Genomic DNA, 144,179 nt, shown 5'->3' on the forward strand with positions numbered 1-144,179 from the left:
TTGGCATATATTAGGCACTCAATCAATATTTGTTGAATCAAAAAATGTCTGGGGGCTGAAGGAAGGAATAGCAGAAAAGACGCCAGATTGGTAGCCAAGAATCTAAGCAAGATTTTCTTGACCATATATTTTTTAAAGATTTTATTTATTTATTTTTAAAGATTTTATTTATTCATTTGAGAGAGAATGAGATAGAGAGAGAGCATGAGAGGGGGGACGTTCAGAGGGAGAAGCAGACTCCCTGCCGAGCAGGGAGCCCGATGCGGGACTCGATCCCGGGACTCCAGGATCATGACCTGAGCTGAAGGCAGTCGCTTAACCAACTGAGCCACCCAGGCGCCCCTGGCTATGAATAATCTTTATGAAAATTGTGTGATTAGGTTATCTTTATGTTGAGTCCTCACTGTTATCTTCCAATCCTTTTATTCCTGGTTAACTCGCTGTTTCCAGTGTCTTACACCTGGAAGTTACAGGAATCTCTCAAGAGGCTTGTTAAAAATTTTTAGAACCCCAACCCAGATCAAGAGACACAGAATCTCCAAGGAAATCTGTATTTTAAAATAATATTCTAGTTGATTCTTATCTGATAAATTTAAGAAACAATGCATAGATAATTCCATAATTAAATAGCAACTCCTCTGAATTTATTTCACAACCTTAAAGCTGTAACAGCCCTCCTCACTAATTTGCCTCAGTTAAACACCAAAAGAATGAAGCAACTTCATTATTCTTTATTCTCTTACATTCCTTTACTCATTTTCCCTTTCTGTCCGTGTTTCTTTCAAAGCCTCACCCATCTGTAATAGACTGTGTTCTCTTCCCCAGACTCCTATGTTGAAGCCTAACCCCCAATTTGCCTTATTTGGAGACAGGGCCTTTACAGAATAATTAAGGTTAAATGAGGTCTTTATAAGTAAAGATAACATAGAGCGCTCTCTCTCTCTCTCTCTCTCTCCCTCTCTCCCTCCTGTTTTTCTGCGACCTGATGTACTTTTCCAATCTGACAAATGACCCTTTTTGAGGAGCCTTACCTGGCACTCCCATAGCTCATTTCCTCTTGAGTCCCCCAAACACTGGGAATAAATGTAATGATATGTTTATATATGTTTATATGTTTAGTAGACAAGCAGTACTCCTGTTTTTAAATTCCCCATTTTGGGAGCCTGGATGGCTCAGTTGATTAAGCATCTGCTTTCAGCTTGGCTCATTATCTCAGGGTTGGGCTCCCTGTTCAGTGGGGAGTCTGCTGCTCCCTCTCCCTCTCCCCCCTTTTCCTCTGTCCCTCTCCCTCTGTCCCTCCCCCTGCTCATTTTCTCTCTCTTGCTCTCCCCAGCTCTCTCTCTGTCAAATAAATAAAAAAAATTATTTTTTAAAAAATTCCCAGTGCTAGGTACTTACTTAATATTCACTAAATATGTATTAAATAAATGAATGAAAACAAACTACCTTTTCAATTCTATCTTGTACTATATAATCTTGTGTCCCATTCAAATCAAACTAGCATGAATATTTGTTTCTTAATACTTCTCTTTATGCGCTTTACTCAACCTGACACATACTGACCATCTCTAACATGCTTGCCTATCTCCAAAGGCAGCACCTTCTTTACCCATTAAATTAAATTAAATACAGATATCTTTGAACATGAAAGATAATCCTGTTTTACTGAACCTAGATCGCTAGTGCTGGATTTATGGTAGAACTGGTAGAAAGATGTAAAATCAGTTTTAAATGTTTCCATACTTTAACTTCAATACTACTACTACTACCACATTTTTTGAGCATTTACTATATACCAAACACTATTCTAAGTGTTTTTCATGTGTCACTAATTTAATCTGCACAACAACCCTATGAAGTAGACATTGTTGTTATCATTTTACAGATCAGGCAATTAAGAGACACACGGTCAGTAACTTGTCTAGTAAAATGATCCAGACTCTAGAGAACTAAGATTTAGATCGAGGCATCCTAACTCTAGAGCTTAAACTTTTGACCAGGAGGGTTTATTCCATCATCATTACTTAAGTCTGTATAATCATATCTCATACTCAAACTGACCTCAAGCAATATACAAATGATAACTTAATGAGATATCATTTGATAACTTTATAGGACTCTTACTCATTTAAAGATAAGTATCATGACAATTATTAAATCTGTTGGAATAAAGTGTCTTATCCAGTGATTGTCAGAAAAGGGAACAAAAAAATTACTTTTTGGCCTTTTTATTACTTCACTGACAGGTGAAGTAATTCTGCAAGATGATTGCATAACATGATAGAGGAAAATTTTAGGTAAGATTTCCTGGAATAAGCTATTGTGCTACCAATTACACTATTTTGAATTGTTTTGCAGAAAGAAGTGGATCCAAGCCAATAAAATACCAATTTTAGTAAAAGTGCAATCTGACTACCATGGAGTCTATCCTACCATGTGTTCTACAATGAATCACTTACCCACCTATTTTTCTTTACTTGAACTACTGCAAAACTTTTCTTGCTATAGCATTCTGTGTTATTTGGCCTTCAATTCATGAGAACACACCTATGAACAGAAATGCAAATACTGGTAGTAGGATAAAAGGTTGTCTTCCAAAAAATGCCGAATGCACTAAAATTAATTTTAATTTCCCATAGAGAACTCTAGGATACCAAATAATACCTGCCATTTGGAAAATTCTTGGCTAGATTAAAAACCAGGCCATTCTCACAAACATGTACTCTGTTGATGAGGTCCTTACATCACAGAGGCTATGGTGGAAGCCAGATTAGCAGGAATAAGGAAACAGGGTCAAAATGAAAGTGAAATGTCTTTTTTTTTTTAATTTTAATTTTAGTGTAGTTAACATACAGTGTTATGTGAAATCTCTTTATTGAAGGCTGGAAATGCAGCTTAATAAGTTGCTTGTGTCTTTCTTTCTGACTCAGGCCCTGCTCAAGGGAATGGAAAGATAGAAAAGCTATTCAAAGGGTACAAAAGGAAGACTTTTTAAGCTCTTCTGAATTACAACAAAAGCTCCATCCACTTAGCACAGTATTATGTTTGATTTTTTATTTCTCAGAAGGGTGTTAGATCCCCCTAAACTAGGACAGTTTAGAGTGTTCAATAACAAGTAGCCTAAAGATGAATGGGTTGGAAGAGAAGACAACCACTGTGGGGGTTTTTTAAAAAGTCCTGGGCAGGGGCGCCTGGGTGGCTCAGTCGTTAAGCGTCTGCCTTCGGCTCAGGTCATGATCCCAGGGTCCTGGGATCGAGCCCCACATCGGACTCCTTGCTTGGCGGGAAGCCTGCTTCTCCCTCTCCCAATCCCCCTGCTTCTGTTCCCTCTCTCGCTGTGTCTCTCTCTGTCAAATAAATAAATAAAAAAATCTTAAAAAAAAAAAAAGTCCTGGGCAGAGTCAGGAAATCAGGTATTAACTGCCCGTAAGACTTGAGGCAAATTGGTGCATTTATTTGTTCATTAGTTGCCTTTTCTTTCAAACATGAGATTTGAACTAGGACAGAGGTCTCTGTTGTCCAGCTCAGATTTAAGGTCTTAAGATTCTTTGAGGTGACTGCAGAACATGATGGAGGCAATCACAGTTAAGATTTCCTGGAATCAAGCAACAGCCCTGTACTGGTGTCTGTGTTGCAGGATATCACTGAAATATTTTAGCAAGCAACGTCCCACCCTCTTGGATGGGGTTTAAGACATAACCTCTCAGTTCTGCTGTACTCAGTGGAACATACATTGTATTCCAGTTTATGGAGGGTGGGGTAGAACTTTTTCTTCTTGGGAACAAGTCACTCCACTTTGACTTTTAAAGGACTTGATGAAGATGAATAGTAAATTTAAGCCAGGGAAAGCAATTTTAACACAACACCCTGAAAATCACCCACGAGGGAAGTAATATTTCATTACATTAGTAAAGTAGCAGTAAATCTTTTTAAGGTAATGACATGTCATCTGTGTGTTTAGCCCTTATTTCACAATATAAGAGTACAAATCTACAGTGTATGTGTATGCTTATGTGTGTGCATGTGTGTGTATATTTAATGCAGTTGTCGGTGACACAGGTAAGCAGTCTGAGCTAAAAAATGTAGGAATCATCAATCCCAAATAAAGAGAAACTAAACTTTTGTCACTGTATATTATAAAGTTGGTCAAATGTGGATAGTTCTTTCTTTGAATAACTCCAAATAGCTCCTTGTATATCAAATTTAATAACTTACAAACTTTGTGTTCATAAGAATTACCTGGAGCAGTTGCTAAAAATTCTGATTCTTGGTCACCACCAGAATTATTCTCTAGCATAGTCACTCAAACATTGGTTATACACTGAAATCACAGGGGAGCTTTAAAAAATACTTATGGCCATGAAAAAGTCAGACAGAAAAAGACAAGTATGTATGCTTTCATAATTAAGTGGAATCTAAAAAACGAAACAAAAGAACAACAACTCCCCAAAACAGAAAACACAGATAAAACAGATTGGTGGTTGTCAGAGGAGTGTGTGGGGGTGGAGAGATAGGTAGGAGGTGGTGGGCAATATGAGAGAAGGTGGTCAAAAGTACTTCCAGTTATAAAGTAAGTATGTCATGGGATGTAATGTGATGTATGTTATGATGACTATAGTTAATAACACTGCATTGTGTATTTTGAAGTTGCTAAGCAAATAAACCTTCAAAGTTTTTGGGGTACCTGGGTGGCTCAGTTGGTTGAGAGTCTGCCTTCGGCTCAGGTCATGATCTCAGGGTCCTGGGATGAGCTCCACATTGGGCTCCCCGCTCAGCGGGGAGTCTTCTTCTCCCTCTCCTCCCCCTCTCTTGTGGTGCTCTCTCAAATAAATAAATCTTAAAAAAAAAAAGTTTTATCACATGGAAAAACATTTGTAACTGTGTGTGGATGGATGTTAACTAGATTTATTGTGCTGATCATTTTGCAATATATACAAGTATTGAATCATGCTGTATACCTGAAACTAATATAATGTTATGTATCAATTATATCTCAAGAAAAAATTAAAACTAACTCATGCCCCAGTTGAGCCCTAGAGATTTTGATTCAGTCTGTGGTATGGCCTGGATATCCGGATTTTTAGATGTTCCCTAGGTGATTCTGTGGGGCTGATGAAGTTGGGGACCACTGATCTGGGAGACAAAGCCAGGAATGAATTGCTTTACAAAGGTCCCCAGATGATTCTGATCACTAGGCAAGTTCAGAGAACAATGATCAGATGATCATCTTCAGTGACGAGGATCACCTTTCCAAGATATCTTCAGAACCCATGTGGATTTAATTTACATTATGTTTTAGATCCTGACTCCGTATCACACCTATCTTCTGATTCACTCTCATTCTGGTGCACCTGGCAGATCTTCAGAGCAAGGATTCTGTCACATTAGAGTTTCTCAACCAAATTGAAAATGCAAATTCTTGAGCCACACCCTAGACCTGAAGGTGGAGTTCAGAAATGTGTCATTCTAACAAGTTTCCTGAGCGATTCCTGGGTATAGCAAAAGTCGCAGTCTGTAGTGTTAAAACTTGCCTGGAGTGGAGGGCAAGAGACAACAGTAAATGGTAGGAGCTCAAGAGCACGTATTAATCCTGCTCTCATTTCCTCCCAGTTACAGTCCCTTTCGCAGAGTGGAACTAAGCCATTCTGTAGTAATACTGAAGAAAGCTTTTGAAAGTATTTAATTTGTGACTTGAGAGAGCTGTACTTATGAGTCAATGAACACCCTATTACTCCAAAAATACAGTTGGTTATGTATAGACATTTAAGTTTGGGGGCCTGGCCTAAAATCAGGGAAAGTAAGGTTATCAGCGCATAAGTCACTTTGTAGCTCCATGATCTTGCTGAGTTTTCTGTGTAATTCATGAATTTGAGATAATGAATCCATTTTTTTAAAAAATCTTAAAATTTTGATTAGTATCATCCAGTTGTATATTAAAGGCATTGTCTTATTTTCACCAGGACCCCCAACAACTCAGAAACAAATGGCCTAAAATTAAATATTAAATACTTTTTATGAAATACCCATTTGTTTCACATATATGTAACCTGCTCGATCGTGGGGCCGTGCTGGAACTGCACGTTCGGTCTAATTAGCCATCGTACAACTAGAACTTGATTCTGTACCTAGAGTATAAGTGATTAAAATATTTGATGATCGAATTAAGGCCATATATATTGTGAAACATTTTCCAAATATGAGAACTTGAAGAAAAATCCACTTAAACTCATAGTTAGAATCATGTGGAGACAGTAACGACAGGAGCGGCAACAGTATGGTAACTTCAAACATAGAAATACCAGATATACTCACAGATTTCCCTACGGCATTCGTTCTGTATAGGAAAAAATACCGACAGGCTAATTGTCCATTTTCGGTATGATATGATTCTTGACTCCATCAAATACCTGAAAGTCCAAGTCACGAGCTGGACTAGTTAGTGTTTTCTAGTTTTATTTAGCTGTGTAATTAAGATTAGCTATATAAAATAGCTCTCTTCCTATCTAGATGGATGGATGGTCATCCAACTCGCAAATTATATACCTATCTGTATTAGATAGTGAAAAGATTATTTAAAGAAGTCCATGTGATTGCATGACCAACAGATCCAATTTGACAGTTTCTAAGCTTTGAACTTGATTTTTTTCTTGTTAATTTGTTTCTTTGCTCTTCTTTTATTATTATTATTTAGAAAATAATGACAAGTTCATACATTTCATATAGGCTAGCATGGTGCTAAGAGTAGTTCACAGTAGAGAAGAGCAGTGGCTGGTCGACTGGCCCAAACTCTAGTTCCTGATTGTCACGTAAGAGCTGTATGTATGACCCTAACGGGTCAAGATCCAGTCAGAAGAGAGAAGACCAGTAGCTTGAATGTTACCAAAGCATAAAGTTGTTATTTAGGTCCATGAAGGAGAATTCTCGTTTTCTCGGAGGTTGCAAGTGCAGGAAACGGCCGCCATCTCCAATACTGGGGGGACAGAGAGAGAGTTACTGACAAGGGGAAGGGACCCGTGGACAGAGAGGCGCACACCCTGAGGAGAGGAGTTCAATGAAGCTGGTTCTGCAAGTGTGGGACTACTGCAAACTTGATTCTCCTGCATCTAGAGAAAGGACTTGTGCTGGAGCGAGGAAACACGCAAGTTTATTGCCCATGGCACCCAGAAGCAGACAAGAAGCCTACTGGGAGCCCGCAGGAAGCAGCCAGAAAAGAGCACGCCCCATCTCCCTCCCTCCTCCAGCCTTGCAGTCGCCCTCTCGCGCCCCCTCTTGGCAAAGCCTAACATAGGCCCAGCTGGAGGAGCCGAATGTGGCTTCTCAGCTTCAGAATCACAAATCACAGCAAAGAAAGGTGTTTGAAGCTTGGAGACGAGGTAATACAGTGACAAGGTAGGGCAGATAGCATAGTGGTAAGTACTGCGAGGTAGATAAGAGCTGGGACTGGTAGATTGCCCTAATTTAGTTCCTGACCCCATCACTTACTAGCTATGTGATCTTTGGTTACTTATCCTTATAAAATTAATTTGCCCTAGGTATAAAATGGGAACAATGTTAACATCTTGGACTTGTGGGAAGTAAATTCAATATGAAGTAAACTGCTTAGCATATAGCCTCAGATAAGTGTGTGAACAAATGTTAGGTATTAAATTTTTAATTTGTATTATATAGCAAGATAGTACCCTGATTTCTTTTAAGTAAAATTTCTGACTATATTATAGATCAGCGGTTTTCAACTTATATGCCTCCAGTACAGGGAAAGACTTGTACTCATAGTTACTATCTGTAAACTAATACGCACATTTCAAGCAACAGAATTCTGAAAGTGTATCTACTATTATTCATTAACTCGCAGTTTTCCCATTATGTACCATGTCCCTGTCACTATAGAACTTACCATTTAGCAGAGAATAGAGACAACTAAGTAATTACAATAAAGTAGTATAAAGACCAGGATAGGGGATATATAGGAATATAACAGAGATGGGCAACTAAACTCAACGAGGTCTCAGAGGATATTTTCCAAGGAATAGAAACTTGAGACCTGAGTAGGCTAGCCAGGCAAAGTTTGCAAGGAAGATAGGCACTCGACATACTTTATAAAATTAAAATAAAAAATTTATAAGCAGGGGCGCCTGAGTGGCTCAGTCGGTTAAGCATCTGACTCTTGATTTTGGGTCAGGTCATGATCTCAGGGTCCTGGGATCGAGCCACATGTAGGGCTCCCCACTAAGCCAGGAGTCGGCTTGAGGATTCTCTCCCTTTGCCCCTCTTCCTGCTCGCAGGCGCGCGCGCTATCTCCCTCTCTCTCTTAAATAAATAAAACTTAAAAAAGTTTACAAGCAAAAGGTTTGGCACCTTTTTAGTGACAATGTAAAAGCATTCAAGGCACATATTAAAGATGTTCAGATCACACAGTGAGAATGTTTAGTCCTATTTCTTGAAAGGGTTAGGAGAATGTCATCTGTGGTTTTTGTTGTTGTTTTCAATCCTAGAGAACTCAGTGGAGGGCTGAGGAGGTCATCAAAGCTCCGTATATACCAACAAGTATGTTGGAAAGTACAGTTCTATAAGCGTTTTTTTACTATTATAGCTCAGGATATGTCTGGGTAAGATTAGTATCTATCATATATTGAGGCCTTGAATAATCAGCTGAGCAACTTGACATACAGGAACAGAGCTTACAAAGTGGGAAAGGAAGTAAGATATGTCTACTAATGCAGGTAATAATAATCCAGTTTATATGTCTGTATCTATCGCTACAGATAGATGCTTGCAGAATCCTGCGTAGGAGTAGCTATGCGCTCTGGCACGCAGCAGTCATCAGGGGATGCTTCAGAGGCTTTCGCATCACAGTCTTCTCCTTCCTGGTCCTTGGTTTTGACTGCGAGAGAGATCAAAGAACTACAGCTACGAGTGCGTTGTCAGAGTTACTGTTGCAGTGTGAAATGACTCTTGACATTCCTGACTTCTTTTTACAACTGAAATAGTAATTATAAAATATAAATTTAATTTGTGTATTTAGTTTTCACACATGATGTTACTTGTACAAAACATCATTGGCCAGGACACCTAGATCTCTTAGTTCGATTCCAGACCTGTTTTTAATGATTTCTTATTCTCTGACCTAATAAATCATACTAGGTCCTAGGCCATTATTACTTTATAAAACACACGTGCTATTAATAACTACAAAACAAGTAACAAAATGGCCATAAATACATATCTATCAGTAATTACTTGGAATGTAAATGAACTAAATGTTCCAATCAAAGGATACAGGATGACAGAGTGAATAAAAAAATAAGACCCATCTATCTGCTGCCTACAAGAGACTCACTTCAGACCTAAAGACATCTGCAGATTGAGAGTGAGGGGATGGAGAAATATTTATCAGGGAAATGGATGTCAGAAGAAAGCTGGAATAGCAATACTTATATCGGACAAAACAGACTTCAAACAAAGACTGTAACAAGAGACAAAGAAGGACACTACATAATAATAAAGGGAACAATCTAAATAAATAAAAATTGTAAATATTTATGCACCCAACAGGGGAGGACTCAAATACATAAAAGTTAATAACAAACATAAAAGAAATAATCAATAGTAATACAGTAGTAGTAGGGGACTTTAACACCCCACTTACATCAGCAGACAGATCATCCAAACAGAAAATTAACAAGCAAACAGCAACTTTGAATGACACACCAGACCAGATGGATTTAACAGATATATTCATAACATTCCATCCTAAAACAGCAGAATACACAGAACATTCTCCAGAAGAGATCACATATTAGGCCACAAAACAAATCTCAACATTCAAAAAATCAAAGTCATACCATGCATCTTTCCTGATCACAATGCTTTGAAACTAGGAATCAACCACAAGAAAAAATCTGGAAAGACCACAAATACATGGAGGTTAAATAACATGCTCCTAAACAATGAATGGGTCAACCAAGAAATCAAAGAAGAGATCAAAAAGTACATGGAAACAAAAAAAAATGAAAATGCATTGATTTAAGAACTTTGGGATGCAGCAAAAGCAGTTCTAGGGGGGAACTTTATAGCATCACAGACCGACCTCAAGAAGCAAGAAAAATCTCAAACAACCTAACCTTCCCCCTAAGGACGGGAACAAGACAAGGATGTCCACTCTCACCACTTTTATTCAACATAGTACTGGAAGTCCTAGCCACAGCAATCGACAACAAAAAGAAATAAAAAGCATCCAACTTGGTAAGGAAGAAGTAAAACTTTCACTATTTGCAGATGACGTGATACTCTATAGAAAACCCGAAGGACTTCACCAAAAAACTACTAGAACTAATAGATGAATTCAGTGAAGTTGCAGGGTACAATATCAACCTACAGAAATCTGCTGCATTTCTATACACTAATCTGAAACAGCAGAAAGAAATTAAGAAAACAATCCCATTTACAATTGCACCCAAAATAATACAATACCTAGGAATAAACCTGATCAAAGAGGTGAAAGACCTGTTCTCTGGAAACTATAAAACACTGATGAAAGAAATTGAAGGGGCTCCTGGGTGGCTCAGTCAGTTAAGCATCTGCCTTCAGCTCAGGTCATGATCCCAGGATGCTGGGATCCAGCCCTGTGTCGTGTGGGCTCCCTGCTCAGCGGGAGCTGATTCTCCCTCTGCCTGCTGCTCCCTCTGCTTATGCTCTCTCTTTCTCTCTGTCAAATAAATAAATCTTAAAAAAAAAAAGAAAGAAACTGAAGACGACACAAAGAAATGGAAAGACATTCTATGCTCACGGATTGGAAAAACAAATATTGTTAAAATGTCCATACTACCTAAAGCAATCTACAGATATAATGCAATCTCTATCAAAATACCAATAGCATTTTCCACAGAACTAGAACAAACAATCCTAAAGTTTGTATGGAACCACAAAAGACCCCAAATAGCCAAAGCAATCTTGAAAAAGAAAAGCAAAACTGGGCATATCACTTCAAGTTATATTACAAAACTGTGGTAATCAAAACAGTATGGTACTGACACAAAAGTAGACACATAGATCAATGGAACAGAATAGAAAATCTGGAAATAAACCCACGATTATATGGTCAATTTATCTTTGACAAAGCAGGAAAGAATATCCAATGGGAAAAAGTCTCTTAACAAATGGTGTTGGGAAAACTGGACAGCTACATGCTAAAGAGTGAAACTAGACCACTTTCTGACACAATATACAAAAATAAAATCAAAATGGACTAAAGACCTACATGTTAGACCTGAAACCATAAAAATCCTAGAAAAGAACACAAGAAGTAGTGACTTTGACATTAGCTGTTGCAATATTTTTCTAGATGTGTCTCCTGAGACAAGGGAAATAAAAGTAAAAATAAACTATTGGGAATACCTCAAAATAAAAAGCTTCTGCACAGCGAGGGAAACAATCAATAAAACTAAATGGTAACCTACAGAATGGGAGAAGATATTTGCAAATCACATATCTGCTAAAGGGTTAGTCTCTAAAATACATGAAGAACTTATACAGCCCCACACCCAGCAAACAAATAATTGGATTAAAAATGGGCAGAAGACAGGAACAGACATTTCTCCAAAAAAGACATACAGATGGCCAAGACACAGGAAAAGATGCCCAATACCACTTATCTATATTATAGTTATCTATATGCTATAGTTATCTATGTTAACTATAGTGGAATTAAAATAAATATAATACATGTGGTATTTATCATCAGGCTACCTCCTAGGATTCTACACATGATTAGGGAGGCAATGATTTCAAAGCTGTCTGGTGTACTCTGGAGAACAGTACATTGCCTAAGATTAGCATAAAATTAATTAGCATTAAATAAATGCATTCATATACAAATAAGAAATATTAATAATAATCTTTTATACTTTGTGCAATCTTAAACTTTATTAAGAAGGCAACAGAGGAGTTTTACAATATTCTCTATCAAGAGGGAAAGGATGATGAAATATAAGTGTCGACATATGGGACGCCTGGGTGGCTCAGTCGTTAAGCGTCTGCCTTCGGCTCAGGCCATGGTCCCAGGGTCCTGGGATCGAGTCCCACATCAGGCTCCCTGCTCGGCAGGAAGCCTGCTTCTCCCTCTCCCACTCCCCCCTGCTTGTGTTCCCTCTCTCGCTGTGTCTCTCTCTGTCAAATAAATAAATAAAATCTTAAAAAAAAAAATGTCGACATATGTGTGTATGTATGTTTTGAGCAGAAACTAGCATGGGGATGAATAACTAGAATACACAAATACTTTTGATGCCTCAATTTCAGCAGATAATATACACATGTAAAATGGTACTAAACACAGCATATGCAGAATAACTATAAATTGTTCAGTAATCAAATGAGGAAAAAGATTCAGAAAGGAAAAGTGACTTTTCCAAAGTCACACAAATAGAGAGATGGCTAAGAGGACACTTATCTCTCAGTCCAGATTAAATCAACAAATAGTTGGGGCGCCTGGGTGGCTCAGTCATTAAGCGTCTGCCTTCAGCTCAGGTCATGGTCCCAGGGTCATGGGATCGAGCACCGCATCGGGCTCCCTGCTCCGCGGGAAGCCTGCTTCTCCCTCTCCCACTCCCCCTGCTTGTGTTCCCTCTCTTGCTGTGTCTCTCTCTGTCAAATAATAAATACAATCTTAAAAAAAAAAAAATCAACAAATAGTAAGTATTTGCTAAGCATCCTCTTTGGGAAATGTAGGAGTAAAAGCACAGTTCCTTAGCAATATACAATCTACAGGTTCACTCCCTCCCCCTCCCCCTTTGCCTATTCCCCAGCTTGTTCTCTCTCTCAAATAAATAAAATCTTAAAAAAAAAAATACATCATTCTGAGATGCCCAGAGGGGATGTGTTGTATCATATATATACATAGATACACATATATAGATCATATATATGTGTATCTATGTATGCATATGTTTGTGTTGTATGTCTATGTAAATGGAAAAGTTTAAATAGTAATTCTTTCGGGAAAACCAAGTAAGGAAATCCAACAGGTTAAAGGAAAACAAAATTGACACCAATACCATGTGAGTTACATTGTCAAACCCACCTGATCATCTTTTACTATTTTATATTTGTCTGTTCTTACCAAGTGCTGAGCTACAGATAGGAGCAGCTCTGCATCTAGAATGCACACTCAGATACGCTGATCTATCCCTCTCTTTGTGAACCGATTTCCCTTCTGACAGGTGCAGTTAAAATTAACCCCAACCGTTCTGTTTGGTAAACTGCAGCTACTTCAGGGTAATTTCCATAAACAGTACTGGTCAGACATAATTTGATACCTAAAGTTTTAAATGACTTAGTGGTTTTCTAATCGTTTAACTCAGTAATTAAGCCATCTACAGGGGAGTGCAAAGCATTTAAATCGTTAGGGCTGTGCCAACTACCTTGATAACTTATTCTGTAATGTTTTAGTTGTTGCAACCACTATTGTGGGTTAAATCCATCGTCAGATTTGCAATCCTGGATCTATGTAATCTATATTACTTCTAAAAACCTAGGCAGTTATTCTTTATTAAGAAACTTCTCTCACAGGAATATATCTTTGACTATAGCAGGCAGAGTAGAAAATAAAGGCTCTCTTATGATATACTTAGGCTACTTCTTATCTTATGGAATACGTAGGCTACTTCTCTGTACGCTGAATTTCCAAATACTCCATGTTAACAGGAAGACTACATTTACTACCAAATAATAATCATAAGATTATAATTTAAAAATTACCATTTCCAAACAAGTATTCTTCAACCTGTAATTTATTTGAGATTCCCTGGATCGCTCAGTTATCCAATAGCATTCATGCCTACTATGTCCTAAGCACTTGGGACAAATGTCTTTAATAATTGACAATCTCACTTCTAAGATATATTTTCAAGAATATACATTTTATATTGAACCATATGTTTGAGGTTAATATTATTAAAATTGGTTTGATTTCAAGATGACTATACATATACTAACTTGATTTTAAAAATATTTTCAAAAGTAACTACCTAAAAAATGTCCTTTTACGATGTTTATGGATGCACTCCAACTCTTCCCATTTCTCAAAGTAGGTTTGGAATTTCCCATCTGGAATTATTTCTAGAGCATGTTAATAAGCCACATTAAACATATCAAATGTTTCTTAGTCATATTATTTTTTTGACCAAGACATGGCTATACCCAATTCACCAGGCTTGGCTCAGAATGGCATTTATTTCCAACAAGCAAATTTCATTCACAAAAGACAAAGATTTCTCATTATGGAAAATACTCCTAAGAATTGTGTCATAGGACCTAATAGGAATTCTGCAAGATTAGTTCTAGCTTTCTTTGACCAGTGACTACTTTTAGAACTGTTTACAGTTTCCCAAGCAAAGTACTTCGTAAAAAAACATTTATTTTTTATGTCTTAGTTCCAGTATTTTTGTGAGGTGATCTCTTTTAACTTTTGTTACTTGATTAGGTGTTGTAAATTAAAATATAATGATTCTCTCTCCTATTTAAAGTTATTTACAGAACCTGTAAATTAACACAGCTCTTACTGCCACTTAGATCATTTGAAACTAAATACTAAAGCAATAAAGAATTTTCAGGTATTTTTTATTAATTAATAAAATAAATTAATAAAAACCAAGGCTAGGGGCGCCTGGGTGGCTCAGTCGGTTAAGCGCCTGCCTTCAGCTCAGGTCATGATCCCAGGGTCCTGGGATCGAGCCCCGCGTGGGGCTCCCTGCTCAGTGAGGAGCCTGCTTCTCCCTCTCCCTCTGCCTGCCACTCCCCCTGCTTGTGTGTCCTCTCTTGCTCTGATAAATAAATAAATAAATAAAATCTTAAAAAAAAAAAAAACCAAGGCTAGCAGATTATCTGGTATGACACGAAGATTATAGAGACTCTCTTGTGTGCTGTTCCAGACACTAGTAGCTTCCTCGTCAGGGACGACTGACCTTCAGTTTTTGTGAACAGAATCCCTGTTTTCCTAAGGCAGTGCCGCACCAGGGCTGTGGGTGATTTGTATCCCATGTAAGCACATCACAGCAACAGCGCTCCTCTTTGTTCGTGATCGGTCTTGGCCCATTAAAAGCAAGGGAAATCTGCTGAGAAATGTCTTCTAAGAAAGATATTCCTTATAAAAGAGGGATACCGAAGGAGAAAGCCTTTATTTCTGTCAGCTCCTTGCTTTCTTGCTTGGATGTGCAGCTCTGGCATCCATATCGCAACCACAAAAGCAGAAAGATCGAAAGAGCCCAAATCCTGATGGCACCACTGAGTCACTGCACCAAGCTTGGGACCACTGACCTCCAGATGACTTATTATATGAGATAAAGATCGTATTGTTTAGGCCACTCCAGATGGGTAATGCACTGTTTCTAGATGAAAGCATTTTATTTATTTATTTTTTAAAAGATTTTATTTATTTATTTTAGAGAGAGAGACAGAGACAGAGATAGCGAGAGAGATAGTGAGAGAGAGTACCAGCGGGAAGGAGAAGAAGCAGGCTCTGGATCCCAGGATCATGACCTGAGCCCAAGGCAGACAGTTAACCGACTGAGCCACCCAGGTGTCCCTACATGAAAGCATTTTAACTGATACAAGGGATAAGGAGCAGCTCTTGGGTAATCATTAAAAGGCATTTTGATAATGTGTAAATGCTATTGATTCTAGAACTTTCAGAAACAGAAAATATCTAACATAAATTCCCTAATTTTGATAAAATATATGTCGACCTGTATCAGTGAGTAGTCTTAATATTATGATTTTTACATCACAAATCTTTGATTCATTTTCTATTTATTTTCCATAGTTGCTTTTTATATCTTGCATTGCCATCCATGAATCCTGTATCAGTATTACTCTATGGGATTCTCTTTATTTTAGAAAACTTCAAGTACAATTTGATACAGATTTGATCTGCATAGGTCTACTTATGAGGATTTTTTTTCCATAAGTACAATATAGTACTGTAAATGTATTTTCTCTTATGATTTTCTTAATATTTTTCTCTAGATTACTTTGTATATTGTACGTTATAAGAATATAATATATAATACATATACAAAAAATGTGTTAGTTGACTGTTATAGTCAACAGTAGGCTATTCATATTTGGGGTGTTGGTGCTCCTAACCCCTGTCCTATTCAGGGGTCAGCTGTAATATATCAGATTATAGTTTTCTTTCAGCCCTCACCAAAGGTTTATGTTTATTTGTATGTAAAGGGAAGTTAGAAGATAGAGGGTCAGATACAAGAATGAAAAGATATAGTGTATGTGCACAAGGAACTCACATTCTGGTAGGAATCTGATATGTATGTAAATAATTACAGACCCTATTGTCAAGGTAAAAATCTGACCAAAGAGCTATTGGTACTTGAAAGGAGGAGGGATGGTTTCAGGAATGCTTCACAGTAGGGTTCAAATTTCATGATGGTTAGGGTTTTTTAAAAGTGGAAATGGGGAAGAGTATGTTCCACATCTCTATATTTATAATATAATTTCTCCCACACAGCACGTGTCCATAGCTTGGAGACCGGTTTTGCTGGAGTGACGATTTTACAATGGGATGTAGTCAGTTTGGGCTGTATTTTAAAGGGATAATTGAACATCTGCAGTCAATTTCCTCTTCTCTTCATTCTGTTTCTGTTCAACTGATCGAAGAAGTTGTTTTGTTTGGGTTTTTATCATATCATATATCTTTTGTTAAATTTTGGTCCAGCCCAACAGATCATGTAAATGTATGTGTTTATGGGAGAATTTTAGTGGAAGAAGAAGGCCTACCTTCCTCTTTCTTAACTTCAGACTATTTTTTGGAAGTTATTTGTTCTTATTATCAGATCCTTTATATTTCCTAAAATTCTTCCCGGAAATTTGAAATCCAAGACTGGAGTCACATATTTAATCATATTTAATCTAGCTGTATTTGAAATTATGTGAACACCAATGGTGTCAGGAGCTGTCACATATATTTTGGTATGGTTCAGCTGTCGAGGGAGTAAATATTTTCAAGCAGGGGCTTCCAGTGCTACACAGCCATTCATTTATTCATTCATTTAACACAAGATTTTTAGCATACCTTGAACCAGGTAGTGTTCTAGGCCCTGAAGATATAAGAGTGAACATAAAAAAAACAGTCTCTCTTCTCATGGAGATTAAATTCTAATGGTAGCTGTGATTAGCTTGACAATAAACTAGCTATCAAATTCTGCTCAAGTGTCATTTTCTCCAGAGAGCCTTCTCAGACATTTTTCAGGCTCTGTTCCCATATTACTGTGTTAGTTCTACTGTTTTTTTTTTCTCGCTCTATAGCAAGGATTTGCTCTTCCCTTTGTCCCTATTTCTCTTCTCCCCAGTCCCCTCAATAAGCTGTGAGCTAGAGGGCAAAGACCAATATTTTATCATTTTTGTATTAAAAGAGAATATATTCAATAGATCTTTATAAGTGAATGAATGAATGTAGCTAAATATTTCATAACCACTATGTTTGTGAAAACTTCAGGGGCCTCCTCACCAAGATTTCTCTCTCAATATGTCACAAAAATTCATTGTGTATGGATTTCCAAGCATATGAACCAAATTTGATATTCCATAACACAGCGTGGAGGTTTGATGGTCCATGTTTAATTGACAATCAGCAGTTTAAAAAATACCTTATCTTGAACTTCTGGACTAAAAACATGCATCTTTTGTTAGGGAAATGTAGGTATTGGCTCCAAATGTTTCGGAAGGCCAGCTCACTAAGTGGAGAATTTCCAGAACTTGATGTTAACACAGAAGGGTAACGATGCTGGGTATTAGCTAACGGCAGTCAGGCAGCGTATTCTTCTTTCATTCTACTTGGATACCAGAGTCGGCAGAAGTGTATACGAGGGAATGACAGCAAAATTGAGTTTGTAAAGAAAAGTGGTTGTTGAACAGTCTATTCACTTCCACCATGCCTAAGTAACTGTTAGAACTTCAGTTGCCAATATCCTACAAGGCCAGTACTGGTCTGAGTTGGCTACATCCACGTTCACTGTTAAGGCTTAGTGAGCCAGTCTAGGAAAAACTGATTGGACTGCTAATCATTTTTCCCCCAGTAGTATGGCTAGGGCTTCCTCAGAAAGTGGAAAGTATTCCCAAAGATGTCATTTGGTGACTTATAAAGTACCAGAGACTTTAGAAAGTTCTCTTACATACTCTCTCGTTTAATCTTTATGACTCTGAAAAGTAGGTCTTTTATTGATACTTTGCAAGTTGGGAAATGAGGCATTGATAAGTTGTGTGATATACTTCAGTTCACGTGCACTTAGGAAGCGGGAGTACCAGGGTGAAATTCCAAAGTTCCAGGGTTGCTTCGCGAGGCCACTAACATAATAGGAGGCATTTCCGCAGAGAGAGCGAATAACAAAAGTCCATTCTGACCGCACACTATGCGGATACATGTGCTGGGGGAGACTGGAACTTTTTTGTATGGAGGGGATTTTCCTCTATGAAACTACCAGAAAGTCGGTGTGAAGGAAAGTAGAATGCTTTAATGAAATACCTGAGAGGAGGGGATTAACGAGAAAAGGGGAAGCAAGAAAGAATTTCCTATTCTTTGAGGAATGTAAGCCTCTCATTAACTTTATATGCACCGTGTTAGTGCTGACACGGTGCAGAAAAAATATTTCAGCAACAAATTTTCATACTATCTAATATTCATGGGGGCTGATTTTGCAATCCACTCCATTTCTCATTATCATTTCAAGGGTCTTAAACATTTGTTCTAATTAAGCTACTATTATTATATTGCTATTGTTCAGTTATAAGTACAGAATCCAAATCAGGGTTAATTCTAAGATTTTTTTAATTTATGTATTTATGTATTTATTTATTTATTTATTTATGAGAGAGAGAGAGAGAGAGATCTCATGCTCATGAGCTGAGCAGGGGAGAAGCAGAGGGGGAAAGAGAGGGCAAGAATCCCAAGCGGACTTGGCTCTGAGTGCACAGCCCACCAGGGGCTCCATCCCACAACCCTGAGATCAAGACCTGATCCGAAACCAAGAGTCTGACACTCAACCAACTGAGCCACCCAGGCACCCCTAATTCTAAGATAGTTCAAAGATGATGATGAAAATAAAATTGGGAGCTTTTATTTTTAATAAGAAAAATTTTTGAATAGTTTTAGATTTACAGAAAACTTGATAATATAGTACAGCAAGGCCCCATAGGCCCCACATCCATTTCCCCTTACCAACATCTCACATTGATATGGTGCATTTGTTATAATTAATGAACCAATAGTAATACATGATTAATAACTACAGTCCATACTTCATTCAGGTTTTCTTACTTTTTATCAAATATTCTTTTTCTCTTCCAGAACCCCATCCAGGATACATCACATTTGGTCCTCATGTCTCCTTAGGCTCCTCTCTGCTGTCATAGATTTTTAGACTTTATCTTTAATGACTTTCATAGTTTCGAGAAATACTGGCCAGGTATCTTGTAGAATGTCCCTCTACTGTAGGTTAGCTGATGCTTTTTTCATAGTTAGACTGGAGTTATGAGTTTAGGGGACGAAGACTGGGGATTTTCTAAAATATGTATTTTTGTACTTGTTTTGATTTGGTAGATCTGGGGTGGGATCTGAGAGTTTAAAATTTTACAAAATCTCTTCAGGGTTCAGTCATTGATTACACTGTCTCTTCTGGTAGGTGCTATTTGCTCTGTCTACTAACAACCTGACATGAGTTAAGGATTAAGATTTGAGGATCTAGTCTTTAATTCTAGAGATTTCTTAGTTATTATTTCTTATTTCGTTGGATATTCCCTCCTTTCTTCTTTTCTGAAACTCCAGTTACATGTATCATTGAATAAATATATTCTTCAGGTCTTTTAACTTTCATGAGTGTGTGTGTGTGTGTATGTGTGTTTCCTCCATCCTGAGGTAATTTCTCAGAACAATCTTTTTTTTTTTTTTTTTTAAAGATTTTTTATTTATTTATTTGAGAGAGAGAGAATGAGAGAGAGCAAGCACATGAGAGGGGGAGGGTCAGAGGGAGAAGCAGACTCCCTGCCGAGCAGGGAGCCCGATGCGGGACTCGATCCAGGGACTCCAGGATCATGACCTGAGCCGAAGGCAGTCGCTTAACCAACTGAGCCACCCAGGCGCCCTCTCAGAACAATCTTAAGATTTACTAATTTCTCTTCACAAATATGTAGGATTTAGTCCATAGAATGCATTTTTAAGATTTCCATTTTCTTCATGTTTAAACTTTTCTTGAGGTAGGTTTTTGCTTTACTAATTCAAAGGAATTTTTTATTTTGACTTTTAATAGATTTATTCCTCCATTAAGTATATTTTAAAGCCTTTGTCAGATAATTCCATAAGATTAATTTTATTTACAAAGAATTCAGGTTTGGAGCACTAGGGTTTTTGTTTGTTTGCTTTTCTTAACATTAGAGTTCTTCATGTGTCTTTGGCTTTTAGTAGACACTTTAACTGGAGAGGGATTTTTTTCTGTTGGTCTGCCTCTCCTGCCTAATCGTTTTCAGTGTCTAAAATTGCCTTCACCTGTCACTCCTGAGCCACCAATCCAGAACCAAGTTTAATAACAGCATTTTCAAGCTCCTGCTGTGGGTAGATATTGGGGATATCAAAGGTCCAGCCACCACAGTCGGCTAGCAACTTGGTTTGATTCCTAGTTTTGAGTTTTTGAACATCCACGTAGCCACTGTTTTCTGTGTAGCCAGGTTTCCAACCTTTTAACTCAGACTCTGTTCCCATGTGTGGGAGTCTTGGCCCAGCCCCTGGTTTCAAGGAGTGAACCTGGCTTTATCCTCTTTCCTGTACAGAACACCGAATTAGTTACCTATTGCTGTGTAACACATTGCCACAAACTCGGTAGGTTAAAACAACACACACTTATTATCTCACCGTTTTGTGGGTAAGGAATCTGAACATGGGTTGGCTTTGTTCTGTGACCACGGTTTCTCAAGGCTACAATCAAGATGTTACACAAAAATAAGGGAAGCCATGAATGAAAAACAAGGCAAGAATAGATACTCAAAACGGGATTCCAACTATAAAGTAAAACACACACAGGTAACATAATAAGTCTGAACACTAGGGCCAAAGTCCTTGGTATTTACTGTTTTTCATTGATACAGAAATCTACTTTCTTTGCAGACCTCGGGAGGGTCAGGCTTCGAGCTAGCACTTATGGACAAGCATATACTTAACAGTGTTACCTGGCAGCTGAAGTGTAGCCTGAGAAAGTGACTTTTGAAGCACTGTGATCCCAAGATAACCACATGAAATGAGTCATGCATAATTGCTTATACCAATCTGCTAAGGGAAGTCCCTTATTTCTTCTTTGAAAACAATACAATTAGTTCTTTATGTTAAAAGGCAGAGGGTATAATTCTAAAAAAAAAAAAAAAATCGTGGTTTCTGGGTGTCTTCTTTAACCTCCCCAATAATGGGAAGGTTACGCAGATTAATTCATGTTTACTTTGGGAAGCACATAGACCATGGTACCAGGGTGATGTAATACTGGTCAGGAAGTTTTGATATTTTGGACTCATGTTCAGTGGATCTGAGTACTGCTATAGAAGAGTGATAATAAAAAGATATGAAGATTAGCATCTATAAAAGTATAAAGCAGATATGGTAAACATGACCACATTTACCTAGTGCTGGAATTACTAGAACTGGTTGGTAGTGCCTGGAGCTTGTAATATATTTATTCAAATAAATTATGGTTCTATAATTGCAATGTATTATAAAACTCTTCATTTTCAGGAGGCATTACAGGCTAAATATAGAAAGGCTGCAATAAGTAACACCTGCAAAATGGGTGGGAAAGGAAGCAGATGTGGACACACAGCCTTACCTTTGATGTCATGTAGGACCACCCTCCTCTCCTTTAAAATCTTGACTGATGTCACTGAGCCTCAATATAGGGCTATATAAGGATCCAGTATAGTAAACTTTCCAGTTCTGAAAGGCCAAAGGCTGTTAAGATTTGCTTACTCCCATAGGTTTTCTACAACTAACTCTGAACAGGGTTCATCATGAAGTTTTGGAAATTATTTTAAAAGATTTAACTTATAGGGTACTAGATTAGAGAGCAAAGTTTCATTGAGGACATTTTCCAAGCATGAAAATAAATATCGCTTTGGAGGGGCATATAGAATAAGCTAATATTTACTGTCATATAATCAAAATTATTAAGGGTGTAAGCTTTTTTGGCTTGCCTTTTATATGAGATATTCTTTTAGACAATTAACAAAAAGTCTTTTGATGAGAATCTGGAAGTTGTCAGGCGATCTAGCCATCTCCATCATTTCCACAGTTCCAGAAATCCCTCTTTGTTCCTCTGATCCTTCTTCTCTGTTGCAATTTGATCCATAGATTAACATTTTCTAACACTGTCTATGATGCATAATAAAATTGAATTATGATGAAAAATGAAAATTTACCTTGCACATATTAAAAATTATAAAAAATGAAATAATTTGCACATACAAAAACATGGAGTGTGGCACATTTGTATATAGCATATAATTGAAACTGAAAGCAAGATGTTTGGAAGATAATAAGAGATGAAGAAAAAGGAAAAAGGAAGGAACAAAAAGGAAAAGGTGAAGATGTGACAGTGTGCCTGTTTTTATCTTATAGATTTTGTGCATGATCTTCATTCTGTTTGCTCTCAGGTTTAGTGTTCTTATAAATACAGCAAGCCAGAGTCCACAGGAAACAGGAATTAAAATAATGGCAAAGATTTAAATTGGATACACAGAAAATTACACCCCTCTTATCATGAAGCATCTCTGTCCTGTGGCTTGCTTATTGCGCAGTTGTTCTGTGGTACAAGAGGAGACACAGCAAGACAGGCCGGGCTCGGTATGTGCTTCTTGAATTTCGAGGGTTCTCCAAATGGCCAGGTTGCATTTACGTGCTGCAACTTTTTCTCTGACCAAGATTTATACTACACTGTAAGATCCGGTCTGAATAGTCCTAGTAATTCAGGGCATCATCTTTGACTCAAACAGACTTCAGTTCCTAGTTTTGCTACTTCCCAGCTGTGATCTTGAGTAAGTTTCATTCTCCAACTCTCTGCTACTTTACCCTCAAAAGGGAAAATGATAGTACCTACCTCCAGAATTTTTATGAGGACTAAATGAGATCACTCCTGTTAGCTATTTAGCACTGTACCTGGAATACACTTTGAAAACTCAAGTAGAAGCCATAATAATTATTATTATGGGGGGGCAGCATCAAAATTAGATCTAATGAGTCTTTGCATACACTCAGCTCCAAAATACACAATCCTATTTCAAGGGGTCTTAGCAGAACTCAAAGGTCTTGTTTGTGAAGTCATGATGTTTTAAGTCATATGGTGCCCCTTTGCAATATATTAGAATATTTGGGAATGTTAGCAAAGGGGTGTTGGAATGTACAGCCACCCATATTTCTTCCCATGATTGAACCTAAATCCATTCTGCTGTACTGTATATGGTCTACATTACAGGGTCAACTGATAACAAGATCGTGCCATTTATAACTGATTGAAGTTCAATTCGAAGAAGTTTGGTTCCAGAGCTTATGGTTAACAATCACCAGGTTAAGCTAATCTCTCTCACAGGTTACTGTTTATTTAAAAAAAAAAAAAATCACATAGGCCCAACTGGCTAAAGATTCCTAACAAGCATTTTTAAAAAAATTAACAGTTGAGTATACTGATACACATGCTCTATAGAAATAATGAGGAATTTTACTATCATACTTCACGTTGGCTAGATGTTCCTTACTACAGATATGCTGTCCAATTCAGCCACCATTTTATACACAAAAATGTTAGGGAGAACTTTGTGTGAATCTGAATGGGAGCTTGCAGGATGAATTAAATATGGGAAATATACATTCTACCTTAAAGAGAAGTAGCAGACGCTTTCATTATTTACTTTATCCAGTCATTCAGCCAATAATATTAAGTGCTAAGTGCTGGTAGATTTTTTTAAAAAGAGAATCTCACCAATTTCTCTTATAACTACAAGCTCCAAAAATGCAATTCAGCTATTTATACAATGATTGAGTTAACTTGCTTTAAGTTATAGAATGTCCTTTGAGTGCAGACCTTTCAATAATCATTAGATCAAAACTATGGAAGGCACTAGAGAGACCACAGAAACAATACACAGGGACATATCCACATACAATATAGTAATGCATTTTCTTTCCGAAAGTCTGACAAAAATCTCACATGATGGTCAGTTTACATGCTTTTATTAAGCAAAGGAATGTGATGCAAATTTTAGAAAGGTTTTTCATAAAATAAAAGGTAAAGTTTCTGCTTAATTTCTAATGATTTTTTTTATCAAAGTTTACACGTGTATTATCAAAACAATGGCTTGCAATTGCTTGAACAGTTGCTTGAAGCTTGACCCTTGAGAGAAAAGAGTTTTTAAAGCAATACTTAAGTTCTCTTGTGTCCGATCATTATGTTATGTTTAATGTTTATTTTTAGGTTTTTTGAATGCAAGCTAAATAAAAAGTAAACATATGGGATGGTAATCCTTTGCCAGGTACAAAGACTGAGAACATACTCCTAGTGTTTTTCACAATATTTCAAATTTCTAATCTGCAAAGAAGGAAAGTGCATTCCTTTTTGAACTCGGTATTTGAAACTCTCTACATCAGTGATCTTTCTTTAGCACGTGGAGTTTAGACCTGGACTTATTAAATATAGGAGCATTATAAAATGAGAACAATGGTGTATATTAGTGTTTTTTTCCGATTTATCATTAAGTTATAACATATACAATAAAACATAATTTCCGGTTTCTTATCTAAGCGCAGGAGCAAGGAAAGAATGGCCTGACGGCGTATTTTTTGATTTCCAGTGTTTAAACGGATAACGTTTGTGTGCACTGGAGACATTATAGCTTCTGGAGTTTATGCCCGACATGATTTTCGCTCTTCTGAAAGTAGTAACATGAACAATTCTGCTCACGTCGTATATGTATTTATTGAATACAATGCCGATCGGGCTTAGAGAAAATCGAACAACGCTATTAGGTTTTCCTGGTTCCCAGGAAGCTCACAATCTACCCTCAGACTCTTAAAGGTGCTTGGCCTCTCAGGTCTGAGGCGCCACAAGAAGGCTGCTCCAGCAGGCCTGGCTTCGCAAAGTTGCTTCCTGGCCGGAACGCCAACTTGGCAAGGATCTACTGCTGGCAAACACAGATTAGTAAGGATAAAGTCGCCACAGACTCAACCAAGCAAAGCATAAATGGCCCTTTCAGCATGAGCCTGCGAGGAGGGATGGTACTGGGCCCAGCAACCCAAATTACTTTTTCCGGGATCCCCAAACTCGAGTTTTTGTGGTTGTTGTTGTTTTGTTTTAACGCTTTAGGATTCACGAGGCAGGTGCCTGAACACCTAACCCACCCCCCCACCCCCGCTGTCTTTCGCGTATCTCCTCTACCTCCTTGCCCAAGTTGAACTTTTTAATGGATTCTAGAGGAGCGCAGTGGGCTAAGAGGCTGGGAAGGTGAGAGAAGGCACGTTACCACCACGGTGATTCCTACTGCAATAGCGTGATGGGGGGAAAAAAAAAAGGCGGGCACGGGGACCAGAGGGGTGGTGGCAGAAAGGGCACAGGGCACGCCTCGTAGGGGGAACAGGGGGCGGGGCCACGTGCCAGTCCCAGGGTTCCCAGTTCGGGTGCGACCGGAGGGCTCCCGAGCGTCCCAGCCTGCCAGCCGAGTGCCGCTCCGCGGGCGAGCATCCCTGTCCCAGGACCTGCCCCTCGCCCAGCCCGCGAGCGCGTCGCACGAAGGCGCGTCCGCATCCATGCGCGGGGCAAGGCAGAAGGCGTTCGCAGGCCCAGGCGTGTGATGCGAGGCTGAGCGCGTGGCAACCGCGTCGTGCCCGGCCGAGCCGGACACGGGAGGAGAGCGGCGCGCTCCTGCTCTTCTAGCGGTGCGCTGGGCGGGGCGCGGCTTGACGGGGGCCCGGCCAGCCGCGGGAAGCAGCGGAGGAGCAGGCGCGCTGCGGACGCGAAGGAGGGCACCGTTAAAGCTTTGCCATCAATTGTGAGCCCAGTGAGTCCGTCCTAAGCTAACACACTAACTCTACAGCCCTCACGCCCCCAAACCACCGAAGGCGGCGACACCTGATCCAGCGCACAAACACGGGTCCCTTCTGTCCCCGGATACAATTACGCGGCAGAGACACATTCAAACTCACGCGCAGCAGCCAAGAGCCGAGGTAAGTAGAGGGACCGCGCCGTTCCGGCGGGCGAAAGGGGGGCGGGCTGGGAGGAGGAGATGGGCGTTGTTTGCTCCCTGAGGTGAGTGCGGGGCGAATGGCTGCGATCCAGGGGCTGGGGGCTGGGATCGGAAAGGGCAGATGGGGTTGGGCTGAGCGTGATAGGGAATGGGGAGTGGGGGTGGGGGGTAGGGAAAAGGTTAAGATTGAGCGACCGTGAAGGAGATCTTTCCCAGCTGCCCCCGATAGCTCCCGTACTCCTTTCTTCTCCCATATGGCACCCGTTTGAGGGTCTTCTTGAGTTCCTGCGTGCTAAACTCTAGAGGGGAGGGGATAACCGGGCGCGGATCTGGCGGAGGACCTTGCACTTGACCCGGGAGGGATGGGCATCGGGGAGCCCCAAGGCCGGAGCCCGCTGCCGGCACGGATGGGGGACCAGGAAGTTTCGGACCTCTCCTAATAGTCTTCTACTTCGTCCTCTCCCTAAAGGGGAACTGGGTGTGTTGGGGGTGGGGAGCGTCGTGGGGCTGCGCGCGTGCACACCCACACACTCCCACTCCTACTCTCTTGGGACCTTTGAGCATCTGCCGGAGCCCACACGCCCGCGCGACCCCCCAGGAATGTATAGTGGTGACAGGGTCGCGCGCGGGTTGACACGCGGTTGAGAGAACTATGCGGCGTGCCCTTGCATTAGAGAAGCGTGTGTGCGGGCTGCGGAGGTTAGAGAGGAGTTGCGAGAAGGACGTGCTGCAGAAGTAGGGCGCCTTCCACGGGCTGGAGGAGCGGCGAGGGGGCCTGGGGTGCGTGATTTGGAGTTGCAGGAGGCGAACCGCGTCGGAAGGCGCAAGTATGTGCAGTGTGACGGGGCGAAAGGACAGGCAGAGGTGGGGAGGGGCGTACCCAAACTATATGTAAACTCACTGGTTTAATTTGAGGTTGATAAAGTTGAGTACGGTGAATGTATTACTCTCCAGCACTTCCTTAGGGAAAGAACCGCCTCTGTACCTGTACCGGTACCGCTGGTTCCCGTCACCTTAAAGCATCCCGGGGCGCTGGGGAGGGGAGGAGGGTGGGAGAACTTCTGAGAGTCCCGCGGACTAACTCAGTGGAAGGCTAGATCACATTAAGTAGCCATTCTTAAGAAGGAGAGGGCGTACCACTAGGGGACGGGTGGTGGGCGGTGTTCTCAAGCAGGAGTGACCCCGAGTCACCTCTATTATGAGTCAGTGTTAGTAATAGAGATAGCCTTTTATTTCAGGTGGGTTCCACCCAGAAAAAATCAAACAAACTTACAAAGAAACAAAAACACTACTCTAAAAACAGCCCCCTCAGGCTGTCACCTTGTATATTGAGTTTTTCAAGATTAATAGCCCAAAGGTGTGGCTGTTTGGCTATATGCCAAGTGTGCTGTGGTTTCTTCTGATAATTTCATGTCCATAAAAAGGTCTCCACTCGGAATTTGCTGTGCTTTATATCCTCAGGGGGAAAAAATGACTGCCGTTTGAAGGAAGGATAGAGTCCTTTTTAATTGGTATTCTAATCATATTAGGATTAATCACACTTTAGTCTCTGGAGATTTTTAAAATAATTGGAGAGTCATGCATTTCAATGTTACATGATAAAGGATTCCAGAATTTAACTAAGCTAAATCAAAAATCGGCATGTGTTGTGTTTTTGTTTGTTTTTTGTTTTTTTCCAGTCCCAGAGAGGGAAACAGTGGATTTAGTTTTCTTCTGTAAAACCCATCTCCTGGTAGTTAGTTTGAGGTTTTGCTTTAGGAATGTAACTCTGTTCAGCAACTATTCTAGATAATTCCAGAGGGAAATACTCTAATACTATTTGATTTGCCTGTTACCCAGAAGATAAAGGTGATATCTAGTGTGTGATTTAGTGCCACGGGGCTGTTTAAAAACTACAGTGAAGTGTGATGCCTTGACATTTGGTAAAAACTTAATAGTGTTTTAGTAGCTGGGCATAAATGAGTAGAAACAATACTTCTGACTTTTCTGGGTAATACTACTGTAGAGATTCAAATTCTTTAAATCTATAATTTCCAGAGCTTTATGCTTGCTTTATTAATACTTGGTGCACTTATTAGGATAAGTAAACCAGTGGAATAAATAAAGATATTTACAACAAAATCGATTTCTTATAAAATCTATTTTTGTGTGTGTGTAAAGAGTTTGACAGTAACATTTAATTTAAATTACTTAAAACATTTCATGATACCTTATCAGCTTAATTACCACCACTGATGACAGAGGAAGAAAATCACATTCCCAATTCTCAAACTCCTTTTCAAAATTATTTATATATTTATTTATCAAGTAATATTGAGTTGCTGCTGTTTAATTCAACTAGATTTTCAGAATATACCAGGAGAATAAGAACTTTTGATTGTTTTTGTAATATATAATAATACTCCTTTTATTGATATTGATACTATCTGGGTTTTGCTTATTTTCATAAGTGCATTTTCTCCATAGCTGACCCCTCCCTTGATCAATTAATTACTGAAACTTAAAAATTCAGCTATGAAACAAATAATTTCTAAATCTTACACTCTTACTTGCTCCCCTGGATTTAAGTTAATTTTTTTGTTGGCTTGTCTTTATGAGCATGAATTCATAAAGAACTGAATAGTGCTATTCGTTGAGGTGTATAGAGCTGTTTTTGTTTATAGTAAATGGTCTCAGTCTGCCCTGTTGAAATACTAGATTGGAGACAGAAGTACTATTCTTCTTTTTTATGGTTTTTCTGGGTCCTCTTTCTGTTATCAGCTATCACTTTCTACTGCTGTCAGGCTGTGAGCGAGTCCTGCTGCTATATTATCTGTTGTCTTTTTTTTCTGTGAAATGATGTGGGCTATTGCCCGAGTATAAAGCCTGTGGGCTTTGTGACAGGTACTTGCTGTTCTCATGCTTTATTTCTGGGATGGATTGTAAGCTATCCGGCTGAGGTTCCTAGTGGGACTATTAGGATGGCCTCTCTATAAATGGTTTTAATGTCATTGTTGTTTTACAGAATATTTTGTGTATGAGATCTTTAGAAGGGTGTCTTAATGTCAGACAGTTCAGTCTTCAGAAAAATCTTTGCGTTTCTGAGAAATTGCAGTAGTCCTTAAAAAAAGTTTACTTTTCTTAGGCAGGCCCAGATTGCCTTTGTTTAGGAATATGTATACAGTGATGTTTTCTATACCACTTTCTATACCAGCTAGCCGTATGTAATGTTGGTCATATTTTCCTACTCCAGAATAAAAAGTGTGATTTGATAATCTTGATCACCATACTTGACACGAGGTCAATCATTTCAGTATTACTTTGCATACCTACCTAGGGAGGAGCTACATAATCAAATTAGTTTGAATAAATTAGTTTAATTTAGTCTTGGAGAACAGTAGCAATCAACATCTTCCTAACCTAAAGCATTTCAGAAGCATTCATTCTTTTATTCAGCAAGTATTTATTAAAAGCATAATATGTTCTTGTGCTCTGGGGATATATGGACACAGAAGCCCCTGGGTTTAAGAGGTTAGATAGATTGAAAACAAACTAGTTTCAGTAAGTGCAACGTAATGCTGTACGGTCTCTGAGTGCTGTGATAAAGATATGCAGAGGACCCTGAACAGGCATTTGGAAGTGATCAGAAGACTAGCGAGGCTTCACGGAGAAGGTGACATTACAGTCAGTATAGGCACAGGCCAGGTCATGGGAGGCTGTTTGCCATCATAAGGAATATGGACCATTTTCTGTTCAAGTTGGTTTCCAACAAAGGAGTGATAGGATGCAAAGATAGCTCTCACAGCCATCTAGAAGGATGGATCTGAGGAATCTGAGACAGGAACGGCCGTTTAGAAGGTATTGGAGTGATCTTGTTGAGGACCTTATACCGTAGTGGTAGCAGTGAGATGTAGAAAAGGGTTTGGTCACATAGATGTTAAGGTAGGAGAATGTCTAGGATCAGGTGAGTGATCAGGATCCTCTGCATATCTTTATCACAGCACTCAGACATATGAGGAGAGGCAGGTTGGAGGAGCAAGGATGATAGAGTTCCGTTTTAAAGAGTATGAAGTACCTACAGAAAATCCAACTGAAGAGGAGTGTCCAATGGATCATGACACAGAAGTTCTGAGTAGAGAGGTCTTAGCTGGATAAATAAGATAGATAAATGGATGAATGGATAGGTAGGTGGAAAAATGGATGAATAGATGGATAGATGCACTGATTTAGCAGTTTTTAGTACATGGGTGGTTGGAAAAAAAAAAAAAAAAGGGAAGTTGATATGCCTTCCAGGGCAGGTACAATGAGTAAGAGGGGGATAGAAGCCTAGGGAAATCCTAATATGTAACAGTTGGGTGAGAAGTAGGGAGCAGTAAAGAATGAGAAGTACAGAGTGAAAGGCAGGAGGGGGATGAGCGGAGAACAGCTTTTTAGTAGCTGAAGGAGGAAAGAAGTTCAAGAAGTAAGATCAAGGATTAAATGAGGTGTATCAGACAATTCTGATTCTGCTCCTAACTCTGTGACCTTGAACTTAGAGCATAGTTCTTATCTACGAGAAGAGGATCAAAGTGCCTACACCAAGAGGCTACTGTGAGGATCAAATGAGATAAAGCCTGGCAAGCTCCGTGCCTAGAAGGTCATTGGTTTGTGCTCAATAAATGCTAGCTGTTTTTTTTATTTTTTAAGATTTTTTTTTATTTATTCATTCGAGATAGATACAGAGAGAGAGGGAGCATGAGCAGGGGGAGAGGCAGAGGGAGAGGGAGAAGCAGGCTCCCTGCTGAGCCAGGAGCCCGATGCGGGGCTCAATCCTAGGATCCTAGGACCCAAGGCAGACGCTTAACCATCTGAGCCACCCAGGCGCCCCGCTAGCTGGTTTTATAAAAAGCACAACTTGGATTTGGTGATTAGTTGGTGTGTAGAGACTGTTGCTTTTAGCAGTACTTGCTCTCAGGGTTCAAGGAGGGTGATTAAAGGTATATTTAAGATGAAAACTTGATCCGATTTATAGCCTTTGGGGAGGAAGCCAGTAAAATAGGGGCAGTTGGAAATTTTGAAGGGAGCAGGGAGAGCATTGGAAGACGTTCCTTGTGGAGAGGGTGGGAATTGCGAGAGCTCTGGAGAGTTGCTGGGATCCTCACGACAAGCCACGCTTCTACCAGCCTGGAGGGTTCTGTAGCATAGGTTGTTTTTTAAAAGCATCTGGTAATCAAATCGTAGACATTTCAAATGCCTTGTTAAACTGTTTCTGGTATTATAAATGAGTTCTAGTTTCTTAGGTAATCTAATAAGGGCATAGACTGATTCATTAATTGTTTAAAAAAATTAGGTGTACTATAGTAATATTGAAAAATACCTACTTTTTTTCCTTAGGATTTTCTCTATTTGGAGGATGTAATGCTTTATATTAGAGATAAACCTCTAAAATTAGATTTGTATTTTAATACGTGTGTACATTTTTCTCCCTGTAATTCTTGAGCATTTTGAGAAAATGTTTGCATGTAGGAACTGGTTTGGGAACCAGTCAACAGTTAATAATGTTAATAATGCATATTATTTACTAATTGGTTGTAAGGCATATTGGTGATTAATTGGTTATAAATAATATTGATTTTTCTTTTTTAGTTCAAATTAGTATGTATGTTTCAATACATACTGTTATTCACCATGTGTCATTTGTTTATATGGCAGTTAGAGTATACATAGTTTTTAGAATTTCTAATAAAGGTTTTTTGAGTAAAATAAATTAAATGTTCAGTATTTTTAAGGTGAATCATTATGTGTGTAGGTTTTATGTGTTTAATGTGCATGGTTTTTCATCTCTGATGATGTTCTTTACTTGAAATTCTCTAGCCACACTTTTTGTTACCAGGACCTCCTGTTTTGAAGTTGAATTTCTGTGTTTTTTGTCCACTGAGCTAACTCCCTCACAATGTCTGGTCTCATTCTTGCAAGTGTAGTGGTCTGCATTTCCATATTGTATATTCACCAACTCAGTTTTTTTTTTTTAAATATTTTATTTATTTATTTGACAGAGACACAGCGAAAGAGGGAACACAAGCAAGGGGAGTGGGAGAAGGAGAAGCAGGCTTCCTGCTGAGCAGGGAGCCCTATGCGGGGCTCCATCCCAGGACCCTGTGATCACGACCTGAGCCTGAGTGGAAGGCAGACGCTTAACGACTGAGCCACCCAGGCGCCCTACCAACTCAGTTTTAGATTAGATACTGTCCTGCTCAGCACTGCTTGATGGAGATGACAGATGCCAAGTTGAAATTGACTTGGACGTGTGTGCCATCCCTAGATCAGCATTTGGGAGTGCAGAGCCAAACAAAAATGGAACCTTTGGATTTATGAATGGCGGGGTAACTAGGACAGCATAGGTCAGTTCCTACTCCTTGGCTGGAAGTTTATATAAGTATTAAAACATTTGGAAAGAATGTGTAATTAGGAACATTTCAGAGATACTGTGTGTTTTGCTCTTAGTTTTGTGCTATTTATCTGTATTGTTATTAATCAAAATAATCACTGTATTGATTAAATTTGTCTCGGCTTGATTTAGGTAACAGAAATATATCTGTAGGAATTCCAGTTCACTAAAAAAATTTACATTATAACCGATTTGGTAAAGATTTGCTTGATTTTGGAATTTATTAATACAAAATATGTGTAAAATTATTTTGCACTTTTCAGTTCTGTTTTTTAAAAAATTAATACTTGAAATATTTTCAAGACATTGAGTCATAATTTTTTAGCTATTACATTGGCTATAACTAGCTTTATTAAATAATAACTGTGGTGCTGACTGTCCTTCAAGTGAGACGTTTTAGTTTAATACTATGCCCCCATGACTTAAAAACAAAATTAAAAGGAAGTAGAATCAAGTGTACAAATATGCTATATATTTTGTGTGTACAAAAAATTGTATAAACATTTAGTTTTTATAAACCGGATCATATTTATAGACTTTAAAATAAAGGTGATGGGTATACAGATGTTTGTTAATCTTTATACTACTTTTCTGTATGTTTGAAGTATTTTACCGTAAAAAGTGTGGACAGATAAGGACACTAAACATATCAGTGTACCCAGACACTGCTATTTAAAGCAATATCGGAGTAAATCTTTCCATAAAAAGAATCCTCTTTGATTAATCTGTTTGGCAAATCAAATTTTCCTAATCTCCTTAAGCAAATACACGTCACCCCCACACCAGCAGCGAACTGGGGCGTACCTCTGTACCGCATTTTGAATGTAGTTGCATCCACCAGAATTTCCTAAACTTCTAAATTTAAGAGAAAGGCTTAATGTGAGCCTCATCATAATATCCCTTATTCTAAAGAGGAGACATCAACAGAGGATTTGTGTTTCTGTTTTTTCGTTTTGAACCAGCAGTGGAATGAATGATTCGGTAGTGTTGCCCTCCTGCTTTGAGAGAGTTGCTCTAAGATTGGATAGTCAGGGCATGAGCTGCAGGCCCCTCCCCGTGCGCTCTTAGGAAGAAAGGCCATTGTGCTTTACATAGCTTTTGCATTTGTGCAGCTCTACCTGTTGTTCATTTGTACTCACAGCCAATCAGGAGAGCGGGGCTTAGAGAAAAACTAGTCAAACAGGTTTGCCCGTCTATTTAAATGGGGGGGGGGGAAGCAGTGAAATTTGTGGATAAGGTCAAGGGTGAAACTATTTTAAGGAATATTAATGCTGATCACTGACTTTTATTTTCTCCAGGGTTTTGAAAATACTTTGGGGGCATTTGTGAGACTATATCTTCCCGGAGCTAGAGTGAGAGTAAAGGGAGCTGAAAGAAGTAAATATAAAAGAGGGAATTAGAATAACGTGAACAGAGGGAAAGGAAAAACAATAGTGGAAGGGGGAAAAAAAAAACAAGAGGAAGAGGACAAGTGTTTTCAGTGTCCCTTCTAGGCTTTGTGCAAGCTTTGATCAGAGAATGAGTTTAATTAAAACAAGCGAACATCTGTAGTCTTCAATATCCAATATAGGGAACACTCTACTGGGTCAGGGCTGAGGCTTCCGAGGAATATTCGTGGGAAAATGTTGTAGTTACTATCTCTTAACACTAACTTTGTCTTGGAAGTACATAGTTCCCTTGAACAATAGTAAAATGCTGTATTCATACAGCTTTTTTGTAGCTTGTAAATCTCTTACTCATTCACTCTTATCGTTTTATCCTCTTTCCACCCCTGAGCGCTGTCCAGTAGGGAACCCTAGTTTACAAACCATGACCTGGGGGTGCAGAGCTCTTAAGTAACTTCTGGAGGTCACTAGGACAGTCTGTGAGGATTTGGTATTGGAACACAGGCTTCTTTCCTAGAGCAGGGCCCTGGAGCTGCAGCTCACCACCTGCCGAAACCTGGACCTCATTGAAATGACCTTTAAATAAGTCTTCTTTAGATCTCACCAGAGACTCTTTACCCACTCATTGAGATTTTCTTCCCCTTTACCCTCTGGGATGGCTGGCTATTCATGCTCAGGCATTGCATTTTTATTTATAAATAGATGATGCAGATTTGCAAGGCTACCTCTGAAGTCTTGACAGATAATTACATGTATTTAGTTTTTTATTTTGTATTTATATCTGAATATAAGCACGCCTGATGTCATGAAACAGTAGTTGGAGAAACAAATGATTACACACCTTAGGAAGATCTGCCTTAGGAGGCATTTGATTTGCTCCCTTCCTCCTCACCCCCAGAAAAGACATTTTATACCAGTTAATTCAAAGCACCAGTCCAGGCAGAGTTCTTTTTTCCCTCCTCTGTGCTTATTTCCTCCTTTGGTAATTGGCAAAATTCTCTGGTTCGAAATGTCTCCTCTTCTGTCTTCTTCTGGGCAGGGCAGTAGGAGTGGGAATAGGAATAAGAGCACGTTTTGATGAATCTTGTCAGCCAAACTAAAAAGAAAATAAACAGGTTTCGTAAGACTATTTATAAGAAATGATGCCTGACTCTGCTCTTTGCCTGTTTAAAAAACAGTTGTTTTTTTTTTTTTTATTCTTGAGAGCATTAGGAGGCAACTATGTTATTTTGATCAGTTAGACTTTAGCATATGCTTAGGAATATCATTTTTGTTCAAATTTCACAACTATGCAAAATATAGAAAAACAAGTTCCTCTGGCTGTCCTGCTCCTTCCTTTTGCTGTTCCACTCTCTTTCCTCCTACACCTGCTGGCCCTTCTGGAGATAAAGTCCCTGCCTTTTGTGGGGAATTGCGGAGAGGGATCCTAGTGGTTGGGTTACAGATTGGAGGGAGGGATGCGGGTAAATATGTGTGTGAGGGGCGCCTAGGGGTCTGCCCATCACTAACCTAGGAGCTGGTCATTTTATTCAAATCACCCTGTATAGTAGTTGTTCAGCCTGTAAATGCGCCTTAGTTGCTTTATGCTCTCTCATCATTGTTTATACAGTAAAAATACTTCAGCTAACAATTTTGATACTCCCTAAATGCATTCCTACTCATACTTCTCTGCCTTAAAGGGCATGGCAGGGGAGACGTTTTGAACCAGACGTGATGATGCCTGGAGGTCTGTATAGTGAGTATCTGTAACGTATTAATTCAGCCATTCATTCAACAAGCAGCCTATTATATGATAGAACTCTTCTGCCTTAGAGCCAAAATACATGGTGATTCTTAAAAATCTAGTATAAAACTTAAAAGTCTTATGTATAAATGTTTAAGGAGGTCATTTTTAAGGCTTCTATTATCTGACATAGGGCAGTGGCCACTTTGGAGAGTCTTTATATGGTACAGGTAGGAGATGGCAGATTAGGACCCAGGAAACCTGAGTGCTGGATCCCACTCTGCCAGCGAGTCACTACAGACTGAGCCAGGTGAAGTAGGCAGCCGCCCCCAGGAGAACTCATCCCGTTCTTTACAAATGAGAGGATTCGGACGCAGTTTTCTTTAGTCTTTAAATTGGGCCTTTGACACTTTTTAAATGAAAATACATACTTGAAAAATATTTGTTATCGTTTCATAATAAATGTGTTAAGTACCAGTGTTCAAGTATATTTATGTTTCCAAGACTAATAACAACGGCAATGCTATACAAAAGACTTCTCTGGACTTGCTTCATTATGGGCTGAATACCATGTATAATTCTAGGTGAATTATATTTTCAAGTAAAATTATATTTTCACCTGTTAGTAGGGAAGCATCAGAGCAATGCATTCTGTCTTTCTACAGAACCTACCAAAATCTTCCTCTTCTGGGGAAAATATAACTTTGCTTTTTCATCTAAAACCCCATAATAACCTTCTCTCAGTGATGATGCAGGTATTTTATAAGACAACATTGGGAAAGTTTGGTGTTTGTTCATGTGGACTTCCAAGGAATTGAACGGGGAAACATCCAGAAGTTTGTTTTTTGTTTTGATTTGTTTTTGGTTATATTTATGCAGAGGTTTTTTGTTCTAAAATGTGTTTAAGACCTCCCTTGGCAATTTATTTTGTGACTCTTAATAATGTTAATGTAGATAATGTTAAAAATCCACTTAAACTAGTGATATTAATGAAAGGATTTTATTTTATTAATATAAGAGAAACAATCCTGTGATTCCTGGTACATTTCTGCAGCCTTAAGAATGTCATGTAATGATATCTTGAAAAGCTGTTTCCTGGGGCGCCTGATTGGCTCAGTTGGTAGAACATGTGACTCTTGATCTCAGGGTTGTGAGTTCGAACCCCACTTTGGGTATAGAGATTACTTTAAAAAATTATAATAAAATCTTTTAAAAAAAGCTGTTTCCCCACATGTGAATTTGTCTTATTGTGGAAGGAGATGAAAATTTGATCTGTATCTCCTCCACATTCACTGTGGTATTCCACGAATTAGAATCTCAATAAAAGAGAATTATAAAAAGTCCTAATGAAACATTTTAAAACATTAACCAAACATCAGTTTTCTTTTAAGAAAGCATATACCTATAAGAACTTAAAGTCTCATGCAATCTCATTTATGAAACTTTTTCCATTTGCTTAAAGATGAGATCAGAATAAAAACAAAGAATTTCCTTATTGTTTGTTGAATGTTGATCACATGATGCAGCTGCATGGAGATAACTGTACCAGGCTGGTCTTGAGGAGATGAAAAGAAACCCACACTTAACTCCTGTATGATATATATATATAAAATATGTATTTTAAAACTGGTTATGTGATAGGGGTACCTGGGTGGCTCAGTCGGTTAAGCATCTGCCTTGGGCTCAGGTCATGATCCCAGGGTCCTGGGATTGAGCCCCATGTCAGGCTCGCTGGTCAGCGGGGAGCCTGCTTTTCCCTCTCCTCCCCACTTGTGCTCTCTCTCACTCTCTCTGTCTCTCTCTCTCAAATAAATAAATAAAATCTTTTAAAAAGACTGAGTATGTGATAAAGATCAAAAATGTCTTAATGCCACTGTTTTCTTGATTAAAAAAGAAAATTGCATTTTTTAAAATTATAAACTTCTGTCTCTATCTGTGATTCTGGAAATGGGGCCTGAACCAGCAGCATCAGCATCACCTGGGAATTTGTTAGAAATGCAAATTTTGGGGCCCATCCCAGATCTCTAGAATCTGAAACTGGGAGGATACCCTTTGTTTTAACTAGCTCTCCAGGTGGTTTTGATGCACTGAAGTTGGAGAACCACTGATCTCTGATACTAAATATAATCAGTTCAGTTTTTCCATGTGATGAAAACATTTCTGATCATTTTAGGGACAAAGACAAATTAGGTTTCGATTTCAAAATGCTTTCCTGTTAATACCTTCCTACACACACACACACTCTGCTCCTTAGTTTATTAAAAACAACAACCAACATGGGTTGGATTAGTTGTTTACTTTTGTGTGTTTTGCTATGACTTTGTGTAAGTGCAGCCCAGTGGTTCTCAGTATTGTAATTACTTGGAGGGCGTTATAAAAAAGCAAAGCAAAAAAAAAAAAAAAAAAAAGCTAAGACCAAAGTCTTATCCCCAGAAATTCTGATTTAATTGATAAGCTAGGGGTTGGTAGGTTTTTCAGGCATCTCTAGTTCTTACAAGCATCCCAGGTGATTAATAATGTATGGTCACAGTTGAGAGCCACTGCAATGTAGCCATATGTTCAAAGATTGGCTCACCTACCACATAACAGTCCCTTAAAAATTATATAGGTAAATTAGGTCCTTCCATTATTTTAAGCAAATTATCTTTGGTGTATGTGAGATTAGAAAATAATTTGTTTTCCAGTAGGTTACTGTATTGTTGACTGGTTGACCATGTTATTAATAAGGTTTTATCATTCTTCATTCTCCTTCTTGGCTTTACCCTGAATCCTTTCTTATCCAAAGTGCACTCCACGTACCTGCATCGTCCCACATCACCAGAAAGCCTACAAGTAAATAATCTGGGGCCACACACTAGACGTACTGAATCAGAATTTGCATTTTAACACTGTCCCTATGAAATTTGCCTTCACATTAAAGATTCTTGATAACATAAAGCTTAAAATTGGGGTGAGTTAACTTTTTCTCCATTTTTTTCCCTTAACATCTATTTATCTGGTCTTGACTACTTTTATGAACCAAATCATATCAATCTCAAACCTATTTTTAAATCTGTTTTTTTCAGTAAGTTTTATAATTGTAAGGGATCTCCAAGATCATCTAATGTCATAGTCTTGCCTGGCAGGAGAAGGAAATTAGGCACAGAAAAGTTAAATGAATGGGGCGCCTGGGTGGCTCAGTCGGCTAAGCGGCTGCCTTCGGCTCAGGTCATGATCCTGGGGTCCTGGGATCGAGCCCCACATCTGGCTCCCTGCTCAGTGGGGAGCCTGCCTCTCCCTCTCCCTCTGCCTGCCACTCTGCCTACTTGTGCTGTCTCTCTATCTCTCTGTCAAATAAATAAATAAAATCTTTAAAAAAAAAAAAAAAAGAAAAGTTAAATGACTTGGCCCAAATTACAAAAGCTATTGATTGAGGAATCCATAGATGCATGCCATATATATTTTTATTTTTTCTTGCATTATTGAGACTTCATTATGGGGTCACTTAAAATGATATTATTTTCATAATGTAAACAACTTGAAATGTGAGCTGATTGAAATGACAGTCTTAGGTTACCCAAGTATGACATATATATCCAAAAAAACAAAACTTTAAATACACAGTGACATTTATTTAGATTATCTATCCAGTGTGACACTAATTAATATTTACTAATAACACTAATATTTCAAATTAGGTTACAATTTGTGGGGTTAAGTGATAATGAGAAAGTTGAATATGTAATATTAAACTGAAAATTGAAAGGTACTGTCATGTCCTTATAAATTACTCAAACTGTATTCATGTGTTCCCAAGATATCATAGGTACTTTATAACAGGACATTAAAAACATATACTTTGGGATTGCTTGGTTGTTTATTCTGAGTTCCTCAAGATCTTGAGCTGGGCGTTATGCTTTCTGAGTACCCTGGCACAACTGAGCTTTAACTCTGGTCTTTCCCTTTGAATCACTTGTGTTTCTCTTGATGCACATAAGGATTGAGTATTAGATCCTTGTCTTTCAATCTGGTGGTTGAATTGCATCAAAATCTCCAGATGCTTATTAGAAATGCAGATTTTTGGTTTTTTTCCCCCAGACTTCCTAACAGCCTGTGTGATGAAGCCCCGAACCTGCATTTTTAGTAAGCACCACAGGTGGTTGTTTTGGACAGGAACTTTTGAGGACTATTTCATTAGATAATTCGTTTTTTGTGTGTTTAATATAGTTATATTTAATCACTACTATTGAGCATTAATTTGATACATATTCTATACGAGGTACTGAGTGACAATATCTGTTGGTATCCATATCATCCTATTTTTCTTTCCCCTCTTTTGCTTGTTTTTTTTCTTACCTTCTCACCCAGTGATGCCGGTAGTGCCCAGGAGGGCCCGGGCCAGCTCTTACTGATAAGGGACTAGCATTGGGTTTCTCATGACAGCTTCACCATCTGTACTAGATGTCTGACAAGATACTGGTAGTGTAGAATAGTGGTGAGTGCAGCTAACTTGGAATGCTACAAGAACAACAAAGGCCAACAAAAACATTCTTTATAGCCTCTCCTTCACAAGGAGGTTTTGGTGTGCCCCTGGGCATGCGTCTAAGTCCCAGGTGCAGAATTAAAATTTTTGAATGGTATTGCTACTGGTTTATTCCTTTCAGTATTTTGTGTGTATAAAGAAAGATCTGCCTGTGTGGTACCTTTAGAAATTTACATTAGTCTCATTTTCTTTAAGGTGACGTGGCGTTGTCAGGAATGCGGTATTAATGATAGAATATTTTCTATTGTGCCTTTTGATTTTGTTTTTGGACGCAAAAGCAATATTTAAAAAAAACGAAAGTGACTGTGTTAGAAATTGTGACTAAAAGCTTTTGACAAGTAGCTTTGGATGAATTTATTGTTATTTTTTTTAATTTGTGAAATGGAATCCAATGTCTTCCTTTGCGTTTAGCATATTCCAGTTGTATTTCTGTAGTTAAGTCACGCACTTCCATATAAGTATCTGTGATTTTCCTGAATGACTCAAAACCATGAATGTGGGAAAGTGGTTGACTGCCAGCCTCCCGTCCCCAGTCAGGGTGTTCCCATTTCACAGCCGGATTTTAGGGGATTCCTGCCTTTCAGCGCTTTACTTGCTAGAAGACAGTCCTAATTAACTTCAGAACACAAGCTTTTGCCTGCTTATGAAACTAAATGCGTAAGCCTGGGCTGTTGACCAGTTCTGTAGCAATAAAGCAGAGTTTCCCCCCAGTCTGCCCACGACGGTTTTTTTTTTTTTTTTTCACGTCGTGGGATGAAAGTGGGATACGGTTGAGGATATGAACCTCTGCAGTATACGAGATGCTAGATCTTGCTTAGGTTCTCCTCAATCGTCTTCTCGTCTGGGAAATGGGAACAACTCTTTTTCCTTGGCGTGGAGTCTCCGTGTGAAATGAGATCATGCTCATAAAGCCTGTAAGGCAGGGAAAGTGCAGAGTACATGGTACAGCTCTTTTTAAGATCCCATGTTTATTGATAGTTTTACGTTAGGATTTAAGGCGCGAGCTCGAGGGTGACCAGCTTGTTCCGGTTTGCCCAGATAACAACACTGGAAGGTCCACATCCTGATAAGCCCCTGCGTTCTGGGCAAGGCAGGATGGCCAGTCACCCCAGTGCTGCCAAAATAACAGTAAAAGCAGAGAAAAAAATAACAGTAAAAGTACAGAAAAAAAATAGTTCAGTGGCTTTGAAAAAAGTAGTTGAGTTGCTTCGCGGAGAATGCTCGTCACGGGCGTGAGCAAGGCGGGGCTGATCATCTGAGTATCTTTGCTGTCGCTGCATTCCTGCTTTATACTTCTGCCTGCGGGGTCCAGGATGTTAATCATTACCGTGTTCTCCCTCCCGCCGCCAGGGAGGTGAAAAGTGAAACCTCTGAAGGCATACATCAGGGATCGCTCGTATCACTTCTGCTTCTAGCCCGTGTCCATTCACCAGCACTTAACTTACATACATTAGAGATCGCACGTATCACTTCTAATTCTAGCCCGTGTCCATTCACCAGCACTTAACTTACATACATTAGGGATCGCACGTATCATTTCTGCTTCTAGCCCGTGTCCATTCAGCAGAACTTAACTTACATACATTAGAGATCGCACGTATCACTTCTGCTTCTAGCCCGTGTCCATTCAGCAGAACTTAACTTACATACATTAGAGATCGCACGTATCACTTCTAATTCTAGCCCGTGTCCATTCACCAGCACTTAACTTACATACATTAGAGATCGCACGTATCACTTCTAATTCTAGCCCGTGTCCATTCACCAGCACTTAACTTACATACATTAGAGATCGCACGTATCACTTCTAATTCTAGCCCGTGTCCATTCAGCAGAACTTAACTTACATACATTAGAGATCGCACGTATCACTTCTAATTCTAGCCCGTGTCCATTCACCAGCACTTAACTTACATACATTAGAGATCGCACGTATCACTTCTGATTCTAGCCCGTGTCCATTCACCAGAACTGAACTTACATACATTAGAGATCGCACGTATCACTTCTAATTCTAGCCCGTGTCCATTCACCAGCACTTAACTTACATACATTAGAGATCGCACGTATCACTTCTAATTCTAGCCCGTGTCCATTCACCAGCACTTAACTTACATACATTAGAGATCGCACGTATCACTTCTGATTCTAGCCCGTGTCCATTCACCAGAACTGAACTTACATACATTAGAGATCGCACGTATCACTTCTAATTCTAGCCCGTGTCCATTCACCAGCACTTAACTTACATACATTAGAGATCGCACGTATCACTTCTGATTCTAGCCCGTGTCCATTCACCAGAACTGAACTTACATACATTAGAGATCGCACGTATCACTTCTAATTCTAGCCCGTGTCCATTCACCAGCACTTAACTTACATACATTAGAGATCGCACGTATCACTTCTGATTCTAGCCCGTGTCCATTCACCAGAACTGAACTTACATACATTAGAGATCGCACGTATCACTTTTAATTCTAGCCCGTGTCCATTCACCAGCACTTAACTTACATACATTAGAGATCGCACGTATCACTTCTAATTCTAGCCCGTGTCCATTCACCAGAACTGAACTTACATACATTAGAGATCGCACGTATCACTTCTAATTCTAGCCCGTGTCCATTCACCAGCACTTAACTTACATACATTAGGGATCGCACGTATCACTTCTGCTTCTAGCCCGTGTCCATTCAGCAGAACTTAACTTACATACATTAGAGATCGCACGTATCACTTCTAATTCTAGCCCGTGTCCATTCACCAGAACTGAACTTAGAGGGCTCAAACTAGCTCCAGGAGACGCTGGGAAGTGGCTTCAGTCTTCTTGGCGGGGAGCCAAACTAAAGTAGAGGATCCCATTACTAGAAAAGAGGAGAAAAATATATGCCATTGCTGTCTCTCGTGTACCTACAGTGGCATCCAACAAAGTCCAGCTTCTTGTCCATTCTTTTGTTATTTAATATACAAGCTTTTTTTTGTTTGTTTTTGGTCATTTACACATTGAATGTGTAAGAAGTTCATAAATAGATGCAAAAAGGTCCCTAGACTTAAGGAAAAGCTGAAATGGAATCTGTACTTTGCTACTTTCTTCCTCTAACTGCAATACCCATTACCTTAGAAATTGTCTCTATAATTGAGATGTGTAACTAACTTCAGTGCCTCAGGCAAAAGCTTTTGATTTAGAATTTTGTTTAGAAGTAAGGCAATTGATAAAATTGCATTTCATTCATTTAAGATTAAAGAAAACGATGGCAATGCCTGTGGTCCAGCTGCATATCCAGGTTCAAAATCACAAGTGCAGTCAATTCAGTCAGTAAATATTTATTGAGTACTTACTACATGGTTAGCAAAGGGAATAAAATAATTACCTACTTTTACTAAAATCTCCAACCTTTTGGAGCTTAAATTATGCTAGAGGATACAGAAATTAGGTTTTGTTTTGTTTTGATTTGCTTTTTAAAATTGAAGTCAAATTAACATTCAGTGTCGTATTAGTTTTAGGTGTACCATAGTGATTGGACAATTCTACACATTACTCAGTGTTCACAATGTTATTGTTATTACAGTATTATTGACTGTATTCCCTGTGTTCTACATTTCAATTCCATGACTTAATTATTTATAACAGGAAGTTTGTACCTCTTAAACCTTTTTATCTATTTCATCCCCACCCCCTTCCCCTTTGGCCACCACCAGTTTGTTCTATTTATAGTCTGTTTTTTGTTTGTTCATTTGTTTTGTTTTTTAGATTCCTTATATAAGTGAAATTATATGGTGTTTATCTTTCTCTGACTTGTTTCACTTAGCATAATACCCTCTAGGTCCATCCATGTTGTTGCAAATGGCAAGATCTCATTCCTTTCTATGGCTGAGTAATACACTGGGCATATACACCACATCTTCTTCATCCAGTCGCCTATTGATGGACACTTTGGTGGCTTCTCTATCTTGGCTTTTGTAAATAATGCTGCAGTAAACATAGGGGTGCATATATCTTTTCAAATTTGTGTCCATTTTCTCTGGATAAATACCCAGTAGTGGAATTATTGGATCCTATGACAAATCTATTTTTAATTTTTTGAGGAATTTCTGTACTGTTTCGCATAGTGCCTTGCACTGATTTACATTTCAATAGGGCACAAGGTTCCCTTTTTTTCCACATCCTCCCCAACACTTGTTATCTCTTGTCTTTTTGATACTGGTCTTTCTGACTGGTGTGAGGGGATATCCCACTGTGGTTTTAATTTGCATTTCCTTGATGATTCCTGATGCTGAGCATCTTTTTGTGGGTCTGTTGGTCATCTTTATGTCTTCTTCGGAAAAATGTCTATTCAGGTCCTTTGCCTGTTTTTTTTTTTTTAAAGATTTTTTATTTATTTATTTGAGAGAGAGAATGAGATAGAGAGAGAGAGCACGAGCAGGGGGAGGGTCAGAGGGAGAAGCAGACTCCCCGCTGAGCAGGGAGCCCGATGCGGGACTTGATCCCGGGACTCCAGGATCATGACCTGAGCTGAAGGCAGTCGCTTAACCAACTGAGCCACCCAGGCGCCCCGAGGTCCTTTGCCTGTTTTTTAATCAGATTTTTTTGGTGTTTTTGGTGTTGAGTTGTAGAAGTTTTTTGTATATTTTGGTTATTAACCCCTTATTGGATATATCATTTGCAAATATCTTCTCCAATTCCCTGGGTTGCCTTTTTATTTTGTTGATGGTTTCCTTTGCTGTGCAAAAGCTTTTCATTTTTGTGTAGTTCCAGTAGTTTACTTTTTGCTTTTGTTTCCCTTACCTGAGGAGACATATCTAGAAAAATGTTGCTAAGGCTGATTTCCAAGGGATTACTGTCCGTATTTTCTTTTAGGAGTTTTATGGTTTCAAGTCTCACATTTAGGTCTTTAATTCATTTTGAGTTTATTTTTGTGGATGGTGTAAGAAAGTGGTCCAGTTTCATTCTTTTGCATGTGTCTGTAAGTTTTCCCAACACCACTTACTGAAAAGACTATCTTTCCCCCATTGTGTGTTCTTGCCTCATTTGTCACAGGTTAGACCATGTAGGTGTGGGTTTATTTCTGGACTCTCTATCCTGTTCTATTGATCTATGTGTCTATTTTTGTGCTGGTACCATAGAGTTTTGATTACTATGGCTTTGTAGTATATCTTGAAATCTGGATTGTGACACCTTCAACTTTGTTCTTCTTTCTAAGGATAGCTTTGGCTATTTGGGTCTGTTTTGGTTCCATACAAATTTTAGGATTATTTGTTCTAGTTCTGTGAGAAATGCTGTTGGCATTTATTTAAAAGCACTAGTAAGGATTCCTAATTAGTCTTTACTTTGATGGATTGGTATTTGTTTATTTTTCATTTTACTGGATGGTATCTTCCTAGGCTTACTTATAAAAGATGCTTTGAAGAGAGATGAAATTATTCTAACAGTATTTCATGTAGTACTGAGGTTGACCTCTGGTGGTAGTTATGATTGATATATTTTTTCATGTTATTGCAGTCCTCATAATACTCAGTGCCAGGGAAACTTAAAAATCCTGAGAATTTTAGCTGTCAGTTTACCAGACTACATAATCTGCTTTGAGGATTAAATCATTCACTTCGTTTTTCTAAATAGCTCAATTCACCACATACAGACATGAATTTAAATTTCCCAATAGCCTTTATTTTGTTTTTCCTTTAATGCAAAAACACTTTGACCAATTCTTGTTTAAAATGATAGTCTATTTTTTTTTTTTGAGTTTTTATTCAATACCAGTTAGTTAACATAGATGTAATATTAGTTTCAGGTGCACAATATAGTGATTCACCATTTCCACACATCACTTGGTACTAATTCACAAGTGCACTTCTTAATCCCCATCCCCTAGGTCTCCTCTCCCCCACCCACCCACCTCCCCTCCAGTAACCATCAGTTTGTTCTCTATAGTTTTTTTTTTTTTTTAATTTTTTTAAAGTTTCATTCATTTATTTGACAGAGAGAGACACAGCAAGAGGGAGAGAGGGAGAAGCAGGCTCCCTGCATAGCAGGGAGCCCGATGCGGTGCTCGATCCCAGGACCCTGGGATCATGACCTGAGCCGAAGGCAGACGCTTAACAACTGAGCCACCCAGGTGCCCCTGTTCTCTATAGTTAAGAGTCTGTTTCTTGGTTGGTCTTCTATCTTTCTCTTTTCTCCCCCTGCTTTGCTCCTGAATTGATGAGCTGCTGGGCTGGTAGACTGTCAAAACTTAAATTGTTTTCTGTAGTTTAGGTGTTTGCCATTTTTTTGCCTATATAGTTCATCCTCATGTATGCTTTACAGCTCAGCATTATTCATGATTTAACCTCAAATAGTAAAAACCAGAGAAATGATTCTTTCATGTGGTAACCAGTGGTGATTCTCTAGTTTTTGTTGTTGTTGTTTTTTGTTTTTTTAATAAGTAGATGGAAATAGCATTTTAAAGTAAGGTTGCTAGAGGCCTAGAAAGGTAGGTGTTAAAATCTGGTATTTTAGACTCCTGTTTGAAAAAATGGGAAAAATAAGGGATTCATGAATCCCTTATTGGATTCATATTTTTTTTTAATCTTTAAAAAATCTCAGTAGTATAGAGGTGCCTGGGTGGCAAAGTCAGTTAAGCATCCACGTCTGGCTCTGTGCTGAGCAGAGTCTACTTAAGTAAAGATTCCCTCTCCCTTTCCCTCTGCCCCTCCCCCCAGCTCTCTCTCTCTCTCTCTAAAATAAATAAATAAATCTTTTAAAAAAATCTCAGTAGTAAGAAGATGTGGGGTGTATACACACACACACACACACACGCACACACACACACAGGAATATTATGCAGCCACCAAAAGGAGTGAAATCTTGCCATTTGCAACAACGTGGATGGAACTACAGGGTATTATGCTAAGTGAAATATCAATCAGAGAAAGACGATTATCATATGATCTCACTGATATATGGAATTTGAGAAATAAGGCGGAGGATCATAGGGGAAGAGAGAAAAAAATGAAACAAGATGAAACCAGAGAGGGAGACAAACCATAAGAGACTCTTAATCTCAGGAAACAAACTGAGGGTTGCTGGAGTGGAGGGGGGTGGGAGGGATGGGGTGGCTGGGTGATAGACACTGGGGAGGGTATGTGCTATGGTGAGCACTGTGAATTGTGTAAGACTGATGAATCACAGACCTGTACCCCTGAAACAAATAATACATTATATGTTAATAAAAAAAAAGTGAGGTAAAAAAAAAATCTCAGTAGTATGTTGGGATGTTCTGTTGTCCATTTCAGCCGAAGTGAACCATTGAGGCTTAGGAGCAGGAACAATATAGCTAATTTATTTTTTTCTGGTATTCTAAGGGTTTGGCTTTAGAGGGATCACTTTTGCAAATGAGTGTTTTGGATACGCAGCAGTCAAGTAAAGGGCTACCCTGATATCCTTGCTGAACTAATTTGCATTTCAATGTTGACTGGCTTCCCTTTGGTGAGAGGTGGGCACTGTGACTAAAATTGGCCCTGTTTCTTGTCTTGCATGCAAGCAGAGAAATAATTTTTAACCTAAAGAAGAAAGGGTGGGCTGATAAGCAACATGAAATTTGTTTAGAGTCTTGGAATTCTGGATTTTCTTCCATCTTGTGACGGTGGAGTACCGTCAAGTAGTAGTAGCATCTCAGAACCAAGAGAGTTTGGAGGAGAAAGGGGAGCATTAGTGTCTAGTGTTGGAGAGAAGTCCAGTGAGATAAGTGTGGGGGGAAAAGGGCATTTGTGTGAATATTATGAGGTATTTAGTGCCCTTAACAATGAGTGTTTGGGCAGAGTGGTGGTGGAGACAATGCCAGGCTGGAACCATTCGGCGAGTAAGTAGAAGCCAGCAAATACACATTGATATTTTAAGACATTTGACTCCAAGAGTGGGAGTGGGAGTAAAGTTCCAGCAAAAGGGGCATGGCAATGGGATGAGTGTGTTATAAATATTATGTATTTTTGGTAGAAAACTTCAAAAACCTGGAAATACAAAAGTAGGAAGAGAAAACAAAATCCCTCAATTGGAAAATCCAAATCTACTGTCGATAAGTTTGTTATCTACTTTGTGAGTCGGCATCATCATTTTATGTATGTATATGATATATATAATTTGGTTTCTTTTATGTTACGAGCATTTTCTCATGTTGAAAATGTTTAAAACATAGTTTTAATGGTTCTGTAATACTCCATTGTAAAATGTATCACGATGAGATTAATCCTGTATTGCTGGATTCCTAGTGGTTTCTGGCTGTTTGCTGTTACAAGCGAATGCAGGAACATCTTTGTGCATACATGTTGGTATTTCTGATTTAGAGTAGTTACAGAAATGTAAAATGATATGCCAGTTGTTTTCCAAAGCATTTGCACCAATTTACATTTTCACCGCCTGCCTAAAACTGCGTTACCATTAAAAATGATGTTGCTAATTTTATGAAAGAAAAGTCTAGTTTGTTTTGTTCAGTCATTCAGCAGCCTTAAGCTCCTTCCCTCTAACTGGGAGGTTGGGTTCAAACCGTGTGTATGGATGCTGCATGTCCGGGGAGCAGCGCTTTCTCTAGGGTGCTCAGAGGAGGAGCCAGCCTCCACCTCCCGCATGCCAGCAGTAGGAGGCTTTTACCCTGAGTGCTCAGTTCTGATCCCTCTTCAGGCAGCTCATCTCTGTATCTAGAGAACTGATGTGCGTTTGGGGAGTAAATGCAGCCGCCTCTGCTTTGCCCCCATGGGAGTGAAGGGAAGATGTAATGTATGGGGAAAACTGCTCTAGCTCCTCTTTTTTCCTTGATTTCTTGCTCCACCCACTACTCTTGCTCCCCAGCTTGTCCACTTAAGCGCGCAGCTGTTCTGGAAGCAGTTTTCACCTCTGCTAACAGGATCCTCTTCTGTGTGTTCTGGGTCAGGACTTCCTCATACTTATTGTTCGTTTTCTAGAAACTTCTCAAAAATCCATTACACTGATGACTATAGCCCAGCCCACAACTCATTACCTCGTACCATTTCTCAGAGATAATTAGGTATTCCCCTTTATCTGCTTTCCTATCATTTTTTTTTTTTTTTTTTTTTTTAAATACTATCTTATTTTCTTTCTTTTTTTTTTTTTAAGATTTTATTTATTTATTTAACAGAGAGAGACAGTGAGAGAGGGAACACAAGCAAGGGGAGTAGGAGAGGGAGAAGCAGGCCTCCCCGCAGAGCAGGGAGCCCGATGTGGGGCTCGATCCCAGGACCCTGGGATCATGACCTGAGCCGAAGGCAGACGCTTAACGACTGAGCCACCCAGGCGCCCCATTTCTGAAGAAACATTAGGAAGAAAGGAGTAGAAACATTTGAGTTCAGTCAGTCATCTTGGACTGGAAACGTCTGCCCCAGATGTTTTAAACATTCCGAAAAGATTTTATGATTATGTAGTCAAATCTAATAATATCTGCAGTAAAGATTTCTTTCTTTGCTTTATGCTCAGATTGGTTTTTTTTCTCTTTCCAGAGATCATTTAAAGCTCAGCACTTTTATCGGCTGTATTTAAAAAAAATTAACACTTCTATCTGATTTAGTTGGGGGAAAGTCTAGGGTAAATAATTCAGTGATTTTATTTCTCAAATATAAAGCCAATTTTTAACACTCCATTTCAAGTAAGTTATTCCTTCCTCATCTACTTGTGCTCCCTTCATCTCATGTTATGTTCATATTTATTCAAGGAATTCTTAAAGGCTACCTACTCTGATCCATTTATTTGAAGTAGGATTCTTAGGCTAAATCCATAGTGTTTTAATTATTTTTAAAAATATGCTTTAATATTTACCTTGCTGTCCCAAGACTTTACTGTTTCTTTTTTAAAAGTGTATTCTCTCTTCTTGCATATTCTAACAAGTGAACATGGGTATAATTTGGTCAAATTCCAAACCAAACAAAACAAAGTCTCTAGTGGGATTTCATGGGGAATTTATTCAGTCTATTTATAATATGGGAAGGATTGACTTTTATCAAATACTGTCTTTCATTAAAATAATAGAGTATTTCTATACACTTAGTATTATTACTATGTGTATGTCTTTAGGGAAAGGCTTGCCATACTTAGTATAGCAAACAAATATGCTTTTTAGTTCATTTTAAAGGTACTTTATGTATTTTTTTGTTACTGTAAATGAGATACTTTGATCACATATTATTTAAAAACAATACTTATTATTTTTATTAAGAGAAGAGTAACACGTGTCCATTATAGAAAATGTTAAATTAAAATCCCTTGTAACTTACACTATTATATGCATAAGTAATATGCATTTCACTTAGTAATATGCATTTAAGTTTCTTCCCTGTCTTTTAATGGTTTGATAGTTCATTTTCTTTTTAGCACAGAGTAATACTCCATTCCAGTTTATCTATCCATTTACCTACTGGAGCACATCTTGGTTGCTTCCAAGTTTTGGCAGTTATGAAGAAAGCTGCTAGGCACATCCATGTACAGGTTTTGTGTGCACATAAATTTGAACGCTTTTGGGTAAATACCAAGGAGCACAACTGCTGGAGCATATGTTAAGAGTATATTTAGTTTTGTAAGAAACCACCAACCTGTCTTCCAAAGTGGCTGTACCATTTTACATTCCCACCAGCAATGAATGAGAATTCCTGTTGCTCCGTATTCTCTCCAGCATTTGGCATCGTCAGTGTTCTGGATTTTGGCCATTCTGATGGGTGTGTAGTGGTATCTCATTGTAGTTTTAATTTGCATTTCCCTGATGACACATGATGTGGAGCATCTTCTCATATGCTCATTTGCCATCTGTATATTTTCCTTATGAGTTGCTTATTAAGGTCTTTGGCCCTTTTTAAAATCAGGTTGGTTACTTTCTTATTGTTGAATTTTAAGAGTTCTTTGTGTATTTTGGATAGCAGTCCTTTATCAGATGTGTCTTTTGCAAATATTTTCTCCCAGTCTGTGGCTTGTCTTCTCATTCTCTTGACATTATCTTTCTCAGACCAGAAGTTTTTAATATTAATGAACTCCAGCTTATCAGTAGACACACTCTGATAAGTCTGGACTAGCAAGGATCTTACCATTTGTTGGTAGTTGTGTTAGTCATTCTGTTATCCACCACAGTGATGTTTATGAGATTAAAGTGCTATTGTAGTCCTTCATAATTAGTCTTGTATTTGAACAACAGAATAACACACTTGTACAAATGATGCTTCTTGGGGGGGGGGATGTGGAGCAAGATGGCAGAGGAGTAGGAGACCTGGATTTCGTCTGGTCCCAGGAATTCAGCTGGATAGGGATCAAACCATTCTGAACACCTACAAACTCAACAGGAGATCGAAGAAAAGAATAGCAACAACTCTCTGAACAGAAAAGCGACCACTTTCTGGAAGGTAGGACGTGCGGAGAAGTGAATCCGAGGCGATATTCGGGAGGACAGACGGCGGGGGTGGGGGCCTCCGTCCACCACTTCTGGCAAGTGATAGAGCCTCTGAGCACAAAATCGGAACTTTTAGAAGTCTGCTCTGCTGAGGGACGTCGCTCCAGTGGCTAAGCGGGGGGTGGAACCCTTGTGGGACAGTGTGGTCTCAGGACCCTTGGGGTCACAGAAAGTCCGGGGGTGCCTGGGTGCGGCAGAGCTCCCAGGTATCAGAGCAGGGAAGCCGGTTGCAGAGACAGCCAAGGAGCGGGCTCTCAGCTCGGGGTTGCCATAAACTGTGATCTGCGGCACAGTCAGGCCACTGCTCCTCCAGCAGGGACCCAACAAGCGGCAGATCCGGGGAGACTCCCCTTCCTCCCCGGGGAGGAGCGGCATGGGAGCGCACTGCAGGGATCTGCTGGGTTTGGAGACTCCACACTGAGTCGGGTGCCAGAGATAGAAACGCTCGGTCACAGGCCGGGTGAGCATGGAGTGCGGCCGGAGACCAGGGAGATGGGAGTGATTGACTGCTTTTCTCTGGGGGCGCACTGAGGAGTGGGGTCCCGAGTTCTCGGCTCTTCTGGGGCAGAGACTGGGAGGCTGCCATTTTCACTCTCATCCTCCAAAGCTGTACGGAAAGCTTGCAGGGAACAAAAGCTCCCGAGAGCAAACCTGAGCAGATTACATAGCCCAGACCAGGCAAGGGCGGGGCAATTCCGCCTCCGGCAAAGACATTTGGGAACCACGGCATCAGGCCCCTCCCGCAGAAGATCAGCGAGAACAGCCAGCCAAGACCAAGTTTACCCATCAATGAGACTGGCAGAACTCCAGCACTAGGGGAATACTGCACATAGAATCCATGGCTTTTTTACCATGATTCTTTAGTCTTTCAAAGTTAATTTTTTTTTTAACTTTTTTTTTTTGAATTTTTCTTTTTCCCTTTTTCAACCAACATCTTATCAATCCCTTTTTTAAAAAACATTTTTATTTTTCATTTTTAGAGTCATATTCTATCCCTTCATAGTAGTTACCCTTATTTTTGGCATATATATATATATATATGTAAGTTGTTCTCTCTTTAAAATTTTGAGATAGTTTCTTCTAACAGATCAGAATATACCCTAAATCTCTAGTGTATGGTTTTGTTCTACTCTCCTGCCTGATCACATTCTCTCCCTTTTTTTTTCTTTTTTTTTTAAATCCTCTTCTTTCTTTTTTCAAACAACTTCTTATAAATTCCTTTTATAAAATTTTTTATAATTTTCATCTTTACAGTCATATTCCATCCCTTCATCATATCAACCCTTATTTTTGTACATATATAAGTTTTTCTTTCTTTAAAATTTTGGGAGGCACTTTCATCTAACAGAACAAAATACACCCAAAATCTAGTGTGTGGCACTGATCTATGCACCAGCCTGATCATATTTGATCATATTCTGTTTTTTTTGTTTTGTTCTGTTTTTGTTTGTTTTTTTCTTTTTCTTTTTCTTTTTTTTCTTTTTCTTTTTTTTCTGTCCCTTTCTTTTCCCCCAGCTACAGGTCTTTTCTGATTTGTTTAGAGTATATATTCTGGGGACGTTGTTACCCTGTTAGCATTTTGTTCTCTCATTAATCTATTCTCCTCTGGACAAAATGACAAGATGAAAAAAATCACCTCAACAAAAAGAACAAGAGGTAGTACCAACTGCCAGGGACCTACTCAATACAGATATTAGTACGATGTCGGATCTAGAGTTCAGAATCATGACTTTAAAGATACTAGCTGGGCTTGAAAAAAGCATGGAAGTTATTAGAGAAACCCTTTCTGGAGAAATAAAAGAACTAAAATCTAACCAAGTCAAAATGAAAAAGGCTATTAATGAAGTGCAATAAAAAATGGGGGCGCTAACTGCTAGGATAAATGAGACAGAAGAGAGAATCAGTGATATAGAAGACCAAATGATGGAAAATAAAGAAGCTGAGAAAAAGAGAGATAAACAACTACTGGATCACGAGGGCAGAATTCGAGAGATAAGCAATACCATAAGACGAAACAACATTAGAATAATTGGGATCCCAGAAGAAGAAGAAAGAGAGAGAGGGGCAGAAGGTGTATTGGAGCAAATTATAGCAGAGAACTTGCCTAATTTGGGGAAGGAAGCAGGCATCAAATTCCAGGAAGCACAGAGAACCCCTCTCAAAATCAATAAAAATAGGTCAACACCCCAACATCTAATAGTAAAACTTATGAGTCTCAGAGACACAGAGAAAATCCTGAAAGCGGCTCGGGAAAAGAGATATGTAACCTACAATGGTAGAAACATCAGATTGGCAACAGACCTATCCACAGAGACCTGGCAGGCCAGAAAGGACTAGCATGATATATTTAGAGCACTAAATGAGAAAAATATGCAGCCAAGAATACTATATCCAGCTAGGCTGTCATTGAAAATAGGAGAGATAAAAAGCTTCCAGGATAAACAAAAACTGAAGAAATTTGCAAACACGAAACCAGCCCTACATGAAATATTGAAAGGGGTCCTCTCAGCAAAGAGAGAGCCTAAAGCAACATAGACCAGAAAGGAACACAGACAATATACAGTAACAGTCACCTTACAGGCAATACAATGGCACTAAATTCCTATCTTTCAATAGTTACCCTGAATGTAAATGGGCTAAATGCCCCAATCAAAAGACACAGGCTATCAGATTGGATTAAAAAATAAGACCCATCGATATGCTGTCTGCAAGAGACTCATTTTAGACCCAAAGACACCCCCAGATTGAAAGTGAGGGGGTGTAAAGCCATTTACCATGCTAATGGACACCAAAAGAAAGCTGGGGTGGCAATCCTTATATCAGACAAATTAGATTTTAAACCAAAGACTGTAATAAGAGATGAGGAAGGACACTATATTCTACTTAAAGGGTCTATCCAACAAGAAGATCTCACAATTGTAAATATCTATGCCCCTAACATGGGAGCAGCCAATTATATAAGCCAATTAATAACAAAAGCAAAGAAACACATCAACAACAATAAAATAATAGTGGGGGACTTTAACACCCCCCTCACTGAAATGGACAGATCATCTAAGCAAAAGATCAACAAGGAAATAAAGACTTTAAATGACACACTGGACCAAATGAACTTCACAGGCATATTCAGAACATTCCATCCTAAAGCAACGGAATACACATTCTTCTCTAGTGCACATGGAACATTCTCCAGAATTGATCACAGCCTAGGTCATAAATCAGGTCTCAACCTGGTCTCAACTCACCAAAAGATTGGGATCATTCCCTGCCTATTTTCAGACCACAATGCTTTGAAACTAGAACTCAATCACAAGAGGAAAGTCAGAAAGAACTCAAATATATGGAGGCTAAAGAGCATCCTACTAAAGAATGAATGGGTCAACCAGGAAATTAAAGAAGAATTAAAAAAATTCATGGAAACCAATGAAAATGAAAACACAACTGTTCAAAATCTTTGGGATGCAGCAAAGGCAGTCCTAAGAGGAAAGTATATAGCAATACAAGCCTTTCTCAAGAAACAAAGGTCTCAAGTACACAACCTAACCCTACACCTAAAGGAGCTGGAGAAAGAACAGCAAATAAAGCCTAAGCCTAGCAGGAGAAGAGAAATAATAAAGATCAGAGCAGAAACCAATGAAATAGAAACCAAAAGAACAGTAGAACAGATCAATGAAACTAGGAGCTTGTTCTTTGAAAGAATTAACAAGATTGATAAACCCCTAGCCAGACTTATCAAAAAGAAAAGAGAAATGACCCAAATCAACAAAATCATGAATGAAAGAGGAGAGATCACAACCAACACCAAAGAAATACAAACAATTATAAGAACATATTATGAGCAACTCTATGCCAGCAAATTAGATAACCTGGAAGAAATGGATGCATTCCTAGAGATGTATCAACCACCAAAACTGAACCAGGAAGAAATAGAAAAACCTGAACAGACCTATAACCACTAAGGAAATTGAAGCAGTCATCAAAAATCTCCCAACAAACAAAAGCCCAGGGCCAGATGGCTTCCCAGGGGAATTCTACCAAACATTTCAAGAAGAATTAATACCTATGCTTCTGAAACTGTTCCAAAAAATAGAAATGGAAGGAAAACTTCCAAACTCGTTTTATGAGGCCACCATTACCTTGATCCCAAAACCAAAGACCCTCTCAAAAAGGAGAATTACAGACCAATATCCTTGATGAACATGGATGCAAAAATTCTCACCAAAATACTAGCCAATAGGATCCAACAGTACATTAAAAGGATTATTCACCACGACCAAGTGGGATTTATCCCTGGGCTGCAAGGTTGGTTCAACATCCGCAAATCAATCAATGTGATACAATACATTAACTAAAGAAAGAAAAGAATCATATGATCTTCTCAATATATGCAGAAAAAGCATTTGACAAAGTACAGCATCCTTTCTTGGTCGAAACTCTTCAGAGTATAGGGATAGAGGGTACATACCTCAATATCATAAAAGCCATCTATGAAAAACCTACAGCGAATATCATTCTCAATGGAAAAACTGAGAACTTTTCCCCTAAGATCAGGAAGGTGGCAGGGATGTCCACTATCACCACTGCTATTCAACATAGTATTAGAAGTCCTAGCCACAGCAATCAGACAACCTTTAAAGAAATAAAAGGCATCCAGATTGGCAAAGAAGAAGTCAAACTTCTCACTCTTTGCAGATGATATGATACTTTATGTGGAAAACCCCAAAGACTCCACCCCAAAACTGCTAGAACTCATACAGGAATTCAGTAAAGTGGCAGGATATAAAATCAATGCACAGAAATCAGTGTCATTCCTATACACCAACAACAAGACAGAAGAAAGATAAATTAAGGAGTTGATCCCAGTTACAATTGCACCCAAAACCATAAGATACCTAGGAATAAATCTAACCAAAGAGGCAAAGGATCTGTACTCAGAAAACTATAAAATACTCATGAATGAAATTGAGGAAGACACAAAGGAATGGAAAAACGTTCCATGCTCATGGATTGGAAGAACAAATATTGTGAAGATGTCAATGCTATCTAGAGCAATCTACACATTCAATGCAATCCCCATCAAAATACCATCCACTTTTTTCAAAGAAATGGAACAAATAATCTTAAAATTTGTATGGAACCAGAAAAGACCCCGAATAGACAGAGGAATGTTGAAAAAGAAAAGCAAACCTGGCGGCATCACAATTCTGGACTTCCAGCTCTATTACAAAGCTGTCATCATCAAGACAGTATGGTACTGGCACAAAAACAGACACACAGATCAATGGAACAGAATAGAGAGCCCAGAAATGGACCCTCAACTCTATAGTCAACTAATCTTTGACAAAGCAGGAAAGAATGTCCAATGGAAAAAAGACAGTCTCTTCAACAAATGGTGTTGGGAAAATTGGACAGCCACATGCAGAAGAATGAAACTGGACCATTTCCTTACACCACATACAAAAAGACTCAAAATGGTTGAAAGACCTCAATGTGAGACAGGAGTCCATCAAAATCCTAGAGGAGAACACAGGCAGCAACCTCTTCGACCTCAGCTGCAGCAACTTCTTCCTAGAAACATCGCCAAAGGCAAGGGAAGCAAGGGCAAAAATGAACTATTGGGACTTCATCAAGATAAAAAGCTTTTGCAAAGCAAAGGAAACAGTCAACAAAACCAAAAGACAACTGACAGAATGGGAGAAGATATTTGCAAATGACATATCAGATAAAGGGCTAGTATCCAAAATCTATAAAGAACTCATCAAACTCAACGCCAAAAGAACAAAGAATCCAATCAAGAAATGGGCAGAAGACAGGAACAGACATTTTTCCAAAGAAGACATCCAAATGGCCAACAGACACATGAAAAAGTGCTCAATATCGCTCGGCATCAGGGAAATCCAAATCAAAACCTCAATGAGATACCACCTAACCCCTGTCAGAATGGCTAAAATTAACATGTCAGGAAATGACAGATGTTGGCGCGGATGCGGAGAAAGGGTAACCTTCCTACACTGTTGGTGGGAATGCAAGCTGGTGCAGCCACTCTGGAAAACAGTATGGAGGTTCCTCAAAAAGTTGTAAATAGAGCTACCATATGATCCAGCAATTGCACTACTGGGTATTTACCCCAAAGATACAAATGTAGAGATCCGAAGGGGTACATGCACCCTGATGTTTATAGCAGCAATGTCCACAATAGCCAAACTGTGGAAAGAGCCAAGATGTCCATCGACAGATGAATGGATAAAGAAGAGGACATATATATATATATATATATATATATATATATATATACACACAATGGAATATTATGCAGCCATGAAAAGGAATGAGATCTTGCCATTTGCAACGATGTGGATGGAACTGGAGGGTATTATGCTGAGCGAAACATGTCAATCAGAGAAAGACATGTATCATATGACCTCACTGATATGAGGAATTCTTAATCTCCGGAAACAAACTGAGGGTTGCTGGAGTGGGGGGGGGTGGGAGGGATGGGACGGCTGGGTGATAGACATTGGGGAGGGTATGTGCTACGGTGAGCGCTGTGAATTGTGCAAGACTGTTGAATCAGAGATCTGTACCTCTGAAACAAATAATACATTATATGATAAAAAAAAAAAAGAAGAAAATAGCAGGAGAGGAAGAATGAAGGGGGGGAAATCGGAGGGGGAGACGAACCATGAGAGACGATGGACTCTGAAAAACAAACTGAGGGTTCTAGAGGGGAGGGGGGTGGGAGGATGGGTTAGCCTGGTGATGCGTATTAAAGAGGGCACGTTCTGCATGGAGCACTGGGTGTTATGCACAAACAATGAGTCATGGAACAGTACATCAAAAACTAATGATGTAATGTATGGTGATTAACATAACAATAAAACATTAAAATAAAATAAAATTGTCAAGACATAGAAACAAAACAAATGATGCTTCTTTGTTGGTAATCAGTATTTTTTCATGAAGATCTAGTAAACATTATTTTTAGAAGATATTTTGTCACACAGATATTGGTATGTTTGCATAGTTACTTTTGGAATCTATATATACAGAATGTATGCACTTTTTCTGACCTTATATTAGTACTGTGACCACTAGTACTAAATTAACTTAGCCACATGTTAAAATTTAAAATTCAGTTCCTCAGTCACACCAACTACAGTTCAGCTGCTCAATATTGGATAGTGGGGATATAGAACATTTTCATATTCACAGAAAGTTCTATTGCACAGTGCTCTTCTTGAACATAAGCAGTTGTGCATTAAAAAAACAACCATTTTCTGTGGTTTTTTTTTTTTTTTACTTCGTAGTAACTACTGAAATAAAATACTAAAATAAAAAAGGAAGAACAGAATAAAAAACTCAGTGAAAGGATTTGTTTCCCTACTATTGGTTTTGTGTCTTAGTTATTTATGATAGATAAAGCAGTGGTTTTAACTGTAGCTGAATGAACTGTGCGTTCAGTGCTCAGCTAGATGCAAAACACAGTGGGCGGAGCAGTTCCTGCGCCTGGTCCATCAACCGGTCTGTCTTCGTGGGCATGCAAACAGTGACAGGTAGTAGTAATCACAGCAGCAGACTCTAGCTTCTGCAATAACTGTATTTGCATAAATCTCATCCCTAGAATTAAGAACAGGCCTACTGAGAATCCCTAATTTTTAATTCCTTGGAATTGGAAGGCTGTACCAGAGAGACACAATAGAGAGACAGTACAGTAGAATAAAGGCCCGGAAAATTTCCTCCAAGATTGGCTATTTAATTTTTTTTCTTTATTGACCTTGTAATTATAGAATAAACTTACTTGATTGCTATAGAAATAGTGTTTTCTCCAAATTTATTTTTTTAAAGCCCTCATTTAATTCAAACAACATTTAACATAGGCTATACATGCTTATACGTGCTTTACTTCTGTTTATTCTTAATGATATAGTGTCAGCTCATCCAGAAATAGTTTGAATATTTCCTTGGAGTGAGAGAGGGAAAAGGCATCTGGAAATATAACGCATTTCATAGTTTAATCTTGATATTGGAAGAATCTGTCATTTGCCTGCTGTTGATTTCTTTTTTGTTTTTTTAGGTTGCTTGCAGTAGTTGAATGTGGAGAAGGTGTAGTTGCTAAAACTGCATTTAGATGGTGGGAATTCGTACGAGTAGGGTGGCTAATATGTGATAATGAGTAAAAATGGGTATTGATTTGGTAATGTGCATATAAATCTATTTTAAGTTATTCCTTCAAGTAAAAAGATCCAGTTTGCATGGGTAGCTATTGTTTAGATCTTTTCTCTACTTGGAGGCTAATTTAGAATCTAAGTAAAAACTATACTGAGTAGGGTAGGGGGAGTTGGCACACTATATAGCCCTCACAGGTAGGGCACATATTTCTAAAAAGTGACAGAGGACGACTCTAACTGTTGTACCTAATCTCCTACCACGAAAGGGTAGAAGTGATAGGTGTCACGTGTACAGCCGCCATCTAACTTGCCCTTTGCACCTGAGTTACAGATACAACACAAAGGAAGTGTGGTCTGGGATATACTCATTCATCATCACTTCTTCCATAAGCATTTACAGAGATCCGGTTAACTCTCTTGAATTTTTCTATTAAAAGTTTCTCATGTAATACCCTGAAATGAATTGGCAAATTGATAGAGATTACATAAATAGAGACTGCCAGGATATATAAGGGTATTTAGGTAAAGGGGAAATTCACATTAAAGGTAATTTTTCCTGTAGAAAAATGTCTTTTCTATAGAACCGTTACTTGAAAGGATTATCTTTTATTTTTTAAAATGTAACCTTTCTTTGGTATGCTTTGGTCTTAATTGGAAATGTAACTGCTGTGATAAAATGATTTAAAAAGAGATATACATGCTAATGCACCCAGAAATCAAAAATCTTGGCTCTTCTTCCTGGGATTAACGTTGATGTTCAATTAAAAGATAAACAGATGTTTCATAGATACCTCATAGCGATTATGCAAAGAAGAGAGATCTTTGGACATTCCATGTTACAGAAGTTTTATTTCAGATTTTCAAGAATCTAGTTCTCAAAAAAAAAAATCTAGTTCTCTAGTATTGATGCAGTGCGTGCTCTGAAATGGATACATTTTAAATATATTTCAGTTTCTGTCCGCTTTGCTGTCATGTCAGTTCGATACTCTAAAAAATTTAATCTTTCAAAAAGAGGTAATTAGAACAAATATCAGGATACTTTTACACCGACTAAGTATTGGATCATGAGATACTTCGAAAAAAAGCCTCTGTGATTGTTTTGAATGCTAAGGATTGTACTTTGTTTTAAGTAGTTTTCTTGGTTCTCGTTTCAGCTATGAAGTCTTACACTCCGTATTTCATGCTCCTGTGGAGTGCTGTTGGGATGGCGAAGGCTGCCAAAATCATCATCGTGCCGCCAATTATGTTTGAAAGCCATATGTACATTTTCAAGACACTAGCCTCAGCCTTGCACGAGAGAGGCCACCGCACAGTGTTTCTTCTCTCCGAAGGCAGAGACATCGCGCCATCTAATCATTACAGCCTCCAGCGCTACCCAGGGATTTTTAACAGTACCACCTCGGATGCTTTCCTGCAGTCCAAAATGCGGAATATTTTCTCTGGGAGATTGACAGCAATCGAACTGTTTGACATACTGGATCACTATACCAAGAACTGTGATATGATGGTTGGCAACCGTGCCTTGATTCAGGGTTTGAAGAAGGAAAAGTTTGACCTGCTGCTGGTGGACCCTAATGACATGTGTGGATTTGTGATAGCCCATCTTTTAGGGGTTAAATATGCTGTATTTTCAACTGGCCTTTGGTATCCTGCAGAAGTGGGTGCTCCTGCCCCATTAGCTTACGTCCCAGAGTTTAACTCACTCCTCACAGACCACATGAACTTGCTGCAAAGGATGAAAAATACCGGCGTTTACCTCATTTCCAGATTAGGGGTCAGCTTTCTGGTTCTTCCCAAGTATGAAAGGATAATGCAGAAGTACAACCTGCTGCCGGAGAAGTCCATGTACGACTTGGTCCATGGGTCCAGTCTGTGGATGCTGTGTACGGATGTGGCACTGGAGTTTCCGAGACCTACTCTGCCTAATGTTGTGTACGTAGGAGGAATCCTCACCAAACCGGCCAGCCCACTACCAGAAGTAAGGTTTGCTGAACTCCTTGGTAATCTTTTCTAAATATGAAGGTCAATTTATCAGCTTTGATTTTTGGAAGAGATGGGATTGGTTATTGTTGCAGCAACCAGTGCTGCTCTCAAAAGTAGCTAAGGCGGTAGAGCCTACTCTGAGGTCCCTTCCCTTGAGGATGCGCCGTTCCCTTGGAGCACGTTCCTGCTTTGATGGAGCGTTTCTACGATGCTGAGAGGCTATTCTGCCGTATGGTCAATAGACGGGCTGGGAAATAGACTTTTGATTAAGTAATAACTGTAGGATGTGAGGAGAGTGTAGTTAGCTTGCTTTAATGAGCGTAAGTGGTTTTGCTTTTAATTAAACACAGAGTTCGCTCTATTTTCTCCCAGATAGCACAATCACTGACTGGTCTCCATGTCTAGATCAGGTTCAGTGAAGTCAAATAAGCAGAAACCATGTGAAGAGAGGTTCTTCTCTCAGCAGTCATAGCCACTAGAAAGCTTATGTCCAACAAGAAAATGAGGTAGTCACTTCTATCAAACTCGGGAGCCAACTAATTTTTAGTAAGCAACTGTAACTGTTTTAAAGAAATCCTGCCCCATTGCAGGGTAATAAATAATAAATAAAGAAATCCTGCCCCATTGCAAATAAATAAAAGAAAGATTTTATTTATTTATTTGAGAAAGAGAGAATGAGAGACAGAGAGCACGAGAGGGAAGAGGGTCAGAGGGAGAAGCAGGCCCCCACTGAGCAGGGAGCCCAATGCAGGACTCGATCCCGGGACTCCAGGATCATGACCTGAGCCAAAGGCAGTCGCTTAACCAACTGAGCCACCCAGGCGCCCCATGCATAATTTCTAGTGGATACTGGCTTGACTTACCTTGTGGGCTTCCCTGTTCTTTTTTCCCTCTTTCGGCTTTTTGTAATGATTCTTTTGAAAATGTGCTTTTTATTTACAATGACCACTTTGGCTGTGCTGGTGAGATCACACACACACAGATACATACAAATATGGCATGTGCACGTGTTTTATATGTAGACCTAGATAAGTCTGTTCTCTGAAAACATCTTAGGCCATAAGTGTGAAGGGTCATTTTCATTTCAGTATGTCATTTACAAAGTTTTTCACCAGGGAGTATTTTGAAGGATGAGGTGTCTTACCCTTTCAGATATTTCTTACTCTGGTGAGGCTTTATATGCTTAGGAACACATGTGTTCCTACTGGGATTTCTCTAGTAGATTTGTCTGATACGATAAACTGTACCTCAGGGTTCTACAAGTTAGTTTCTCAAATGCCTGTATTATTTACAGGTCATGGTTGTGACACTAAAATAATAGGGCCTAGCAAGTGACCGTTTAGAACACATGATTCACTAATAACAGCTTAATTGTTAACTGCCTTGGTATCTTACACTGGAAATGGATTAGGTTTTCCAGATGTCTGGAAATGATTTGGCAGTGGGATTTCATTTCAAAACCTGGGATGAAAGGGTACAGAAAATTTCTAAAAGACACTTTTTAGGAGCTTTCATAATGTTTGAGCTCAGAGAAACTCTAGAGAGCATCTAGTTCAGTTCTATTAATTTAGTTTATCCCCCCCCCACCTCAAAATACAGAGAATAGGCCATTCATTTGTCACTTAGGAGATTCAGAGAGTTTGGATGTCTCGTCCAAGGCCATTAAGCTAGTTTGTGGCATAGTCAAGTAAAATGTGGATTATTTTGCTGTGATTGGAGATTTTGTCAAGATGCCTACATCTCTTGTTACTCATATCACTCATTTACACATTTATAGTGTATACAAAACTTCAGAGACAAATATTTCTCGGTTCTTTCTTTGATATCTCAAGGATTATGAGGATTTAAGGTGAGAGTCAAATTTTAAATCATGCATACTCTTACTTATGCTTTAGAAATTTAATAATAGCAATCAGCCAGAATCCAAATGCTTTTGATTACAAAGTATTTGTCTTGGCATAAAGTGAAGCAGTTGTGTGCCTTAGTAATACAATCATTTTTTTTTTTTTTTTAAAGATTTTATTTATTTATTTGAGAGAGAGAGAGAATGAGAGAGAACACATGAGAGGGGGGAGGGTCAGAGGGAGAAGCAGACTCCCTGCCGAGCAGGGAGCCCGATGCGGGACTCGATCCAGGGACTCCAGGATCATGACCTGAGCCGAAGGCAGTCGCTTAACCAACTGAGCCACCCAGGCGCCCCCTTAGTAATACAATCATTTTAAAATGCATGTTAGCAATGTGCCTACCTTATCATACTGTTTACTACCTGACTGCCTAGAGTGTGAGTCCTTAAAATGTGTCAATGAAGGAGAAGAGGTCTGGATTGGATCACATCTGCTCTATTATTGAAGGGCGGCAGAGAACATGAATATACATTTCTTTAGAAAAGAACTTTTGCCTCCGCCAGGAAGGAGGTCTGTAAACAGGTCCCTATTTGACTAGGTCCTTTAAGTATTAAATGTGAATGAAATAATATCTAACAGAGAGCCATTCTAGCTTTTAGCAGTTTTATTGGGGGGGGGGAATAATAGTACAACCAAAGAAGAGTACATTTACTTAAGGAGTCTATTCATTTTTAAAATTAACGTATTTCAGGTGATAATTTTTAAATGATTTCTCATTGACTGAAATGACCTGACCCTGCCAGGCAGCTGATCTCTCCCACTTTTCTGCTTCTACAGCCCCGAATTATTTTTGCACTTAATAGATTGTACTTTAACTATTGGTTTTTCACATGGCTCTCTCCCTAACTAGAGTGTGGATGCCTCAAAGGGTGGATCCTCTACTTAGTCATCTTTGTACCCTGAGTATCTGGAGAATGGTAGGAATTCAATGAGTGTTTAAGATTAAATGAACTGCATCAAATAGAAATAGTTGCCAAAAAAAAAAAAAAATAGGTTTCAGCTAGTACAACAATGTTAATATTATGGCCATTATCTGCTTATTTTTTTTTAAATGACTTAATGTGTGGTTTTATTTCATATTACACAAATATTAATCAAGCAGCCAATAGTCAGATGCCAAGCATTCTAAGACAAATTCTCTTGAAGATAGTTTCTCAGATTTTTAGTGTATCGAAGACTTGACTGCACAGTTTGTAAACAAATGCAGATTTTCAGGCTAAACTCCAGATTTTAGTTTAGTAGGATTGAGATGGAGTCTAGGAATCTGCAAATTACTGGCCAACTCAGTGATCCTGACAGGAGACAAAGAGATCGCTATGGAGTTAGCCATACCCTTATTTCTTATTTGAACCGGATAAATGGATAATGGGTACAACAGAATGAACATGGTTAGACAATCCAAGTAGGGGCAAGAACAAGCCAAGGTGCTTTAGCCTAGTTTAAGAGGTTCAGATTATTTTAAATTTATGTCCACATACCATCCCAGCCACTAAGCAACCCAACATTCCAGGCTAAGTTATACATAATGTTACTGATATTGACAAAAGATCATCATACGTTACTCAGTTGGTGAACTGAATGGTCTCTGCTGTGTCCCCAGTATGCACACGACCAGGGTTAGTAGCGTAAATCAGTTCAGCTGTTGCTGTCATGAAAAATGTTCTGGGGTGATGAGGTACTCATTTGGTATACTTCAGGGGTGCTTTATTGCCAGGCTAGTAGTATAAAGGGCAACTACATTTCACCAGTTGTGGGGACATTTTTAATTTAGGGAAACGGTCCTGGGGAAAGATACAGATAAGAGATAAACAGAGATAAGAAAAAGCGCGAGGCCAAGGACAGGGTCATGAAATACTCACTGTTTGTCCTTTTGTTATTGCCAGAACTCCCTCACAGAGAAGGGTTTTAGGGAGAATGAGACATTGAGCAACAGATTCATTAGATTAACTACTTGTGAGCTGATCAGGTTATGAGAAGAATAGCTCTGAGGAGCAAAACAATGGCTTTCTATTTTCAGTTTTTATTGATTTGCCTGGAAGCCATTGCTTACTATTACATATGGTAATGGAAAGCGGACTTCCCCAATCATGAGTGAAGTGTCGAGCCTGAGAAATGGGACCAGAGTCGCTGGGGCTAACAGACTTGATCCAGGATTATAGCAGATGTGGAAAATTAAGGCCATTTTAATACCATGTAACATATAAATTATGTTATCATGAAATATAAAGCTAGAGATGGGATTATAACCATTGTACCATGTTGATCAAAATGTCCGCTTTTAAATAAGTGTCATTTAATCAAAATATATATCCTTCATAGCTGGTTCCTTATTTTAAATACCAATCACTCACAAAGAACTTTGTAAAATGTCTTCTTCTATATAGTACTTCTGTGCTGTTGGTAGCTATGTGGGGATCAGAAAATTGATAACTCTAATGTTTGGAAGAGACTAATGATTTCATTCCAATTACTAATTCTGAGCTTAAATAGTTACTACAACATGGTAGCTGGGCAGAAAGGATAGATTCACTATGGGAACTCATTCACATAAAATGTTGTTGCAGGTATTTCTTGCAAAAGTTTTATAGGTTGATCATATATTTTGTCTTTATTTTGTGGTGAGAAACCAGATTACCTTGCTAAATGAATCTGTCCAGGAAGTAAATCGGGCCCTGTTAAAACCATCAATAACTTAGTGTTCACCTCACTGATAGGATAATTTTCTGAGCATCCCTGTAGTTTTAAAAAGCTTATCAGTTGCTTCTGGAAGCATTTTGGGTTTACAGAGATTCCCTGATATGATAGGAGACCCAAATATAATTGGAGTTGCAGAGTCTGATATGATTTTTAAACACTCTCCTCCCTCTGCTATTACGTATTTAAGCTTTAGAATGCCCTACAGAATTGTTCGTTTAGAGATTAATTCAAACACTGGCCATGTCAAGGGAAATATTTTTAACCGATCATCTTTACGAATTATAATTTTCATCATTAATTGCTGCTGGTACTAGGTTTTTGGTACAATATTTATCGCAAATGCTCTCATTCTAAACCAAACAGTTCTGTTTTTGAAATTAAAATCTCTACTGTCAGTTGAGTTTGCCAGACCAACTCCTGAGTGCAGATTTTGACGGAGAGCCTGGAGCTTCTGAAGTCAGTGTCACTGGAGACAAACTACCTAATTCATAGTTTTGTTTATGGAATTTTTTTATACCAACTTTCCAGGAGCTCGTGGCAGAAGTAGCGAAGTGGGAAAACATGGGCTTTTTCAGCCAAATGGTCTTGACTTTTAATCTTGGCCTTAATAGGACTCTTGGATGAGGGCGTCGGCCTCACTTAAGTGAGGATGGCAGTGCTTACCTCGGAGGGCCTGGTAGAGGAGAGCCAGGGCAATAGCCGGTGGGGGCAGTTCTTGCCTTTATTATTGTTTTAGTAACTCTTGTCATTTAAGATGAGCTCTAGGGGCGCCTGCGTGGCTCAGTCATTAAGCATCTGTCTTTGGCTCAGGTCATGATCCCAAGGTCCTGGGATCAAGCCCCGCATCAGGCTCCCTGCTCCGTGGGAAGCCTGCTTCTCCCGCTCCAGTTCCCCCTGCTTGTGTTCCTTCTCTCGCTGTGTCTCTCTCTGGCAAATAAATAAATAAATAAGATGAGCTCTAATTCCTGAATCACTCTCCCTTGCTGTTTTCCACATGGCGAATAGAATGGTTTCAAGGGCGAAGGAGGCATGCGGAGGAAGTCTCTATGGCTTCTGCTCTACTTATTTTAGGAGTTGGCACTTGGTCCTTCTACTTCTGTCTTGGGGATGTTTATTTCTCTTTCCTTCATCCTCTCTCTCATCCTCTTTCCCACGGAAATAGAAGGAAGATGACGAGTGAGATGTGTGGGCATTAGCCCATCTGACTGGTAAGAAATTAGCAGAAGCAGACAGGTAGGTATCTTTCTCAAGGGTGAGAGTTATGGGGTAGCTTCATGGTCCTCGGGAACGCTGGCTTCTTTAGGCTCAGTGATCTTGTCTGTGGTGTTTCAGTCTTTTACATGGAGGAGCTGGGACTCTAGCCCCTGTTCTGCACGCTCTACCCCTGTCCGTTTTCCTACCTCTGTGCTCTCCATTCCTCAAGGAGCTTAGGGCAGATAAATGGCTGCCCGCCTTCTAGCCAGAGACTCTCCTCACATTCTCCTCCACACTCAGACCCTGTAAACTAACCCTGTTAGATGAGATGACCTGGAAACATAAGGAATAAGATAAAAATAAATTGAAGGTTTTCTTCTGAGATCTAGAATGCAGACTCAGCAACCAACCCCAGTCTTTATCTTGACTTCTTTCTATGTCTCTGTATCTTGCCCCACTTGTATTTACTCTCCTCAGTATTGTTTAGATGAGAAGGCCTTGACATTCTTGTTAAAACATGGGTTGTAGGGCCAGTTAGTGGGTCTGGGATGGGCATACTAATTTGCGACAAGTGCCCAGGTGATGCTGCTGCTCGTCCGAGGACCAACCGTACTTCGCAGACAAGCTGTGTGATCTCTAAATTCTAACTATATTATGTAATATATTTTGCATGAGAATCAATTTCTTTCTGATCATTTTAGGTTTTCTCTCTTCTAGACATCTAGGCCATCATGAGGAGCAAAGCCAGCTTGACACTGTCTTTTTCACTGCAGAGTCCTTGTAGAACTCTTTCATGGGTGGGGCAGTGAGAAGCTTTTGCATACCACAGACGGATGGCCATTCATGAAAGGGATAGATAGCTATTTTGTTATGCATCCAGTGCGTGTTTATCGGCAGCCTAATATGTACCAGGCACTGGGCTAGCGATATTAAGTGCAAGTCTCAGTTTCTCTGTGCCACTTAGACTGTAAGTGATTAATAAAGATGTAAATAAATGAATAAGATCCATAATTTCAGCACTAACGTGTTGTGAAGGAAACCCACCAGGGTGCATTGATAGAGAAGAAGGAGTCTTCTCAGGAGATAAACTAGGGCCTTACGAGAAGTTGGAGCCAGCCATGCAAGGAGAACATTCCTGTCAATGAACACAGCAGCGCAAGGTACATTTTGAAGACCTGAGAAAGTTAAGTGAGGCTGAAGAGCTGGAGGCAAGGGGCTAGGGCAGGGTGGCTCAGGGACATGTTGACCACTGAGCAGAGATCATCTCACAGAAGGCCTTATATGCTCTAAGGGATTTGGGTTTTATTCAGTGAGTTTAAATATGCTTGCATCTGCTTTTAGAAAGAATTGCTCTGGTTGCTTTGTGGAGAAATACTGTTAGAAGGGGAGAGAGAAGACAGGAGCATCAGCTGAGTGAATGTTGCCTTCACTCAGGAGAGAGGTGGGCTGGTGAAAGGGATGATTCCAAGTATATTTGGGAGGTAGATTTAACTGGAGTGGAGTTGGGTGAAGGGAATTCTAAAAAAACCAGCAGGTTTCCTGCTTAAGTAACTAGCAGAAGACATTTCCTTAATGGGAAAGCCTGAGGGATGAGTGGGTTGTTAAGAGAAAAGACACCGCTCAGTTTGGGCATATTGAATTTGAGAAACAGGGGATCTATGAGTACAAATGTCAAATTGACCTTTGCAGATATGAGCATAGAGCTGATAGGAAAGGTCAGGGCTGGGTGTTCAGATGTGGGGGTTATCTACCAAAAGACTGAACTAAAGCAATGGGAATAAATGAAGTTACTTACAGAGAGGTGTGGAAACAAAGGAGGACTTTGGTTTGAGCCAAGCACACACAACCATGTAGAGGCTGTGTAAAGGGAGACAAGTCTTCAAGAACTCTGGGAAGTCATGACCTAGGAAGTGAAGAATATTCAGGAAAAAGTGGTGTTTTAGAATCTAAGAAATAAGTGTTTCAAGAAGGGACAGTCCACCAGTTATCACTACTGCTGAATTAGGTTTTCCAGGTGTTAGTTGGGGACATATACAGGTGGTCCTCGGTCACTGGACAATTTTGGTGGTTTGCTGAGTAGAGAAATAGCAACAGAACACTAAATTTAGGCTCTCCTTCAACATCCTCTTACATCTGCGTCAGCCGAGTGGTAAAGTTGAAAGAGCACTCACTAGGAACCGGCAGGATACATACATCCAACGTCTCCAGCTAGGTTCTTGGGAAGATCACTTTATCTTTCTGGGCCCGTTTCTTTATTCCTAAATTGTGGTCAGGTCAGTGGGTGGGGACTGGGTTAGTTTGTAAGTTTCTTCTGCTTCAGTGATGGTGTGAAATAGAACATTTTGAGCACCGTACGTTACAATACATACATTACAATACAGTTTGTATTCTTGAAACATTTTGATTTCGGGTTCAGTTATGTTGACAGAACCAAAGTCAAGCAGACCTCTCTGTGTAGCTGTGGTCTCAGAAATAGTTCATGAAGGGGGAAGCTTACAGGGGATGGACGGGAAGAGCTGTAGAAAAGGATTTTTACAACTTATAGGTAGTGAAACTTTGATTTTCTAGTAAATCATAGCAATAATTAGAAACAGTATTAAGATAAGTAGTTTTTGACTTATAAAAATTTATGATTAAAAATTCAAACCATCGTTTGGTTTAATTTTATACAATACAGAAAATGCTTCTTTTCAGAGAATATAGTTGAATTACCTCTTCTGTTGAACAATTATTTTTTTCTTGAACTGTAATCTTAAAGAGAATTTTAAGCCATATACAGAATTTGATTTCTTCTCACTTGAAATATTCTTTCAGCTTTTTATGATGGATAATCTGTGAGTAGATTTTGCAAAATGTGTTTCTTCTGAAAGGCAAAAATTGAAATTATAGGAAAATGCTTAAAGCCTTTGCAAATTGGATTTCATTTTGGTAAAGTTCATACTTAGTTGAGTCTTAGAGTAGTTAAAAAAAAAAAAAAAAGGAACTCGCCCCCCGTGCTGCCAAAGCTCAGAGGATAAAAATTTGGCTTGGTTAGAAATACGTAAGATTGAGAATAACCAATCATCTGAGGCACTTAATACTAACCTGTTTTTTATTACTATGCCTACCAAACAATGCATTTGGTTTTTTGTTTTGTTTTGTTTTTTTGAACTTACAGTTATTTCAGTTAAGCCTTAGGTAATTTGCTTCATAAATGAAACTTCAAATGAGATCTGTTTACAGGATTTTTACCATTTAAAGGGTAGAAATTTATACAGACACATGTAATTTGGGTCACTTTTCTGTTATGAAGATAGAAAAATCTCCATCATTTTTAGCTATTTAGAAGTGTTAGGTGTTTTCAGGAAGAGGGTGAGGTAGAGAGTGAAGTTATTTATGTACTAGATGATGCACAACTTTTTTTTTTTTCAGGTGAATGCAGAAGAGTTCATTTTTTCAAAAAGTTTATGGGTTTCCTATAATAATGTTTGAATGTAGATAGTTTAGTTTATCTCTCTAGACTTGCTTAGTAATAAAGTGAAAGTGTTTTTTTTTAAATTAGCATGATTTAATGGAGCTCCATATGTAATATTTATGTAATAACGTGAGCTCGACTAGTAAGTGACTTAGGCCAGGCGTATTTTCTTTTAGTCGAAAGAGCTTTTCAACAGAGTTGACGAATACTACAGAGCTATTAGCTTTATTGACATGTTATGTATAATTGCTGTTTATATTGCTAACTTTTCTTCTTTCAGCTGAATAGGCCTCAAAAGTTTTGTATCCAGTATTTGAGTACTTTTGTTTTTCTCTTTTAAAAAGTCAGTATTAGGCACTACTGGTTACTACCAGCTGAAGCCTCACACAGCTGTGTGTTTAGCATTAATCATGCTGAGAATTGCTAATTAGAACATCGAACTGGACAAAGCGTACCCAGTGGAGTTGATACAATACCATTTTTGTTTGAAAAACATAAATAAATAATCTTTGCACATTACTAGTTTCATTAATAAGCATTTGTGTCGAGTATGTAAAGCAGGCAATCTTTAACAAAATGTTTTAACCTGCTAGGAATAATTTAGCAATATCATCCTTTCATCAAGATCCATAATCTCTCTGAAATATGGCCAACCTTAGTAAAAACTGTCAAGTTTACATGCGGCCTTTCGATTTCTCTTTCTGTTCTTCACTTTCCTCTTTCTGCTCCCTTTCAGCAGCCACCCCCGACCAGCCTGACTGCCCCCCCTCCCCGCCCCCCAACACACAGAAACTTTCTTCTGCTCTCCTCCCCTGTGCTTTGTTTTTACGCCGAATCTGAACCCCGGTGCCAGGAACCCCTCTGTAGCCCCTCAGTGAACCTTACTGTGGCTCAGACTGCCTTATGTTTCAAAATCCCCGTCTCCTTTTCTTTTATTAAAACCGCCTTGTTCCTAAATAGCCGATTCAGTGAGCTGAAGCGAAGATCAGGTCCGAGAAATATGTTTAGTGCTGTGTTAATGGCCGATAGCAATTTAAAGTATTACCTTTCTAGGAGTAGTGAATATTTTATACTGAAATCGGAGGTCTAGTGACAGTAAGACATAAGTCAGAAGAATCACTACCAGTAGCGTTATTAGTCTGGTTACTAAAAGGCAGAGGCAAATGGGTCCAGAGGATGAGGAGCACGCTCTGGGTATCCTTCATATCGGTTCCTGTTGCTCACTCATATGGGTGATTATGCTCTGAAGGGTTCAGACTGTTCCTAGGGAGGAGAAAATGCAGCACTTTGAGCTTTTCCAGAACTTGATCTCACAGTCGTTGTGAGTTCAGAGGTAACAGGACTGCTGGCAGGCCTGACATGGTGCTCGTACAAGGCATGCTTAACCCTCTTGTAGACTGGCCTTTCCCTTCTCTGGTTTGGGGATTAAATAGGCCAGACAAGTAATAATACTACATTGAGAAGCTAAGGTGTGCAGAAAATATTTAAATGCATTTTGAATGTTTAAATGGCACAGATTTTGTTGAAAATGTTTCCTCATTGAGAAATACGCGTTTGGGGAAGTACTGAGGTCGTGATCATCGGAAATTCAACAAGGGCACACTTGTAGTAGTGTCATTGTTGTTAGTAACCTTTGTAGACTTTGTAGATTACCTCTGCTCCGCTGACTCATGTGATCACAGCCGTGTCCCTGCGTAGCACAAGTGTCCTGGGATTCCAGAGACTGGAGTGTGAGTCCCATGTCTGCCCCTTACTAGCTTTGTCATCACGAGGCCTGCCCACAGTAATTTCTCAGGTGCAGTTTTCTTATTTATAAAAGGAGAAGATTTTTGTCTATATAAAAAATGTTCACTAAACATCAGTTTAAATAATATTTGTAGGGATCTATAAATTATAGAGCGTGATATAAAATAGAGGCTTATTGAAGTATTATGTGGGGACTATACATTATGAATTTTAAAAGATGTATCATTTACCTAAGATGCACTGCATTTTTAAGAGAACATTTAGTGGAGATCTGAGTTTGGGTGCCATTTTTTCTGCTAACTCCAATTACAAACAGGCTTTTTTCTGGCAGTCTCATTTATCTGGATGACAACCAAGAGCTGAAAAAGCAAGTCGAAAAGACATATGAGAAGCCAAAATAAATGCCCAGATGTCCAGGAACTAAAGTTTGTTATACCTGACTAACGGTTGATAGATACCCTTAGGTCTTCTCCACCCCGAGTTAATTTCTCTCTCATTATGTCCAGTTTCTCTCTCCATTATGTCTATTATGAAACAGCTTGGGTAAATGTCATCCAGTGTTCTGGCAGAGCTGGTGGCTACCCAACGCGAGGCCAGGCGCCAGGACCCCTCTCCTCTTGGGCCACTTTTTCTTTTTTTAAATAAAATTAATTCACTTTACAAAATAATTTTTTTGCTTTGCAAAGTAACTTCAGAATATTGATAAATAACAAGCTCTGCTCACACATTTAAAATATACTTTTTTAAAAAGTAATCTCTGCACCTAATGTGGGGCTTTAACTCACCACCCCAAGATCCAGAGTAGTGCCTTTTACCAGCTGAACCAGTCAGGCGCCCCTAGATTTATTTTTAATTCATGCTTTCAGGAAAAGTAACTTTGGAAAGCTTAATACTCACTTTTAAATGACAAATGTATAAATGACACAAAATCACACTATTTGAGAATGTGTAGAATATTTTGGAATATTTTGAGCCAATTTCCTTATTTTATGAAATTGGGGACTGAAGTTCATCTTCTGAAGATCTTGAGAGGCAAGAAACCAAGATGAAGAGTTGCCTGGGGGCACCTGGCTGTCTCAGTCATGTGACTCTTGATGTCTGGGTTGAGGGTTCGAGCCCCACGTTGGGTGTAGAGATTGCTAAAAAATAAAATTAAAAAAAAAAGAAAGAAACACCTTGTATATTTTATTCTCAAGCCCATTGGAGATTAAAAGAGCAAATAAATTTTTGAGATAGGCATGCTGAAAACTGAAAAGTGACAATTTAATAACTTGACAGAAAAAGGAGACCCTTCCAAAATAACCATAGGAAGAGTATAGCATAGCCCTCTGGGGCCGTTTAGTGTTGTAGATGCTGAGGCCGTCTCTCTGTTACACTGACACAAAATATAATTGGGTCCATGTGTTATATATTCTTGGTGTAATCAAGGACAGAAATGCATAGCACCTTTTATAAGTACTGTCACTAACAATAGGCCTTAGCTATCATGTAAACCGCAGGACCCAAAATGATGCAGTTCACAACAGGCTTCACATAATTGTGTTTGTACTTAGGTTAAGGGATTCAGAAATACCTCATGGAGATAAGCCCAGTTAATTCATTTGCAAAATGAAGTGTGGGCTAAAATAACCTTTAGAGTTACAGGCCAAAATATGTAACCTCATATATCCCTCTATCAGATTAATATTACTATGTTTTAAAACTCTGCCAGATTTCTCACAACCAATTTTCCAATCGGATACAAACAGTATAGATTTAGAATGACATGTGGTACTTGCTTTATTCACTTAAAAACATCAAAAATGCTTTTATCATTAAAATAAGACTTAGAAACTTTTAGGTCATTTATTTGTTTATTTAGCAAATATGTGTTGGGCACTTTCCTAAATCCAGAGACTGCATTAGCTCCTGGGAACACAGGATTTAGCAAAACGGTCTTGTGTCCTCAAGGAACATAAATCTGGTAGGAAAACAGATATTAAACTTCTAATCACATTAAATAACATTTGGAAGTGCTATGGAAATGACAGGCACCTGGAAAGTTTGGCATTAGAACCTAAGGATAAGGAACGGGGTCCACTAAGAGCTTTTCCTCCGAGGGTCCTAAGAATGTCCCACTGTAGTTTTTCTGGATCTGTGCTATGGAAATGCTTCCTGGGTAAGACCAGCGCCTTACAGCAAGACCCTTTGGGGCAGCCAGGACTAAAACTCCTTGAAAGGAAAAGTAAGGAAAACCCAGACTAGGCAGATTTTGAGGGGCAGTCACCTGTTTTTCTCCCCCCCTCCCCCTCCCCTCCATCTCTCTTTTCCTGTCTTTTGTGGTCATTTCCATAATTTATTGATGGTCACCATGTATGAGGCAGTATGCATTCTCCCATTTTAAAACTCATCTCTTTTGACAGGGAGCAAGAACCATAACCTAACCCTAACCCTAACCCCAACCCCAACCACTGAGGCTAACATTTTAGATCATTCTGATTTTTGGTTCATGCTAAATGTTCTCTACTTATTGGAAAGTTACTCCCTCCCACAAGCTGCTTGTTTGAGTAATGAATTCTCTTTTCCATTTTGCAGTTTCACCCAGTTTTAAAGGTTGTCTGTCATCAGCGCATCCATGCTCAGGTTCAACGGTCATTCTTAGATAGCTCTTAAACCACAGAGGAGTTTTCTAGCTTCCATCCGACGTGCACTGAGGATTTCTAGGTCTCTCAGATCCTTTCTAATCTGATGAGGATCTCGGCTGAGAACATTTATTCATCCTTAGAAAATGCCCAGTCCTCTTCATACCTGTATCTTTGATTCATTCATTCATTCACTTATTGAACAATGTCTGTTGAGTGTCTGCCATGTGCAAGGTACTCCGTTAGGTGCTGTGAATGCAGAGTAAAACCTCATAGTCCCTAAAACTCCAAAGGATCTTACATGCAATCTGTGAAGTTTTATAGCCCGCTGGGCATCTAGTGCCAGTTCCAACTGCGGAAGAAAAACCCAGGTGGAAATGAAGGATAGCAATCTCTGGAGCTCTGCCACCCTCTTTATCAGACTCCCTTCACTCATTTCATCTGTCCATAAATTCTGTCACCAAATATTTATTGAGGTTAGGTGTTGTTCTAAATGCCATGGCCAAATAGTATATTAACCATGCCCTCCATTCAAGGAACTAGAAGAGCTCGCCACCCCGAAATCTGATGTTGGGGGCATTCTGGCGTCCCTGGCTCTTTGTTTAACAAGGACTTTCATATCCCCATTATGCCTAGGCACCCAGTTGAGACCAAGAGTCAGAATGAGATCTCGTGCTCAGAAAATGGTCCCGGGAAAGGCAGCCTTGCTGGTCTGTAGGTAATTTGGAATGATGAATCTGTGCCCTGTGATCTTTCCCATTCCTTCACTTTACCTTTTCTTTGTTTATGGTTCCTTGACTTTCACTTTCAGAAACCATCTTTGTTGGAACTGACCTACGGAGGCCTCCTGGTACCGACTGGGCACAGACTTTAACACAAGGCAGACTTGTGTTTTAATTGTGATTTCACTATTACTAGTTTTAGGTTATTGGGCAAGTTACTTAATTTCTCTGAACCTCAACTTCTTTATCCATGAAATAAGAAAAATAATTTGGTTGTCAAAATACACAAGGTAAATTGTAAGTACCTGACACATGTAGACTTAGTTTCCCTTGGTTGCCTAGTGTTGTTTCCCAGAAATGGTTGGTGGGAGGAAAACTGGATCACAGGTAAACATTGAACTGGAATGGAGATAATGGATGCTTTATTGGAGTCATGAAACACAAAGTGTTGACTTTACTTTCGTGTGACCTTTCGTGCATTTTCCCTTTCACTATTATCATCTCATAGATGGATAATTTTCATATAAAGAGATATTAGAAGAGAAAAATTCCTAAGAATTTTTCTTAGAAGAGAAACATTCCTCAGGTTCCCACTTGTGTAATATTTTTCAAGAATAAAGTTATAGTTGTTTGCTCCAGTAGATATTAGCTGCCATCCAAAGTAAATAGAATATTTTTTAAAAATAGTGTTAAAGTAAAACAAATGTATGGGTCATGTATTGCTAGATTTTTTTTTAAGTAATCTCTAAGCCCCAACATGGGGCTCAAGCTCATGACTCTTGAGATCAAGAGTCGCATGCTCCACGGCCTGAGCCAGATAGGGACACCTGCATTGCTGGATTTTGTTCAATTCAAAGACCTATCCTAGAAAATATCACCAAAACGATAGTCTCACCTTAAAAGTGAAGGCTTGCTTTTTGTGACACTTTAATTATTGTTGTCAATCTTAGAGTAATTTCTGTGGAGAAATTCTGCTAAGCTTTTGATGTTGCTATGTTCAAAAACCTGACAGGCAAAATCCAAATTTAATACCTAAAATAAATAGCCTTTCGAAAGGCTAAGGATGAAGTTTGAATTAATAGTTTGTAATGAATCTTTGTCAACTGATACTCAATTGGTGACAAAGAACCACACAAGGCCTACTGTTGGTGGAATTGCTATCTTCATAGATAATGTTATCTTAAAATACATTATTATTAATTTATTCCTTCTCATTCCTCCAACCATCTAAGATATCTGTCCCTCTTTGCTCAATCTCACTTTGTTTATATTTCCACAAACAAAGCAATACTTGAATTGGATTGTATTAAATTTTGGTCTGGTGACTGTCCTATATGACATAATCCTAGGTTCTAATTCATGCAAGTGGTGAGAAAGTTATTTTAGTCATTTCTAAAATAATAGGTCTATAAATTTTTCATAGTATAAAGTTAATTAGAAAGAAAAGAAAGAAAGAAAGAATGTTTGGTGTCTACAAATTTTGATGGTTGCTAGACAGAGGCTTGTTCATACACATTTAGATGAGGGGTTACGATAAGACCCAAGAATATTGATAGTATTTACTGATTCATAAAATAAGGGATTAACCATTGAAGTATATTGATAGAAAAATGAGAGAGAAGGGAAGAGAAAAAAATTATTAGGTTGTTTAAAGGACTTAATTTTTTTAGAGCTGCTTTATAGTCACTGCAAAATTGAGTAGAAGGTACAGAGATTTCCCATAGATGCCCTGCCCCTACCCATGTATGGCTTCTCTCCCTGTCAGCATCCCCCACCAGTGTAGTATGTTTGTTACAATTGATGAACCTACATTGATACATTATAATTACACAGAGTCCATAATTTACAGCACAGTTCATTCTTGGTGTTGCACGGTCTTTGGGTTTGGACAAGTGTATAATGATATGTATTCATCATGACCGCATCATGCAGAGTAGTTTCACTGCCCTAAAAATTCTCTGTGCTCCACCTGTTCGTCCCTCCTCACCCAATCTCTGGCAATCACTGAGCTTTTTGACTGTCTGTAGTTTTGTCTTTTCCAGAATGTCATATAGTTGGAATCATATAGTATGTAGCCTTTTCAGATTGATGTCTTTGACTTAGCATTATGCATTTAAAGTTCTTCTATGTCTTTCCATAGTTCAGCAGCTCATTTCATTTTAGTGCTGAAAAATACTTCGTTGTCTGTAGGTACCACAGTTTATTTATTCACTTACCTACTGAAGGACATCTTGGTTGCTTCCAAGTTTTTAGCAGTTACGAATAAAGCCGCAGTAAACATCCATATGCAGGTTTTTGTATGGACATAAGTTTTCATTCTCTTGGATAAATACTAAGGAGTGTGTTTGCTGGATCATATGCTAAGAATATATTTAGTTTTATAAGAAACCATGAGGTTGTTTGAGTGCCTGTACCATTTTGCTCTCCCACCAGCATTGAATATGAGTTCCCATTGCTCCACATCCTTGCCAACATTTGGTGGTGTCATTGTTCCAGATTCTGGCCCTTCTGATAGGTGTATAGTTGTACCTCCTTGTTACTTTAATTTACGTTTCCCTGATGACATATGATGTGGAATATTTTTTCATATGCCTATTTGTCATCTGTATATCTTCCGTGGTGAGGTGTTGGGTCAGGTCTTTGGCTCATTTTTAAATCAGGATATTTGTTTTCTTATTGTTGAGTTTTAAGAGTTCTTTGTATATGTTGGATAACAGTCCTTTATCCTATGTGTCTTCTGCAAATATTTTCTGCTACACTATGGCTTGTCTTTTCATTCTCTTGAAATTATCTTTCACAGAACAGAAGTTTTAATTTTAATTAGGTTCAGTTTATCCATTCTTCCTTTTATGGATTGTGTCTTTGTCATCATATCTAAAAAGTCATCACCATACCCGAAGTCTTCTAGGTATTCTATATTATCTTTTAGAAGTTTAGTAGCTTTGTGTTTTATGTTTAGATCTGTGATCCATTTTGAGTTAATTTTTGTGAATGAATGCTGTAATTCTGTGTCTAGATTCACTTTTTTTGCATGTGGATGTCCAGCTGGTCCATTTGTTCAAAAGACCGTCTTTGCTCCATTGTATTGCCTTTGCTCCGTTGTCGAGAATTAATTGACTGTATCTCAGTCTATTTGGGGGCTCTCTTTTCTGTTCCATTGACCTGTTTGTCTGTTCTTTTGTCATTACCACACTGTCTTGATTACTATAGCTTTATAGTAAGTTTTGAAGTCAGGTAGCATCCTCCAACTTTTTTCTTCTCCTTGAATATTATGTTGGATTTTCTGAGTCTTTTGATGTGCCATATAAACTTTAAAATCATTTGTTGATATCTGCAAGATAACTTGCTGGGATTTTGATTGGGATTGCACTGAATCTATAGAAAAAGTTAGGAAGAACTAATAGCTTGACAATTTTGATTCTTCCTGCCCATGAACATGGAATATCTCTTTATTTATTTAGTATTTCTTTGATTTTTTTCATCTAGAGTTGTGTAGTTGTCCTTACAAAGATCTTGCACATATTTTATTAGGCTTATACCTAAGCACTTCATTTTTGGGGATACTAATTTAAATGATACTGTGTTTTTAATTTCAAATTCCACTTGTTCATTGCTGGTATCTAGGAAAGTGATCAACTTTTGTGTATTAACCTTGTATCCTAAAACCTTGATATCATCACTTGTTAGTTCTAGGAGTTATTTTGTTGGTTATTTTGGATTTCCAGCAGAGATGATTATGTCATCTATGAGCAAAGACAGTTTTTTTTTTTTAAGAATTTTTTTTTTAAGATTTTATTTATTTATTTGATAGAGAGCAGGAGAGCACAAGCAGGGGGAGCCACAGGCAGAGGCAGAGGGACACCCCCCCCGCCCCCGGATGTGGGGGCTCCATCCCAGGAGCCTGGGATCATGACCTGGGCCGAAGGCAGGTGCTTAACGGACTGAGCCACCCAGGTGCCCCACAAAGACAGTTTTATTTCTTCCTTTCAGATTTTTTAATTTCTTCTTTTCTTTTTTTTTTTTTTTTTTTGGCCTCATTGCATTAGCTAGGACTTGCAGTATGGTGTTGGAAAAGAGTAGTGAGAGGGGACGTCCTTGCCTTGTACCTGATGTAAGTTGGAAAGCTTCTAGTTTCTCACCCTTATGTATGATATTAGCTGGAGGTTATTAATTTGAGGAAATACCTCTCTATTCCTAGTTTACTAGGAGTTTTTAATCATGAACATGCGTTAGATTTTGTCAGATATTTTTTTCTGCATCTATGATGTGATCACGTGATTTTTCTATTTTAGCTTATTGATGTGATAGATTATAATAATGTATTTTTGCACGTTAAACCAGCCTCACATGCCTGGGATTTTATTAGATCTTTTGAACCTAAAACAGATGCAGTTAAACTTGAAGGAATTATAGGGTCTAAATTTCTCCATTGCTTGACTTGGTCTTCTCATCTTCATTTGCAATTTGACAGAAAAACAAAAATTTGCAATCATTTTATTTCCCATCCACCTGTGTACTGAAAGATATTGCAACACAACTGATAATTTAAAAAGTGAATTTGAAATGTTATAATGAGAGGAAATTTCATAGTTTTTAAGTATATGGAAATTCTTATTAAGGAAAAATAAATAAACATCAATAAGAGGAAGAAATGGGCTCATTATGCTTTGTAACCTAGTGGCTCTGGGAGTAGGTGCTCTTTACAAGCTGAGTAATAGTCTCTTGCTAAAGTTGTTAACATGGCCCTCACATATTTAATAGAATTGTAATGTCAGATGCAGCAATGACTGGCAGAAAGATAATGAGGTTTTTCAACGTGCATTAGCCTTGGTGAAGTTTGTTTGTTTGTTTGTTCCAGCCATTTATATCTTTGAAATATTAGCACTTTGAGCCTGCAGTTTTCTTATCTATGTACGGGAAAACTATCTACCTTATAGTGATGTTTTGCTGTCTAAATAGGACAGTAGAGTGAATAAAGCACATTATTTAATGCCAGGACCAGCATATTCTAGATGCTCAGTAATCAGTAGCTATTAATTTATAGCAGGATGAACATTATGTTACAGTTGTTTTAGTTAGAATTTTATTGATATGTTCTTTGCAGTGGTGAGATTCTTCAGCTCTTCTTACCAACTCGTGAGGCTCTGACTATTTTGCTTCCCGAATTCCACTGCTGTATTTTCACTTGAATGAGCAGCTGTGTAATAAATCTCCCAGCATAGACAGCTGGACAAACTAGCACTCAACAATTCAGTAAATAAAACTTCATTTTATTTATTTCACCTTTCTCTTTCACAGCTATTTTAGTTTGTAAGCGATGGGATAAAAGTTTGCTGTTTGACTTTAGGTTGGTTTATGAGAAAAATGTATTTATTTAAAAAAAAATGTTGTTTTAAAAGCCCATGAAAGGATAAGTCATAGAAAAATTAATAGGGTTTGAAGACACTCTCTCCTCTTGCATTTAGAGAATTTTTTTTTAATGCAGAATATGGTGCTTTTCTTTTGTGAATTATTATCCATCAGCCTCTGAGATATGTGACTTCTGATGAGTATCATACTACATCAGAACAAAACTAGAAACAGCTGTCCCCTTAAAGGATTCTTTTTCTCCAAAATGGGAAATCACCCTTGGGGGTTTTGAAAGAAAAACAAAAAAACCTTTTTGGTTCTTGTTATTTTAATGGTGTTTTAGTTTGTATAATTTTGGCTTAAGGTTCATGGTAAAAACTGTGGAAGGGCAGGGCCCAGTACTTAAGATGCACGGTCACACTCTCTCTGATCGTTTTATTTATATTAAGTTCTAAAAACAATGTCTGGATGCAAGATAATGGCAGTGACCTCAAATGCAACTCTTAGGTGATTAGGCCCTCGTGTTCAGAGAGAAATACTGTCAACATAAATTAAAAAAAAAAAATTTTTAAAGATTTATTTATTTATTTATTTGTCAGAGAGAGAGAGAAGGAGAGCGAGAGAGCACAAACAGGGGAAGAGGCAGGCAGAGGCCGAGGGAGAAGCAAGCTTCCCGCTGAGTAAGGAGCCCAATTCGGGACTTGATCCTAGGATCCTGGGATCATGACCTGAGTCAAAGGCAGATGCCCAACTGACTGAACCACCCAGGCGTCCCAAATTTATTAGTTCCATAGTATTGGCGGATGATAAAGCACCCGAGTAAGCCTCTTGAATTACATTTGGGACAATTAGGAAAACCCTTGGAAAAAAAGTAGTGCTAAGCCCTATGGTATCAGGGAGAAATAGTTTGTGTGTTTTGTGGTATTCCGTTTGGTGCTGATGAAAAGGCACTCATGGGGCTTAGAAAAAATGTTACCGTATTTTCCTGTGTGAGCCAATAATACTTGGCCTTTAAATAGCTTCTTCAAGGCAGTATTTTAGAGTCAGGTACTATTTCACAAACCAAAAAATAAATCACTCAAGCTTTATTTTTTTTTCTGATAGTGCTGAGCTCATTATTTGGCAAAGTAGGTACTCAGTGAATCTCCTTCGGATGCATGAATGCATTTATAATTTTTATGTTAGTTTCTCAGATGGAAACTCAGCCTTCAAGCATAATACATAGCAGAGTTATAGAAAGGGATTCTTTTTGGCGAACTTAGGCATTCTTTTTTAATGTTGTACTGAAAACTCTTGGAAGCCGTGGCACATCAAAAATGAAATACATCTTTCTTAAACTCCTTCGATGTTTCTTTCTTTCTGGCTTCAGCAAATACTGGTGGTTCTTCCTTGGAAATGATTCTATCCCTTTCTGTTCCATTCTATGTCCACTCCCACTTTTTGCAAATTTTAATGACCTCACATGTGAACAATTACAGAACGTGCTGACCTCCTTCCCCCGCTTCCCCTGGCCAGCATGGTAACCTTTTCCCTGAAGCTAATCTTCCATAAAAACAATGACGGATTAATCTTCAAGTACTATAGCACTGTGATTATTTCTCTCATGACAAATTCTCTCATTCCCTTACATAAATGATCAAGTTCAAAAACCTAAGTCTAGTAGTCAGGCCTACCTGCTTGCTTGTATCTTTCTTTTTTTCTTTTCTTTTTTTTTTTTGCTTGTATCTTTCTAATGTTATTTCTCGCATTTGACTCACAAATGATCTGCTCCCCGTTTTTAACATCGCTCCATTTGAAAGGCTTCCTGGATCCTTTTTTTGAATTCCGTAATCGATTTCAGCACATCACATTAAATTGTAGTTCTCTCCTCTCCCCCATTGGACTGTGAGCCTCTTGTGGTAGGCACCTTATTTCATCTCTTATGTATCCCTGGACTTGTAATATTGTAAGCCTTCTATAAATATGCATGGAGTCAATGAGTTCATGCAACTTATAATTTGTGGTCTATACATTTTTAAGTCTTTACCTGCCTAAAATGTCTTATCCTTGCTTTATTAAAATCCTTTATCTCCTTTCTTTTGTTCCGTTAAAGTCTGTTGAGTGCTGAGTATCTGCAAGACATGGTACTGGGTGCTTAGTATGTAGTGCTGAGTATACTTCTCTGCAGGTTCCGTCCATGGCTGACGGTGGTGTGCTCGCCTCTTACGTTATCATTCTGATGCACTGCTTCACTGGGAATCATCACATTGCTAGTTATTCATTCAGGTCTTTATGTATTAATGTTCCTAACCTGGTTATTAGCTCATTAAAGTCATGTTCAGTTTCTGTTATAATTAAACATGTATAAAACACCCACTACATACCCTGTACAGAGACAGAGGGATCCCAAACCATCTTCAAGATTGAAAATAAAGAAACTTTGTGGGAGGAATTTAAACTGTATTCACAGAGGAGAAAATTTAATGGGCAAATAAATTAACAAGTCTAGAAATTGGTCAAAAATTGTTAGGAAAGTCATTGTAGAATTTCTTGAATGAGAGTAAGCATTCAAAGGTCCTTGAAAATCATATGAGTGGATGTCGTTTGGTGCGGACTTACCGTGAGGAGGCGTGGGGTTGAGTGCTTCCCAGGCATCGTTCCATTTTATATGCAGACTTGTTAATTGACAGAATTGTGGAAGACGTGTTGTGAACACAAGCAGATGTTTTAACCTCTGCATAATACAGTGTTCTTGCTCATAGTTAAATGTATGTCAATTCAGTGTTTTTTGTTTGCCAGTTGGGGTGGTTTTCTACCCTGAAGACTCTAAAATTTAATGAATTCAGCCTTTCTTCTCAAGACCTTTGCCTATTCAGTACCTGGAGTATATAATGAAAGATTCCTTGTTTTGATTCCCTTTATTCGTCTTCATTGATAAGATGGAATGCCATTCCAGCATATTGAGCTTAGTCTGAGCAGGTCAGTGTGTGGTACCCTTTGTGTGTGTTACTAATACCCAGCAGTGTATGAGCAATGAAGAGTATGCGCTTCTTGCCTGTGATGGGGAAGGAGGGTTGTGTCATGAACATGCTGAGTAGTATCATTTATATGTAATCTCAGACACACAGATAGCCTATTTTTTATTTGTTATTTTCTTTTAGTCAGATCCAGAATACTTAATGTCTGATATTTAGGCTGTCTATAACAGGTTGGGAAAAAAAATTTTTTTATTATCTTTTTAATGTTGCCCTATGATACAAGAATGAGATTTGAGTTTTATGTATTTTTCATCCAATTTTGTCATGAATCATAATTAAATAAGAATATATTTATGAAGAAGAAGCAGTAGGCACATTTTTTAAAAATTCCATTAGCAGTGCTTCAGGTGGGTTAATACCTATGCACTAAAGCAAAAAAAAAAAAAAAAAGGAATTAAAGGAAATAAAACAATTAAATAAGAAAAGAGGAAACACAAAATATTTAGCAGTTGCAGAATTGGTTAAGATTTCTTTGTGCATGTCATTGTTTTTCTCTTCCTTCCAGTGCACTGCAAAGAGAAAGGTAAAATGTAGTCTTTGAGGATATAGTATCTTTTCTTTCTTTTTTTTTTTTTTTTTTAAAGATAGGTTTTTTTTTTTTTTTTTTTTAAGATTTTATTTATTTATTTGACAGAGAGAGAGACAGCGAGAGAGGGAACACAAGCAGGGGGAGTGGGAAAGGGAGAAGCAGGCTTCCTGCCGAGCCGGGAGCCCGATGTGGGACTCGATCCCGGGACTCCAGGATCATGACCCGAGCCGAAGGCAGTCGCCTAACCAACTGAGCCACCCAGGCGCCCGAGGATATAGTATCTTTTCACTGAGCAAGTAAAAACAAAACTTTTTTATGAACTACTTGGATTAATACCCTCAATTTACATAACATGATCCTTCTGAGGAACTTAAAGTAATTTTTGCATTACTTCCTGTCAGTTAATGTCTTGCTTCAGTTTCTTCAGCTGTAAAATAAATTGGTAGGATAACATGAATTTTAGCTCGTCTTCAAACTCTATGATTGCTGGGATGATGTTGGATTTTCAGGTACAGCCTCTGTCTGGTCCCTGAGGTACTGGATTGGTAATATAGTATAGGTAGAGTATTCTAGTTTCAGAGCAACCCAAATGACCCAGACATTAGTATTACATTCATACTTTGCCTTATGGTGTTTCTCAAACCTGCACGCCGCACAGTCACCTGTGTGATACTGAGAAAGCAGCGTCCAGTCCACCAAAAGTAATGGACATTTATTTGAATTCTTTTATTTTGCATTCTTCATGATTTCATCACTTAGGATTAGGAATGCGAATAACAGAAAACTACTAAGGAGCCATACACAATGGTGGTTATTTTTGTGTCACATTAAAGAAGTACTGAGGTGGGCCGTCCCAGGTAGTATGGCGGTTGTGACAACCAGCAGGGATCCAGCCCTCTGTCCTACTGTCCTGGAATGCAGCTCTCATCCTCATGGTCAAGATGCCTGCTGCGTTTCAGCCATTGGAAGGCTCACTCTGCTTACACGTCACGGTCCAGAACATTGGCTAGTCTCATGTTCATGCTCAGCTTCTTCAAAAGGCTGAAAAATGTTCTTTACTTGGGTTGCAGTATGCTCAGCTAAAGGTTGGGAAGTGTTACTAAGGAAGTAGAGGAAGCGGATTTTGCGAGGCAACTAGCAAGTCTCCCCTACGATGATATACCTTTATTTGTTTTATTATAAAAAATGATTTAAATGTTATTTATGGGTGAAAATTAACATTCCAGGGTAATGTATTCATTTTATGGCTTTATGGTGTGCATTCCTGGTACACTTGGTTGTTTCCCCACCGAGAAATGCAGGTTTACATGTGATTGTTTAAATTTCATGAGCACTGATTTAAATGGTATATGAGCTGTTAATTAAAAGCAATGTTTTGGACCAGTGTTTTTTGTTTGTTTTTGTTTGTCTTTTGTTTTGTTTTATTTTTTAACTACATTGGATTGGAATGCAGAGATTTTTCCTGATTGAGCTCACAGGGAGATTCTGCATTTGCCCCAGGACCTGATGTTAGGATCACTGAGTCCCTCTTCCCAGGTGTTAAATTCTTTGCAGTGATGCCAGCCATTAGTTGCCTTTGGAGTTGTATTAGTTCAAAATGACTGGCAATTGGCCAGGCCTGGAGCCCTTCTTCTTACAATCTCACCTGTGTCTTCTCTTCCTGAAGCATATTACTGTATTACAAATAGCACTTGTTGGGTAATTTCCCACATTTACATTCCTCTTCTATGAGCTATTTTTTTAAAGGTTCATAGGCTTTGAAGCAGTATATATACTACTACTCCATACAAATATATTAAAGTTAATTTGTCTGTTTTTACTTTAAAATGATATACATGCATTCTTAAATTTTTATGAAATATTTAGCCCAGTATTGTGACTGTGGTTTCTAGTTCCATTAAAAGAATTTATTTCTTGGTGATGTTTTTGATGCTTGGTTTTTGGTTTTTAATCTAATATTTTAAGTGTTACTCAATTTGTCGGAATCATCTGCTAGGTAAGAGGAATCAGGATGATCTCATAACCTCAGGAGTTTTTTTTTATCTTTGAGTTCTCTGGCCTCTACCCTTTAACTGATCATGCTCATTTCTTTCTTTCCATAGAAATGATCTTTTCTTCAGTAAATGCGTAAGTTCTCTTTCTATTCTGCAACATCTTTCTTATTGCTTTTTTCCGTTGAACATGCCCTTCCCTTTGCCCAAAAATTCTTTTTCACCGTACCATTTCCTGTCTCTACTATAAACTTTTCTACCTGAAACTCATCTCTTTAAAAACTCCTCACGTTATTGATCCTGACAGTGTTCCTTCTGTACTTTTGTTCTCAGTTTGCCCGGTCTTAGACTCAGATTTTCAGAGCTAGGTGAGATACTTGAGATTTTTGCCAGCAAACATTTTCCTTGTAACTCTTAGGGGGAGGGAGTGTTTTTTATCTAGTTTTCTTGTTTTTCATTCTAATGGATGATTGTCATACAAATTTTCCTTTGGAGTCCTAGAGTAAAAATAAATCCCATTTATCAAGAAAATATGTCAACAGTTTGACTTAAAAAGATTTGGCAAGTCTTGATTCTTTCCATTTTTCCTCAATTGACAATATTTGAAGAATCTTCTTCTTAGAGTATTACTTAAGCTTTTTTCTTTAGCCATGCCTCTTTTTTACAATATAAAATTCTCTCATGTTTTAATTTTATGTGAAATTCAAGACAGTTTTAAGATTTAAAACAAATACTGGTTGGTTTTCCATATATGCATCATTTTTGCTCGCATTCTTTTTGTTTTGTTTTGTTTTGTTTTATTGCTCTCATTCTTACATGCTCTGACAGGGGTTTCCTTCATGCCCCCTCTGCTACAAACATGCTCAGTTTCATAAACTCTTTAAGTGCTTACTGTTAAACCTATATAGAGAAGTGGTTTTTTGGACAATGTATAGCATGTCTATCAGTCACTGGTGTCCAGGAATGGGAGTAGAGAATGTGAATTTGTTGTCTCAAAGTTCCCTTTGAAACAGTGTTATTATGCATCACATCTAGGTTCTTAGGACATCTTCCAAATGTCTTTTAAATTAATAAGTGATCCATGACATACTGAAGTCCTAAAATACAACTTCAAGTATCCTAAATACCATACCATGTATAACAATAACATTTTGTGAAAACGTACGTAGATTTCAGAAAAAGATTTACAAATGAACCTTTGGAATAAATCCATTTATAAGTTGATGAATGTTTGCGTGGGTTTGATTTAGCAAAACAATAATGAAAATTTAATGTAAGCTATCAGATAGTTAGGTATTCAATGGATGTTTGAGTGTACATGAGTTATGGTCAGTACAATGTTTTGGGTGCTTTGATATTCAAGGAATTTGTAGTCTGCTAAAGGAGACGACATATGTGTACAAATAATTTTATAACAAGTTCAAATGTGAACAATTCCATAAGAGAGATATAAAGTACTATCAAAGGAGAGACATAAATAATACTTTTTTTTAAAGTTGGCAAGATCAAGGATTGGTGTAGAAGGTGGCATTTGATCTGACCTCGAAGGTCCTGTTCAATATGGAAAGATGGAAGTACCATGATGAGGGGAACCAGAGTGAACAAAGTCATCAGTGTGGGCAGTGATGGGACAGGCTATGAGAATGTAGAATGATCTAGTATGGTTCAGTGTAGAAAGTGAGAAACAGATTGGCCTTGGATTGTCCATGAAAATCTGAAGTTTTTTTCATGGATGATGTTTAAAAAATGGAATTAAGAACTTGAGCATTGAGTGGAGAGTACTTGAATAAGACTTTTTTAATATACTGGTTTGGATTGGGCAGTCAACTTTTATGAGAGGGCTGAGGAATTAGGATAAAGAGAAATTGGCGAGAAAGAAATTTTGGGCTGCTCATTCAAAGATAGACTTCTACTACAAACTTCTTTGGGACCATAGTGATTAATTGTATTAATGGGAGGGGCGCCTGGGTGGCTCAGTCGGTTAAGCGACTGCCTTCGGCTCGGGTCATGATCCCAGGGTCCTGGGATCGAGCCCCACGTCAGGCTCCCTGCTCGGTGGAGAGCCTGCTTCTTCCTCTCCCTCTCCCTGCTGTTCTGCCTACTTGTGCTCTCTCTCTCTGTCAAATAAATAAAATCTTTAAAAAAAAAAAAAAAAATCTTTAAAAAAAAAAAAAAATTGTATTAATGGAAGGAAGTTATGATATTGGTGAATTAGAAGACCAAAGGAATCCACATTTTAGTTCCACAGAGTTGACTTGAGAGTGTGAATAATTTGATGGCATGCTCCTATAAGAGCGGTACCCAGAGAGGGACTGAGAGGCATGACAAACCCAAACAGCCTTATGATGTTTGTCCTTCATTTATACAGCCTTTGCTGGGACCAGCTAGGATTTTTATCTTTTTCTGATCTTCCTGTTCTCTCTCCAAGCAGTGGGTGAGATTTGTTTTGTAAATTGTCTTTATATAGGTTAGTACATGAAAGATTACACCGTCTAGCAGGCACTGTTACCATGGCTCTGCATGTTTCAGGTCAAAATGCTTTCCCTGAGATGACACAACTACTCATGCCAGGATCAGTGCACCATTGCCCATGCCCTTCTGGGTCATTGGCTTGGTTGCATAGGAGGTGTTGCACTTCCTGAATAGTTGTGGGAATAGATGATCTAAAAGGGGAGTGAGGTTGAGGGGCAAGGGGAGGTCAGTTCCTAGTTTTCCAGTCTGTATCATCACTCGCCCCAAACAACTACAGAAGTAAACCGAACACCTCTCCTGCCTTCTTCCTGTCCATGTACAGTATTCATGCTCAGCGTGGAAAGACATTGGGGTTAATGGAGATGTCTATGAGGTCATAGGGTGTGATCTTACTGCATATTTGGTCTTTGTCTAGCTTCATACACATTTTTTTAGACATTTGGGAGAAACTGACTCAGCTGCACTTTGATGCTATTATTGACCTGGAAGGATCTAATTGAGTGATTTACCCTGGAAATGATATGAACCTGACTGGTTTTAACCAATTTCTGCACTTACTGTTCTTCTCTTTATAGGTTTATAATCTAGAAACACCAAATACCAGTATTATCGTATGAGAAAAAGAGATTTTCTTGGATTTATAAAGGGATTCGTTAGTTGCCGAAGAACTTTTGGCATTTTATTTAATTGAACTATTAATGTGTTTCTAATTGGTTTTGGAACCATTTGCATCCAGCTTTTAATTGCTGGTTGCCACACATTCCATTGGGAATTCAACTCCGAAATTAAGAGAAAACTGAACTATCATTGACAGAAATTTAATGTAAATGTGTTGTTTGAAATTATTTATTTCCAGGGTGTCCATTTCCCCAGCATAGAGGGAAGAAATAGGACAAAGGTAGCATTCATGTGCTGCTGATAGTGAAGCCTGACCTGGACTATGAACTTCTGGGTGGGAAACCATATCTTGCTCTTTTGTATTCTTGGCACCTAGTGCCTGGCACATAGAAATTATCTAATGAAAGTTTAACTGTTAGTGAATTATTGAATTAATGAATATACCTGCAGATTAACTAAGGGCAGTGCCCTTGGTCCTTGGTACTATCAGTATACTTCAAAAGGGAACACGGCTAGAAGAATTCTTTTGGAAAAATACCAGGTGGATATTACATTTTTCTCTATTGAAGTCTTGATGTGGACCATAGTCCGCTGCTCAGAATTAGGTTCTTTGGGCCGCAAGTTTATTCGTTACCTTATTTTCTTAGAAGAAGCAATTTAGATGGGTTTAAAATCACAAACTGGGCTTTCAGTGCCCATAGTTACTTCCTATTCTCTCAGCCTTTTCTGAGAAAAAAATTCTGGGACTTCTTATGGATCTCTTAGCCTTGTTTTTAAAATCCGTCTGTGACTCGAGAAAGTTAATCGAGTAAAGATCCTTTGGGATGTTTTAGTTACTAGAGCTGTAAAAACAAACTCAGTGACATTTAAACAACCATTTTTAAAAAAGATTTTATTTATTTATTTGACAAAAAGAGACACAGCGAGAGAGAGGGAACACAAGCAGGGGGAGTGGGGGAGGGAGAAGCAGGCTCTCTGCTGAGCAGGGAGCCCGATGCGGGGCTCTATCCCAGGACCCTGGGATCATGACCTGAGCCGAAGGCAGACGCTTAACCAGCTGAGCCACCGAGGTGCCCCTAAACAACCACTTTTTAATTCCCGTAGAATTTGTAGGTGAGGGATTGAGGTAGCGTCCAGCAGGAATGACTTGCCTGTGCTTTACCATGTCTGCGGTCTTGGCTGGAAGACTTGAGAAGTAGAAGCTGGAATCGTCCTCAGGCTCACTCAGTCAGATGTTGGGCTGTTGATATTGGCTGTCAGCTGAGACCTTAGTGGGGGCTGTTAGCTAGAACTCTTATTTGCGGCTTCTCCAGTAGCCTGGTGGATTTGCTCAAAGCCCATGGCATGGTGACTGGGCATCAAGGGTGTGCGTAGCGAGAGAGAGAGGGAAGCCGGCGGCATCTGTTTCCTTCCTGATGACCTAGCTTTTCCTGTCACATTACTTCTACTATATTGATCGGAGCAGTCACAAGCCGGCCCAGCTTCGAGGGGCGGACACAGAGCCTCACTTGACTGGGGAGTAGCAAGGTCCTCAAAACACACATGGGGCTGCAGCCATTGCTGTATTGCTGGGAAGATGCAGTCTTCCACACGATGTAGCTCCCATGTGTTTTGCTAAAATGTTCACCTGTGATTAATAATTCATAGCTCCCTAGAGTGCTTTTACCAAATAGACTATTTGCCGATTCCCTCTATCCATTTAAAAAACAACCCGCAGTTAAATGTGTTAAACAGATGCTGAAATTGATGGAGGGGAGTTTGAATTTACAAGTAAAAAAATAGTAGCTTTATTTGTATTTCTCAGTGTGGTGATTACAGGTTTGTTAATATTTGGGAGAGCGAATAGTTAGGATTTATAATAAAATGAGATTGTAAAAGGAGTAAAATGACTGCATTCTTCTCTTACAGAAGTAAATAATGAATACTCAGCTTCTAGGTAATTTTTTCCAGTTCTCTTTGCTATATGCTATTTAAGTTTTCTCTTGCCTTTAATTTTAGTCCAAGGCATCTTAGTTCAGACATATAGCGATGGCATACTTTATAGTTCTAAACCCTATTATGTGATTGAACAGGGAGTTACAGAGATATTTTATGCAGGAATTATTGACTTCTAAGAAATATCAAAATTGATATGATCTCCCTTCCTCAAACTTCCTTTATTTGTTTTGTTTTTTATTCTCTCCCTTTGAACAAGATGCTGATTTTTCTAGTGAGGAAGTTCTTTTCTTTTCTGCCTGAACAGTGCTGAATACCACTTCTGTTCAGCGTGAAGGTGGTCTGGAGAGTCCTAGCATGGGACTGCCATGACCAGATTAAGTTGGACTCATTCTGGAATGAGAGTCATGGTCATTTTGAGACTGTGATCTGGTTTGGAATCCTACCCAAAGGAACTAGATTGAGAAGAGGATGAAATTGATCTTTTGTGGGGTTGCCTGGACTAGGACTGCAGACACATACCATCAACTCTTACGTTCCAACTTATTGAACTAGTGGACCGTGTTTTAAATAGTGCTGTGAACGGAAGTGTTACTCGTTTATCCTGCTGGGTATTCTATACCCAGAGTCTCTTTTTCTCACTCCTCCTTAAGAATTGCAGTAATTTTGGGGCGCCTGGGTGGCTTAGTCAGTTAAGCGTCTGCCTTCGGCTCAGGTCATGATCTCAGGGTCCTGGGATCGAACCCCATATCGGGCTCCCTGCTCGGCGGGGAGTCTGCTTCTCCCTCTGCCTCTGCCTCTCCTCCTCTCTCTCTTTGTCTCAAATAAATAAATAAAATCTTTAAAAAAAAGAATTGCAGTAATTTCTTCATCATATTCTCTTTGGGAGAAAGATATAATGAGGAGACCACCAGTCCTATTGTCCATAACACTCATGTTTCCCCTTGAGGTACAAATCTATATCTGCAGCTCATTTTTCCCTCCCAAGTTTCCTATTTCCCACTGCTTTCTAGATAGTTCCACTTGGAACAGAAGTGGACACAGAAATTTCAAATTCTTCATGTCCGGATGTAAGCTTTTCTTCTTACCCCCTCAGACCTGCTCTCCTTATATGTTTCTTCCCTTGGTTAATTCTACAGTGATTCCAAGACCAGAAACCTGAAAATCATGCTAACCCCACCTTCTCCCAAGCCTTCACTTAGGTCTTTGGTTCTAATACACACTCAAACTCATTCATTCCTTACTCTTTTCACCAGCCCATTCCTGGTTTAGATCCTCATCTGGTCCTCCCTTATCTCCCCATCTCTTCTAAACACCCCATGATAGTCTCTCCTTGTATGAATTTCACTTTATTACAGCCGTTTCACTCATCTGCCTCCATCCTAGACATGGATTTTGCCCTGTTCATTCTGTCTCTGTGACATAACAGTGTGATTATCACAAAAAAAGTTTTGGGTTTTTGCTGGAAGGAAACAAGACAGACAGCTAGATGGCTGGCACACCTACCTTTATTTTCTCTAGGCAAGCCACATAATTTAGTAGCTAAAGTTGAATTTAAAAAATGAGACCTTTCTTTAAAATGCTCGACATTCTCTTTGTTGGCTCAAACTCTATAGAGAAAAGACAATCTTGTTTATCTAAGTAACGGAAAGAAAAAAAATAAAGGACTGCATTTGTTTATCTGTTTAAGGATGTAGATTACTATTAGCTTTCTTGATTTCTTAAAATAAGCAGTGAGCACCAAAAAGAGAGAAAGTCTTGTGTGTAAGTTCACATTCAAATGAGGTGATAAGTGTCCTGGGAGAGAGCACCTCCCACAGAGGAGATCAACAGAGAATAAATATCCTTTGTCAGCGCTTTGGTAAATCACTGTGATGTAAGGAGGAAATCTCAGGTACCACAGGGCAGGCTGTATCTGGAGGAATGAAGAGCAGATAAGGTGTCCAAACCTGATGGGAGATAATGGTAGAAAGTTCGGTTTTGGCCACGTTGTTAGGAATGTAAACTCTCTGAAGATAGGAATTTTTGTTCATTTGTTCTTTGATATGTCTCAAGTGCCTAAAAGAATGTCAGGTATGGTACATAGCAGGTGCTCAATAGTATTTGCTGAATTAATAAATGGACTTTGAAACCCACCTAATTTATTGGGACACTATTTGATAGTCATGACCTTTTTTTTCTAGCAGAACTTAGAACATTTAGCTGACAGCAGATTGTGAAGGAAAGACTGTTCTGGATCTCACATCTGTACACTACACTCAGATGTGCAAAGAAAACATTTGCCTCCTCTTTCTGCATCTTCATCCCTCCCCTTCATTCTCACTCTATTGCAAATAAGCATACTCAAATCTCTCTCACTCTCCCCAAAATCTCTGGATTTTTAACTTGGTTTTGTAACAGAGAAACATTTAGATGTTATTTTTTGGACTGTTTTTTTTTTTTTTCTTCTTTTTCTGGTAAGATTTTCATTGTTTTATACCCAGCGGCTACTTTCCATCATGCCTCAGTACCTTGCCATGATCGTAACCTTGGGACATCCCGACTGTGTGCAATTTCTGGAAGTTCTTCAGAACCTTGAAAACTTTACTCTCTTCAGAGTCAAATCAAGGTTTCAAATTTTGCCTGCTCTTCACTGTAACTGTAATAGCAAAAATTAAAAGCCTTATGAGAAAGAAAGAAGATACTACAGAATCCCAGTGGAAATGAACACACGCTTCTAGGTACTTAATTTCATTCTCCCAAATGTTCAGTGTGTTAATAAAAAAATCATCTTCCGAGATGTTTAAAAAGTTGAACCATCACCTTGACATTCATCACTGTATTGCTTCTTTAGGTTAGTTGTGGCTTAAGCCTTTTGGATAATCTTGGAAATCCCTTAAATGTTCTGAAAAACTGACAACTAGATTTGATACTGCATGTAAAACATTTTTTTGTACTACTTCTCATTTGTTTGAAGGAGCTTTATTCGGAAGAATTTCAAACATGGTGAACAGAGTATAACTGAGAGAAAATATCTTGGTACAGAATGACTTTTTTTTTTTTCCTCATCTCAACGTGGCTATCATTTCAGTCCCTATTCAGTCTATTGCTTATCTCACATCCTGTCTAGGGAAAAATAACAGCGTAATTTTTACTTAACATAGCACTTTTACATATTTGATCTCATTTAATCTTCACAATGACCTTGTGAATATTATCAGCACTTTTAGAGATGAGAAATCTGGGCTGGAGAGAGAATAGGAGACTTGAGTAAGATCACACAGCAACTTGTGGAACCGAGGTTTGAATGAAATCCTTTGCCAGTCAGATCAGTGCAAATAATGGTTGGTACATTTCATTTTGAGTGGTAACTTTCATATTTATATCTTCAATGGCATTTTTTGTTGTTGTTTAGTAAGTCTTGATTAACTATCTTAGCAGTAGCCAAAGATCAGGTTAGATGTCCCACGATGTTTTTTAAACATTTTACATCAAAATGTTCATTATTATCTTACCTACTGAGTTTCGCAGATGAATATTCCAATTCTCTGCAGCCCACCTGACCAAAGCGGAACATTCTTTATGTCAGGCCCTTTAAAATGGGAAAAGAGGCCTATTGATGTTGGTGTTGGAAACAAGAAAAAAGGTCCCGCTTCTCCCATCGTCCTCTCTCTGTAGGATTCTCTCACAGTCCAGGCATTCTTCGTCTCAGAATGGACGAGGCTGACAAAGGACGCAGTGTTGCTGCTTTCTCAACTGTGCTGGCCCCCGCTCAAGGCTCCTATTTTGTGGGGAGAGAAGAGGGTAGGTTTGGGTCACAGGCTGCCATCAGGACAGATGTGATGGTAACTAACGGCCACCCGCTCTGCCCCCAGGTCTCAGAGAGCAGTGAGAGATCTCCCTAGGAGTCTTCTCCAGATTCGTGTGCCCTCAGAATGAAGCCTGGACAGGACAGAGCTGGGCCTGCACTAGCCAACTTCTTTCATTGGTTCTGAAGTGGATTATCTTTTTAAAATATGCTTTTACATTTCTGGAGTTGGGGTGTTTTCACATTGGCCACAGCTAATAGGAAGTTTCTGTTTGTTTTTGGATGGGTGGCTAAGTATATAAAAAAGGAGTCACCCAATGATTGTCTGCTCTAAGTTTCTCAAGATCTTGCTTTCTCCTCCTTTTTTTTTTTTTAAGATTTTGTTTATTTGAGAGAGAGAAAACTAGAGAGAGAGAGAGAGCAAGCACAAGTGGGGGGCAGAGGAAGAGGGAGAAGCCGGCTCCCCGCTGAGCAGGGAGCCCCATGCGGGACTCTATCCCAGGACCCCGGGATCACGACCTGAGCCGAAGGCAGACGCTTAATGGACTGAGCCACCCAGGCATCCCTCTACTCCTTCTTTTAATATTTTTTCACATCCTTCATTTCTTGATATCCACCATGTCAAAATATGATGTAAAATCGTTAAAATTTACACTTTGGGAGCGACTTGCCCCCCCCCCCCCCAGTCTAACTCTGGGATATCTCTTGGCTCCTGTTCCAGCCTCTGTCCAGTCTCACAGAGCCAGGCTGCTTCCCCCTGGCTTGTCCTGAACAGCTCTCCATGGAAGGAACAGGGGAGAGTGCCTTTTTCTCCCTATGACCAAGTGAAGGCATTTGGTGAAAAGAAATCTGGCAGTACTAGAAAACAAATCATTGTGTATCCAGGTCATGATTATAACAAATAAAGAAAGCAAATACATTAACATACAGTATTTGATTATGAAAATACGTTATCCACATTTCCTTATTCTACCTTCTCCCATTAAGGACTAAGACAACTTAACCTTCCAAGAAGATAAAGTGGTAATTTTTATTGTGAGGTTCTCTTTTCAAAAGCTGTGTGTTTGTGTTTGTGTGTGTGTGTGTGTGTGTGTATAATTACCTTATAGCAAATCCTACTCAAATATCTAAATTGATTATTTTAATTGTATAGGAATGGAAATATTCATAGTAATATAGTGAGGGAAGCACCTGCCTACTGCTGATTTCCTGCTTAATATTTGATTTGTTATTGTGATAATTTTGCTTTCCTTTGCATTTGGAAAATGACCGAGTTCTTCCCCTAGACAAGGAGCAGGAAATACCATAGAGATAGGCTGGGGGTTTGGACCTGTCCTAATGGTCAGAAGCCTGGGGAGCGCTCTGCAGACGCCAGACGCACGTACTCCGTGCTTGCTGCGCCATCTAGTGGAGCAGTGTGCGGCTTGTGTGCCAGCCAGTTGAGTAGAAAGGACTGAATGCACTGTTTTAACTGATAGGGTGTGTGAAATGAAGTGTTATTAGTCCATACCTGCGCAAATCGTCATAACCTACGTGAGGGGTGGTACTGCTAGTAAATGGCGGTTGATGTGTTCAAAAAGAAGAGTCGGTTTGTCGGTTGTCTACTTCTGCAAATGCAGTTACCTGTAACCATGAAACTGTATTTTTGAGCTCACTCAACATATTGCAGAGCAGATAGGAGTAGAATGATCGATGACAAGTTCATATTAAGTTTATTTTGTTCTCCAAGTTTCTCCTTGATATTTATAAATTTCACAAACTTGGCAACAATAAAGGAAATGTTAAAATAATTAAATTCAATCCTATAACACTGCAGTATTTACTACTTTGGGGCTGCAGTAATGTGTCCGTGGATGTATTTAACAAAACTGTAACCAAAGCTCTTGTGATTTTTAAAACTTGACATAATACACTATTTTCTAACAACAACAAAAAGAAGAGTCCTTAAAGAAGATGCTAAATACAGGAATAACTAGTAAAATCCCCAGAATAAAAATTAATGAGAGAAATCTAACACTGCAGATATTAAAATGTGTCATAAGATACCAGTAAATAAAAGTCTTTGGCCCAGGCACAGGAATAACCAGATATATAGATCCATGGAACAGAATAGAATTCAGAAATCCGCTGAGAGGGCGGAATTTTACATTAATAACAAGAGGAAATATTCAATAGTGTTGAAAAGACTGGCTATCCATTGGGTTAAAAGTAAAGATGCATCTAGCCTCATTCTTTCCTCCAAAAAGAGATTCTGGATGATGAAGGATTAAAAATTCAAGAAATGAGGGGCACATGCACCCCAATGTTCATAGTAGCAATGTCCACAATAGCCAAACTATGGAAAGAGCGTAGATGTCCATCAACAGATGAATGGATAAAGAAGATGTGGTGTGTGCGTATATGTATATATATATATACATATACGCACACACAATGGAATATTATGCAGCCATCAAAAAATGAAATCTTGCCATTTGCAACAACATAGATGGAACTAGAGGGTATTATGCTAAGCGAGATAAATCATTCAGAGAAAGACAAGTATCATATGATCTCACTGATATGAGGAAGTCTTAATCTCAGGAAACAAACTGAGGGTTGCTGGAGTGGTGGGGGGTGGGAGGGATGGGGTAGCTGGGTGATAAACACTGGGGAGGGTATGTGCTATGGAGCACTGTGAATTGTGTAAGACTGATGAATCACAGACCTGTACCCCTGAAACAAATAATATATGTTAGTAAAAAATAAATAAAAAATAAAACCAGTGTTGCAACACCCCCCCCAAAAAAAAATTGAAGAAATGAAACTATAAAATTACTAAAGGAAACTATGGGTATTTAAAAGATAATCTTAATGTGGGAAAAGTGCTAACTAAGTCAATAGACCAAGAGGCCATTTAGGAAAAGACATTTTATCTTTATAGCAAAACAAAAAAGTTGACAGAAAATTAGAAAACAATAATACTTAAGGGTAAATACTGTATTCGGGTTTTTTTTTTTTAAGTTAAAATGGATTAAATTGTATGTTGACACCATCTAACAGAGGACTGTAGAGACTACAGAGAATAAGAGATGAAAACAATTTGAATTTGTGTTTCTCTGGCTAGCATGTGAAGCTAAGTGTCTTTCCATGTGAATGCCACTTGCTTTCCATCTGTGAAATGGGTGTTTCCTGAAGTATTTTGTGGAAATTTTTTTCTCATTATTTTGTTTTGTCTTATCAATCTTTTATTATGTATATTGAAATTATTTCTGCATCTATTTATTACTATTATTATTGTTATTTTGCTTTTTTATTTTTTTAAAAGATTTTATTTATTTATTTGTCAGAGAAAGAGAGCGCACAAGCAGGGGAAGCGGCAGGCAGCGGGAGAAGCAGATTCCCTGCTGAGCAGGAAGCCCTATGTGGGACTTGATTCCAGGACCCTGGGATCATGACCTGAGCTGAAGGCAGATGCTTAACCTATTGAGCCACCCAGGTGCCCCTCTCAGTGTTTTCTTTATGACTTCTGGGATTTGTGACTGGCCCAGAACGCCTTCTACACCCAGAAACAATAAAAGTACCTTTTGAGGAGTTTTTTCAAGTATTTCATATATTTTAATTCATTTTGACTTTTTAATCCTTCTCTATATTAGTAGAGGGATCTAACCTCATTTTTTTTCTAAATCCGTGGTAGGTGACTCTTCTCCCCGCTGATGGAAATGCTTGGTTCCTGTGTAGGCAGGGGTTTGGCTCTGCTGCCCCCTTCATTGCTGTCTCTTCTCCTAACACTGAACATTTCATAGAGATGGCTCTAGATTCTAGAGTGCATTCTGATTATCTAGAAGGAGAACTCTCTTTCCCTGTTCTTTTTCAAAATCTTCTTGGCCTTTCTTGTACACTTTCTTTTCTAGATGAATTTTAGACTGCTCTAGTTCCGTAGCAGTCCTCTCGGAATGTAGGCGGGGAATGCATTGAACTTTTATTAAAAATTTTTATTTTTATTAAAATAAAAATTTTATTAAAAAAATAGCATCTTCAGAACATTGATGTTTCTTTCCTGGCACATGTTACATCTCCACTTCCTCAGTTTTTCTTTTTTGTCCTTCAGTAAATTTTTCTTCATGTACATCTTGTATATTTTGTTAGGCTTGCTGTACTCTTAGATATATATAGTTTTTGTTGATATTGTAAATGAGGTTTTTTTTTTTTTTACTCTATATTTTTACCTGGTATTTGTCAGGGGGGCAGGGACATTCTAAAGTACCTTTATTCCTTTTTTAAAAATATTTTATTTATTTATTTGACAGAGAGAGAGAAAACACAAGTAGGCAGAGTGGCAGGCAGATGGAGAGGGAGAAGCAGACTCCCCACTGAGCAGGGAGCCGGATGCGGGGCTCGATCCCAGGACCCCAGGACCCCAGGATCATGACCTGAGCCGAAGGCAGCCGCTTAACCGACTGAGCCACCCAGGCACCCCCTAAAGTACCTTTATCTTTGACAGTGTTAAATACCCAGAATTGTTTTTTTTTGTTTTGTTTTGTTTTTACATTGAACACACTTATTATGAAGGTTATTATTATTTTTTTTTTGAAGAGTTGTTATTAAATCAATTTGCACTTTATAATTGCGGGGTCTTAAATTCCCGAAAATACTGCATATGTATATAGAGGCAAGATGCCCCCTGGGGCCTCTCAGCCCTTTCATGAAGTTCCGGTTCCCAAATCTTCACTGTGAGTTCAGCACGTTCGGGATCCCTTCAGCCTCTGCCTGCTGCAGCTCATCCTGCTGCCTGGCACGCTTGTCAGCCAAGCCCAAAACCCAACCCCTTCTGTGTTCCCATAAAACATAAGTCACACCAAACGTTTTGTGAATTCAAGCTGAAGATGAGAGCTCATGGGGGAGGGGGTTACGTCCAGGAGCCCAGTGTCAGGCTCACTGTTCCTTCTCTGACCTTTCACATCCCCTCTCCCTCCAGCCCAGGGAAGAACAGTTTGGAAATCACCTTGAGGCCTCATTCTAAGCCAATTGGAGTATTATCTTCTAAAAATGCTGAGCGCTTTTCCTGAAGGGAACTATAATGACTAACATTTTCTCTGCTCCCTTTCTTATCAATAAAGGCTAGATGGTTGAGTATATTCTTGTAAATGGTTAATGAGTATGGCTGGAAAAAATCTAGGAAAATAGCTTAATGGATTTTATTTTATGCCATGCACAACAAAGAACAAACAACTGAAGTATTTATTGCATAGAGTCGGTTGAAACTCAAAGACCTTTTAAGTCCTTGGGAAACAAAATTTAAATAACATTATTATTGTAAGGCTTAGTATATGTGAATGTCAGCTTTTTTAAAAATGGCGTTGACCCTGAAATTTTAATCTTTAGAGAACTGGGTAGTAGGTGATAAATTACTTGAAGACAAACCATAGGGATAAAATGTAGTATTAGAGTCATTCTACCATGCAGCCTTCATATTTGTTTTAAGTACATCCGGCTTAGGACTGCACCTAAAATGAAAATTCTAAATCAGTTTGTTCTTGTTTCTTACTTTGAATCCACAGATAATACTGTTATATTTTCAGTACATGTGATATTCTTGGTAAATGTAGTAGAATGTAAATTGAAAGCTGTATTAATAATCACAGCCTCTTTTACCCACTCAGTAGCTAGAAGGGTGTACCCCCTTCCATCATCATCCCAGTCATCTAGTGACACTACCCACTAACTCATTTTGGACACAAATAAAATGTGGCCCCCTCTTCCCTGCTAAGAATGAGTACAATAGAGTCGTTAATACAGGTCTCATTAAGTGATAAAAGAAAAGGGGGAAAAGCAAAGGAAGGGAAGACATGGGGGGGCTAATGTTCCATATAAATACTTGGTGTTGAGCTGGGTGGTGATGTCATTGTGACAGTTCTTCTTACTGTGCAGTTATCACCCCACTCCCCCTTCAGTAAATCAGGGTATGTCAGAAAGGGGTGTGAAATGCAAAGAACATGGGTGACACCGTAGTAACTCCTTCATTCTGAATGAGAGACCTGCAGGGTCCGTGAGACCTAATTGTGACAGCTCACTCCGCACGTCATGAATACAGAGTGGTCTGTCCCCTGTTTTCATGCCTGTATCATGGCAGAGGTGTTGTCAACAGCACGTTTGTTTTCCTTACTGTGGAATTACGTGTTCCTCAAAGTGCTGTGGCCCTGTTAGTTTTCCTACGGGAAACTGAAGCTCAGTGTCTTTGACAAAGACTTATTCAAGGGGTTAACGTACTGTAAAAGCAAGTTTGTGCCTACAGAATAAAATAAAGCAAGGATAGTATCCCTCAAAACTAACTGCTTTCATTTTCCGTATAAATCAACCATACTGGCAAAAATTTATCCATGTGTCTTCCTCCAAAATGAGTGATTCCTGCAGTGTTAGAGTTGTCCCTACTTAACCTCGGATCTGCACGAGTTACATGAGCATCTGTTGGCTGTCTAAGGACAGGTTTGGGAATTTAGCATTTTCCTGCACCATGAGGGAGAGCAACCATTCAGAGATTTCTAGAAGCCCTGGATGCCTCACTATAGAGCATGTATGATTTGTGTTCTCTGTGAGTTGGAGAAATATTTAGGGAAATAGTAAAACTCATTAGGCCTATGGATCTGTGGAACTATTAGCTAACTCCTTCTCTTTCTTATCATATAACACAGGATGGCTCTTCAGAGATGAAAATTACCAAGCTTAGACCAAGATAAAGTCAGCCCACTCCTAAAAACAAAAATCTTCCTGGGTGGGGGTGAGGGTGGTAGTTAATGTTTTTGTTTTATGTCCAATCCACATCTTTCACTTGTATCCTCATAGAAAAATCTTTTTAAAGATTTTATTTATTTATTTGAGAGAGAGAGAGCACAAGCAAGAGTGGGGCAGCAGGCAGACGGAGAGGGACAAGCAGACTCCCCGATGAGCAAGGAGCCCGATGCGGGACTCGATCCCAGGACCCTGAGATCTTGACCTGAGCTGAAGGCAGATGCTTCACGCACTGAGCCACCCAGGCGCCCTCCTCATACAAATTTATTACTGACCGTGTTTTAAGCATCAGTTTTAATTTTTTGACTGAGATCTGAGGCCATTAGCTACAGATTTTTTGTTGTTGTTATTTGTTGGTCTTACTAAATTAGCCATCCACCCTCCTTATTTCAGTTAGTGTTGTCAGATGAAATATTTTAAACAAAAGCAGTTATTTAAAGAAAAATTTTATGTCCTTTACTTCCTAATGGTTTAAGAAAATTACCTGAAGTCTTTTTAAAAACTGGGCTCTTGTTGAAGCTGATTATGAACTATATTGGTCTTTCATACAATTAACTGCTACATTTTGATTTGTAGGATCTCCAAAGGTGGGTAAATGGTGCTAATGAACATGGCTTTGTCCTGGTATCTTTCGGAGCTGGTGTCAAGTATCTGTCAGAAGACATTGCTAACAAGCTGGCTGGAGCTCTGGGGAGATTGCCCCAAAAAGTGATTTGGAGGTAAGGTAATAATGTCGATTGTTTCTTCACTGTTGATTTTCAGTATCTCCTTGCTTAGCCTGCATGTCCCGGTCAAGCACAGCACACTGGCTCCCTGGCAAGATTAGCAGGATGCCCCTGACTTTTCATTTTGTTTCTTAGTGTATTGAAATCTAGGGACTAATTTCTAAGACTCTGTGATGGATAAAGAAAGAGATATCAAGTCTATAGCCTATAAGGAAAATACGATGCAGAATGATTTATCCTTATCCTTTTATGTTACCCTCAGCTTTATATCCTGTTTCTCCTTCTGTTAGTTATTGTCATTTTAAAAAAATGTTGTAATTACATGCATTTCTACATACCTTCTATATACCTTCAAATCAGTGTTGGAATGAGGTAAAGAATGATGGATGAATGAATAAACAGGTAAAATATTTCATGGAACCTTTTGCCCTTTATAAATGCTTTTTATTTCATTTATCCAAGAGACCAGGTTTTAAAAAACACCATCACTTGCCAGTTAATGCTGGTTAAAACAGATCCATAGATTACGCCCAGCTCCCTTTGGAAGGCCCTGCCAAGAAGTGTCTGTCTCTGGACTTCCCAGCCCAGCATGTAAACATCAGACCTGAGTGTCGTTGCCGTTGGGATCCAGGAGTACTGCAGTGAACAGCATCGTCCCCGAAGTCTCAGGCCATTACAAGTAGGGTCTGAGTAACATGGGTTTTTCCTTTATAACAACTGTGTAAAGATTAGCTCCCACTTTTCCTGGCTGAGCTATGAAATGGATACGTACTTTATCCCTACTGTTTAAGACATTTTCCTTTGGATGCCAGTCCGATTGCGTTTCCTCTATTAGGCTTAACCCAGAAAGTACCCTTCTGCTTTATTTAGGGCAGTTTGTGTCTGCTCAGTTCAGACTCTTGCCACTCCCTCAGTCCTTAAGCATGTTCATGTTTTATCTTGCAAAGATCAAGGCAAGAAACCACTCAGTGATATCCTTCGCCCCACAGAACTCCTGTCTCTGGGGCCAAGCTAGAGAAGAATACTTTTTGCTTTCTTTCGATTCTCACACCTTCCCTTAGGCTCCAGGTGTCAGAGACTGGAGCTATCCGTCCACTGCCCAGTGACTCTCCCTGCTTCTTCGCATTTCTCCTTCTGGGTTCCCTGGAGAGTGACTTTCTAGCACAGAAAGTCACCCCCATCTCTGTAATTGGGTGAGAACTGAAGGAAAATAGATCCCAATATAAGCCAAGTGTCTTTTTTGTTTGTTTTTTTTTTTACAAGAGAACAGATCTACACCTTTATTTATTTACTTTTCATTAAATTTAAATCCTTGAGGGGTACAGCATCACATGGATTCTGTGGCCAATGGCTTTAGCAGGAAGGTAGCTTCGGAATTTGGCACGAACCATGCCACTGTTTCCACGAGCGCTAGTTACTTTTCCCCAGATTCCTCTGGTTTTGTTTGGTTTGCCACCAGGAGTCGCTGTGTTGTTCTTTGCTTTGTACACGTAAGCACATCTCTTGCCTAGATAGAATTCATAGCATAAACGCCTTCGATTTTAAGAAGAGCTGTGTGCTCCCTCTGGTTCCGGAAACCCTGCTTATAGACAGCAAAAAGGACTTTGGACCACAGCCTTCCAGACGTTATTTGGCATTATAGGAGTCCTATTCCCAGCAGGCCTCCACAGGCTCCAAGGTGGCGGGAAAGGACAAACCAAGTGTTTTTTTGGGTTTTTTGTTTTGTTTTGTTTTGTTTTTAGATCTCTCTCAATCAGTGAAAATGTGAAAAAGAAAATCACAATTTTGTTGTTACTAAAGCATGGTTTCCTTCTTAAGATATCAACAAAAGATCATTTAACGTTTATTTTAAATTTAATAATTTAACCAGAGTCCGTACCAGGAGTAAAGTTTGATTTTTGATAGATTCATTGTCTCTGTACATTTTAGGTTTTCTGGAACCAAACCAAAGAATCTAGGAAACAACACGAAGCTCATAGAATGGTTACCACAAAATGACCTGCTTGGTAAGTCAGCGACATGTAGGTACTTACTTGGCTTTTAGATCTTAATTGTGTAAATGTGATTTTGCACTTGAACGTCTTCAGTAATAATGTGTGTAGTTTATGAGAGAGTCATTATGTCATCCAGTATCTCAGATTTCAAACCAACAAGTCAAGTCTTTATTTACTGGAAAATAATTTGTCAAGTATAATCATTTGGGTCTATAAATTAAAAATTTTAGACCAGTTACTAATTTTAATTTTCTGGAAAATATACTTAATAAGCTGTGTAAACTAGCAGTGAATAAAGTTATACCTGATTAGACTAATCAGCTAAAGATAGTAAAATTAAAACAGTGAAAATGTAGATTTGTGTTAGAGTTTTATTACAGATGTATCTGAGAACTCAGAAAAATTCAAAGTTATTCATTTGTTTGAAACCAAAGAGAAGCAGAAGGCCAAGGAAACAGTCAGTTTGTCTTATCTTTATTTGGTTCGTCTGTTTAGATTTCCCCTTAAATCATCAGACATTTTTGAAACATTTTATTAAATAAACACATGATTTAGTTATTTATTGGGATTCTGATCCTCAGATAAAAACTAAAATAACAATTATATGCATTTCTTTTAAGATATTTGAAATAAGTAATTTAACTCTGTGTTGAATAAGCATAGTTAGTAAAACTGTAATTTCATTAAATATCTAGGAAAACATGATGCCATATTATCCTTTAAGATATTAAGGAAATTATAAAAATGTTATTGAGTTTTGGTAATATTGACTATCATCTGTTCAATAATACTAAAATCTAACAGATTATGTAAGTTGTCTTTAAACAATACTCTTAAAAACAAGCTTTTGAAAAGTATTTTTTAGAAGCTACAATGACCCGTCCTAAAAACCAGCAAATTGAATTTTGTAACTGAAAAACAGTGAGGTATGTAAGTGGCTCTAAATAATATTCTTAAAAATAGGCTTTTGAAAAGTATTTTTTAGAAGCTATAAAATGACCCATCCTAAAAAACAACAAATTGATTTTTATAACTAAAAAACAGTGAGGAATTTTCTTTATATATATAATTCCTTTTCATCTAGTTCATTATATGTATTATTCTATAAATGACAAAATTGAAGAAGAAACAGGGCAATTTACTTTTCTTAATACTTGTATTTCATTTTCTTTCTTTCTTTTTTTTTTTATGTCTTTATTATTATGACTTCAGATTCCGTAGAAGGTAGAAAGAAGCAGGAAATTTAAATAAGATAATCGCCTGTCAACTCTTTCAGTGCCACGGTGTGATACCGCTATCGGAGAACACCTGAACTGTTCTCACGGTTTTTTTCTGAGAGGCTGTACAACAAGGTGTAGCTACTCAGTGGTCCACACCCAATGGTCCTCCTCAAATTCATAGCTCTTCCGGGTTCCTCAGAATCTCAGTTCTCTGTCTTTGCCGAGATTAGTGTCCTTTGTATCACCAGGTATGACTTTGTGGGTCCTCTGTTGGCTATCAACCGTGATCAGAAGATTCCTCCAGGATGAGAAGTAGGAACCGAACCACTCTCTTTCCCTTCCCTTCCTTGCATACTCCCCCCCTGCCCTCCACCCACCAGCACTGTCTCATTTGTCACTGCTGGGCTTGGTAGTAAGGTTTTGTTCAAAGAAAAGGTTTTGCTGCTAAAAAGAAAGTTTGAACTGCACTGAGAGGGCAGATCCATTAGGTGGGCTGAGTTGAGAAGCCATTTGTAGGCAAAGGTGACACTGAGTGACTAACCCTGCTAGACAGGGGGTAAAGAGGGTCCCGGTGCCCAGTTGAGACCGAGGTTCAACACCCAGAGTCCGTTTTCTACCTGGTGTATGAATATTTAAAAGGTTTGTTTCTGTGAGCTGTAGTTCCTTTCTGGCCATGGCACACAATTCCTAAGTGCAATGTTTCTTTGTCCTACACTTCTTATACAAGGCTTTTGGTCCCTTTCTGAATATAGGCTGCTCAGGAGGAGATCTGGGTTTTGAAACACCTCATTAATTTTGATAAATTATCTTTTTTTATCCCCATGACAACTAGATGTTACATGATGTTCCATCGCTTACAACTGATTTTTATAAGTGTCAGTCCCTACTTGTTTATATACCCAAACTGTGAAATTGGACCCTAAAATTGTGAAGCATAGAAGCTGACATGACTTGAATGTTGTAAATACTTTGTATTGTACAGTGTTCCTCCTTGGATAAGCACATAAACTCTTCATGGATTTCAGGAGTCCAGTCCCACATCTCAACATTTTTTTTTTTTTTTTTTTTTTTTTTACAAAATGCGTTCTACTTATTAATATAGATAAATGCCAGGGCACCTGGGTGACTCAGTCGGTTAAACGTCTGCCTTCGGCTCAGGTCATGATCTCGGGGTCCTGAGACTGAGCCCCACATTGGGCTCCCTGCTCAGTGGGGAGTCTGCTTCGCCCTCTCCCTCTGCCGGTCCCCCTGCTTGTGCTCTCTTGCTCTCTCTCTCTCTCAAATAAACAAAATCTTTAAAATATATGTATAGAGAGGTAAATACTTGGATATCCAGAAATGGATGTCTACTTTTATTTTTTTTATTTTTATTTTTTAAAAAGATTTTTATTTATTTATTTGACAGAGAGAGAGAGAGCACAAGCAGGGGAAGATGCAGGCAGAGGGAGAGGGAGAAAGCAGGCTTCCTGCTGAGCAGGGAGCCCGACGTGGGGCTCGATCCCAAGACCCTGGAATCATGACCTGAGCTAAAGGCAGATGCTTAACCGACTGAGCCACCCAGGCGCCCTGGATGTCTACTTTTAGTAGAATGTGGTTGCACCCTGGTATTTTTGGCATTTCTTGCTTTTGTTGACTTCCTATTTATTATTGGCCATTTAAATAGATGTGGCTAGTCAGTGGATACTTACAGTTGAGGGAAAGTTGTAATACACTCCCTAAAGCTGTAAATTTCAGTGAGTTAAAAATGGCTCTTAACTAATATATACAAATCAGTTAATTATTTATATAATAAGCATTTTAATTGATGTAGAGCAGGAATCAGTGAAATCATGCCTTTAAAAATCCTGTATCTAAAATGTGTATTATAGTGTTGACTTTTAAGAGATTTCTGGAAAATCTCTTTTTCGAGTAATTCACAGTACTGTTAAGTTGTTTTCTTTTTTAATCCTTCTTTAGGGCATTCAAATATTAAAGCCTTCCTGAGCCATGGTGGTTTGAATAGTATTTTTGAAACTATGTATCACGGTGTACCTGTAGTGGGAATCCCACTCTTTGGAGACCACTATGATACTATGACTCGGGTCCAGGCAAAAGGCATGGGGATATTGCTAGAATGGAAGACAGTTACTGAAGGAGAGCTTTATGAAGCACTGGTGAAAGTTATCAATAATCCCAGGTAAGTTTTCAATTGAAAGCAGATGAAATATATATATACCACAGCATATTGTCAATAAACTGATTATTACCAAGAGGTTGTCAATAGACCAAGTATAGAAATATCCTTTAGATTCCTGTGTCTAATGCCTTCTGCATGTCTTCTGTAATTTGAAAAATAAAGATAGCAATCATATGGCCAGCATGTATGACCTTGAATAATATTCTACCAGGATTTGCCAAATTGGGGGAGAAGGCATATTGAGAGAAGGAGTATGTGTGGGTAAGAGGTGTATGGTATAGCAAAAAACAAAACAAAACCAAAAAAACTGGGGTGTAGAGTCAGAAACACTTGAATCTGAATCTCAACTTTGTAATCATAATCAGGTCACTTAGTCTCTCCGAGTTCCATCTTCCTCACTTGTTTAAAATTTATCTTATTTTTTTTTTAAAGATTTTATTTATTTATCTGAGAGAGAGAGAATGAGAGAGAGCACATGAGAGGGGGGAGGGTCAGAGGGAGAAGCAGACTCCCTGCCGAGCAGGGAGCCCGATGCGGGACTCGATCCAGGGACTCCAGGATCATGACCTGAGCTGAAGGCAGTCGCTTAACCAACTGAGCCACCCAGGTGCCCTAAAATTTATCTTATTGTCTTAACATAAGATACTGTGTTTAAAGCACTTAACACAGTGCTTGGCACATACTAGCTACTTAATAAAGAATAGTTGCTTTTATTATTTTCCTCATTTTTATATTGAGAAAGTCATAATACTGAACCTTGTATTGGCATGATCATTGTGTGTTCTGCCTCTCCACTCCATAGCTACCGTCAGAGGGCCCAGAAGCTTTCAGAAATCCACAAGGATCAACCTGGTCACCCTGTCAATCGGACTGTCTATTGGATAGATTACATTCTTCGTCACAACGGAGCCCATCACCTACGTGCCGCCGTCCATCAAATCTCTTTCTGTCAGTATTTTTTACTGGATATTGCCTTTGTGCTTTTGCTTGGTGCTGCCTTGTTCTACTTCTTCTTGTCCTGGGTGACAAAATTTATCTACAGAAAAATCAAAAGTTTGTGGTCTAGAAATAAGCATAGCACAGTTAATGGACATTACCATAATGGAATCCTCAACGGCAAGTACAAAAGAAATGGCCATATTAAACATGAAAAGAAGGTGAAATGAGCCAACAGCCCACAGGATAGTAACGAATCTGTTCAGTCATTGGATTTTTATCACTATAATTTAGTCTAACAACTACTAAAAGTAAAATGTTGGTAAACAATTCTAACACTCCCTGATCTGATCTTACTAACAAGATTCTGTGGAATTAAGACAGCTGTAAAAAGCACAAACCTAAAATGCAAAGATGTATTTTATTCGAATACTGATACAGAGAGTTTTGGCACTGAACCTTTTAGAAGTCTGAATTATTTAAATCAATTAAGTGACCATGTCAGACCTTAGTTTTGAGTCTTGATATGTGTGTGTCCCAGATGAGGAATGGTTTCTTTTCTCTTAAAAAGATTTGTTTGCGTGTATGTGTGTATGTATGTTTATTTCCTAATTAAGAGAATTTTTAGCTGGCTGCTTGGCATATTTGTTGAGGGTGCAACGCATTCCAGAATGAATTTGAAAGACAGGCTCCAAATGTTTCTTTTCTAGAATTTAATATATGTGAACTCAGAACACTTTACCATGAAAGAACACTTTTCCCTCAAAACTGAATGCAGTGGAAAAAAATGAAAAGATACATGGCACCGTTTTTATACTTTTTTGGGTTTTTTGTTTGTTTGTTTGTGTTAGTTTTTTGTTTTGTTTTGCTTTATGTTTTTGTTTTCTTTTTCTTATAAGCTGTGGACACTTCTGGGGGAAAAATACATGCAATTAAGTAAATGTATAAATCGGTTGTCATATTTTACTTTTGTTCTCCCCCTACCAATAATTTGCCTCTGGAAGAATTTTATAGTTTTTCTTCTATTTCATTTTAATGAATAACATTGCGTTAAATGCATAATTAAGACAAAGCCACAAAGCTCTGACTTTTGTTCAAAGTACTAAAGATTATTGCTTATGTGGCATCTTTAAACAGGGCCGTTATTTGAATGTTTTTGTAACTGATGGCTTTTTTATAATGTAATTTTTTAATGTTCAGGTGTTATATTTCCAAAGTTTTAACTTTAAAAAAGATCTTCTTCATCCTTTTTGTTGTCTGGGCCACACAATCCATATTACATAGGTGCCAACACTTCATTAAATGGGACATTTACAGTTCTCCATACTGGTACCTTCTTTGTCTGAGAGGTTTGAGATCTTGTTAACAGATCAGACTTCACCTGTTTTACAGAAGTGACAGAGAAATTGTATCTCTTGCTTGTGAAATGAGTTTCTACTTCCCTCTCTCTTCTTCACCCCCTCCCCCCACCTCAGTAGCGTTTCCCAGTCATTGTGGCTGACACGGAACAGTGACAGTGTTCACTTGAGAATAGGGATGCACGTCACAGACATCATAAAATCAGGACCTCCCGGCCGAACCATTCACTAGTTGGCAACTATGAGTTTATTCCATGTCATTCTGTTTACTTAGCATTTGCACTACACATGTTGAGTGTATGCTTTATTTATTCGTAGTTGGAGATCCCATGTCTGACAGCTGAGACTAGAAACATACGTTCACCTAATGACACTCACTAACATGGGAAGAGTTGTGAAAATTCTAGAATGCTGTAAATCCTTGTCATACACTATGACATACAACTTCATTACACTCCCACCAGGAGCCACTCTCCTCTACTTAGAAATAATGTCACAAATCGTTTTCTAATGTACAATGCAGACAAATGTACTGCTCTCTGAATACTTGAAGAAATGGTATTTTACATATAAGCCTATTAGTTATACCTTTTCACAATCTTACCATTATGTTGCTGTTAAAAGGGAAAAAAGACACAGGCAATGAATGGTGGGATGGGAACAAGCTTAGAGTGTATGAATGAGTTGACTTTACTTTTTTGGAATTGGATGAAGTTGACGGTAGACACTCACTGGATGATTAAGCATAAATTAATCTCCACTGTGATAAAAACTTAAACAATAAACATGATTTAAAAATAGAGAAATGTTGTTGGAATAAAATTTTTATTCAGATTTTATTTCACAATATTATGTATATCCATTATAAACATATTTCTAAGACATGTCTCCCAACTTTTATATGTGTATATGAGTGTAAAAAACAAAATGTTATGTGGGAATTTTTTTATTATTATTAAACAGAGGGATTTACCTTATAAGTACATCAACATGGATCTTAAAATTATCCCACAATTAAGAATGTTAAGTGTAGGCATTTACTGATCATTGTTGTTCTTTTTTTTTTTTTTTTTTTCCCTAGTAAGCTTATTGTGAGCCAGTTTTGGTAAATAGAGTGATTTTAAATTTTCCACATTTGGGCTAGATTCTCTAATAAAGTAAAGTTTTCAAGAAGGTATTTTTTCATTTTTTTTTTTTAAAGAGCCTCTGTAAATATTTTCATAGCTGGTCATCATCATATCGAATGCAAATGTGAGAATTCTTAAGACATTGATCCATTTTTCCTTTAGAGCCATAACTTTTAATAACATAGACATAGGGGCAGAAATTGGATGTCCAGGATTGAAGGGAGCTAATGTTTGCGTGAAAGCAATAGTTTATGATTGAAGTTGAACGTTAGAGATCCTTCTTGAGACTATAGAAACTTTGTATTAAAATTTGAGGACAATCTCAGTCTCATGATACTACACTGATCATTTTCTGGTAAGGTCTTCTCCGGTGTTTATCAACGTAGGCTCAGGGATACTGTCCTCAAATAATCACCTCTGAAAGTTGCCCAACCACATCTTTACCACCCTCCCCTAGGCTGTGATATACAGCACCCCTCTCTAACTGGGCGAGAATCCACGACACTGGTTCCTCAGAGGACTGTCCTTCGCAAAACCTACTCTGTGATCTGCTGTCTGCCCCTGCCCGCCTCCCTCCCTGCTGGGGACTAGTGGTGGCCAGACACTCCAGAGTCAAGATGTAGCATCCTGGTTTTTATCCCCCACACATTTCCTGCTTCGGCCATGACTGTAAGAATATCTGTGCTCGAGTGGTCTGATAGATTCTGATAACCTGCCTCGGTGTCCTGCTTCCAGCTTTGCACCATAATTAGGCATATTAGACATTGTAATTAGATGTTATGGGGCTGAATACATGGACTGAAATTAAAATGAAGTTCACTTTACTGGGAGAACATTTTGTGGACTATTACTATTTATAAGTGGTAAGCACCTTCTCTGAAATACACAACTGTAGTGAATTAAAAAATATATTTATCCAACAGAATTTAAGAGCTGCCATGCAGAGTGGCATTCTTTCAACATTCAGTAGATGCCCATCACACGGCAGACAATATGCCAGATACCAGGGGGATTTACAAATGACAAAGTCAGTCTCTCTTTCAAGGAGCTCCTGATCTAGTGGGAGATACAGACGCGTAAGTAATTATAATGTAAAGTGCTGACGGCTATAGCAGATAGCCGTGCAAGGTGCTGCGGAAGCACTGAGTAGCCAAGAAGACCCGTCCCAGTGAACCCCACACTCACTACTGACTCGCTTGGTGGTGGTTGGTAATACAACTCCTATGGCTTGCTTAATCAGGAACAGCCTCCTCATTTTTTTTTTTCAGAGACTTGTCTATTGAACCCAAGTGCTGGTTGTCTGAGGGTCCTGACATTGGAGGCTAACTCCAGCGGTTACTGATCTTTAACTCTTGTATTTCTGATTAGGATAGTGATAATTACTCCATGGGCTTATCATGAATACACGCTCACACACCCCCTTTCTCTGTACTGGCCACTATACTAAATGTTTTAAACACTGTGTGTGTGTGTGTGTGTGTGTGTGTGTGTGTGTGTAAAACATTTTAGCGTAATGGCCAGTGTGAAATGAGCACTCAAATCTGTGGTGGTTAGTCCTGAATAGACGAACCTCTGTCACAGTGTTGCACTTTCAGTTTTTGAAAGTTGTTTGAAAAAATACGTTTTATTTATTCATTCAGCAGCCCTTTCCCGAGTCTTCTCTTCACCCCGGTGGTGACCGAGGTGCTGGTGCGGCCCTAGTCTGTCCCAGTTGTCCTGTCTTCTCTCTTCACATCCCAACTCCTCACCAACGCCCAGCATGCTACTAAAATTGAGTGACTCCACTGTGAAAAGAAAAGGTTTAAAAATGAGAGAACCAAAACAAGGTGACAAAACCATTTCAAGGAATAGTTCAGTGATCTGTTTTATTATTGAAAGTATAATTAATTCATTTTCATTTTTGCTTCTAAGTAATTCAGCTGGTTTCTAAATATTGAATCAAATTAGAGAATGCTTATTTATAAGTGGTATAAATACTCAAAAAATTTTGAAATAGAAAAATTTTAAATCTTAATGTGACAAAGTTTAAGAATTATATGAATTCTGTTGGTGAAAATTCTCTAAAATAGGCAGTAAGGGGCTTCTTATTCTCCTTATTTCAGCCAGCGTTGAAAATCTGTGTTTCATGCGAATATGTTAGTGAAATTTTTAGAAGACAGCAAAAAATTTTTCTAACAAATTTTAGTTACAAGTACCTTAGGAATCCATGCAATTAAGATCTTCATATTGTCACTTTTCTACAGATTCTGCATGATGTTTCAGGCTCCCTATTACTTGGGTGTTTGGGTTGTTAAGTTGGGTTTAGGGGAAGAATAGCATGGATGCTCTTTATTTGTCAAAAGATAGACACTGAAAGGCACACAATAATTATATAATTGACATTCTTTACTTTTGGGTAAGTAAGACATAAATTTAAGAAAGAATTCATATAGTCCACAACATTACTGATAATATGCTTAGTTTGTGTAATAAAACCAGCAGATTTTTTTTCAACAGAGCAATATGTAATCCCAGTGGACTGAAAAATTAGAATTACATGTAAAATTACGTTATTCAAATAAACCAATTATAATAGTGTAAATCTATTCAAGTCTAACACCAACGTTAACTATCTCAGATATTACAAAGCATTTTCATTTATTCACTAATAAAACCTGAAGTTCTCACTGAATTTTTTATGATTAAAAATGTTTTATTGCTATGTTGGTTTCTATTAGTTTTAGTATTAAACTATTCTAGTTAGTTTTTACTCTTTCAGTAACTTATTTTGTACAGTAAGCAATCATTCCTTATTTACAAAGACACAATTAGCTTGAATTCAGTATAGCATCCACACTTTTAAAAGGTAATTTCTACTAAACCATGGATCCTTAGTCCTAATATTAAGGTTAAGTTTCCATTTAGGTCAGAAATAAGTAAAAGACAGTGTAACCAAGAATAATTTGCTATTGAGATCTTAAATACAAACAGATAATTTTGCTATTGAAGGACCTATTACTCTTTTACTTACCATAACACTGCATTGGAATGTCAAACAACTAATATGTTTAAAAGGAAAAATTTTTTTAAATGTATGCTAATTTTGCTTTAATTACCCTTATGAAATTTTGGCTGAAGTCCGTGAGTATTACTTACTTTTAGCAGAAAATTGGAAGTGTTGAGTATAAATATCTTAGGTAGATTGCATGTAATGTTAAATTTCATGTTGATGATGATGTGTGGTATTATTATACTTCTGGGTGAGTGCATTTTGTTCACAAATCAAAGGAACTGGCCAGTCTAGAAATGCCCAAGGCTATGATATCATGAAAATGGCCAATTCTGCTTCTGATCCTGATCCTGTCCTCTGGATATAACAAGAAGTTCAACTTCTGAGTAAGTAGACAGTTCTAGAGTGCTTAAAAATGCCAGTGTGAACAGAATTAGTGAAGCCTTGGCCAATAGGAAACAAAGCAAATACTAATGATGTATATACCAAAGTGATAAAAATATATTAATATATAATATCAATACTAACTCTCTTTGTGCGTGGGTGTGCATTGTGTAGTTAACATTTAAATTATACCAAACAATTCTTTAGAAACGAGATTCTAAAAAATCAACTCAAACCAAAAATTCCTTCTCTATTTTTTAAGGCCAGTATATGGACCTAAAATTTCAAGAAACAAAAATGGCTTTGCAACGGAATAGAGTTCAAAAGAACTAGCAAGTTTTAACAACTAGGTTAGCTGTACCTCCATAACATTCCTTGCTAAAGTATTGTGAAGATAGGGTGAAATTGTTACAAAATCAAGCCACCGCTCTGAATATCTTCTTTCTGGAATCTCCTATCTTCTAAGTTATTCTAGAAGAAAAATATTTTGAGATTTAGATTCTAGTTATGAATAACAGTTTCTCTTACAATGAATTCAGCTGACACATGACAGTTTCTCATTGGGGGTCTCAAGAAGAAGAAAGCAAGGACGAAATTTAATCAGGTATTTCATAGATCCAAGTGAATGGATGGGTCGATTTTACCATGTGTGAAAACAATTAACTTTGAGTATGTCAGCCTCTGGTTCCAGATTTCAAACTACGTACTGCACAACCTGATTTCCTCCCTTACTTGGTCTCCTCCCCCCCCCCCCCCCCCCCACTCCCACCCTCACATCTCTCCTCCAAGCTTTTAGTTTCCTCCCCTGGGTTTTCCACTGTTCAGCGTTTTCTGAGTTGCCCTACCGTTTCCAGGTGCATGGTGCGTAGATTGTGCTTACGTATCTAATGATGCTATGGAAACACAATTGGAAGCTTAAGAATCCCAAATTACAGAAGGCTAAATTGAGAAAATGTCCGGCTGTGTTAAAAAATCTTTTGTCTGCTCTAGCCGAATGCCTTTAGGATTTAAGGTCCATCAAAAACAATGACTATATAGACAGTGCTTCCTTACAGGTGTGGCGAGGAAGGCTGTGGCTGAGTGAGCACTGCATCCCCTTTTGGCTGTGGGACCCCATGACCTGGTTCAGGGCATAGCTCAGTGATCTTTAAACTGTCAAGCCTTGCATACCCCTTCTTAATCCCCGCTTGATCAGTCAAAATTCTTGTACAACTGGTTTGTACGAAGAGACCTTACCTTTCTCCAGGGGAAGCCTGCCTCTTACGTTCATTATTGGTGCTCCTAAAAGGATCTGCACCAGGATGCATTTTATCTCTGATTCTCTTGACTCTCACTTATTTAGTATTGCTCATATTAACAGAAGATGCTGCAACTGCAGCCCGCTGTCTGGTAGAGCCAAAGAAAGGCGCAGGACTGACAGGTGGCAGGCATTCAAAAACTTTTCTCATCCTAGGGTTGCAGCAGGTTCATCTTCCTTGTAGGAATAAACAGAAAGGTGTGGGTAGCAAAGCAAGGGCCACCTGGGAAGGAGCAGCAGTTTCAGATAGAAAACTGCCTCAGAATGCCTCGTCTGCTTTTCACAATGTATTTTCATCCACTTGGTATATTTCAGTGATATTCCAGAGAGGCTTAGCTGAATTGGATGGATGGTTTCAACAGCCATGCAATTTGTATTTTGGAATGGCAACTCATCTTTTTAAAAATTTTACTTATTTATTTATTTATCCCACCAGAGAGAAGGTGGGAGGGAGCAAAAGCAAGCAAAGACCTTTAAAATTCTTGAATCTAGAACCCAGAGAAGTCGATGGAATTTGGCAAATGCAAGACTTTGGCAATATCCAGGTATCTCTAAGCATGTGGGCCCTACTATGTCACAGATCATCTATCATCTAGCAGTGCAGCTTCAACATAAACTGATATGATCCCGAGAATGGAGCTTTACCGTGGGGAGGGGGGGTAGGAAGAGTCAGCTCGTGTTTGTGCACACCAAGATGGAAAGGTGCAAAACATATCTCTGCTGGCTATCGTTTATTTTCTCAAATAAGAGGGAAATGACAGCAATTCAATCATTTATTAGTCTTCAATTGTAACAGTAAATAGATTGAATCAGCATTTGATTACATGGAATTTTTATGACCAAGCTTGTCCTATTAATCTACCAGTTTCAGATGTCAGCTCTAGCATGTCTTCAAAAGAATTAAGAGCTAAAAAATGTTCCCTTCTTTTCTTTTTTTAAATTTAAATTCAGTTATATTCCCTTATTTTCTATGTCAAAATTTTCTCAGTTTACCAAACACCTCTTCTTCATAACCATCTATATTTCTGTCTACTGTTCCTCACATCACTGGTTAAGAAAGTACTCAATATTTATGGTAAATGTTTTCAAATTCCTTCCATGATAGATTCTTATTTCTTTTTTTTTTAATTTTTTTATTGTTATGTTAATCCCCATACATTACATCATTAGTTTTAGATATAGTGTTCCATGATTCATTGTTTGTGCATAACACCCAGTGCTCCATGCAGAACGTGCCCTCCTCAATACCCATCACCAGGCTAACCCATCCTCCCACCCCCCTCCCCTCTAGAACCCTCAGTTTGTTTTTCAGAGTCCATCGTCTCTCATGGTTCTTCTCCCCCTCCGATTTCCCCATGATAGATTCTTTAAAAATGAAATAGAAAAGAAGTAGATGGGGGAAATAGTTCAATTTTACAAGATGCTTTAGATTCCCTATGACTTAATGCCATCTCTATTGCTTTAACTTTTTATTCTATTAAATGAATGGTAGCCTTCTAGTTTCTTCTACGGCATCACTTTCTACTACTTGGGCTTTAAAGTTTTCGTCTTAAGAGTGCCATCCTCAAATCCCTTAAGCAAGTACAGAGGAAGATTTTAATGCTTTTTCCTTAACCTCTGGAAGACTTAAACTCTTTATTCAGTTAAGCTGAATGATCTGTTACTCCATTTACCATCAGTGTGTGGCATGGGATGCCATGTTTTTGTTACTTTTGAGGTTTTCTAATAGTCTTTGCTTTTAGATTCCATTTTGTAAACTAAAAATTGTAAGCTGCGAGTGGCTTGCTAGTTTTTGGCTATAGTATTCAAGGCTATATGTTCCCTGAGCTTCACTGGCATTTCGGCCCCTGAAGGCCCTTCCCTTTCAGTCCAAACGCTCTCATTAGCTCGAGGTAAGAGAACACCTTGTTATTGTCAGCATCAAATAGCTCCAGTTTCGGGGCGCCTGGGTGGCTCAGTTGGTTAAGCGTCTGCCTTCGGCTCAGGTCATGATCCTGGAGTCCCGGGATCCAGTCCCGCATCGGGCTCCCTGCTCAGCGGGGGGTCTGCTTCTCCCTCTGACCCTCCTCCCTCTCATGCTCTCTGTCTCTCATTGTCTCTCTCGCAAATAAATAAAATCTTAAAAAAAAAAAAAATATGGCTCCAGTTGCTCTTGTTCCGGTGTCTCTTCTCCTAGAAGACTCTCTATTTCATTACAAGTTAAATATCCATTTGCACTATTGTCGGCACCATAGAAAAACACTTGAAGATCTATGAAAATGAAAGGCTTTACTTATTTCAACTCAGATTTTGAATGTCAACCCAAACACCTATCGCCCTTCAGAACAGCACTGTGTCCTCATTGTGGTTGTTTTAATTTTATTTTTTTCGGTTTCTCACACATACCTAGGTCATCATTATCTTCCACTTTGGCTTTTGCTGTAGAGCTCTTCAACAAATCAATTCTTCCTCTCCTTTCTTTTAACAGCCAGTTTGTCCTCTTCTCTTTATTATACTCTGAATTATCTGATTATTCACTTTAATAATTATCCTTCTGTTATTTGTGTTCTCATGGTGTTTTTGTAGTTAACTATAAACTCAGTGTTTTAATTGTTTTATATTTGTTTCATTTATCAATTTAAACATTTTAATGGAATATTCTCCTTCGTGTATACTACAGTTTTTGATATCTATTGGATCTTATTTCTCCCCTAAAATGTTACTAAAAACATCCATTTGACTAACTGTAATGTTCTTTTTATTCTAAGTACTTGACTTACATTCCTTACTACATTCATTTCCTATGTCCTATTTGTCTAACGTTTCTTAATTTTACATCAAAAGATGCCCACTCTTTTTGTTATCAGTTCTGAACATACCGACATCTCTTATGCCAATTTGGATGTCATCTCTTAAATTTATTTTAGTTTACATATAATCAAATGTTGCTTCTTCATTTATAACACCACTAAATAACATGCCTTTGTCGGAATTCTTATTATCTTCATGAGCTCACTGTTATAAATACTGCCTTTCTTAAAACACAATCAAACATTGTTTTCTGTGTTTCTAAAGTGCCAGGCACTGTATGTGGGTCGATCCTGGGTCGGCAAGGATGAAGAAGCCATAGTCCCTGATTTCAAGGAGACAAAACCAGCAAGTAAGCAGTTTCAGTAAGCAGTGGAATACACATTTTAATTCAGGTGTAGACAATGTGCCATTGAAGCATACAGAAGGATGAGGGAATGTTCCCCCCCGGGGGGTTGTTTTAGTTGAAGTGTAAAGAATGAAGAGAAGTTCACCAGGTGGAGAAGTAGATGGAGGTAAGTTTTGGAAGGTGTGACGTGTGGTCAAAGGCATTGAGTTACGAGAAAGTTTGGCTCAGCAGGAACCTGCAGGGAGTTTGGTCTGATGGGAGTGTATGTGGTGAAGGACACATGACCACCATATTGAGGAAAAATATTTCTAACTGACCTGTCTCCCCTTTGGATCTCCATTTTATCATTGTCAGACACGATGTGCATTGCATTAGCTATTCAATAACTTTCCCCAGGATGCCTGTTTTTGTACCTGAGTGCTGAATATCTGGTCATAGGGCACAGCTTTCAAAAAACTGTTATACGCAAACAATGAATCATGGAACACTACAGCAAAAACTAATGATGTAATGTATGGTGATTAACATAACATAATAAAATAAAATTAAAAAAATAAAAAAAACTGTTAGTATCAAGCTTTTTGCATTGCAGATCATTTGACATAAGCTCTTCTATCAAGCTAAATTGTAGAGAAAGACCAAAGCATAACTCTTTTAAATTTACTTGTGCTTGGCTTAGGAAATCTGCGAAATACTTGTAATATGTCCACCTTCTTCTTAGCTGGTTTGAAGTATAAGAAATGAGAATTTTTTTTTTTTTTTCATTTAAAAATATGAAAGAGTAAGTTCTGGTAATGAAAGGATTCAGCAAAAGCAACAATTTATACACTTTTTCTTAACATGGTAAAATTAAATGCCTAGGAATACTGACTGACAGAGTGCCCAAGAATAATAGTGACAGAATAAGGATTATGATTATCTTGGTGGTCATGGGTTAAATGGAAGTACAGAGATTACAGTGGAATGTTGTCTATGGCAAGAAAAGAGAAATTCCTATAGTAACAGTAAATATAGTAACTGAATGTTATGTATTTTAGAGATTTTAAATCTAGCCGTTCATACTACCCACCTAATGCTTGTTCTTCCTACAGTTTTCGGTTTGGGGGTTGCTTTAGCAGGTATTACTCTCCATGTCACAAAAACATTATTTCAAACACCAACCCAGGGTCTCCAGATCAGATCACCTGGCTTCTAAGCTTGCCAAAAGCATTGAGGGAAAAGGATAGGCGAACCAAACTTCAGGATGGCTGAAGAAACCAAGTGTGGTAACAAAGTGTGGTCAGCGAAGCAATCACGACATCCAACTATCAATTCAATAGTTGGTTCTCCCAGGATTCAATGACTTCTCTCTGCCAATGAGAGAGGAAGTGAGTGCTAACCGAGCCTTAGGCGAAGTTCTGGGTTTGTGCATGGAGGCCCTGCATCTGTCTTCTGATCCCTTTTACTACTCAGGTTTAATTAGATTGTTCTAGCTCAGCGGGCCCATTCTATCCTTGGAGCTGGCAACAAGCAACACTCCTCCTCGGGGATGAAGGGAAGTAAAACGTTTTTCCTTGATCTTGATTCATTTTGGAGAGAAAGTGGGAAAGTCAGCAGACTTGAGTTTCCTCCCACTAGAGGCTGACAATGGTGTGATCTTCTAACAGATTTAAAACTCATAAGTTTAAATATTGATACTTGGAATTATGTTTGGTCCCATATTAAGTCCATGGCTATGTTCATATGAGGGTTAAAAAAATAAGATTTAGCTGTCTGATATACTGCCAAACCTGGGAGTTTAAGATAACAGAGCTGGCTTCAGTAGCTGGGGTGGGAAAACTGAGATTGGTTGCATGCCTCTTCAATGAAAAAGAATTTAAATGTCAACTCTAAGAGAACTTTCATTACAACCTCCGTCGCTCCTCCCTCTAGAAGTTTCATTCAAGTGATTTGACTGAGAGGGAATCTAGAGTTCCTTCTCTCCAAATCCTGTCAACTATTTTCTGAAAAGAAAAAAAAAAAAAAGTAAAAAAATACAAATGACACAAAAAAGGCATTAAATAAAAAACAAAAGTATCACTAACTAATTTTACACTCATTTTAGAGAACATTGGTTCTCTAACACTGGTTCAATAATTCCCAGAGGAGTTTCTATTATGAGTCGTGATTTTGTGCTTAGGAAGACAGCTACTTGGCCAAGATTTATGGAAGATTACACCTTAACTTTCTGTTTAAGGAAGTTGGATTAGTGGCCTTTAAAGTCCTTCCAAATATTGGGTGGACCATCTGACAAATTAGTATCATATTTCCTTCGTGTTGTCAAAGCCATTGACCTTTTCTTCTCTTTCTCTTCAGTCACAATCTCCAAGCAAATACAGGTGTTTTTGTTTTGTTTTGTTTTGTTTTGTTTTGTTTTATCACCCAGACCCCACTTGTGAAACATTTTACTTGAATATCCCACTCTCTGGCTAGTCTCCTGTCATCCCAGTACCTTTTCCACTACATTCCTCTTTCGGTCCATAACTGTTTCATTTTTTCATCTCGATCTAAAAGGTTCCTTCTGAAACATTTCCTTTGATAATAAACCTGGGCCTTTGAACCCTAACTTAAAAATCTATGATCTATACTCACAAAACACTTGCTTCTACTTCCCTGGGGTACCCATGTAGCAATCCAATCCTGGATCAACCCGACCACCTGTGTTCTTCATTCCTGTGCCTGGATTGGTAAGTTATCCTGGCAAAACTCAAACAGCCCCATGGATCGCTGCTACTAAAAAACCACCATCTTCATCTTAGTGGGACTGTCAACGCTACACACTCATCATTTCATTTGCTCCATTTTGGCTTTCTTACTCTCCATAACTATTTCAAACCTTCACTGTTTTCCCCTCAGGTCTTTTAATTTGCCAATTTACCTCCATTGGTTTCAGCGAATGATCTTGTTTTTATTGGAAAAAAAAGTACTATCCATAAGCAAGTGTTCCTTCATCATTTTGCCACTTCTAATTTATTTGCATCTATACCACACCTACATTTTTCTTCCTTTCTATAGTTTCAGTGAAAAAATCATGATCTAACAAAATAATGACAAAATTCACATACTTTTCCTCTTGATCTAATTTCATTATATAGGTTCCACTTTGCAATTCTGAGTTTTTGTGATGCCATCAAAATATACAAATAAAAATATCTAGGAGACATTCAAATATACAGATCTGGAACTTAAGAAAGAAGGTCTGGCTGGGGATACCCATTTGGGTTTTAGTCACAAATAAAGATTAAATTGTGGCAGAAGAGAAGTTTCTGGCACATAGAACACAATAATATCGGTTGTTCCTTGTCCCCATTTCCCTAAGCTCTTCTTCATGCTCATGTGCTCTCCTAATTAATTACACTAGCATTAATACAATATACGTGCCATAAACCCTGGGATCATCTCAGGCCTCTTCCTTACTCACCACCTCCATCCACTAACAAGGTCTTGCTAATTCTACCTCCCTAGTGTCCCTTGGGTCTCTACTCCTTTGTCATTGCCTTAGTGTATATGGCCATCTTACCTGACTCATTGACACACCTCTCTAATTGTTCTTCCAGCTTACAAATTTCCTTCTCTACAAACTATTTTCCTTCAACTTAAAGAAAGATCTGTCAAAACCTGTAAATCTGATCATATTACTTCTTATCATTCGAAGTCTTTAAAAAGTAGCTTCCTATTCACAATAAGATAAAACTTAGACTGGCATGTAAGGCCTTTCTGTATTTGGTGCTTGGCAATATCCCCAAACTTATTTGTTGCTACTTACTACACTGTCTCACTAGTCACATCACGCAACTTGCATTTTCTCATATGTGTTATGCTTGCTAGCTTTTTTCTTTCTTTCGTTTTTTCTTTTCGTCTTTCCTATCCCCTCCCCCGCCCCATTCCCACTGACTTCTTTTTCCTCACCTTTCCCCAGTTCTGTCCTCACCCTCTTCTTGGCTAACACTTTGCTGTTCAAATCTCACCTCTGATGGTACATCTTAGATGAAGACTTCTCAGTCTGAGTTATGCCCCCAATTTCTCTTCTTCTTCTTTTTTTTTGTACTTGTGGCCACTGACCATAACTGTTCACATATTATTTTCTCAAGTAGATACACTGTATTAGTTACTTTTTACATCTGTTTTCTTAGCACTTAGCACAGACCTAAGACACAAAGAAAACACACACAAAATATTTGTTGAATGAATGAAAAAACATTCTAGCTCTTTTTTGCCTTACCGCTTCCATATCAGCATATTTGGATCTGGGATGAGAATTTGGATGTCGGAATAGGGCTAAAGTTATGAATGATGAGACAGACATATTTAATTTTGTCTATTGACCACTCTGTCTCAGGTAAAGCCCGCTTTCCAGGTTTCTCCTAGCACTAAGTACATCTTTATTGTCCTCCAGTCTCTGCGGAGCTTTCGGTTCCTCCAGTGGGGCAACCATGTCTGGCCTGTTCATTGATGTTTAGTCAGTGTCTGGCACAGGCTGGGTTCTCAACAGAGGCTGTGGAATTAACTAAGTAATTCCTTTCAGGGGGCAAGTCGAGGGGAAGAGTGGGAGAGGCTCTGTTTCTTTAAGTTCACATTGTTCTTTTTCTTTTTCTTTTTTTAAGATTTTATTTATTTTGAGAGAGAGAGAGAGACAGAGAGCCCAAGCAGGGGAGAGGAGGCAGGGGGAGGGAGAAGCAGACTCCATGCCCAGCAGGGAGCCCAGGATCTTGACCTGAGCCAAAGGCAGATGCTTAACCAACTGAGCCACCCAGGCGCCCCAAGTTCACATTGTTCTTGATCCTCTAAAGATCACCTTAATTCTCTTTACATGTGTGTGGTAGTTCCCTTTCTTCCTTGTCGCCCTGGTTAAGTTATAGGTGTCACAAATTAAGGCATAAACACACTAGTTTTCCATATTTATTGGCAAACATGAATTCAGTATACCATGTTTACCATGATTTTATACACTGTATAAAATATAATTATGTGTTATATGGTACTAATTATATCTCAAGGAAGATCTTATTTAAAAAATACAAGAAAATGTAAATATATTATTTTAACCCAAGTGGAAAGCTCAAAAGAATAACAACTTATAGCCATGTCAAAGAGAGAGGGAACACATGGTCATTTTCTTAAGTTCTTTAACCATAATTTTCCCATTTTGGAAGGCTTTATCTTTTCATGAATTACTATTAACATGTTATTCACAAATATCCAGGTAATAGAGGATTCATCAAAAGTTTTTATAATTGGACAAGTTTCACTTACAGCATTAGTGTGGCTTGGTTTTATGCCTCTAAAACTTGAATGTGAATCATTTAAGTTTCTATGTTTCTTCCTTTCATTTTGTAGAGTAAACTATATATAGTAGAACTGCAGGATAAAATGAAGAAATTGTATTTTTCAGTCATCCCTAGCTCCAGAGTTATTTTAGAGTTAAATATATAAAAATATATTAAATGGTTTAGCAAAAGAAAAAGCATATGTACATATAATTAAAATCCGACATTTAATATTTATAGGATAGGTATTGCTAAAAATAAGGCTGGTGGGAAGGAGAGGGGGAGACAAATGACTTCTTACTTGTTGCATCTTTTCCAGATGATAAGAGTGGGCACCTATCTGTGCATCATATTATGAAACTTACCTGTAAGATTGTTTATGAATGAAATAATTATCTTGGGTTTCTCTTCCAATATTTCAGAATCTACTACATCTTTATGGTCTTGTGTTGTTGGTTCTGGAACACTTTTTTTCAAAGAGAACAAGACAGTCAGTGACCCTGGTCTAAGAGATGTGAGAAAATGAATAGTCACATATTTCATGTAGCTTACGTAGGCAAACAAAATGTAGGTCTAAATCACCACTCTGACTCTGTAATCATCTGGATTATAGTGATCTGGAACAGAACATTGAATCCATGCTCTTTTCAGTTGTAAACACAATAAAAGGCCTATCTATTCCCACAGGTTAACGTTTCATTTCCTTCTCCCTTCTTGACTCAGTGTTGGTCTGTGCATGTGTCTTAGACTCCTCAGCAGAATCATTCACTTCTTTGTTCATTCAAAGACACATCTATTGAGAGCCCACTCTGTGCTAGGCACAGGACTATTGATGTGGATATCAGGTTGAATAAGACATTGTCTTTGGCATGAAGACTCCACTGTCGAATGATAAACTTGACAGCAAGAGGTTTTTGGAGGTGTGATGTAGAAAGTGCCCAGGTTGAGATTTCTAGTACAATTAATATCCTGAAATGTAGTTTCAACTGACACTCTGTTAAAGCAGATGTGGTGACAATGACAAACATAAAAAGAATGACTCCAAATAGCTCAAGAACCCAAGCAACAGCTAACCGCTCAAGAACTCTATGAGAAATTTTGACTAAATATCAAATATCAGATGGCATGAATGAAAAGAGTTCATGAGGCTAAAAGAATGGAAGATTCCCAGGAGTTTTGGAGGTCCTGGAGAGTAGGAAAGGACAACTTTTGTGATTCACTTCACTGACCCCATATAAACCTTATGAGTTAAAACTGAGATCCCAAACTTTTCAAATGCAAGACCACTCCGGCTCTGGACTTTGTGAGAGTAAGCATCACACATACAAAGTAGAAATCTCCGCCTCAGAGGTAGGTAGTGAAGAGACAAAAGTCTCACTTTGGTCCAGCAAAGACAGACTTCTAAATATTATGCATTGGACTAACCATTGCACTAACTTCCAGGTGTAGATCTTCATCAAACTCCCCTGAGAAAACCCAACCTTATCTGCTTATTCACCTGGAATGATCCAACTATCTATCCACTCTACACTTGCAGCAGAACAGGGGAATATTGATGGGGAACACCACAGTGCGGGCCAGTCTTGTATTATATGCTTAACCAGAATCTTAAATGGACTCACAACACTCTTCATGCTTCCTTCTTCCCTGTCTTAGTAGATCGGCTATTTTTACATTTTCTTTTATTAATCCCTCCACAGTCCCTTTTCTCCCTCAGGTTCAGATGAATTTACATCATACTTTTTTCATAAAATAGAAATAGGTATGAATTTCCTTATGTACTCACCACCAATTCTACCAGCCTTCCCTACTTCAGTATCTACATTCTGTTTGCACTGATAAATGTTTAAAAAGCACAGTGTCTCAGCTCCCACCAAAGGTCAGTCTTCTACTTGCAGTTTGGTCCCATCCCGATTTTTCAAAGTTTTACTACAGCAATTACTCACCATCTTTCCCACATATTAATTTCTCTCCATATGCATCTCCAACAGAACAGAAATATGTATTGGTGGTATCTCCCAACTTAAAAAAATTCTTAATACAGTGTCTACCTCCAACTACTTAATGTTTTCTCTTTTCCTTTAATTGCAAAACTTATCAAAAATTTTCCCCATTCTTTATATAACCCACTTTTGTTGGGCTTCCACCCTCAATAGTCTATTGAAACTTTTTCCCCCCAAGATCACCAGTGAGCTCCATTTTGTCAAATTCGAGGATCACTTTGCATCCTTATTTTATTCGACCTCAACCTCTCAACATATTTGACATAATTCCCCCTTTCTCGAGATACTTTATTTTCTTAATTTTTCTCAAACTCCTCTCTCTAAAGGAAGAATTGAATAGTACGTATGCTGACTTATGTCACGTGGTTGTTGTGAGGATTAAATGAGTTAGTACATGAACAGAGTTTAAAATGGTGCCTGGCAAATAATACAGCTCAATAACTGAAAGGTGGTATTGTTCTGTAAGATGTACTCTCTTTTTTTTAAATTTAATTTAATTTTATTATGTTATGTTAGTCACCATACATTACATCATTAGTTTTTGATGTAGTGTTCCATGATTCATTGTTTGCGTATAACACCCAGTGCTACATTCAATACGTGCCCTCCTTAATACCCATCACCAGGCTAACCCTCCCCCACCCCCTCCCCTCTAAAACCCTCAGTTTGTTTCTCAGAGTCCATAGTCTCTCATGGTTCATCCCCCCCTCCGATTTCGCCCCCTTCATTTTTCCCTTCCTACTATCTTCTTCTTTTTTAATTTTTTTTAACATATAATGTATTATTTGTTTCAGAGGTACAGGTCTGTGATTCATCAGTCTTACACAATTCACAGTGCTCACCATAGCACATATGTCTATCCCCAATGTCTATCACCCAGCCACCCCATCCCTCCCACCCCCCACCACTCCAGCAACCCTCAGTTTGTTTCCTGAGATTAAGAATTCCTCATATTAGTGAGATCATATGATACTTGTCTTTCTCTGATTGACTTATTTCACTTAGCATAATACCCTCTAGTTCCATCCACGTCGTTGCAAATGGCAAGATTTTGGGGTTTTTTTATGGCTGCATAATATTCCATTGTATTTATATACCACATCATCTTTATCCATTCATCTGTTGATGGACATCTGGGCTCTTTCCATAGTTTGGCTATTGTGGACATTGCTGCTATAAACATCGGGGTGCATGTGCCCCTTCAGATCCCTACATTTGTATCTTTGGGGTAAATACCCAGTAGTGCAATTGCTGGGTCGTAGGGCAGCTCTGTTTTCAACTTTTTGAGGAACCTCCATAGTGTTTTCCAGAGTGGCTTCACCAGCATGCATTCTCACCAAAAATGTGGGAGAGTTCCCCTTTCTCCACATCCTCGCCAACATCTGTCGTTTCCTGACTTGTTAATTTTAGCCATTCTGACTGGTGTGAGGTGGTATCTCATTGAGGTTTTGATTTGGTTTTCCCTGATGCCGAGCGATGCTGAGCACTTTTTCATGGGTCTGTTGGCCATTTGGATGTCTTGTAAGATGTATTATCTTGTTCCCCCTCCTATTTCAAGGACCACTTCAGTTTTGATTTCTGGCTACACCTCTGCTGTCAGACCTCTAAAGGTTGGAGCTTCCCAGAACTGAAGTGCTGGGCCCTTTTCTCTTTCCTATCAAAACTCCCTCCCTCTATAATCCCACAGAGCATCATGCCTTTGGTTATTACACAGATGTTGATGTCCCAAGTTTATACCTTCAGCCCTTAACTGTTCGTAGAGTTCCCACCTTAACTGCTTATGTAGCATCTTCGCTTTTAAGTCTAACGGCACTTCAAATTTAAGATGACAAACATAGAATTTTTAGATTCCCCCAAGATTTTCCAGTGTTGTATATAGTACTAATACACACCCAGTTACTATATTTTTCTTATTCTCCAACCAAACAATTAGGTTCTTTTGGCTGTACCACCAGGAGTTTTCCTGAAACCTTTCATTTTTCTCCATCTCAGCCATGATGACCTCTCACCACCCTAATGCGTAAAGCTTTCCTGAAAGAGCTCTCGCCTCCCATTCTTGGCTTTCTAATATCTAGTTTCTACTCAACAGACAGAGTCCTCTTCATATATCCTTGCCATTCACTCCCTTTTCAAAACCCTCTGGCTTCCCAAACATCTGACCGTGGCCCACCTGCGCCCACATGGTCTCACCATCACCTGTGCTTTCAAACAGCTGGACCACACTTTCCACTTTGCTCACTCAGCCTCAACCTTCAGGACTCTTTCTGTTCCTCTCCCATGCTAAGCTCATTTCCCCCCTAAGTTCTTTGCATGGCTATCCCCTCTTCTGGAATTCCCCTCCTTCAGATCTTCTTGTGGATGCCCCTTTTTCTCATTCAAGGCCTCTTTCCAAGTGCCTTCTGCTCAGAGAGATTTTCCTGATCATTCAATTTAAACTGCTCTTCTCCAGTCATTTATTATCTTTTTTTAAAAAAGATTTTATTTATCTACTTGAGAGAGATAGAGTGGGAGAGAGCACAAGCAGGGGGGAGCAGCAGAGGGAGAGGGAGAAGCAGACTCCCCTCTGAGCAGGGAGCCTGATGCTGACTCGATCCCAGGACCCTGAGATCATGACCTGAGCCGAAGGCAGACGCTTAACAAACTGAGCCACCCAGGCGCCCCTCCAGTCGTTTATTATCTCATCACTCTTAATTTCTTCACGAGACTTATCATTATCTAAAATCCTATCTTACTTATGCTGGTTTTTCTTTGTGGTTCATGTTTATTTCTCTCAATTGCAATGCAACCTTTATGAAAGCAGAGATCTTCTTAGGTGCTGGGTCCCCTGATACATGATACTTGTTAAATAAATATTGTTGAATAAGTGAAGGCTTAAGAGGTGGTATTTCCAATAAAGGGTGAAAACCACCAAAGGCAATCCAAATGTTCTCTCTGTTGATAATGCTGTATCTCATAAATATCTTTTCCTTAAATATAAATAAAACTTTAAGGCATAACAATTTCCTCCAAACCCTGCCCCTGGTCACATGGACTTGAATACCAAAACTATTGGGTTGCAAGCAATGTGGAATATCCATACTTAAGTTTCAAAGAAAGGTTTGTGAAATACAGTGACTCAATTTATCAATTAACTCATCGCAGATTGCTCATTTTCTTCATTCATGAATTGTTGATAATAATCACCGTCTACTTGCCAATGTAACTTGCAGAAATAAAATATTGCCCATGCTAAATGCTTTGCCGATATGTTACTGTCATTAATATTACATATGGCATTTAGATTATTTACAGAAGCAGGGATTGGTATGGAAAAATACACCATCTCTCTTCTCACGATTAGTCTCATGTATCATTTATGCATTTATTCATTCTTTCAACAAATACATACAGAGTACCTAAGATGTGCCAGAAAATGTGCTGGAAGATAGATAATGAATTAAATATATACCAAGCCCATCCTTTTCTGAATATCATACTGAAGCAAAATTATCAGTATAACCAATGATTAACATACCAGAAACATCATAATTTTGACTAGGCATTACATATGGCAATCTTGGAGTATAGAATTTCTTATCTTTTTCTTGGAAGGACTGAGCTGGTGATGAATATGAACTTAAATGTTCCATCCTGGTTATATTCAATGTATTCTCCAAAATGTAGGGATTCTCTTTAAGCTGAGAAAGCTGCAAGAAAACATCATCTAGGTCTTAGAAAGCAAATTATAACTAGTGAGTGGTTAAAGAAAGATAAAAATAAATGCTTAGTCAAAATAGGATCAATTATATCACATTATGTCTTGAAAAAAGAGATGCTACAAAGCACATCCAGGGAAAATATTTAATACCCAAAGTGTTTTCTGATAGCACATTATAAAGAAAAAAGTCAATTTTTAAGATAACCTATTTATTATTTAAATTATTTTATTATCAATTTTTCCTTCTTGATGTCTTTAGGTTTAAAAGTCTGCCAATCCAATAAACCTCACTGCACTCACCCAAAACAAAGAAAAGAGATGATTAGATCGGATTTTCAAATAAAATTATACATGTGGCATCGAAGTTTTCTCTTTAAAGGAATTCTACCATAAAAACTGATGAAGCAAATAATTTCATTATTATTTCTTATAGAAATAAATTCAATGAATGAAGACTATATATTCAAATTATTTAAGGCAATTAAACATTGTAAAATTGCCAAATTCTTCATCTTGGTCATAATAATGTTCATAGTGATATGAACAGTTTGAATTGTGAATTAGAGTTATAATTTCCCACATCAATTAGGTATATCATGGGTGATATCCTATGCTCATTTTCTAATGAAAACTGGAGGGAAATTATATTCACATATATTATTATATTATAAATATTCTACATATACATTATTATTACATACATACATATAATGTGATATTATATGCATCATATACATATAAATAGTGTGTGAGAAATGGAGCAAATCATTTTTCTGACAGGAGGCAGAGGGGTCTGATGACTAACTGCTAAGTCGCTGATATTATGAACAAATCTTTGGTGACATCTAGTGGTAAAATACAGATTTATTTATTCACTTTTTTTCAAAGCTTTAAGATGCCTAAATTGTATATAATCTTGAGAGATGCTGAAATAAACTGGAGATTGGAACAAAATGGAAAAACTTAGTAAACTTCTTTTCTTCAGAAGACAATACCTTAGGGGCGCCTGGGTGGCTCAGTTGGTTAAGCGACTGCCTTCGGCTCAGGTCATGATCCTGGAGTCCCTGGATCGAGTCCCGCATCGGGCTCCCTGCTCGGCAGGGGGTCTGCTTCTCCCTCTGACCCTAACCCCTCTCATGCTCTCTGTCTCTCATTCTCTCTCTCTCAAATAAATAAATAAAATCTTTAAAAAAAAAAAAAAAAAAAAAAAGAAGACAATACCTTAAAACTGGTTAAAAATAAAAGGGTAGGCAGAAAAGAGAATCAGCTTTTACTAAAAATTTTCATATTTTATTGTGAGAAATTTGTGTAGAGAATAGAAGTAAAAACAATTAGTTCACCAGCTTATATTATAAATATGTTTCTTTCTGCAATTATAGTTAGCTTGTGTGGATAGGCTCTGATTCTGAGCAGAAGCACCACATTTATTTGTTCTAATGAGGTGAATCACAGTAATGTAAACGTCTAACAGAATTTAGATGGAAGCCAAGAGGAGGGCCTGTGTGTATATTTTCTATGTTCTGTAATCTACCATTATTCATTGTATTTTATTGCCATTATGTTTTTGGGATTATGGAGTAAATATGTACTTATGATGAGTGGTTGCAAATTTTGTTGATCCAGATTCGATTTTATATGTTATTTAAGCAAGGTAACTTGCCAAACTATGAAGTCTTTGATTTTTAGTAGGCTGTGAGGGACAAAATTATCTATATTTTTAACAAATGAACTCAGAGCTTGCATCTGCATGTTTCAATAGCAGACACACTGTGCTCTAGATAGAGCCTATATTCAGATGCGTGTCTAGTAACAAAAATCGGGCTAAATTATTTAACATCTTTAAGCTTCAGAACCTTATTTTTAGAATGAAAATATTGATAAACTAATGAAATACATTTGACAAACTCCAAGCTTTTCCAAACCCAACTGTCTTTGATTGTTGTGACTATCTATATGCATTATTGACTCTTTGGAACAAAATTCTACCAAAAAGTAGGAGAAAAAAAAATCCCAATTATACTTTTAAAGGCCATGTCCACATATTGCAAGTGGAATTGGAGTTTTGTTAATTATCCAGTTAATTTAATTACTTTAGGCATTTAAATCCAAACTTAATTTTTCATAGCCTCATTTACCTACATTAATGTGTCTGTATTGATTAAATTAAATGTTCAGTCTGCACTAAGCTACGTTGATTTAACCCTGTGAACCAACAGGAAAGTAATAAGAGAGTGAGTACATAATAATGTAAATTACCATAGTTTCTCAGGGGAAATACACATTTTCTTTACATTAGATGAGCTCCATTGCATTAATCATAAACAATAAAATATTTGAAATGCATGATCAAAATTTTAAGGACAGTTATTATTTTTATTAATTCATTAAAAATATATACTGAGTGCCTACTAAGTGCCAAGTTTAGGAAGACAATGGAGAACAGAAGGCTCCAAGCTTCATGGAGCATACAGTCAGCCTAGCTGAGAAAATGGGCATTGACAGAATTCGAACTGAATGCAGTCATATAGATCCTATGGGAATTTATAATGACAAGAAACCCTAATGTCAAAAAATTCAGAATGCATGTTAAAAAGACACATTTTAGCCACTATTTCTAGATGCCTCCCAAAGATATTTAAGCTATTTTCGTCTGTGTTCTTGCAGGAACTAAAAGTGAGAGCTTTACTCCAAGACAGAATTAAAAGACATCGAGGCTATTATCAGATGTAATGCGTGTCACAAGTAGTGACTTACTTTTCGAAAAATAGAGCAAACTCAAAGTCATTCTGTAATAATGATGTTCTTGTTCATATTTATCTTGATGTTACAGTGAATGGGAAGAAGTGTCCATAGCTGGGCCATTAGGAATTTCATAGGCTCGTGTGAAGGTATTGTTAATGCCAACTGTCGTGAACGTCCAGGTTGAGGAAAGCAAAGCCTTTACTTTTGCTTTTGAGTATCTTCTGTAGTATTTAATTTTTCTCTGATTTGGTGTCATATGTGATTCTTGGACCCTTCTGTTTTCCAGAAGAGTGGGCAAGTTTTCGTCTTCTTGCCCCCAAAATACAGATGTTAAAGCTGCAATTGGCATTTTCAGCCATGGGATTCAGATTGGACAACTCTAATTGTGTATTAATATGCACCAAGCCCTGCCCGGGTTATGCTATTCCCACAACACAATTTTATTTTATTTATTTTTTTTTTTTAAAGATTTTTTTTTTTTTTTTAATTTATTTATTTGAGAGAGAGAGAGAGAGTGAGAGAGAGCGCAAGAGGGGGTAGGGTTAGAGGGAGAAGCAGACTCCCCGCCGAGCAGGGAGCCCGACGTGGGACTCGATCCCGGAACTCCGGGATCATGACCTGAGCCGAAGGCAGTCGCTTAACCAACTGAGCCACCCAGGCGCCCCCCACAACACAATTTTAAAGTAAAGAAATGGAAGTTAAGAAAGGTTGAGAGACATAGAACTAACAAAGTTAGAAAAACAAAGACAACAAAGCAAAATAGTATGAAACTCTACAAACGTAAATGTCCTTGTTTTAAGAAATTCTTTCTTGTCTTCGCTGAAGTATTAATGCTTTTTTAAATCAGTGTAATTATGGTGGTGTATGTATATTATTTTTCTTTTTTTTTCACTTGGTTTGTAGGGTATACATTTTTCCCACACTACTAAGGATTATATTTATCAGTTGTAGTTTTGTGAGGTAGTCTATCAGAGTATATATGTCATAGCTTACTTAATCATTGTATATTTACATTTACATAAATATATAAATTCATTTTGTTGTGTATTTCTCATTGTTTACTGTTAAGAAATATACTTTTGGGAATATCTTTGTGTTTGCTACTTTTGGAATATTTACATTATTTTATTAGGATAGAGTCCTCAAATTGAAATTCAACTGATCAATGGATAGGAATATTTTACAGCTTTTGATAAGCATTGTTAAACTGCTTTCCAAAAGCCTTCAGTGGTTTACAATATCACTAGTACCTTTTTTTGGAATACTGTGTATCATTATTAGGGATTAAGGTTATTTTTTCTTCTTTTGCTGGTCTGCTAAGTAAAAAGTGCCTCAGTTTGATTTTAATTTTCATGTATTTCCTTGTCTGTCTGTAAGTGTTTTAATTTTTTTCTTCAAGATTTCCATAAAGCTTAAGAAGTTTTTGGCAAATATATCTCTTTCTATATTATTTGTCTTTAATGTTTGTGTATAATACCTTAATTTTTTCTTAATCTATCATTTCCTTTATGAGTTCTTCCCTTGTTTTCAGACTTACAAAGTCAATTGTGTCCCCTCCGGAGTGTTGATAAATTTTTTAGCTGTAGTTTCTTTTAGTTGTATATGGTTTTAGTTTGGATATTTTAATTTTTAGTCAATATAAATTAACTCTAGTATTAGAAATGAGATATTTGCCTGAACTAATTTTCTCCCCAGTGGATAAACAGTTATTCCAGCTCTCTTCACTATATGCTTTCTTTACTCTGATTTGGTTGTGCTTTCTTTGTCATGTGGAAGTTTTTAAGTTTTTCAGGACCCATATTTGTGTCTTGTAAAGGGTTTCTTTTTCTTCTTGCTCAGGTTTCATACTCTGACATGCTTTGCCCGTCATTGACATTGATGAATATTTGGCTATAATTTTTAATATGTTTTTATCTCCTGATAAGCTAATTAGCACTTCAGATCTTCTGACTAATGAGTAGGTATATGTTGGGGCTCCTGGATGGTTCAGTTGGTTAAGCCTCCAGCTCTTGATTTCGGCTCAGGTCATGATCTCGGGGACGTGAGATTGAGCCCTGTATTGGGCTCTGCCCTGGGCATGGGGCCTGCTTAAGATTCTCTCTCTCCCTCTGGCCCTCCCCACCCTGCTTGTGCTCTCTCAAGACTAGTTATCTGTCTTTTACATTTTGTTCCTTTGCTCATTTCAGTGCAATTTTGTTTAAGTATCTCCTGAATATGTCTGATCTCAGATGTGTCATGTGGGAACCTCTGAAAACCTCGCAGCACTTTTTCCAAGAAAAGCTACCTAGCTGCATATTTGTGAGTCACTTAACATTTGATCAATTAGCCGCAAGATACTGACTCAGATACTGAAACAAAGAAAAGTTTAAACAAAATGGCATGAACAGATGGCAAATCGCGGAAAGAAAGCCTTCTTTTTTCTATGTAGCCCACTGACCCTTATTCCTGGAATGAAATAGGGATGCTTTCAAAGATGCACTTATGCCGTTGCACGGAATTATTCTGTACCGTTTGTGGATGAATACAGGCCAGCCATTCAGTGCAGCAACTCCACTGCTGTCTTAAACACAAAAGAACAATTCAAGGATAACCGACCTTGATACCCTCGTGTTATGTCCTGAACATAAATTTGGTATTTGCAGGCCTAGTCTGAGGCATACATTTGAAAAATAAAGCAGAAAAGCCACGTGAATATAAACTCATTATTAATACTATTCATATCATTAAACATAGTCTATTTGAAAACATTCCCAGGATATAAGTAGTGATTTATTTGTTTGGGGCGTAGGTATGGAAAAGTCCTCCTCCTTCTCACTAAACAATCTCATTTGAGTTCTTCATGTTCAGTAAATTCTAAGCACTGGGGAATACATTTTCCTTCCTATAACTCAGTGTGGTTTGCATTAGTCCTTAATAAATATATTATGATATGCTATACACCTCCGTTTGCAGTTTCAGAAATCATTGTGTAGCTTCCTGCCAACCACCTCCAAAATGAACAAATAGGCTATTGCACTCAAGGTGAGTAACTGTGTATCTTTTAAAATTGAATTATTATCCTTTTAAAAAATTAATCATCCTCACTTGTGCACCAACCTAGACAGAGTACTGACCTCCGCTAAGCTGTTGTGAAGGTTATTCAAAGCGGTGGTGACATTTTCAAGTCGTTTTTCGAATGCATTCATTTTTGAACCAACAGGATTCTGTAGCTGCTGAAAGAGAAGCATCACAAAGGCATTACACACCAGGCAAAAACAAAGAGATCATTAGTTGGATTGTAGGTAAAATGACTTAGTTTGATTTTTGAGTCTCTTGGTAAAATATCCAGTTCCTTTTTAATAAGGTAAAGGTGCCAGTGATATTTTAGTGTACAATACTGACATCCAATGGAGAGACAAATTTGTTTTTTTTTTAAAGATAGAAAAGAGTCATTTATGCTGTTTCTAAGGAATTGTCCACATCAAAGAATTCATTTGATTTTAACTTATGTAAATTCCTATCTCTATATTGTACCTTTTTTTTTTTTTAAAGATTTTATTTATTTGACAGAGAGACAGCGAGAGAGGGAACACAAGCAGGGGGAGTGGGAAGAGGGAGAAGCAGGCTCTTTGTGGAGCAGGGAGTCCCATGCGGGGCTCGATCCCAGGACCCTGGGATCATGACCCGAGCCGAAGGCCGACGCTTAACGACTGAGCCACCCAGGCGCCCCTCCATATCGTACCTTTAAAACAGTGTTACAATTATCAACATAGTTGTATAAATATGTTAAAATTTTCCTGGTGTGATCTCTTTTTGTTGTGGTTGATTACTGGAAACTTACTGCAGGCAAATACCTGTTTCTTAGTTCATCATTACTATCATTACTATCATTACTAAGTAAATATATATCATTTGCTTATCCATAATTATATTTCTGACATTAAAAGGAACCTATAAAAGATATGTTGTTCATCTTAAAGAGAATTGGTTATCTCCCCCCATAATTTGGTAACGCTGGGCTGAATCAATGTTCGGTTGATTTTCTAATATTCCATAATCAGATATGTTTTAACAAATAAAAAATATGGAAGAGCCATTAGTGCTGGTGTATTAAATCACGGCCTGTGTAAATGAATGTTTCTAGAAGGCCACTGATGTCAATGGGAATCAGAACCTCCCGCCTATAGTTTTCCCGTCAGCAGATAGCAATGTAGACGCTGCCCAACAGGGACCAGTGGGTTCTTGTCCACATTCATATAAGCTTGGTAGTTTAGGCTGAGAGTTCAAGAGCCACACTGAAAAAAACAAAACAAAACAAAAACAACTTGAAAAGAGATCCATGATGGACATCTTTATGTGTGTGCATATTCAGGGTACCTCCTCATTCTTTCGATAATGGAACCTCTCTTCTCTGTGGTGTTCCATATAGTTTGGTGGGAAGATCCTTCCCCCCAGTGACAGAGATGTGCACATGCACCAGGCTTGGCAGTCTGAGAACCCATCTCCTGTCAGCTGTGGTTAATGCAGGGACGAGCACAAGAACCTGGAGGGAGCTATCTTTTCAGACTGCCGGGATTGCTAAAGCCGTCGGATAGGAGCTTTAAAGCCAGTGGCTCTGGATCGCTGGATCCAGTTGTACCTGAAACCGGTTATTGGATTTTTTTAGTTGTATGAGTTAATCCATTCATTTGTATACCTAAGTTAGTTTAATATAAGCTTATTTATCTTTGCTTATAATAAGAAGAATGCAGAGAACCACATATTGATAAGAATTTTGAAACAAATCATCAATTACTTCTTTGCAATCATGGATTAACTCTACCAGAACGTATTTCATTTTACAAAGAATTCCCTTTGAAGACATATGAAATTTGTTATTATCCACGCAGAAAAAATATGGTATTAATAAAAAGTCAAAAAGCACTAAAGTAGTTGTGAGGACATTTGGGTGGAATCTATTAATAATTTTCTTACTCATCAACTCAGTCATCTTAAACAAATCACACATCTTATGTTTTTGTTTTACTTATATGCTTTACACAGGAGCTGGCTGCCATAACATACATCTAACTCATACTGAATACCTATCCCCGCCAGTATTCAGGTTGTATGCACTGACCTCTGATCATCTCCTGCAGGAAGCCAATTGGGAAAAACACAAGAACAAAAGAAACAATAAAGAAAACACTGACAAACACAAAATCGAACACAAAATATGTGTATGAGATTCTAATACCCTAGGTAATCTGTTTCAGTATTCTTTTTTTCATAAACATCTCAACTAAGGAATTTATTCCTTTTTTTCTTATGTTTACCTTTTGCCTTTCATACAATGTTTTGGGTGCTGTGAAATTTAGCGATGTGAATTTTCCCCATTTTCCTTATAATTCTATTGTGGAAAGTTTAATGAAAAATAAAAGAGATCAAGACAGTGGAAAAGTGTAAAGGGAGCATGTATTCACTAGAATGTGGAAAGTCAGATTAGTGGAATTTTCCCATTCATTTATTCAGCAACTAAATTCGACACATACTTACTGAATCCCTACTTTGCTAAGCACTTTGCAAAAGTATTTTTCTATTTTTTGATACTGATGCTGGGTTATTTGAGACAGGAACAGATGAAGGAGGTAGAGTGGTTTTAAGCATAATTTTATTTTTTTAAATTTTTAAAAATATTTTATTTATTTATTTGACAGAGAGAGAGAGAGAGCACAAGTAGGCAGAACAACAGGCAGAGGGAGAGGGAGAAGCAGGCTCTCTGCCGAGCAGGGAGCCCAATGTGGGGCTCGATCCCAGGACCCTGGGATCATGACCTGAGCCAAAGGCAGCCAATTAACTGACTGAGTCACCCAGGCGCCCTTAAGCATAATTTTAATAAGCACATTTTCCTCCACAATATTGGGTCTCTCTGTATACACATTTGAACTGAGCAAGACATGGGTAGAGCAGAGAAAATGCTAAGAGGAACAAGGTGCTTTCAGGTTATCTTTGAAATTTGCTGTATTTGAAAACTTGGCATTTGAGGGAGAGCTTCTCTTTTCCCCACCGCAGAGGTCACTAACTTATACTTATTTTATCTGTTCAACCTCTCAGGAAACTAGACATTTCTGGCAAGTATCTGCCCTTGACAAAAATTAGGCAGTGGAAGAACCTCTAACCAGATTAGTGAGTTAATGAGAAAAATGAAAATTGTAAGTGTTCACTCAGAGTCTGATTAAATGTAAAAGTGTATATGTTTACTTTATAACTTAGTTACAAATAATTCTATGGGAGATCCCAACTTGGTGGATGTATCTGGGAAGGAGGAGAGAGAGAAAAGGAGACATGCCATCTATATTTGAACTTGATAAGTAAAGCATTGAAGCTCAGATCCAAATTCACACAAGACGATTTAATTTTCTCAGTATAACATACCAATACCAATTGCCAGATTCTTAGCTAGTCTCTGATTGTGCCCTACATAGTAATTGAGCTGAAATAGTAAGGTAGGGCTAGGAGTGTATTAGAGCATGGGAAAGGTGGTTCTTTTATGACTATGAAGGTTTTTCATGTTGTTTTGCTTTTGTCACTAGCTGATGTAACTCTGAACATAGTCCATCCCATTTTTTAAAAGGCAGCTCTTTATTTCACCTGAATGATGAATCCATTAAGATTCATATCAGAAATGCTTGCTATTTGCTTGCTTAAATACAAATACAGGTATCTCAGGCCAATATTCTGTTAGAACTGTAAGCGCTATTTACGCACTGCTATTCTAAGGACTAACCACTATCACACTTGGTACTTCTTTGTCACCAAACATTTCCATAGAATTCTAAGACTGTGGCTTTCATGATGTTTTCTCAGTCTTAAATTTGTGGACAGAGATTATTAAGGATTACATTGCAATGACTAACGTCAAATGGTTAACAATGTATAAAGATTTATATTGTAATACTGCCAAGAGAATCAAAGTCAGTAGGAATGGGTTATTGATGCATCAAGATAATGCCTTCCAGAGGAAGGAAATAGAGACATGCTGTGGTCACTTTTTCTTCCCCCATTTTAACATACTCCATAAATAGTTTATATCTGTAGATGAATATTCCCCTGCTACGGACAATTGTACAGCAAGCTTCCTTATCAATGATAAGCATATCTTATCTTATATATGGAAATTAATTAGTATTATTACCAGGATCTGATAGTGGGTTTTTTTTTTTATAGTAACTAAAAGTATGCATTTTTTATTTTTTTATTTCTTTTCAAATTTTTATTTAAATTCTAGCTAGTTAACGTATTGTATAATATTGGTTACAGGAGTAGAATTTAGTGATTCATCACTTATGATAGTGGGTTTAATAGAAACCAGCTCCAACAACTATTTCCTGGCAGAAAAAAAGAGCAGCAAATAAATATTCTAAAATGAAGTAAAATAGCAAAACATTTGGCTTACTTAGTATATCTATATATCTATATCTATATCTATATCTATATCTATCTATATATATATATATATGCTCATCTTGTGCACTGTGTGGTTTATTGGACATTTTTATATGGTTTAAGGAGCAATGTGTAGTATACCCAATAAACATGTTCCAAGCTAAAATTAGTCAGTCATGCTCTATGAATTGTGAAAGCTTGCTTGTCTGTTGTTGCTATAGAAGAGCACACCCAGAATTGCTGTCTGATGATAATCTTCGTTTTACCCATGGGTATTCCCTGGCTCACCTTGGAGAAGAGGAGAAGAGTCCCTCTAGTCAGCACATGCCCTTCTCAGGATTCTTAATTTTTACAAGAGGAGGTCCGCTCCCTCCCAGCGTAATTGCCTACTGAAGCATACAGCACTGCACTTAACTCCCACAGTAAAGCAACTGTACTCAAGGTCCTTTCCAAGAGGATAATTGACCTGACTGTCTTTCAATAGGATTCAAAAGCTTGGCTGAGATAAATAATAGTCATAAAGGACTGCATAGAGATTATATTATCCATCCATTCATCTAGATATGTATTTCCAAACACACTTTTTGAGTAGCAGGCTACTTTGATCAAATGGGGTTTTACACGCAGCCTGATAAATAAAATGGATTAAAAGAAGAGTCTACCCCATGGGAGTCTCCTTTGACCAAGGTGAAACCCTGATATCTTCCAAGGAACTCATAGCTCTGCAATGAAAAATTTGAAAACCATTGCTCTAATCTGGGCTTGCAAGCCCAAATGTCTTGAGAGGCTCTCTCAGGTAAATGTAAATGACTCCATGTCTCAGATACTTAGAAAGTAGTGAGGGAGAGAGATAGATATATTCATATATATATGAAACAAAGTAGTGAGGGATATATATATATATGAATATATAGATATGAAACAAAGTAGTGAGGGACATATATATATGAATATATATATGAAACGAAGTAGTGAGGGAGATATATATATATATGAAACAAAAATCATATTTGAATGAATGCTTTTGGGAAAATATATATATGTTCTTGGTTTGTGTGTGTGTGTGTACGTTGGAGGATAACTGACAAAAGTATAATCTAGGACAATTATTTAATCTCTCTGAGGAACTGCTCACATTTTAAAAACAGGAATGTTATTATTTAACAAAAAGTTTGTTGGGTATTTAAATGAGAGCATGCATACGAAATACTTATCAGAGTGCCTGGCACATAATAAACACTCAATAACTGTTACATAGTAATACTTAGTTTATAGCTGGAAGAATATATGTCAAGAGGGGAACTAATGAAAATCATCAATTACGTTTTGGGAATTGATAGCTTTATTTTTCACTTTATAACTCCATTCTTTATTTGCTGAGCTATTGTGAAATAAATTACATACATCATTACATTTCATTTCTAAGTACTTCCAATGTACATCTTTGGAAAAATCGCACTCACACACCTAAGATAACATTACCACATCTGAAAATAAAGATTTCCTAATGTCATCCAATACTCAGCCCGCTGTCAAATTTTGCTATTTGTCCCCCAAAAGTCTTTTATGGTATGTTTGCTCAATAAACAATTTTAAATGGGAAAGAATTTACCAGGTTGCTTACTATATAATCTAAACATCGTTTGGTCATTTCTAAGCAATTAATTTTATACCAGTTGGCTAGTAGAACAGGACAAATGTTAGGCAAATGGGAAGGGCAAGGAAAAGACCTGGCTTGAACAGTCTGTTACATCTGAGCAAACAGCCAGGGCATGCTGTTCATGGCAATTGGTATTTTTGCAGTTGGACTCCAATGTCACAGGATAGAGTCATGCTATTCATGCTAGTCATTTCAGCAAGTAATACGGTGACGAACAATAATACAGACCTGAAAATTGGCAGTATAGAACAGAGAATTCACTGCTGTTTCCATAGAAAGAAACTGATCTGATAGATTATGCATATAATTGTGCAGCTGGATGATTTTGCCTTTTATTTCATGAAGTTCCAGTGTAGTGGATATATTCAGTTTGTGAACACATTCAAACAAACGGGATACTTCCTATGAGGGCAAAAACAGAGAAGCACAGAAAGCAAAGAAGCTACTTTTTAAAAAGTTAGTTTACTGATAATTTCTGTGGAATTGATTGAATCACAATTAAACTGAAAAAAAATAAGTATCAGAAAGATACATTGATGCAAAGGAAAGAAGTTTTGGTAAAGTCAACATGGTTCAAAATTTAGATGCTCTATTAGAAAGTTGGTATAGCAAAAGGTTATATTTTGCTTTTCAAATGTGAGTGCTAGTTACCTTGATTTTTTAGATGTTGGCATATATTTCCACAACTTATGGTTTTGTACTTTTGAAAGACTCACAGCAATCAGAGAAAAATTAAACAAGAGTGAAATTGAGCATTTGTTTTTACTTATTCTAGTCTGAGGTTTTCCAAACATATATTCTAGTCCATTAATTGGGGTGAATTCTAAATTTCTGATCTTTGAAGTTAAGGCTAAACCTGTTAGTTACCTCTTTCCCTCTCCTATCTCCCAATCACACACACACACACACACACACACACACACACACACACAATCACACTCACACAGTGCTTGCATAATGTTTTTTTTTTAAGATTTTATTTATTGGGATGCCTGGGTGGCTCAGCCGGTTAAGCAGCTGCTTTCAGCTCAGGTCATGATCCCGGGGTCCTGGGTTCGAGTTCCGCATCGGGGTCCCTGCTCAGGGGAGAGTCTGCTTCTCCCTCTGCCTGCTGCTTCCCCTGCTTGTGCTCTCTCTCTGTCTCTCTCTGATAAATAAAATAAAAATAAAATCTTTCTTTTAAAGATTTTATTTATTATTTGTCAGAGATTGAACACAAGCAGGGAGTGGGGAGCAGTGTCACAACTATCCATAGGGTAGATGGTAAAAGGTTCTTATTATACCAGATGCCCTGTTATGGGGCTGTATTTACAGAGGAGGGGGGGAGGTTTATAGTATTTTTTAAAAGATTTTGTATTTTTAGA

The 144,179-nt window shown here is 38.3% G+C and overlaps 1 protein-coding gene and 1 pseudogene across 2 annotated transcripts; one reads left to right on the forward strand and one right to left on the reverse strand.

Annotated features, from left to right (window-relative positions):
• Positions 1-25,699: 25,699 nt before the first annotated feature.
• Positions 25,700-111,897, forward strand: UGT8 (UDP glycosyltransferase 8). 2 transcript variants are annotated; one of them, XM_036073695.2, is made up of 6 exons: positions 25,700-26,248; positions 61,050-61,873; positions 103,259-103,401; positions 105,337-105,413; positions 108,578-108,797; positions 109,600-111,897. In XM_036073695.2, the coding sequence occupies exons 2-6, from the start codon at positions 61,052-61,054 to the stop codon at positions 109,961-109,963; spliced, it is 1,626 nt and encodes a 541-aa protein (XP_035929588.1). In that variant the 5' UTR covers positions 25,700-26,248; positions 61,050-61,051; the 3' UTR covers positions 109,964-111,897. The 2 variants fall into 2 exon arrangements, with proteins under 2 accessions (XP_035929588.1, XP_077925302.1); XM_078069176.1 differs by lacking the exon at positions 25,700-26,248 and adding an exon at positions 26,973-27,095.
• On the reverse strand, positions 104,665-105,025 carry LOC118523893 (large ribosomal subunit protein eL33 pseudogene; annotated as a pseudogene).
• Positions 111,898-144,179: the final 32,282 nt, after the last annotated feature.

Source organism: Halichoerus grypus, chromosome 3 (assembly GCF_964656455.1).
Source record: "Halichoerus grypus chromosome 3, mHalGry1.hap1.1, whole genome shotgun sequence".
In the NCBI taxonomy this organism is placed as follows: Eukaryota; Metazoa; Chordata; class Mammalia; order Carnivora; family Phocidae; genus Halichoerus; species Halichoerus grypus.

Coding starts and splice junctions, on each gene's coding strand:
- UGT8 (XM_036073695.2), top strand. CDS start 61,052: ATGAAGTCTTACACTCCGTATTTCATGCTCCTGTGGAGTGCTGTTGGG. Junction 105,414..108,577: donor ACCACAAAATGACCTGCTTG/GTAAGTCAGCGA, acceptor ATCCTTCTTTAG/GGCATTCAAATATTAAAGCC. Junction 108,798..109,599: donor AAAGTTATCAATAATCCCAG/GTAAGTTTTCAA, acceptor TCCACTCCATAG/CTACCGTCAGAGGGCCCAGA.